The sequence below is a fragment of the Tauraco erythrolophus genome, chromosome 3 (genome assembly GCF_009769465.1).
Source record: "Tauraco erythrolophus isolate bTauEry1 chromosome 3, bTauEry1.pri, whole genome shotgun sequence".
NCBI classification, from domain to species: Eukaryota; Metazoa; Chordata; class Aves; order Musophagiformes; family Musophagidae; genus Tauraco; species Tauraco erythrolophus.
In genome coordinates, this window is record NC_141467.1 from 72,612,289 (window position 1) to 72,734,044 (window position 121,756).

Here is a 121,756-nt window from a genome sequence, read left to right on the forward strand (position 1 = left end):
GCACCCTAAGGAACTCCAGATAAGCAGAAAGATACCCTGTGTAGATGAGGCTTGCAAGCAGTGAGGGCTCAAAGCTGCCTTTAGACTGAGTAACACAGACATCTCTTACGGAAGGAGACATAAAGATGTGTCCATCTTCATGTGTCTTTCCCTGACCTTGGCTGGCTCATGAGCAAGGGGACTGAGCAGAAGATGCACTGCCCGGGACACTCTCCTCGCAGAGTCTGCCAGGCTCTGTCTTGAGATTTAATTTCCTGTGACCCAAAGCAATGTCAGAGTCTGTCGTGTGGCAGGTTTCTGTAAACTGGGAGAAGCAAAGCCCTGCTGTAAAGCTCTGGGCTGACTCTACCTTGACTACCTCTATACTAGTATAGAAACAAGTGAGGGCTCATTGAGGCCAAGTGCCACAACACAGCTTATATCCATAGAGCTAAACCTTCTTTCCCCTCATAAGAGGGTGGCCTCATCCCTTCTGCATATTGGAAGCTGGACTAAAACCATGCTGGTGAGCAAACAGACAACCTGGACAATCATGGAAGAGCGACCAAGTCAGCTCGAAATCCTGGTGCCAAGGGACATCGTGCTGTGAACAGCAATCCTGAAGCTGCTCTGGCTGTAGCTGAGACAGCTGAAGCAGTTGCCGTTCGGAGTGTTCAAGGTCCCTCCATCCCACCCGCCTCAAGGAGCTCTGCCACCCTGGCTCTAGGAATTACTCAGCCAGGCCAGGTCAGCTAAACCTGGCTGAGTTTGAACAGTTTTGGTAGGAGGTTCTTGGATGACCTGGCTCATTCAGAGAGTCAGGAACTAAAGACTGATTTTGCAATCAGCTGTGATGTCTGTAGGAGGTGTAACAGCCTGAAGCTGGGGAAGTCTCCCTCAGCTGACGTGCAGGCAGGGGACATGTGGTGGCCCTCTGCGTGCTCTTCACACTGAGCACAAGACATTCGCTGCTCGCTTCAATCTGCAGCTCAGTATGACAAAATGTGACCATGCCTGGGGTCTGCCTTTACTAGGAGCACCCTGCCAGCAGAGAGGCTCCCAATCCCGTCTGTAAATCCCTGGATAGTGCAGGAGAGAAATGCCTCTGTTTTTTTATATTGTAGGGCCACTCACTGCAAATTGTAGTGTCCTGCTGTCTTCCCCAGTCCAGGACCCACAACCGTGGGAGCTCAGAGACAGCCTCTCCCTGCTGCCAGGCGCCCTGGTTTTCAGCCAGGCTGTGCACATCAGCCTCGCAGTAAAGACTCTGAGACTTCAAGAGCTGCAAAGCGTAGGTCTGATCCTGCCCCATAGCTGGGGCCAAGCTGCCCTCTGGATCTGCGGAGTCTTCGGAGCCCCGGCTCCACTGTCAGGCATTGTCTCGCTCTTTGGCTTGCGTTTTATTCATGAGAATTAGCCTGGAGGTTGAGAAATTACAAACGGACTGGCCAATGTTTGCGAGTTAGGCAGAAAGGGGATTAAGCAAAGCAGGAGACACTGGGAAAATCAAATTAAAAAAAAAAAAAAATCCTGTCCTGAAAAGCGGGTTGCATAATAAAAATAACAACTTGGGGCGCGGGGGGGGAGGGGGAAATCTGGTCTCTGGACACAAGCCTTTCTGGTCATTTTCTGGCCCCTGCTCAGCCAGCCCTCGGGGAGATGTGCAAGGACGGGCGATTAAAGGGGAGGCAGGGCGGCTCTTCCTGCCCCGGCAGGGCGGCAGCCGCCGCAGCGGCGGGGCGGCGGCGGGCGAGGAGGGGCGGCCGGCGGTGGCCCGCGGTGGCCGGCGGGCGCCGAGGTGCGGTGGCCCCACAGGCGGCCTCGCATTGTGCGCGGCACGGCGAGCCGGCGCTTCGGTGCCAGCCAAGAAAACAAACGCCTTCCCGCTGTCTCCTGGAAATGCTTCCACCGCTCCTGCTGAGCGAGTTCATTTCAAAGCCCGCTGACTTTTTGCCCTTTCTAATAGAGCTTAAAATGTTTCTGTTTTCCAGCCCCGCCGCCCCTCGGCTCGGAGGCATTAATACCGCGGGTTTGTGAAATGCCAGCGGAGTGTATGGCAAATCAAAAGGATTAGGAGGGCGATTGGTATCTGAGGGGGCCGGTGGGGTCTTAAGATTCTTCCCCACAGCGGCAGTGAAACGCTATAAACCCGCAAATCTTAAAAGGTATCGGTTAAAGCCAGCAAAATCCCCTTTGGAGTCTGACCCCTCCAGCTGCGGGGCTGCCATCCCGCCTTTCCCAGCCCGGCCTTTTCCCTTTTTTTTTTTTTTTTTTTTTTTTGCTGGCTCTTCTTTCCAGCCGCGGGCTGCGGAGGAGCGGGCTGGGCGGCCCGGGGAGCCGGGGCCCCGCGGCGGGAGGCGGCGGCAGCGGCGGCGGGAGGGGACGGGACGGGACGGGACGCGACGGGGCGACGGGGCGGGGGGGGGGGCGGGCAGCGCTCCCGCCGCGGCGGCAGCTCCGCCCGGCGCTGCCCTCAGCCCGGCCCCGCAGCTGCCCGCCCGCCCGCCGGCCGGCCGGCCCCCGCCGGGGCCGTGTGTGTGTTTAGGAGGTGCCGTTTCCCACAGCTCTGATCTAATGCAGCTGTAATTCAATCTCCGTGTGACCGGCACTCCGCCGGCGCTCTCCCACCCGCCGGCAGGCTCCTCTCTCCCAGGCTGTGTGTGTTACACATTTACACTGTCAATCTGACGGGCTCCCCTCAAACAACCCCTCTGTATAGATTTACCATGTCAATCAGGCGGGCTCGGGGGGCTGTCTGCGGCGGTGACTCCCGCCGCTCCATCCCTCCCTCCCCTCCGCCTCCGCCGCGCCCGCGGTACGGTCACCCTATACCTGCCACTCAGCCCCGGCTAAAGGACTTTTGTTTCATGGCATTTGTGTGCAGCCACAAAGAGCAAAGGCAGCTGAAGCAGATAAGGCTGAGAACCTGAAACAGATGTAAGAGAGAGCAGAGCGGGTTTTCTGCTGATCCTCAGCTCCTGTAGAGATTTACGACCCCTTTTAACCCCATCTTAAATAGGTTGAACCACGTTTGGTTTATACGGACGAAATGGGACTGGCGCTTGTCTAGAAAATCACCTAGAGGAACAGATCAGCTCCCCAGTTTTGTTCCATTCCTTGTCACTAAGCCAACCCATTTGGCCACTGCATCGCTCGTCTTCTGTGATCTCATCATAACTCACGTCCTCCGAAAGATGGCAAAGCTGCCAGTTGACCTTTAGCCCCTTGAAGAGTCCTAATTCGGGGTTGGCAACTTCCAGCTCAACACGCGAGAGGCGAGGCAGACGGACAATAGTGGCGGCCGAGGACGGGGAGCACGGCACAACAATAAGCTGTCCTTGGAAGTGCTGGGCTGCGATTGTCATCCCAGACACAATCATGGGAGACTCGGTTGGGATCGTTTTCTTTTGGCAGACGGCTTTGAACTCTGCTTTTCCCTTCCTGCTTCTCTGTTAATTATAAGTTTCTGCTTCTTCCCAATGACAGATGAATCCGCCGAGGGTGAGAAAAACCAAAGGGACAAATTCTGCTCAGTTAGTGCTGCTGAGCCTCCATTGACTTGTACTACCTTATTCCAGATTTACACCAGAAGACTCGAATTGAGAGAAGAATACAGCTTAGTAGTTCGGCCAGTGGTTAGTACAAAAGGCACAAGCCAGTCTTCCTTGCAGAAGGTTTGGCAAAGCACGGTGATACTCCCTATGGACAACAGCAAAGCTTTTCTGCTCACTTACTGCTGCAGAACTGCCCTCCTCCTCCTCCTGTGAGCACCAACAGCACCAATTTCTGGAGAACCCCAAGAGTAATTTCTTGAGGGCTACACCAAAACTGGATCCCCCAGTAAGACCCATTGTGCATGTCGCATCCTGGAGCTGGGGCACAGGCTGAGGTGGGGCAGGGCAATGCTGGTCCCTGGCCTGAGTTTTGGGAATCACCAGCCAGCATCGCTGGGCTGAGTCTTCTGCTGAAGCCCTCCAGCTCCTGCACTGCCTAGTGGAAGTGGTGGCAGCTCTGCAGCCCCCTTACAACTCCGATACCATTGCCCTTACCTGTGAAGTGACTTGATGATTTTTTTAAACAAGAGTATCACAGTTTCACTGATATCAGGAGAGGGCTTTTTAAAAAGTGCTTTTCCCACTATTCTCCTAAAATGGAGGCTCGAAGCAAAGCAGACCTAGAAACACTACCATGAGAAGAACCGTGTCATTTATCTCCTTTTCACGGGTATTACTGACTCATCACGGTCTTCTAGTGCGCTGAGCTTTTGAAGCCAGCTGTAAGAGGTGAAACATATTTCATTTTTGTCATACAGGGCTTTTTCTGAACCCCCGTGTTTTCTCTGGTTGGGGATGGAGGTAAAAGAAGCAAGTCCTCTAACAGTGAAACAAAGAGCGTTCAACTCATGGCTGTGCCTCCGCTCTCCCACGCGTGCACCTGTGTCCCCAAGCCTCTAACAACAGCATCAGAGCTTTTTTTAGCTTTGCTGTGCTCAAAGGAAAATAAGAAATGTGACCATCCAGCCTGGGAGGGAGAGAGAAAACTTCTAACTAGAGGTCATGTCTCAAATCAGTATTCACAGGGCACGTTCCACTGGAAACGGCTCCAGAGAAGAAGAAAGGACACACAGATAAAAAATAGAAGTGTCATAAAATAGAAATGGAGGTCTCTAGATTTTTCCCACTTTTCGGGTGGGTATTTCTGCTGAACTTCTGCCCAGCACCTGGCTCACACCCGTGCGAATGACCGCAGACGCCAGTCTGTTTCCCCGCATTTTGCACGTGCATGAGAGAATTCAACTTGCACCGAGGGGGCACAAAACCAAGTGTCGGCCACAGCTGCCGGCGCTGTGGGTTCGTGTCCGTCAGCAAACACCCCGAGCCGGGAAGAGGAGCCTCCACAGGCGGGCAGCTGCTCCCCAGAGATGCAACATACCCTCCGCAAAGCCCCACGTCCGGCAGCCACTGCGGGGCTGGAGCTCAGCCCAAATCCCGGCCTCTCCTGCCCCCCTGTTGCCGGGGTCAGACTGAAGTTCTTCTGGCTTTGCGTAGGCAACATCCAGGGCTGAGAGCAAGAAGAGCACAAGAAGATCTTCTTGCTTCTTCAGCGGGAGGCCAGGTAGAGCTTAGTCTGACTCCCTACTGCCGTCATCTCTGCCGCAGCCTGCAAATTAACACCATCACCCTAAATCCACAAGTTGAGTGGAGAGAGTTGTTTTTATTTAAAGGCAACATAAAAAGCCTATAAAAAAAGGTTAAAAGCCCCATATAATTATCTTATTTTATTTTATTTCCAGTCCCGTGGTATTAATTAAAAAAACATTACCCAGCTTGAGAATTTGATTCCTTCTGCCTGATATGGGGAAGGAAAGGAATCTCTCTTGAGAAAGGTCTCCAGAGTCCTTAATCACCATTTAGGGGCCCTGCTCTTTGAAGGGCCATAGAGGAACAAAGTGGTTTGGGGATTAGCGAATGGCTTTTATTTCTTCCCTAATGATGAGAAAAGTGCAACGAATGCCTAGGGCAGATGATAAATTGAGTCAGAAAACGTTGCACGAGTGCCCTTTGCTAAGCTAGAGGATCAGTGTCAACAATATAAAAAAATGCCTCTGTTTGCTCATAAGAAATAATGTTTGAATCATTAAACAGTAGAGACGGTATTGGCCATATTTAACCGCCTTGTACCTGCAGCCCCTTTGCAAACAACCCCTTTGAAGTCACTTCAAAGGGTCTGTGCACATAAGGAGAGGCTGCAGTATCAGTCACTCCATTGGTTACTCATGGGACTGCGGAGCAGAGCACAACAGAGCTGAGCTGCCTCTGCCCAACAACCTCATTCAGGGGTGGGAGTGAAAAGGAAGGCCATCCAAAAGCCCCTGAGAATATTTTGCTCCAAAGAAGAGAAAGAAGAAAATACAGTGTGTTCTCTTTGACGTTGTCCCCCAAGCCACGTCAAGCCGGGGTTTCCTTCAGCCATGGGAAAAAACCCAAAAAATTAGTTAATTCTAGGAAAAAAAAAAATAAATAGAGTCATAGCACTCTGTAGCATGTTTCTGAAAGCATCTGTGGTGAGGGTGAGGAATCCAGGAAGGAGCCAATGTCCCCAGAAGTCACTGGAGACTCTTCCTGGTTTCAGAGAGTGCCAAGCCAGGCTTGAGTCAAGACCAGTAGGCAGCATGGGTCCAAAAGCTCTGCTGACAAGAGGGGTGCAGATCAGCAGCTGACTTAATAGAAAACAACCAAATCTGCAAACCAAACTGTAATTTTTTTTCCTTTTGTAACGCTGAGATACAGCTCCATATCACAGTGCAGACAGGAATTAACCTACACAATGACATGGCAGGATTTGTGGCAGCACCTTTTCTTTTTTCCTTCTTTTTGTAGACAATTTTCCCCTCTTTGCACAGACACCATATGAGTCATAGAATTCAGGCTGTCTGTGCTGCCCAGATAGGCAAAGACAGCATCATGATGCCACAATTCACTGATTTTTTTAACTTGGAAGAATGATACAAGTTGCTTGGGTAGATCTGGAGCTCAGATCACCTTCTTTGGAAACGAGTGAGATACTGACAGGAGGTTAATTTTATGTGCTCATTTTACCTCTCTGTTCATTAAAGAGGAAACCTACAAAGATAAGATGTTCAAAAGTGCAGTGTTATTATGTCTGGGGTTATACATTTCAGTGATATATGATGTCCTCCTACTTATTATGGCCATTTAAAAGGTTCAAAAGGTTCTCTTTTTCTGAGAAAAGACATAATATAAATACATACTACATGATTTTATTCTGCAAAGTATTCTTAGTAAGCAACCCTCACCAGAAATGTGTATACGTTCTCCCTTTTAAAAATCTAAACCCAGTTTTTAGGTTTTTATGTGTAGAGGATTTCATAAGGATCTTGGGCAGGATGAAGAGTCAGGTGAGAACCTCAGGATTTCTGAGATAATTGGTATTTTTTAATGATGAAACAGCATGAATAAAAGTGCCAACAGTTTATCTCCATGGAAACAAATAAAATACCTGCTACTAGAGAAAAGCAACCTGGTTAGCACCTTAGGTATTTGTGAGGAATGAAAAAAAAATAATGATAGGGCAAGTGCTCCCCAATTAGCGGTTGGCAGAGAAAGAAAATGTGTGGTAATGGAGAATGAAGACTAGCAACATACGTTACTGCACGTTACCTGAATATATAAAATAAATGCTGAGCCAGCATTATTGCATTCATTAAAATGCCTATACTGTTCAGGTGACATAAATGGATGAAGTGGGAAAATTACTGAGGAATTTTAAATACAAGGAGCTGGAGAGCTTGTATTTGCCTCTCGTATAAAACTATAAAACAAATGTAGGAGCAATAGCTTTTTGCTAAGGTTGAAATTGGAAGCAAACACTTTGACTAAGCCAAGGAAGTGTAGAGATTAGGAAAATACTGTGGTCAAGAAATGTAAGGATGGATGCTATATAGACCTTCAAAGATGCTGAAGAGAGAAATTTAGGAGATGGTTATCGCATATGCCAAGAATGCAACACTGCCAGCCTTTACGTCTGTGGAAGGGAAAAGTGGAAACATGTATATCAGTGGTTCAAAAGGGCTTCTAGAAAAAACAAAAATGGGTTCAAAAAAGGGTTCAGGCAAACTGCCATGGCTGGAGGGAGCAGAGGGAGGAAGCGAGAAGGAAAGCTTCATGGTGAAAAGCTGTGCCATGGCTTACGAAGCCCTTTGGTCATGGGAGGGCTAGGAATGGCAGCGACCGACACCATTGTGGCCTCCTCACAGGCCAAAAAGGGGGAACACTGCCCTCAATCAGGAACAAACTGGAGGACGTCTGCCTCAGACATAAGACTGATTGGGGAGTAGCTAAAGACAGCTTCAGCTTTGGAGCTAGTCTTAGGAAAAGGGGTCTTTATGCAAGGTAAGAGTTAACCCTGACAGCACGTTTGGGATCCTGGAAACTGCACACACGTTGTGAAAAGACTGAAGAGCTAAACATGCAAAGAGAGAGAGGACCCGTAAAGAACGTGGAATCAATGGTAGCAAAGTGGAGACAGGGATGAGGGCAATAGGTTCAGCGTCGCTAAGTAAAGATGCGAAAGATTAGGACGAGCAATAAGCAGAAGGCCTTCCAACTGTAAACAAGCTGGGAAAAGAGAACTCTGGGAAAGCTACACAAATAAGTAGAAGCATCTTAAAAAGATGTTTAGAGGAGCAAAAATAAATCTTGAATAGTGTCCTTCCCAGAGTGGTTTACAGCCGCACCGTCATGTGGCACTGGGCATTCAGGGACGGGCATGCTGCCCACCCCACACACACCCCTCTGCCAAAACTCTCCGACGAGCAAGGCCGTGCGTTGGCATCCCTATAGAGTAGATGGAGTTTTGGATCTCATTTCTGTAGATGCCAGAGGTTGTGTGAGATCTTAAGGAATAACTAACAGAAACGCTTGGCTAAAGAAGGATGGCACATGACAGAGGAGCTCCCTGGGCAGGCAGGTGTTGATCTCATCTGACTGAAAGGCAAGTAGTGGAATAGAAAAAAGGGATAAGCCCAATTACTCTATATTTTATTAATATTTTGAAATGGTCTTTATACCGAGTAGATGAATGCATTAATAGAAGACAAGCCAGGATATGAAGTTTTAATCTGTCAGCTACCTGTGTTTCACAGACAACTTTTCAGCCCTCCCAGTCATGGTATTTTACATATTTATATAAGAAAATATGAAGTAAAGTAATTTTAATCTTCTTACAGCCTGAATTACTGCAGAGAAAAAAAAAAAAGGCAGAAAGATGCTTCTTCATTATTTCTTTTGGGGAGAAAATCACGTAGTCATAAAGCCCTGAATGGAGAGCGATAACAAGTCTCCTTTCCCAAAGAGCTTACAATGTGGAGAGGCAAAAAAAGTGGGCTTGTGTGTAGAGGGGATAAATGGTCTTTTCATATCCAGAAATGCTTTATTTTTGCATGAGTCATCGCGGGTTTGAGTAAGTCCTTCAAAATGCCTCACATTTTGGCTCTGGGCACGGAAAACCTCTGTCAGAAGTCAAGTTTCTTAAAATCACTCAGAGGATGTATATGAGCTAGGGAAAATTGGAGCCACTTCCACTGTTGCAGATCCTGTCCCAGGTCACGGGTCGAGGCACCGCTGGTGACCCCGCAGCCATTGCCACCATGGGACCTTCAACATGTCCATGCAAGCTTGCTTGGGGCACACCAAAATGATATGGCTTTCAAATGTGAGCAGGGACACACAATCCCATCCATGGAGGTAGAGACTTACTGGTGCTAGCAACCATTTTGGGATGTTTGAGGTTTTTTTTTCTTTTTGTCCAGAAAGCTTCCCTAGGGATGGCGAGGGTGGCTCCTGTCAGGGATGTCTTTTGTGCCAGCATTTAAACAGGATCTATTCAGGATACTAACAATTCATACTGTTCCACCTTTTCAGAGCCTTTTTCAGTCCTTTCACCTAAGCCTGAGAGCTTTCAATTGTTTCCTCAGCATTTCAAGATTGGACTCAGCTCAGGTCTCTGGGTGGAGATATCCTCTGGGCTATGGTATTGTTGCCCTGTCCCCCTGCGAGTGGCTGTGTTTGCTGGGACACTCGGCAGGGCTCCCTGGAGCTGTGCAAGTGCCATCAGGGCTGGATGTGGCCGATCCCAGTCTGAGGGGTTTGGGGGGCATGAAAGAAAAGAGAAGTGATGGGGAGGCTTTGTAGCCCTCTTGGCTGACTTTTCACCAGCCAAAGGAACTTCACCATCTGTCTCCCTGGGAAAAGCCTCCAGGAGCATGGAGATCTGCCATGGCTCTTGTTGCGGGGTTTCTGGATCACTTTGTGTGTTTCCTTTTTATCACTAGGAGCCATGCCTGAGACATGGAGAAGCCCCTACAGGAAACCTGCTCTGAGTGGCCTTCCTTCTGCAACAGGAGTTGCTCTGCATTATTCTGGGGAGAGGGGGGGATTTTCAAGTAGAAACTTTGGAGACACACTGGATGATGAAAATAATTCCCTTACCCAGTGGAAGAGGTTTGCACCTCTCCATTGTCCTGTTTGGCCTCTTCCAAGGCTGAATAAGAGTCATTAAAACTTCTGAGAGTTTGCTGTAAGCGAGGTCTAATGTTGAAGCAAGGCTATCCCTGAAGATTTTATTGAACTACATATAAAAATAAATGATACAGTCAGTACAATAGCCCTGCATTGCCTGTTTGATACTAAAATCAGCTTTATGCCATCTATTCACCTTCCAGTGCACTTTGAATACGTCTAATGAGAGATTTTCACCATGGAAATGATTGGGAGAGGATGTCCTGTTGCTCAGACACCTTTCTCTCATTGCAGCCACCAGCCTATGGCTTGATTTGTTCTTGACATCTTGGTGGCGTGTCTACCACATATTCACATCCATTAATGAGCCTCTCTTCTGTTCTGAATGTTACTTGTCACATGAGGAAGGTGAATCTATTATAAGGTGAGTCACGGAATAGTCAAGACCAAGCGGAAAAAGCCACAGAGATTCCTTTAACAAGCACTAGGCACAGGATGCCGCCAACAGAAGACAGTCTTCAGCAATTATAATGAAAATTCATAGCCAAGGCACCAGTCAGATCTGAATTTGTCTCTTTTTATCTCACCGCATTGCTCTGCGGCCATGACATCACCTAATTTAAGTAAGTCCATTGTCGCCCTGACATGAGGTGCCGGAGGGGATCTGCAGGTACCCCGCGGGGCTCAGCGCAGCCAGGAGGGAAGCCTCCGAGGGTGCGTTTTTGCCTCATTCAGTCAAAACAGTTTGCTGCCAGGCCAACACGCCTGTGACACACTTAAAACCCCTTAGACCTGTGTGCCCCAAGAGGACAGCTCCTGAGTTTAAAAAGATATGACACAGCCCAATCTTGTTGATACTCAATTGCCAGCACCCTCTGTAGTAGGTGCCTGTACCCGTACCACAGTCGTCATTCCCACCTGTCGGGCTAACCCCAAAACAAGCACTGGGGCCACTCATGCACCCCATGGACCACCTCACCATGAACAGTCCAACCTGATGAAGAAAATATATAATTTGAAGAACAGATTTGCCAGAAATATGAGAAGAGAAAAAGCAGTAGTGAGAGGCCAGGGCACCATCAGGTTTTAGGAAGAGCCCAGCATGCCTTAGGCATCTGATGGATCCTCAACAGCTGGTAGTTTCTGACCCAACTCCCTCAAATGCCTTTTTCACAAAGATATATGAAAATGTCTGTGCAAGCCATGACCTCGGGGCACAAATGCCATTCCTTGTGTCTTGGGCACTTGTCACAGTCCTGCAAAGGGACTTGCCCATTCTCGGACTGTCTCCTGCTTGTCTCACCATGCCACAAATGAGGCTCAGGCTAGGCTGGGCTCAAAGCAGCATGGTCAGACACTTCTTTTTTTATTCCTAGGAAACATATATTCTGATTTGAGTTCATCCTTACATCTTTTTTTTTTTTAACCTGTTAAAGAAAGCTTTGAAACAGATCTCGATTCAACTGGATCAGCTCCACTCTAGAAATTTAGCAGTTTGAACTGTTCTCAGATGATACCTCTAAAAACTGTAGTCCTTGTTTTTTATCTCGAGAATAACCCTGCCATGAAACCAACATGCTGGGTTTCCTAAAACAGGACCGTCACTGTGCTTCTTATTTAACCCCAATGACTAGATCCAGATTTCCCTCCACAAAGACTGAAGGATATCTGTCATCTTTCACAAAGAAAACATCAGTACATGACTTCTATTCCAAGAACAATGCATACTTCCCATGTGCACATTTATATCTGCTCCGGTCTGTGTGTGGGTACCACTGCGCGAGAGCATGGGAGGGAAAGGAAGAGCCAGGAGAGACCATAGAATGTCTGAGAGGATTCTTCATCCCACAGCATCACCTTATCTGACACTAACATCTCTCTTACCTGCCTTAGCAGCAATACCTCACTCTCCACCCTTAAAAACCCATTTGAATTAGGGAAGAGGCCATCAGCCAAAGCTGGAGTTCAGGGTAGAAAGCAGTGGGTTGGCTTTAGCTCCTGCTGGACTATTGTACTCTGTGGTGGTGGTGGTGGTGATGGTGGCAGTGGCTGTGGTGGTGGCTGTGGTGGCCATGGTTCAGGCTTGCCTGACGTTAGGCATGGTGTGATCCCAGGATTGTTACAAATGCCAAAGCTCAAGCCAAGAAGGGTGACAAGAAATGATGGAGCAACCCGCAAAGGCTCTGGGAGAGCTGATCTCCCCTGTCATGGTTGAGGGGCAGCAGTGGGAGTTGTTTTGCTGTCTGTAGAGCGGAAAAGAGGCAGTTAGGTGAGAGGGGGATCAGCCACATCAACGAGTGGAAAGGAGAAAAAGGCTCTGCCTGAGCCAGGTGATTGCTCGGTTTTTCTGTACTTTCTCTCAACTCTCGGGCACAGTCAAGAGAAATCCTTCTCCAGACCCTGCAAGTTGACATACCAGTCAAGCTCCTTTCCATCCATCTGTTGACACACACAACTGGAAAGAAGTTTCAGAAAGATCTAGTTAAACTTGAAGTAAACCACAGAGTCATATTTTCTACAAACCTCCCACAAAGCCTTTCAAACTGAACCTAAATTTAACATTGCCAACTCTCCTGAGATTCTTTCTTGATGTCTTGTGATAATGGGTGTTTTTCCCAAAGCCCCAGCTCCCAAATGGAAATCATCATGTGAGACTCTCAGCTTTCATTAAAAAGTAGATTTCTATCCCTCAGGGCCGTGAAAGAAAGCCCAAAACTGAACCAAGCAAATCATGCTGGCTCAGAAACAGAAGGCAAATAAAAAGAAGCCCGTGGTAACTACCGTGCCCACAGTTCAACGTAGCTCCTGGCCTGGGATGGCTGGGCAGTCACTGTCCTTGGGTGCGACACTGTCCTTGGGTGAACTGCCCTGTGCCACCATGCACTGCAAAATAAAGGTGTATAAACTTTTGTTTGGTAGTTGTTGGGTGATTGGATGCCTTCGTTATGTTTTATTCTGGAGTGCATAGAGGTAGAGATTTGCCAGTATAGATGCACACACAGGCACACACCTATGTCAAATACCAGGTTTGCTGGTGTAGACACAGTCATCATTTTAGTTACACCGATGTAAAACCCAGACAAATTCATCAGCCTCACAAGAGTCCCACTACAGATACAGTTTAGTTATAATGAGGCCACAAACACAACCCTAAGGTTCTTAGTTTTCTAATCACAATATTGTGAATAAATGTTACACAGCAAAAAATGACAAGTGCTGACATGTTGCCTTCTGACTTTTCTAACTAAACTCCTCTGAGTATAAAAAAAGGAGTCAGGAAGAAACATTTTAATCCTCATCCTAATGTGGAAACACATTCAAAAGGAGCAGGAAGAATAGGACCTGCATGTTTAGCTTGGCATGTCTGTCAGTCTTTTATATACAGAATACACTTCAGAGTATGCTTAAACTGCTGTATTTTAATTTTGAGAACATAAACATCTTGTTTTCAGTACCGAAAGAGCTGGTTGTTCCCAGCTATGAACGCTTTGGTGATTCCCTTCTGCCAGGGAAGGACAGTGTTTTTCTGAGCCCATACATCACTGACTTTGCCACCGAGACGCAACAAAATGCAGAGGTAGGTGCTGCCCTCCTGCACTGCCACTGTTTTCTTTGGGAGCCAAGTGAACTGCTATAGAAAAGGAGGAAGGAAAGAAATTTCAAATTGATCAAAAGGGCAAAATGTTTTGTGACCTTTGAAACAGCACTGCAGGAATCCAACCATCTCATGAGCGAGCACCAGACACGGCAATATTAGTAGGCTTCCCTCGTTAGGACTGAGGGGCTCAGTCCGAAGGTTTGCTTGGAGGGGAAAGTGCTGGTTCGAAGGTTTTTAAAAGCTCAGCTGACATATACGCACACCCTGCTCAGCAGAATATATTCTGAGCCTTTTCTCTTAACACTTCTTATTTTCTAACCAAGATAATTGAATGACTCAGTGAACATGGCTGGCATTAAAATCTTGGGGGAGGGAAAAGCAGAGGTAGCAAGCTCTAAATCCTCTGCCAAATCCCCTTTTCATAATTTATAGTCTGTCACCAGTTTATCACCGAGAACTGTCCCTCTTTTTCTCATTCTCCAGGCTCCTTTCCCAGTGGACAGTCCATGCCAGCTGTCTCGGCAGCAGGAACGTCCTTTTTTTCCCAAGCCTCGACCTGTGGGAAAATCTTCATTGGCCAGTAATTGATTCCACCCTGCCAGCTCCATTACTTTAGTCTACAGTCAAACTGCCAGCAAGCTGGAGACAGGCAGCCTCAGCCCTCCCCTGCTCCCGCTATTGAAGTCCGCTCCTAGCCGGGGCCGTTAGCTACCGGCGGCTCTGAGTTGACGTGTCAGCCCGCCCTGCAATTAGCACTAATCTGAAAATTGGCCTTTGCTAGCAAAGCCAAGCACCTGACAGCTAATTGTTGATGTCAGATTGATGTGCATTTAATACGGAAAGGTTATTTATCAAAGGGTACTTTTTCTTTTTTTTTTTTCCTGTTGGTCTTGGTTTGTCCCTGGATTGCCACAGGCGCTTACAGCTCGCAAACCAATAAAGATCTTTTACTTCATTTAACTTAAGGAGCCTTCTAAATACCCTTTTCAAACTCTCAGCGTCGGCAGTGCAGTACTCATCTATTTAGGTTGTTTATAAAGAAACCACTGCTAACCAAGCAGTTATTGTTTTTCGTCTCTTTTTTTGGAATCAAAATATTGGGGGGTGATGAAAGGTTGATAACAGAATAGCAACTGCCGGCCAGCCCTGGGATTAAAAATGAATTAAGTTTTGACTCATCCCCAGAGCCTTGCCAGCCTTTCTTTACACCAGGCTACTTCAGTGTTTACAGTATTACCTTCACTTTCCCTGGCTGCCTGTGTCATAGGAAACACGCAGGGAAAAATACCGGTCCTCTTGATTTCAACACAGGTTTCACCACTCGTTACAACAGAGCAGGGTCTTCCCTGGTGGCTTAGTGGAGAGGGAAGGACACACTCCTCAGGGCCTCATCCTGTGATCTGATGGCAGGAGGTGAAGCCTCGTGCCCAAGGAAACCCCTGCCCGCTGCGGTGAAGTTGGCCGACGTCTATCTGCCGTAAAACGAGGTCTCTCGCCGACGAAGGCCGTAGCTAAATGTTTTCCAAGAGCACAGGGCGATCGCTGGACTGAAAGCCGGGTGCACTGTAAGCGCTACCATTGGGAGCATCTGCCCGATGCTGCAGAGGTTACCATCTAGCACCCCCGTGAATAGCTTAAAAAAGCAAACCCACCAGGTATTTAAACAAAATCACATTTGTTTGGATTGGACACATGCATTTCAAGTTGTGCTAAAGTCCTGCTAAAAAAGCAGTAAAGTTTTGCGATTGCCCAGAGGACATTAATTTATCCTACGGAGCCGAGGAGGTCAGCAAAGATATTAGTGGCACACATAAAACTCTGGCACACAAGCTACAGTAAGAAAAAAAGATGATGGTTTTACATGAAGCAAGAGAGAAGAGAGTCTCCAGCATCCAAAGCATGTATGAAAAGTGGTAAATTGGATAGGACGCAAACACAACAACTGTTTGATACAAATCATATTCTGACAGGGAAATGAAAAGTACCAGTGTGAGTTGTGGGAAGCAATCGCTCATATTCATTCCACAGGTGGAGGAAAACATTTTCCATGTATATTGAATGTATCTCCTTTTTGAATGAAGGTGGTCAAATATTTCAGAGAGTCTCTGTCCTCTAAATACTGTGTTTTAAAGTATAAAAGTATGTGATTTGTATTCTTCCACTAACTTCACACTGCAAAAATTTAAGCAGAAAATATCCAACTGTGCGGGATGTAGAGAAGTACATTCACAGAAGCAAAACTTTTTGAAAGAAAATATTAATGAATTCACATTTCAGCATTCGTCAGGCTTTGCCTGGATACCAACGTCTGTGCCTTACTTTCAGGATTAAATTTTATCCTCTGCAGTGAGGTGTTTAATAAATTTGACAAATCAAAAATTCGGAGATGAATGAAAACACAGTAGAGTTTACGTGGAGCAATGAACGGAGCGATGTGGGCAGACGAAGTAGAGGCATCCAACTTACTGGGGCTGGGTGTTGGGGCGAGGCAGAGCTGCTCTCAGCTCCCAGCATCCAGCAGAGCTGATGGCGAAATCCTGCACATCCCCGTGGTCCCTGGACAGACGGCCGATGGACCAACTTTCATCACCGTAAGGGCTGCCGCTTTGCCAGGCTGGCTGCGCTCCGTTGAGACCAGAAATCACATCACTTGCTCTGTCAGGTCCCAGGCACGCTGATCCTCTCAGGCAGAAATTACAGGCTACCGTGGATTTAGGGAGAGCAGCCCCTGCCCAGAGCCACGGAGCTGTGTGTGGGGCAATGGGCCACTGGCAAAGGCTGGGCACATCCCACACGCGTCCGCCGTGGCGTGTCCTCCCGCCGGGTGAGTACCGACCCCGGATGTGAAAATCCCCGCCTGGCACCTCTGCAAGCAGCATTTAAATGAAGCATTTGCTTCATTTTAAATACGTGCTTAAACCCCCCTGGGTTGGTCCTCGGCTGGGATTTAAAGATGTGTTGGAAAGTTTTGGCAGCGTTGGTTTCAACTTGGCCGGCGAGGAGATGTTGAAAGCTACATGACTGCATCCACACTGGAGTTTTGAAATGTGTTAATTAAGACATTCTGTTACCAGCCCTTTCCTTCCTACGCAAGACAAAACCCACCGGGTGACAAACGTGTCTGAAATGATTCGTATGTTTTAATGCTTTCCTGAATATGGATCAATTTTAACACTTTTTATAACGCTTGTATCCTAGCCAAGACAAAGCCGATGGCTCCAGTCTGATTCAAGCACACGTTTAACACTCTCCGCTGAATAGGTCCTAGAAGAGGAAAGAGTTCAAGAAGTCATCTCGCTTATTCCCCTGCTCAGGGCAGGAGAGCAGACGGGTAGATATTTGCCTGAGCCGTCCCTAAAGATTTCCAGTAGTGAAAGCTGCACAAATTCCCTCAGGCAATTTATCCTACTCCTCCAGTTTCCTCATTGACAGAAATTATTTTATGAAGTCGAATACAATGCTTCCCTACTGCAATTTAAACCATTACTTTCTTCCTGCCTTCCGTGGACATGAGGAATGCCGCTCCCCATAGCTGACGTGTACGCAGCTAAAGCCATCTGAACTTTCTTTAGTCCAAACAACACTGATTTTTCAATCTTTCCTCAGAAATGTATCCCAGACCCCTGAGCATTGTCGTCTTCTGCATGCTCAACAACTGGCCCTCCTTCTTTTTGCAGTACTGAAACGAAAACAGGAACTGGTGTCCCAGCAGAGCCTACGCCAGTGTGAGCAGAGTGGAAGGGTGAGCTCGAAGGTCCTACCAAGCTATTTTCCTATTACTTGTCCCAGCAGGACACTCGCCTTCCCTGCCACAACGTGACAATGCTGAATTGTTACCCTCTGTAGCACCATTTCTGCAACACGCTTGCCTCTCCTAGATCTGCACTTCATTGCTTCACAGGTCTGCTGGGCCCAGATGCTTCTCCCCACCTCTGTGTAGCACTGAAGTTTTGGGCAGGATTCCTTCAAACCTGCTGTTCCTGAGGGCCAGTCTCTTATCACCAGTCCTTCCCCAACCCCGATATCGCTCCACACATCGTCTCATATCTCGGGGACCTCCCTCTCCCGTACAATATTGAAATTCCCACCCAGGTCGACCCCCTCCGCAGAAGTTCCCCTGGCTGCCTCCAGACCCTGCATCGCTCTTCCTCCTGGCAGGGCAGGATGGAGCATGGTGTGACAGACCCACTAAGATGTCCTGCACGTGGACGAGCATCTCCGACTCCATGAAGGGGCTCTTTGACTAGGGCCAGTTTTATGAAGGCATCGACCCCTCCATTGATGACAGGGCAGGAGCACTGTCTTGGAAAATATCCTCCTTCTGCAGAGCTGAGGAAAACCAGCAGACTTGATAACTGAGGTGCACGTGAAAAGGACAGGTGCCGGAGCCTGCCTCCATTGCCTTCACCTTTGAAAACAAGGAATGCCAGAGACCTGCTTCCTGTTCCCCCACCATTCAGTTGGCAAACGTGGGCACCTCTGGGTGACTGCAGGTGGATTTCTTTCTGATTCCTCCATGACAAGCCCCAAAAGATGGCTCTGGTGACAGACTGTCCAAGTATCATTCTAGTATAAGAATAAGTAGAATGTCTATCTAGAATAGACACTCCTAGTATCATCACACTAATCAGCATACATCCTGGTATGGAGTACAACAGCTGCTAGTTCATCAAAGGAAAAAAAAAGGGAAATTTTCATTATATACAGCTTTCTCTTACTTAATTATTAATATCACTAGATAATATAATCTGGAAGAAGGGTTTACTTCTTAGGATGTAAAAGCCGCTTTCTATCAGACTGGAACACACGTGTGTCTTGGTTAGCTTATGTCTTGAGTTACTTAAAAAAGAACAAAAAAAAAATGCAACCGTTTCATCAGCTAAAATGAGGAAAAGATCTCAGCCTGTCCAACCAAAACAATGACCTGATGCAGGAGTCAAGTCTATCAGGTAATGCTCAAGGGAACGTTTTAAATAAGGAAAAAAGAGTGGAAGTGGGAAAAAAAAATCATCATTGTGCTCTTATTCAGTAATGTTCCTCCACAAGCATTAACAGCTTATCTTGCCATCTAAGCACTTCTAGATAACAGACTGGGTTTTATGTTGAGTACAGGCTGTACCAAGTCACTAAAACCCTTCTATTGTTAAAGATTATGTAAAATGGTCAGTCAAAGTGTCACTTCTTCCTGCCCGTCCCCCAGGCTGTTATGTTGCACAGTTCCTTATAAAAGCCAAGCATAAAGAGGGAAGGCTGAGAGCGAAGCGCCGAGACGTAGAGAATGGCATGTTGCAGAGCCGGCAGGCGCACAGGACGTCCCACCACCGCAGAAGCACATTTCAAAGGGTCATACCACGAGGTCAACTAAGCCAAGAGAGAAAAATACCCAAATTAAACTTGTTCAGTGAATTTGCCCTTGTAAAAACACTTGTGTATAGCAGCCTGTGCATCTCAGTACTGCTGGGAACCTTTCCATGCCTTGGCCAGTATAACAGGTCCCAGCACAACACCGATGCAGAAGATGAAGGGAAGAAGTACACTTTTGTAGCATTTCAAGTGAGATTTCTCGATATCTACGCCACTTCTGTCGTTCAGGAATAAGTTGTGTCAGACCAAAACAATAAAAAATAATGAAATCTGATAACTGAAAACAGAAATTGTTTGTGGGATTTTTTGTTGTTTCTTTTTTTTTTCCCCCCTCAAGTAGGTTTTCGTACCTATTTTAGTGCAATCTCGAAGGTGCTTTCTGAGGAGGCATTAACTGGTACAAGTGGCAGCTGCAGTTTGGAGTTCCATGACCAGTGTTTACCTGTGATGGGAAACAGCTCCTCTGAGTCAGAGCAGTCCCACAGACATGATGAGCAGCAGGGCTTTAGAGACAAACTCCTCCTCCGCGTGAGGGCAAAGCAATCACCTCAGCCATGGAAATCCCCGCAGACCTCAGAGCAGCTTTGGCTGAGGGAAGATTGCTCAGAAGAGGGATGTGTGCCAGGCCTCAGAGTGATGGGAGATCTAGGTAAAGAGGTATCAAATTCAATACATTGTGACCTCTTTTTTTTTTCCTTTTTTAAAGAAGATGCCCATTCTCCTTCACAGGTCATCTCAAGCAAAGTGATTTTTCAGGCCAGTCCCTGCTCCTAGGTTAAACACAGAGAGGCATTGATAAATGCCTTGGAGGGTATAGCGCTCTGGAAGCCCATCCAGAGGAACGGTGGAATTAGATGAACATCATAGATGAAGCTCAGTTTTACACAGCTGCAGCTGGTTGACGAAGCACATTGGATGTGGCCTGGACACCTCAGCCAAGAGCAGATCCCTTGTTTGGGCTGCATGACTGAGACAAGAACAGCTGTACCAGGTCAGAGCAGCATCATCCAGCTTCCAACGGTTGGCAGATTTGCCTCAGCCAGCAGCGGCTTCTATGCATTCAGCAACCCTTGACAGCTTTCCCCTGCTTTGATTTGTGGAGTCTCCCCTTCAACCTGTGCACACTTTCAGCCTTCCCAGCATCTTGCAGCAAGGAGCTAGCTATGCATCCTCTGGAGAAGGTTTTTACTTCTGTTTGCTCAGAGCTCGCTTCTTGCTGGCTTCATTGGATGCCCCTATTCCTTGCACGGGAAGAACAATCAATCCCTACCATAAAATGATGTTGCAGACCTTGTATCAGACCTGCCCTCAGTCATCTCTTTTTCTCAGCACCAGGACACAAACCTGTTGCATGTGACCCTTAATGCTCATATTCCTAGGAAAACTGAGTGGGCAGGAGAGCTGCGTACATTTTTGCAGGGCTGAAATAACCCTTTGTTAACTATTTGCTTAACGTACAAATGCCTTCCACATTTCAGAATACACAAATCAAGCCTACGTTCTAATTAAGGAAGGGATCAGATGATGTATTTTCCCTCCAGCAGAGATTTTCCAAAATTTTTGCCTGGATTCAGCTGTGTATTCTAAGCACATGGATTGACAGGGTGGTGAGATGCGTAACAGAGGGCTTGTGCTATTTGTGATTTGTGCCAGAGAGTGCATGAAGAAAAGGAACAAGAAAAATAACTCCCATGTCTCAAATGTCCAAGGGCTGGTGAAGTCTAAATACAGTTCATATCGACAAGAACAGCAAACCACCAGCACATCTCACTTTCATCTGCTACACATGGTGGCCTGACATGATAGATTTACAGGAAACCTGTATATCATTGCACCAGGATACTTGTCCTCTTATATACAGCATGCACGTGCACAGAGGCATAGCTATATCATGTGCTGGCAAGTAACAGAGAAGTTTAGCAAACATACCTGAAATAGCTCACATACTTAGAGATGCCAAACAGGCTCATTACACCATTTCCAGGGTTTTTTTTTTTCCCCAGCTCTCTGCATCCTCCTGCCATTCAAACGGCAGTTGTTCGTGTGGCTTGCACTTTCATGCCGTCACCAATTAGAAGGCGATGACTTGAAAAACTATCATTTGTCATTGCAAGCCAAAATGAGCAGCCCTGCTCCTTCGTGCCCAGTTCTGACCAGGAGCTTCTCCAGGCCTGGGCTTGCTCCAGGGCTGTGCCTGCTCTCACCTCACTCTCCGGTCCCTCTGCTGCCTCCTCCTCCTCCTCCTTTGTTTCCTGTCCTCCACACCCACTGTCATACACACTCCCCACTCTCCCAGGCTTTTGCAGGGAGGAAAGCTAGGAAAGCTTTCTCTCCTCTTTTCATAAAATCATAGAATGGTTTGAGTTGGAAGAGACCTTAAAGATCATCTAGTTCCAAGTCCCTGCCACAGGCAGAGACACCTTCCGCTAAGCCTCATCCAACCTGTTCTTCAACACCTCCAGGGATGGGGCATCCAGAACTTCTCTGGGCAACCTGTTCCACTGCCTCACCACGCTCACTGCAAAAAAATTTCTTCCTTATATCTAATCAAAATCTATCCTCTTTCAGTTTAAAGCCATTGCCCCTTGTCCTATCACTACATGCCCTTGTAAAAAGTCCCTCTCCAGCTTTCCTGTAGGCCCCCTTTAGGCACTGGAAGGCTGCAATAAGATCACCCTGGAGCTTTCTCTTCTCCAGGCTGAACAGCCCCAACTCTCTCAGCCTGTCTTCATAGGAGAGGTTTTCTGCCTCTCCCCCTTCCTCCGATTGTGTCTGCTGGCAATCCACCCTCCTGGGCACCCACAACGGCTGTGATAGCTGAGCAGCAGATACAAATACCCCAGTGCAACATAACTGCTGTGTTTTGGGACCTTAACGCTGCTATTCCCCCCCTTGCAAAGCATCCAAAACTGAAAGCTAGTGTGTTCACAGTGGATTGATCAACAAAGACGACTTGAGGACCAAATCTGCTTTGCAGAATCAGCTGAAGGGTTTAGGGAGCAGAGTGGGTACCTGAGCAGTGCAGAGAGGGTGTCTGAGTGATTGTGCGGGATGACCAAGCTAAGGGTGGGGAAGATAGGCTGGAAGCGGCAAAGAAAAAAGGAAAAGAGAAGTTGGGCTGTCATGAAGAAGCTTCTGGGTGAAGAACTCTGAGACAAAACAGGGAGTGGATAATCCTTCGCTTTAGCTGTTTAAAACTGGACTGATGGCTGTGCTCGACGTCACACTGCAGAGGTGGGGAGGCTCTGGAGGATGGTCCCCTCCCAGCCAGGTTGGGCTGGTGGCCCCGATCCCCTGCAGCAGGGCTTGTGCTTGGGAACCTCTTCCCCTGTGAGCACACGGTGTTGCCCCAGGGCAGCCCTCGCTCAACCCTCAGCTGCCAATTAGGCCCCGAAGCAACCAAATTCCCCTGGGGCAGGGGCTTTTCCTGCGCTGCCCAGAGGGGATGGCATATGGGACTCACTGGGTTTGGCCTTGCTGTTCAATGAAATAAAAAAAGAAAGAAAGGAAAGAAAGAAAGAAAGAAAGAAAGAAAGAAAGAAGAAAGAAAGAAAGAAAGAAAGAAAGAAAGAAAGAAAGAAAGAAAGAAAGAAAGAAAGAAAGAAAGAAAAGAAAGAAAGAAAGAAAGAAAGGAAAGAAAAGAAAGAAAGAAAGAAAGAAAGAAAGAAAGAAAGAAAGAAAGAAAGAAAGAAGAAAGGAAAGAAAGAAAGAAAGAAAGAAAGAAAGAAAGAAAGAAGAAAGAAAGAAAGAGAAAGAAAGAGAGAAAGAAAGAAAGGAGAGAAAGAAAGAAAAGAAAGAGAAAGAAGAAAGAAAGAAAGAAAGAAAGAAAGAAAGAAAGAAAGAAAGAAAGAAAGAAAGAAAGAAAGAAAGAAAGAAAAAGAAAGAAGAAAGAAAAAAAGAAGAAAGAAAGAAAGAAGAAAGAAAGAAGAAAGAAAGAAAGAAGAAAGAAAGAAAGAAGAAAGAAAGAAAGAAGAAAGAAAGAAAGAAGAAAGAAAGAAAGAAGAAAGAAAGAAAGAAGAAAGAAAGAAGAAAGAAAGAAAGAAAGAAAGAAAGAAAGAAAGAAAGAAGGAAAGAAAGAAAGAAAAAAGCCCTAGCCCCCTTGCAGGGAGGGCTAGGAGGGGAGGAGGGGACTGGTCTCCGCGGTAGCTGCCTAATCGCTCACAGGGTGAGGGCCCCGCTCCTGTCAGCACAAACTAGCAATTACGATTAATGGGCTGTGGCAATCGGATCCCGGCGCTAAGGGAGACGGCAGGTCCGACCATTTGCATGCCATAAATTATTCAGGCTGTCAGCTGTTCAGATGCGAATCGGTAATGTTGCGGTTAAACGCTGGCCACATGGCTAATTCAAGGTGTGCCCACCAGCCCCGGCACTGGTGAGAACTGGCTCTGTGCTGGGGTGGGCGGCACAGCTGTGCCACCGGCACGATCCCGGCAAGCCTCGCGCCGCCCCGGCCAGACACCGGCTGTCACAGCACGCGCACGGCTAATGACACGTCCTTCTGGCAGCAAAGAGCACCAGGAAAAGCCCAACAGGGTCTCATTTAGTCCAAGTTTCAAGGCACTGTGGGCTTGAGAAGATGGGGAGAGCTGGCTGCCAGCGAGTAACTAAACCTACCTGTGCCTCCCGCCACGGGAAAGTGTTTTGCAAGAATCAAATGCATGTCCAGACTCAAAACTGGAGTATTTCTATACTAAAAGAGAAGCATCCTACAATAAACTCAGGGTTTGTCAGCTAAACCTGATTTTTAAAAAGCCAAAGGTAGCGCTCCAGAAGGGCCTCCATTCAGGTGAGCACCCAGCGAGTACCTGGCATGAGCACCCACGCACTGCTCCAGGTGAACTAGATGTGCACTGCCAACATCCCGTTCTGCCTATCCGGCTGCCAGAGATGTGTTTTAATGTACCCACCCCAGTGCAGAAAATAATTCTGTCAGAATAACCCTTTGGGGTGGAAAGACCGAGCTCTCCTAAGCTCAACTACTGCGTTTGAGGAGCGCAGCACAAAGAACAGCAAACATGGGGCAGAAGGGAGAGAATAATTTGGAAAGCAATGGGAAAAAAACAGCATGGGCAGTTGTCTACTCGCACATCTATCCAGCTCTTCATCTCTTTTTTCCCCGTGAAGAGAAGGGACGGCGAGGGATCTGACACAAGCACAAAACCAAGCGCAGAACGACCAAGCCATTTCTTCACTAGCACCTCAGTGTGGACAACTGCAGCAAAGTCCCATCATTTACACTCAAATCAGACCCGCTTTATGCAAGGGTCTGCCTGCGTTCATTGGTACGCAGCCTGAGGGGGGCTGTATTTCATGTCAGGAGCTTGGACCTCTTCACAGTTGTCCCGTATGGCTCAGTACCCCAGAATCCCATGTGCCCTTGATAAGCATCATCCCCTCAGCAGTGCTGTCAGCTTTCTGGGGAGTACTTGGCTTTTTCAAACACACAAGTCTTTTAGTAGAAAGGAAACATTTGACTAAGAAATATAAATAGTGAGAGGCATTCTTCTGAGGAAAGGGAAAAAAACGTAGATCAATCCTTCTGAGGAAAAGGAAAAAAAACGTAGATCAATCCTCAGACTTTCAGAGTTTGAAATTAAACAGGAAGAGAAATAAAAGTGGGCTGGCAAATAGTAACACACTGTGTAAGCACAGAAACATAAATTGGTAGGAAAGTCATGATAATGAATAGCAAAACGTATGTTTAAGGGTATGAGGTCACTTTGCCAAATAAGTACCTACCTCTGAACGTACGGGCAGATCAAGGTGCCCGTGTCGGCCCAATCTCTTCAGCATTGGGCTCACATCTATTTGAAAATGTCTGAGCGTATCCCATTCAGTCCACCTGTATTCAGGACAAGTAATTAAGAGAATGTGATTGTCAGAAGGTCAAGCTATTTCAGATCTACGAAGACTTAAAATACATTCAAGTGCTCAAATGTCTGCGCTGAATAGTCCCATCATGACCAAAGGGCCATGTAGCAGCGTGAAAATTTAGGCAGCAGCATGAGTTTTCGCACATCAGAGCCATATTTTTATCCTTGTTGAGGCCCAAAGTACTTATACATATATACAACAGCAGTAAAACAACAGAGTGATCCTTTATGACAGTATGACCATAATCTAACTTGACAAATGCAATTGTCAGCATCCCTTAAAGTAAATTATAACTACGCCCCCTTGGCTAAATCCTGAGCCCTTTCAAATAACAAAACAAACGGCTCTCTCCCAAGAGTTGTGTTCTCTGCATTGTATTTTCTGACATGCTTTCCCACCATCAACCTTTCATCCTGTTGAACTAATTTCCATTGTAAGCGGCGGAAGGCAGGGAGGATAACTCCCGTTAACTTCACGCTGGCAAAGTGTGGGACAACACGGAGGAAAGGCAGCAGAAGGGGCACATCCCTGGCAGGGCCAGCCGCCAAGTCCTGTGTTAAGGAGCTCAATTCGAGTAATACGTACGTACAACTGTGCTTTTTTATAAATAGTGGGTAAGGGGAGCTGGGGCTAACGACAGGGAAAAGGTCCTCCCAAACCACCTGTCTTCAGAGCTCATGGGACACTGCTGTGGTTTGCACTAGCAGAGCATCACAATGCTTAGTCGCAGCTCTTCCAGCCAAGGGCCCTCATTGCTACCAGCACCCAAAATAAGGTCAGAGATGTTGGAATTGGCCCTTTTTACAAGAGGGACTCGCCTGAGCTCTGGGTCTTACCATGATGTTGAAGGGACACACAGCGAAGTGCTGCCAGAGGCACTGCTGCAGCACAGCCAGCAGCGTGCTTTTGTCTTTCTGTGTAAATTGAAGAAATACACCTTTTTCATCCTATTTTCTCCACCGAGTACCCATGCATGTTTGTACTCCATACTGGACACTATACACCTCTTTGGGCTGCACACTCATGTTCCACCTCAGACTCAATCCTGCTCCAGAAAGACCTCCTGCCCGTCCAAAACCACTCAACAAACGTGGAACAGTAATGGCCCTTCTTTCTCCTGCAGACAGGACCCCTTGCTCTGTGTATCCCACCTGGGCCTGGCTTTGCCCTCCTGCAGGAGTGAAGTGGCAGTGATGCTCTCAGGGATGCTGGGTGCTTATTGAAGAGAACTTCCCGTGCAACATTACACGCCTAAAGCCCGAGATGAGCAGGAGTTTTGTTTGTTTTCACATTGTTCTCTGTATTTTCTTTACCCTAATGTTTCAGTTTTCGCCCGTAAAATCCAACCTTTGCTTCCCTTCTGATTTGCAGGTCAATCACAACTGTATTGGCATTACTATAACTCACAGAAAATTTAATTCCACCGCCTTGCCAGAGGATAACCAAGGCTGTCGGGGCTGTCATGGCTTGGATGGATAGGATAGACCAAGGAAAATCATGCTTATAATTGGTGGTGGTAATTCATTAGGTGAACCCTTCTTTCTGCATCAGTGTTGGATCTCAGTGCCAGCCTGTGTGTGGTGACAATCTTAGGGGAAGATGAAGACTTGGGATCCTACTCACATATATAGCTTGCTTCATCTGGAGAAGGGATAAACCTGCCAAACCCTAATCCTTGGGTTGCATCCTGTCCCTAAGCTGTGCCTGGTGGCCTCATCCATGGGCATCCTCTGCCTCAGTGCTCAGCAGTGCTGTTCGCCTGGAGATGGAAAGGCAATTCATGCCAGATGCTCCTTTCTCCCTCCCTCCCATACCCTGCCCCTGCCCCTGTAAGCACATCTTGCAAAACAAGCAATCAGAATTAACCAACTGTCCTTAAATTGTACAAACAGCAGGGTCAAAGTCAGTCGGAAACTCATCAGGGAGTGAGCTTCTGGGGTGGGAAGTAGCAGAGCAGCTGCACAAGAGCAGCGGCTTCTCCAGATGGCTCAGCAGGAGTCCAGAGAGGATGTGCCCACGGCCTTAGCACACTGCATCTATCTTAGGGTATCAGACGCTGACCTTGAAAATCATCTTTTAGATATAGACTTCTCCTGCTCATACTAGCAGCCTTCCAGTACTTAAAGGGGGCCTACAGGAAAGCTGGAGAGGGACTTTTTACAAGGGCATGTAGTGATAGGACAAGGGGCAATGGATTTAAACTGAAAGAGGGCAGATGTAGATTAGATATAAGGAAGAAATTTTTCACTCAGAGGGTGGTGAGGCACTGGAACAGGTTGCCCAGAGAAGTTGTAGATGCCCCATCCCTGGAAGTGTTCAAGGCCAGGTTGGATGAGGCTTTGGGCAACCTGGTGTAGTGGAGGGTTTCCCTGCCCAAGGCAGGAGGGTTGGAACTAGATGATCTTTGAGGTCCCTTCCAACCCAAACCATTCTATGATTCTATATGTGCCGTGTGTACAGCTTTCAGCAACAGGATAAAAATCCAGAGGACTAACAGGTTTATCGCATCATGCTTAAGTCCCCACTGTACACGTCAGCCACTCCTCTTGCTGCTGAGAAACACGGTGAGAGGGTTTGTCAGCCCATCCATCTTCCAAAGTAGCCAACCGCTGGTGCGTACAGCGGGAGCAACCCAGGTGCCCTGCTGCGCTGCCTCCACGAGCCCTCGCCCAGCCGGCTGTCGTGTGCAGCTCCCATCTGCAGAGGACAGGTCGGAGTCAGCTGAAACCTTCTCCCTCGTCCTGAGGATAAACAAGACAGCCTGGCATCCACGGTCACCGCTGCCCTCACCTCATCAGGGGTCTCAGATGGGCAGTATCCAGGCATGCAGAGGAGATCTTCACCGTGTCATATAAGCAGAGTCTGAAATGAAGATCTTGAAGATGTAGCCTGCAGCTACCTGGACGCAGCTGACTGCAAGGTTCAACCCTGATCAAAGGGAGGAGGGTTCAATCGACTGGCCTGATCCTGCACGCCATCTCAGGTCTCCTTAGGTGACTCGGGATCAGCCGTGCCCACTGACACAGGACCCTGGGGGGGGGAACGTTGACCCCCATGAGGCAGCTTCTCCTCACTGCTGTTTGCAGGGCCTCAGCAGACAGAAAACAGCCGGTGCATCAATCCCTGACCTAAGATCATAACACGCTGTAAATTAAAACACGCTCAGGTCTCCGCGCACAGTCGAAAAAGGAATGCTGCAGGGAAACACCGGCGGGTCACATTGGTCTCTGGATGATCCCTCACAGGATGCGCAACAATACGATTTCACACAGAGAAATCAAAGAATCTCTCTGAAATTAAAGATCTGCTCTTTCCGGGTGGGTTGTTGTTTTATTTCGTTTTTTAATAAAGATTTCCAACGCGCTGAAACCGTTTATAATAATAATTGGGGGGGGGTGGGGGTGGGGGGAAGTCTCTGGGAAATTATTGGCACGAACTTTCAGGGCTCTAAATTAAGGCCAGCCTAATTTTCCAATTAGGCAGCTTGACAGGCGAGATGACCTGTGCGGAGTAGAAGGGCGGGCTCCAGCCGGCATTTCCGCGAGCGTTTCCCATGCCAGCAGCGGCCCCGCTCCCCCCGCAGCCGAGCAGCGCACTTTCCCATGCCGTCAGGGGTGACGGGGTTACGACTCCGGCATTGTGCCCCTTGTCTGTCACACAAGCGCCCGGCGCGGCGCAGCCCCGCGTCAAAAGCCCCGGCGCCCCGGAGAGGGGCGGTCGCCCCCCACCGCCCCCCCAGCTCTCCCCCCCGGCGCTCCCTCCCGCCCCCCACTTCCCGCCCCCCACTTCCCGCCCCCGCAGCCCGCCACTCTGCCGGTCCCCCCCGCGCCCGCCGCGGGAGCGGGCAGCCCGGTTCAGCCCGCCGCTGAGGCCGGTGGCTGGCAGCGCTGATCGGGGCGGGGGGTGAGGGGGGGGTGAGGGGGGGACGGGACCCTTTTCCGAGTCGTTCGGTCGGTGAATGAAACCGCAGCTCCCCGGGGATCCAGGGCGCGCGGAGAAGCCGCCGCGCGAGGTGCAAAGGGCGCGGCGGGAAGATTCCGAGCCGGCGCTGCTCTTTCGCAGCTCGGGCTGCCGGGCGCCTGCCTGCCCCGGATCCCGCTCCCGCTGCTGCTCCCGCTTCCCCGCCGAGGCACTGGGCCTCGCTAGGCTTGCTGGAGACCCTGACCCCAAACACAGCGGCTGCGGCTCCCGGAAGCCAACGGGAACGGACATGGGCGCGCGAGCCCCTCAGTCACGGCCGGCCGGGTCTGGCCTTCGGGAGCCGGTGGCATCACACGCCAACGCCTGCTCAGCCCTCGCCTGATGCCGGGCAGCCCGCACCGGGCCTGCTCCAACGCCCTTCCGCGGGTCCAGCAGTAAGAGCCAGATCCCTGCTGGCTTGCAGCAAGCCGAGAGGAGCTCAACAAGGGCTTGGGCCAACGGGACGTGGGGAGCTGGAGAGGGCGGGAGGGAGCAGTGACTCCTATGTTCAGGAGAGGACACCTGAACATAGGAGTCCCTGGGCCACCTCCACTTTGAAAAAAACTTCCTTCAACAGCTGTGCCAGCTGCAAGGAGCTTCTGGCAGCCAGACTGACAAAATTTTCCTTCAGCTTGGTGTGGCCGATGCCATGCTCTGAGCGTATGGACACCCCTACCACACTATACAGGAGCCTGAACCTCAGGAAATCTAAGTTTGACTGAATCTATTTTCGGTTTGCCCATACATGCAGTAGGAATAAACCAGGAGGAACACCACCTTTGGTGGAAGTGGAAAATGGCAGTAGCCACACGCAGTAGCCACAATCTCCCTTCCGCTACAGGGAAAACCATGATGAACAAACAGCAAGTCAGCCTCAAGGATGCGGAGAAGGTAGCAATTTCCACCTTTGCCACTTCCGGAGAACCCCAGTTCCCTGCAGCCCGTTAGCAATTGGATCCCAAAATGAGGACTGTACTTGACTAGCTCAGGAGCAGATTATGTCCATGTCTGAACACATAGAAGAAGCTGTAAGCTTTCAAAAACTTACAGGAATGAAAAGAAGCAGCATTCAAACAGAGTGGCATCAGAAATAAGATGTCGACATATCACAAAATCACAGGATGGTTGAGGTGGGAATGCATCTCTGGAGGTCACCTTGTCCATCCCCCTTGCTCAAACAGGGCCACCTAGAGCCAGTTGCCCAGGACTGTGTCCAGACAGCTGTTGAATATCTCCAGGGATGCAGACTCCACACCATACTGGGCAACCTGTGCCAGTGCTCCATCACCCTCCAGTGAAAAAGTGTTTCTTGATGTTTGGAGAGAACCTCCTGCATTTTCGTATGTGTCCGTTGCCTCTGTTCCTGTCACTGGGCACCACCGGGATCCTCCTTCAGGCCCTTTTTGAAGATAGGAGTGACATTTACTTTCTCCCACTCACCAGGCACCTCTCTTGGTCACCACGACCAAAGATGTTCAACATGATGCCCATGAACCCTCTTCTCTGTTTTGTATGTTTTGGTAATTGGCAGATTGGATCGTGGCCTTCAACTTCAGTTAGTTTTATGTTTTATTTGTATTCAATTTAGTCATTTTGAGGAGAAGATGACAACTCCTCTCCTTGGAAAGAGAAGTATTAAGCCCTTAACTCTCTCCCCATGCTACTGGACTGAGACTGTGAAATAACATTTAAGTTCCCGTGTTTGTCACGTCTTAAACACAACCGAGGTTTGATGCTGAGAAGAAAAGCAGAAGTGAACCAGCTGAGCTGATGTTGTGTGAAAGGCAGTTAATAACAGAGCTGATTATTTCAGTAGTTTTTTGACTTCTCATTAAAGTCAGGAGGGAAAAGAAGAGACCTTTTTCACTATCTTAAATGTCAACATTTTAAAAACAATTTATATTGCCACTTTCAGAAGTTAACCCAAAGCTGCAGAGTGACTACAGTATTTACCCCAAAGGGTGCCTTGGATCGATTAACCCATTTGGGAGGGCAACTCTTGGCTGCCCTGGACACCCAGCCTACCGCAGACGGGCGGTGAGGCTGACAAACGGCCGATTGCCTCGCCATAGCCGCCGTGCAGGGTGAGCGCGTCAGCCTGCTTAACTCTGATTGAACAAGATAGAACCCAGAAGGAAACAAGGACACTTAACAGTATTTAGGAACTTAGGGATGTTAGTCTAACGTGGTCTTATGAGGGGTAATATTTATTTTGGGTTATGGCCAGATGATGATGTAATAGCCTCGTTTGGGCAGTCTAGACCCTTCATATGTGATAAACGCTTCCCCAGAATGCATAATTTACTAAAACCCACATGTAGGGTGCATGCTTGTATCTAGCAGAAATGCTCTCTAGCCAAAACAGAAGACTTGAAAAGCTTTGCCAGCATAAGCGAATAATGCTACCAGAAAAAAATGCTTGAACAATAATTTGCCTGATTTATAAATGTGACTGTATTGAGAAATACAAACTTTCCAGAATGCCCTAAAGAAAAGTAAAATGTGAAGTATTCTTCAGAAACGAGCTCAGTGCCAAAGCTTTGGTGGCAAGATGCTAATTTGCTCTCAATAGGCAGGCCTGATTTCTTCAGCATTTCCCTCTTTCCCTTTCTCATCACCTAAAGGCCTGGAATATGAAAGGGCAGACAAGCCTAGGGGGATATACCACGTCCTGTTACAGCACGTCAGTCATCAAAAGAACACTGAATTATTTTCATTTTTCTTCCAACTGCACATCATGATAAAGCGATTTTGCTTTCCAAGTATGTATATGGTGCTTTAGTGTTCTGTTTGTAAAAATAAAAGGTAGAATTTTAGGAAAGCTTATTAAAGCCTTCAAAACAGGACTCGATTAACACGAAAGCCGGAGTATTGCTTTAGCTAAAACCCAAACCAGCTTTGATTCTGTTTTTAGCAAAGCTAACTTTGCTTATAAGCACATCTGTGAAACCAGAAAGCACTACGGACATTCAGGTACAATATTTGGATGGAGTGAGAAGTGGATGTGGGGTAGGGTGAAGTTCATGGGCACATCAGTTACAGGCCTAGAAAAAGTTAGGTGTCCTTTCAGTGGAATGCGTGCAAACATTTCTTTCTTGTGCAGAAATGAAGATTTGTACCTGCCCACAGCTGTTTGCTGGTGAATCACCCAGCGCCCTACGGCCAGTGCGTATGTAAAGCACCCGACCGAGCAGGGATAGCGAGGCTCAGAGAGCTCCCATCCTCCTCCTCCTCCTGCGTTCTCTGAGCACTGAGCGTTACATCTCCAAGTGTAAATTTTACCCTATACCAAGCACGAATTACGACTACTTGAAATGAATCTGTCGTGCTCATCAAATTTAAGAGAGAAATTTCTCAATTAAGAGATGTGGGCAGCACGCAAAGCAGTATCTGATAGAGGAGGACAGAGCATCCAGTATCTCCTAATGAAGTAAGTGGGGTCTGTGTTGTTACCTGAGAGTTTACAGAGCGAAAAAAAACCTTAAACACTTTCAAAAATCAAGACCGTTTTAGGAAAAAAATCTTCTGAAAAACAGATCAAGGAACAGAGACTGAGATCTGCTAACACCAAATGTCTTCTCAGCTGCATAACCGAAAAAATGAATTGCGCGAGATTAAATCCGTATGGCTTTATTAATTATCTTTGGTCACCAGGTCAGTGCTTCAGAGTAAGACAAAATTACAAAATTCAGAAGAAAACACAGCATGGTTGGCAGTCGGATGAAGGTAGTTGCAGAACTCGGCTTGTATGGGCCTCAGGATTCCCAGCAAAATGATGGATTTACACTTACAGCTACAAAGTCTTGGTATGTTGAATCAGTAGCATTCGTTTGGTTAATATTAGGAATACACGGAGTAAACTTCAGTGGTAAGAGTATTCCAGGTGGTGGTGTGGGCTAGGCACAGTGCTGCAGGAGCTGCTGGGGTGGCCTTACCCTTCCTTTGTGTTAGTAGAAACAACTATCCACATACATGAAATAAGAACGACTTCCAAATAAAAAGTCCAAAGGCACATGCAAGGAATCTGAACTATGTGGATGAGGGGACTTCACTGTGCACTGCTGAAGAAGAGTGGGTTGTGCGTGTTTGGCAGCAGAACACTCAAAGAGGAGGAGCAAAAAGGCATGTGGCCATGAAGAAAGAGGGAACTGCTGGGAATAGGTGGCAACCAGCAGAAAAGTGTCTGCGTTTTTTATTCTTCTGCGCTGACAGCACTAGAAATACGTTTGCTTTATCAATTTCTACTCTGATAAAAGATTGGAGTAAAAAATGAGACTAGTCTTATAGACACAGGGCCATGCTGTGGTGCCATCGTGGCTGTTCAGTAATCACCACCACTGGTGACTTCTTACGTAGTCTACACATATTCTTGGCATATGCAGGCATTACAAATATGAAACGCAACCCCAACAGCCCACCACAAAGACATTTCATAATTCCCTGCTCTGACGTTGTAATTCTGCATTTGGGAGTTGTACAGAATTGAGGCAACGTGTGATGGGCATAGGCTACCCCAAACAGAGACTCCTCCACGGGAAAACTCTGGTCTGAACAGTTTAGAGGTCCAATAAATAACTGCCTTGAAGGTTACTGAAGATGAGCTGGGAGAACGACTGGTTCTCTAAAGGCCGGAGTGGCTAGCAGCTGCCTGAAGCCATTGAAGGTTCAACCACACCATTTGTAAGACTGGGTTGGATTTACCTGAACCTGTGAGTTTCGAAATAAACCTAAACTAAGCTGGATTTGAAACAGTAACCACTACACTCTCTAAAAGCCACTTCTCTAAAGGTTGTCCAGAGGAAGATTTGGTAAAGTCACTATTTGATACCCAGCTGTGGAATAACTCTTAGGCTGCCCCCGAAACGTTATCGCATACATTTCCTCTCCAATCACTCTTATTTAAGGTTGATCAAGCACGTAGGATGAGTTATGTTCAACAGTCAGGATTTCTCTTTGATATTTTAAATCCCTTCTGGCTTCTGAAAAAGGCTGCCTTTTCCTACTCCGGTGCTAGGATAACTCTTTACCTGGAGGCTAACACCCAATGAAATTCCTGTTCAGACTCCCCTCATTAAGACCACTGAGATGAATGAGCAAATTAAAGCAACAAAGTAAGCTCACATTGTTTGCTTCTTCTCTTGCTTGGATCTTTACTGATTTCAGAAACAAAACTTCAGTTTGCGAAACCATAAAAGGATCTGCTAACATGTGCCCATTCCCTTCGGAATAATTACGAATTTTCCGTGGGATTCCTCCTAGTATTTTGGGCAAATAAATACTTTATATTAAAAATATTCTCCTTGACAGATCATGCATCAGATGTATTTTGGAGACTACTCATAGCAGCTGACGCTTGCACTATACCTCTCTTCTCAGTGTTACAGAAAGGCAAAGGCAGGAAAGGAGTTTTCTTTGGTTTCTTTTGTCAAGTTTTTCTTTTGGGCAGAGGAGTAAGAAAGAATCAAACCACTGTCATAGGGCTGTGGTTCCAGGTAAGAAGGCACTTCAGCTTTCCTTTTGCTTTTCTTTCTATATGCTTTCAAACAAAAGAATAAAAGACAACAAACTTTAAAAGAGAAATAACGCTGTTCTTGGAAAAGACCTCTAAACAGATTAAAGCCTTCCTATCCTGTTCTAAATTAATTTTGTTGGACCATATGAAGACTTGCAGAGTTTGGATGGCAATCCGACCCACAGGCCAGCTGCAATCTAACAGAATTGCTCACAGTTTCTGCTCTCTGATGCCATCTCATCCACATATCCCTCAGGCAAGGAAAGGGGTGTGTGAGCTGTGGCAGCCTGGAGCTGGCTCCCTGGTACCCTGCTTGTTTAGGGATCCCTTATCTCCTCTTCCTTCAGGTGACTGAAATACCAATATACTCAGTCACGAGAGGCAGAAGGAGCTATACTGTCCTTTACTGGCTCCACCACTGCTCAGGTGGTCTGCTCCAGCAGAAGGATGAGGTGTCTGTGGATTTGAGTAATACATGCTTAAGCCACTGTGCATTTTCCTTAATGAGTACAGACAGTGAGAAACACATTGTCACTGGTCAGTCACTGCAGACAACCAAGGCATACCACCTTAACAAAGCTCATTTTATTCCAACATTTGGGAAAAATATTTTAAGATTAAACAGGCTTTCTTTTGTAATTCAGTGGTATAAATAGGAAATTTCACTTGCCCTCAGCACACCTGCTAGGCACTAGAATTCAGACTTGGATATAGTAGAAATCAAAAGAAATGCTCTCTGACAGCAAATACTCCAAAAAGATATTGGAAACACCACAGCACGTTCTTTGGTTGTGCATTCAAATAGCTACTATGTTTATCTTAAATATATTTAACAGAAACGTAAGACCTATGCTCGACCTACAACATTGAAATAGTTTTTTTTCCTTCACTTTAACAATCAGAGAAAATCTACTAACATGCATTGGAAATGAGGGCTCCAGTTAAAGCAAGGAATAATCTCTAGTTCTTTATGCAGACGGAGATAAAAGCGTGATGCATTATGGCAGAGATTAACACCAGTATCTGCAGTAAACATTCTGCACTGCAACCTGGAAATGAGGAACCCTTGACGTTGTTCTGTATGAAACACTGTACTGGAAGGAGCACCACGAGAGCAAGCTTTGGACTTCCTCCATGGAAGTACAATGTCTTAGATCAACATCCCTTTGGGATGGAAAGACGAACTCCCAAATTCTTTATAAAAGAATATGCAAACATTCAATTAATATTACCTACAGAAGTTCAGTTACCCTTTCACATACAAACCTAAAGTCAACGAGCTAGAAAGATGAGTGAATAAAAATGGAGCAAGAATCAGGTACGATGTGCTTATTGTCTTTTATTGATCTTATTATTTACATAACCAAGCAGAGAGAAACTTTTCATTTATTTCCTGAGGGAACACTTCGTTTGCATAACTTGCTCTAGAGAACAGAGCGCATTTGTTTACATGAAATTTACTCCTTTTGCTTTGTTTGCTTGCTTTCCGCGAGCCCCAAAAGCACTGCGTCAGCTTCCAGCAAAGTTGTATCAGTTGTTGCACCCAGGAACCTAGACGTGAGTTCAAGATCCAGCAGTCTCAGGCGTACTCGGGTTCCTCTCTGATATTTTCTGTGAAGAAAAGGGGAGAGGGGGAAGAAGGTAAGTTTTGTTAAGCGATGGTCTTACATCTCCTAAGGCTGCTCACTTGTCTGCAGACCGAAGGAGCAGCTTCATGGAAAACAACGTGCTGCAGTGGAAGTCCAACACTGGTGTAACGCGTCAGCACTAAACAGCTGGGACGTACTCTTAAGACCACAGACCCAGCCTCTGGTGATACAATCCTGCCCATGGCAGAGCAGACACCACCAGATCCCGCGGAGGGAATGCAGGCTCTACAGAAAAGCTGTTATTATATGGGAAACTGTTTGTGTCTCCCATCAAAATATTTTACTGTATCATCTGCTATCATGCACACAATTATCTGCAGGACAACATATCATTAAAGGGGAGGACAAGTCGTCATTAGATCATTAGTGACATTGCTGTGATCAAAAAAGTATAATGCCAGCTAACTATGGTTTGTATTTCCAACTCTGGGCCTCAGGCAAAGGAACTTTTCTTGTCTTATGCCCTCCTCCAAAGAGTGAGTATCATCTGCAAGTTTTTTACTACATATAATTAAAAAGAAACCCCACAACTATTGTAATGAAACATTCCACCTACAGGGTCGGGTTTTATTGTTTTATGCTCTTTTTTTTCTTTCTGTTTCCTTTTAAGTCAGAAGATGTGAGTGTTCAACATGTTTTAAAAACAGACTCTGTATCAAGATGGCCATGCCAAATTAGGAAAGATTTTTGAAATACTAGCATCTTGTCTAATGCACCTGGAGATCTACTGATCAAAGTGCAGCAATAAAACTGAAAATTATTCTCCTTTTGTAAGTTCAAGCCATACTTCTTTCTTTTTTTTTCTAGTCAAAGTTACAGTCAGACTTGATGACCTTAGAGGTCTTTTCCAACCTAAATGATTCTACGATAAAGAGCTAAAGATGACACAAGCCTGACCACCTTGAGCAAAAGCAGAAGAAAGTTTGCAGCATTCTCCAGTTACAGACTGGATAAAATGTAAGGGGAAGTCTGGGTGAACGCACTTCTACCTTGCTCATATTCACCTTCAGCCTGGACAGACAATCTTTTCTATCTGGCAGCTGTTTGCTAGCACAGAGCAAAACTGAACCGAGTTTCAGCTTTCTTCAGCGCATCAAACCCAGATCCTTTTGGAAAATGAAACATCTTGAGACAAGATGCTGGACTTGCACATTTTTTTCCATTTTCTGTCAATTCTATCTTACGTTAATTTCCTGTGGCTCTTGGTTAACCCTGGGTAGTGCGCTCGGTTGTGTTACAAACTGCAAAGGAAGATCATTTGATGCCCCCACTCTCAACGAGTAGCTACGTTGGGTGCTTTGGCGAGCAAGGTTTGATCATCACAGCATGAAACCTGTGATGATCTGCGTGAATCAACCCAGTGGAAATACTGTGTTGATTTCTTAAAAACATGTTCTTGACTTTCTTAAAAGCATGAAACTGAAGTCTTTCCTCTGCCCAAAACGTGAATAACCACGCAAATAACGCAGTGAAGAGTAGGGCACAGCTAGCTACCAAAGGCAGAGAAGAGCTTATGTGAGGTTGTCACCTGAATAGCTGGAAAAGATCAATTCTGCCTCTTTCTATGCAAAATATTTGCATTTCAAAACAGAACAGTTTCACAGCTGATGATAGTAATTCGCGAAAGCTAAAGTGCAACATTTCAGAGGAGCAAGACAAGGGCAAAACAAAATTAAAAGACAATGCATAAGATCTTAAAAAGGGATGCTATTTTCCAGGATTTGTTACGCTTATTTAAAAGAGAAAGCTCTCCAAAGAAGTCAAGATGTTTTAAGATAAGAAGGGGAATGAAGAGCAAAGCTCCTCACTCCTTCCAGCAGCCAACAGCTAAAAAATTTTAAATAAAGATGCCAGCTGAGAGTGATTTAGGCATTTGGGTGCATGGGAGAAATCTACAGAAAATTCTCTACGGTGAGCCCAACCTTCAGCTTGTTGACAGCTGCAGGCTAGATGGGTTGCTTTAGCATCCAACCATGAAGTTATCCTCATCCCTAATAGTATCTTATCAGACTTTTCTGCCTTTATCAATGAGTGTGAGGAGTGGATGGGGCATGAGAAAAGATAAATTCTAAAATAAAAAAGCGAGATAAATTAATTTTTGAGAGAAGGCAAAAGAAGAGGCAGAGGGGATATCTAAGTGGGAGAAATGGTCTATGGAAACAGAAAAGAGACAGCTGACACAATAAGGAAAAAACAAGGCTTGGGAATATATGAAAGAGAGGATAAATGGTAAAGCAAGTGACAAGAAAACGCTGAAAACACTTTAAGCAAATAGTGTAGAAATGAAGGAAACTGTATACAGAGTAGAGCCACAGAAGAGGAAAATGTCCCTGAGAAGTACAGACCGCATGAAACTGTTATAGCTTGAGTGACACTAAACTCCAATCTGTAAACATCATTCTGTGCTGCTTTTGAAGTGATGAAGGACACATATTTAATCTAATAAAACTTAACACTAAAACTAGTGGTTATGTGACAAATTTTAAAGGCCAGCAATCCCTCTGCTTTCCACTTCTCTCCTTTCTCCTAGAGGAAATGCAGCTCACCAGTAATGGAAAGCAGGATGCTACTGTGAAGACTGGCTTCAGGGTCCAACGCTTTTCTACAGAAGATTGAACTGAACAAGGTTTGTATCGAATTAGAAGTCCTCTCCCTATTCGACAGCGCAGCGTAACAGAGACACTGAGTTCCGTTTTTGTAACTGGAACACAAAATATTACTTTCCTCATGCAACAGTTCCTTTTGGGCTGGTTGGCAGACTGCAGTGCTAAGTGTCTTGCAAGGGAATACATGAAACTCATCTTTTCTAATCAAACCTTTAAAAGTGCTATTCAGAAGCAGGAAAGTCCATGAGCAAAATCTGTAAGGGAACTGTACTTCTCATGTTTAATACATCTAATTTAATAATAAATTAATAATCTTAAGCACGACTTCCCTCATTTTAGCATCATGAAGACTTTACTCACTGTAGTTTGCAGAGAACTTTGCTCGAACTTCTAGACACAACTTTAGCATATATTTGTATTGCAAAATCCAGGCAATTGTATTTTCATAAAAAGAACTACAATCTTCAATGCTGCTTCAGTAACTCAAAACAGATTCCAGATACTTTAATCATACTTAATTATTAAAGAAAGTTTTTCAGCCGCAGCACATCTGCTTACAAAGAGATCCTGAAAAACGACACTTCAAGGAGCTGACGCAACTCCCAATTTGTATGAATACAAACATGTTGGTTTGTGTCACGTTTCCTACAGCTAAAACACTTTAGAATCCACGAGAAGTGGAAGATGTAAAAAAAGTAAAAACACAAACACAAGGTGCAGTGGTGGTCTATCCACCACATTTAGAGCAAGAGGAAATGAAAGGCTGCTCTACGCATAGTAAGCATACTCTATCCACGAAGGCATTTATCCTTAAAACAGATAAAACTATCCTACGGTTAAAGCAGCAGCTTGAAGCAGGACCCAGAAACAAAGCAGGCATTTTATTATTTTCATGAACGGTGTTCTAGGAGACACAGGACACCAGTGTAAAAGGAAGGAAGCCATCTACTCCATTTTGCAAAAGAATTTGCTTTATTTTTAAGTAACAATGCTGATATTCAAGACCATCCTATCTCATGACCATCAGCAGGAACCATTAACCTTTGCCCAACCCCCAAGCACTGTGTTCATCAAGGATGCACGTGTTTTCCTCCTACCACTTCCTATGGCCAGGTAAGAGTATTAAATTAATCTGAAGTAAAGGAAGATAGTTTGGTTGCACATATAAGTCAAGGTATAGGAATATTCTATAGAACTTCAGAAAATTATTTTGCAAGTAGAATCAAAGTTTTCTCCATTTCTGTTTCTTCCATTTCTTTATTTACAAGAGCTACCAATTTCAACCCTTTGGGCACACAAGTTCTGGCTGGAGGCACTCGGGCTAACACGCAGCTTCAGAGGTGGGAATCCACCGGCTGTGCCGCTGAGCCGTGACCCCGTCTCAGGCCGGTGTTGGTAGAGCACCCGCAGAAGTGCCCACCAGAAACCTTCGCCTGAGCTTCATCCAAGGATCAATGGTCTCCAGAAAGCTTTCCCTAGTTTGAATGAGCGCTTGCAGGCTCCTCTCCATCTCTTCTGAAGCACGCAAAGCACTGGGTACAGGTGCACCTTTCCTCAAACATCTGCTTCCAGAGATGACTTTAAGTTAATTTGGAGGCAACTCAAATACTTGTTTCAGTCCTTTTTGTAATTTTTGGACTGTCATATAAAAGAATTTGAAAATCCTTGTTCTTATTTGAACCATAGGCCTGTCCAACTGTACATCACCAATGTAACACAGTGCGTTAAGAGCACAGAGAGAGCAAACAGCACAGCTTTGCTCATGCTGCTGATAGAAACTTTAAAAGCAAATGGAAAAATGAAATTTTATGTCCTCATATTACATTAAAAGTAGGGCCTTTTATCTTTGCACGCAAATATCAAACTACTGTGTCTTAACTTACATAAAGTAGGTCTTCTTTTTGCTGAACACACATAAATAGCACAGCGTGCACTTCCAAACTTAAGCAACTTGGAAGCATCCTTCTGACAAACTACATCCCTTTTATTGCAATTTGGTCCCTATCCTGATCCTTTCACTTTTGCATAGAAGCTTTAAATGTCTCAAAATCTTAATGATAAAGGAAAGCCAAACCCCCCAAAACTCTTCAGTCAAGATTTTAAACTTGTAATTTTTAAAAATTAAGTAATTTTACTATGTCCCCTTAAAACATATGTATAAACAATCACTTCCGATGTTTTCATATGATAAAATTGGAGGGAGAGGATATGGAATGATGTATTTAAGATTTTGCTAACTTTCATGAAAGCTGGTAGTGGGGAAATGTTATTTTCTTAATTTAAAAGTCATTTCAGGCTACAGCAAAAGGTTTACAAAAGGAGTTAACTTGGAAAGCAATGAGCATGTAAAAAAAGGAGGCTATAACTAAAAATGGGTTTTTGATCCTAATTATACCATTTGCTACCAAGAAATTGGGACAGTAGTTTTGCAGGTGTGCAACTTCACACGTAGAGGAAGCATCCTTATTACTACACAGCATCAAGAATTTTATTCAAAGTCTAAATTATAAGTATAGACATTAAAGCATTTTGTTAAACTATCCAATATTTAAAACTGCACGTGATCACAAATTAGCAAGCAGTCCTCCTTTTTCTATTAAAACTACTCAAGTTACTAGTTCAAAATTTAAAGCAACAAACCTTCTATTCTTAAAACAGTGCTACAAAAACAACAATGCAAATACAGAAATGGTTGAGTCTTACTAGGTCTTGCCTAGTATTTCCCCCTCATTTAAAAAATGCATTCACAGATACCCTCTGTTCCATACTATAAAAATACAGGACTGCTATTTTGAGACAAATGAAGTATTTTAGTTTATATTCCCCTCTATTTCTCTACTGGTTTTTGGTCTCCATTGCATCCTTCTGGAATGATAATCTGTGCGATGCAAAGCTGAATGAACTAGCTAGGGCTGGCTACGACCACTCTCAACCATCGGTCATTCCTCCGTGCCACCTGTCCCACCCCTCATAAACACGCATCTCTGAATGCAGTAGGAAGGCAACTATTAGACCTGGTTTTTAATCCTATACTGAGGGTGTCATTTGGTCATTATTTGAATTTTTTACATTTTCTGCATCATTATTTTTTAGTGTCTCCCAACACGTTCTAATGATGGCTTTCAAAAACTGCAATAAAAGGAATCCCTGTATTATCTCCCATACAAAATATATCAATATAAACCACTCCAAAGGCAGGGTTAGAGTTGAGCCATGGTACTCTCAGAGAATGCCATGAGAAGTCTTGATGTCTTTCATTTTTGCAGCGTGAGAATTTCAAAGTGGTTTTTTCAGATCTATTATTCACAAGGCTCTGTTTCAGTGGCTTAACACAGTACAGTACAGAACAGCTTAAGATTCTTAATTGCTTCACTTTTTTTTTCATGTGGAGGACATCACATTATCAACCTCGGAAACAAATACAACAACAAAAAAGGTAATGAACTAATTTTGACCATCCCCTTTTCTCCTGATTTTTTGTTCACCATTCTCACCACCGTTCAAATCCGCTCAAAATCCACCTGTAGCTCCTTACTAGTAGTACTGAAACCACAATGCGTCCCCAGAGAGCAAGCCCACCTCTTACTGACCCCAGCCAGCAGAAAAGCAGTGCAGCTGGGGTGGGAAGGAGCTGCGTGCGGAACAATTAATCTTGTTTCTCAAAAATATTTTGAAGCATTCACAGATGCTTCCCAAGCTTCCCAAGCCTACATTGGCTCAACCTTATCAGGAAAGGGAGGCCATACGGCCAGCTTAAGGAGCTACCCTGGCACAGATCTATGATATTTGTACAGATCACCCTCTGATGTCCTACCTGAAGGAGCTAAGCAGGAGCACACCACTTCCCAGCAATCCTTCACTCATTGCCAGTATACATAGAATTCTTGTTCTGAAGAAATACGGACGAGACAGAGACTAGCAGATTGCTTTCAAGCTGAACGCAGCGTAGTTTTACGCAGTAATCTACATCTTGCTGAAGCGGCTTTTTCCAGCGAGGTGCCCATTGCACATCTAGCGATGGGGGGACGGAGATCCTGCTTCCAGCAGCTCGATACAGCAGTCAAAAGACACACCCACACCCCATCCTCAGTATAAGCTCCTAGGAAATGCTGGGGCAACCAAATCCTACCTCTGCATGTATGAGCAAGGCTGCACAGAGTGGCAGTAGAGAGGTAACGTGAATTCTGCACAGAGCAGAACATGGGATGGTAAGAGAGATACTAGGAGAGTGTGTAGTATCCTGCTGCCAACCTTTATTTAAAGGTTATTAAAGAGAGGACCAAGAACATTCATAAAACTGAATAACTGCATACAGATTTTGTTCTGTTATTAAAAAGATTGAGCTGTCTATACCTTTACAGAAAGAAAATACTGGTATTAAAAGGCACTTAAATCTATCTGGGAAAAGCATGTAACAGCAGGAAAGTGAAGTCCAACAAATGCAAATGAGAATGACAATTTTGCCAATAATATTGATGAACCACTAGAAAAAAACCTCCAAGCACTGAGACTTTTCAGCCATTGATGGCTTCAACTGAAGAGATGTCAAAACAGATGTGTTAGTTCAGTTCAGGATAACCTGCTGAAATGTCATGTCTCCTGATACAGTGAAGTCCTGAGAGATGACCTGAAGATCCCTTTTGGCTTAAATTTTATTCATCTATTATTTATCACAGCATCCAGTCATTCAAATGAAGGATGGACACTCAAACTAGGAGTTTCAAAGCATCCTTATTCTCTGCAATCAAACACTTCACAAAAAATGCTCCAAGGTTCCTGGATCTTTCTTCTTGTGACTCATCAACCCATTGCCACTTCAGCTGTATTTGTTTCCCACTCAATTTGTTTTCTTCTTTCCATGAACTAAGCAAGCAAACATGCTCTCATTTCTTCAACATTAGCCATTTGTGACACCTGCTTAATAATTTTTCAGAATATTTTTGCTCCTTGTGTCAAAGCCCTCTTTTTACTAGGAAAAAGACTATACTCTGCTAGATACAAGCAGAGATCTAGATAGTCTGCTAGATAAAAGCAGATAAAGGCCTCTCATATTCTTGGAAGCATTTAGCAGAATGCTGTAAGCCTGTGTGAAACCATCAGGCTAAACAAGTCATTGTCACCTTGATGTTTTCGAACAACAGTGCCTAAGTAGAGCCTATGGCAAACATCATTAAAACCAACAGGTGCTTTATGAACCGAGGAAGTCTAAAGCCAAACCTCACTTTGTTATGACCACCACTAAAGCAGAAATTTGAAATTAACACCATTAAAAGTTTGAGGATATTAGCTAGATCCTGAGATGTGAAAACCATTCTGGAGCACCTGGAAACACCCCCGGCCAACTGGAGTTTACAGAAGCACACACACACACACGTCACTGCATGTACTGACATTTGGTGGGAAGATAACTACCAAACATACTGGTAAGAGTAGCAGAATTTGGGGGTCACTCCATCATTAGGGGGTAAAATATTATCTCCAATTATGCTTATGGAGCTGCCCAAAGCCGTAACATACAGGTCAAGCTCTGGCATCTTTATTCTGTGGGACCCAAGTTCAGGGATCTTGTCACCCTTCCCTGTGTCTCCATGTAAGTGAATGAAACATGGAAGTTTTCAAGTGTCTGTAGCTAAAAGAAGGTAAACGCGAAGCCTGACAAGAACTGTTTTATGATGGTTATGCAAAAGCCCTGAAGACACTGTCAAGCTCTGCTATTACAGTGGTATCAATAATCAATGTCATTTGTTTCTACGGCAGCAAAAAAATACAGTCCAAAAGTGCCAAATATTTAAATCTAATTCCATTCCACTCACTATGGACATTTAGACTCTCAGTGTAACAACTGAGTCATGAAAACTTCCAAAAAGTAACATGCTTACCTTCATTTCAGACAAAATCCAAAGTACCCAATATTTAAAAGAACAGACCAAAAAAAATTCTTGCTCTAATTCTTACTGCAGTCTCTGCAAGAATCAATTTGCATTCAATAAAACTTTAGAGGCACGATTGTTCCCTTTTTAGAGAAGAAATTCACAGAATAATCTATATTTTAAAATGTTCTTCATATCACATCCAAGATGAATGCTCTAACCTTTTCTCTATGGCATGGTGAGGTAAGCTTTGACAAATGAAACTTGCAATAGGTGGCTCCTGTCATCTAAGAACTTGTATCAGATATAATTATGTCATCATACAGTAATTTATGCCAGTTGCTTTCTCAGTCTATAACGTAAAACATATCCTTTGAGAGGAAACATCACTCTAATGAAACCAAATAAAGGAAATCTGAGCCTTTAGTACAAATTGCTGTATCTTTTCCTGTTGTTTAAACTATGCAATGAACTATTTTTATTAAAATATTGTTTTATAATTTACAAAATACTAAAAAGTAAAGATTACTATATACTTAAATATATTAAAAAATTAGCCAATTGTACTACAAAACATTAAAAAATTCCATAGCCCTTCATGCTTAAGGGCACCAGAAGACAGGCAAACTGCTTAAAATAAGAAAGAAAAAGGTAGCCAATTGGAAGAAAAAAAAAAAAGACAAACAAACCATGCAAAGCATGCTCTAGTAGATACTCTTCTGTCCATCTTTCCACAAGTGATCTCTATTGCAGTTCCTGTCCTGTCCCTTTCCCACGCTGGGACTTTGTCTGTCAGATACTTTTCATGTACACAGTCCTAAATCCTCAGCCCTCCAAATTTCAAACACAGTTTTCATAATACTGTTCTCAGTCTTACTCTCTTTCTACACTTACTTCATTTCCCTAATCATAACTTCTCCTCTGATCTCTGTCTCCCTGAGATCTCTGACCAGGCGTTTCCAGTTTTCTTTTTCTACCCCAGGAAAAACTACTAGACATTTTTTCTTGTCCTCTCTTCTCACTGCCTCCTCACTGATCCCAGTCCCAGCCCATGTATCCAGCCAAACTTATTCTCCTTTCAGTTTCTTACCCCATCACAGTTTTTTCTTTCACCAGTACCAACCAAGTTCCATCATCTTCTTTTCCTGGCAGTGCTTCTCAGTTTTCTCACTCAGCTGATTCCAGTTCCCTTGCATGAGCCATCCTGGCAGGTCTCTTATAAAGGACTAAAAATAGTAGGTTTTGATAATCCAGACATGGTCATTATCAAAATTCAAATCAGGCTGTTTCTCCCCCTTCCTGTCCGGGTAGCGACACTAGTTTTAGGAACAATGACAATGCATTTAAAAACCTGCCCAGTCTTGGTGCTCAACCCTCAAGCTTTGTACTGCTTGGAGAAGCTGTCACACAGGAAAAACTTCAGCAAACCAGGATAACTCATATACTGTCAGCAGGTATTTGCACACGTCTTCTAACCCTGCTTTGATGCTCCCATCTGCACTGTCCATGTCCCTTCTTTGTGTTTAAACCCCACTGTAGCTATAAATAGCATTTATTTTTCTCTTGAGAGAGCTGGTTGCAGAACATGGGTCGGGAGTCTGGAACGACTAATCCAGTGGCAGTGAGTACTGGTAACTATGATACAGACAGACAGAAAATAGAATTGCTGAACAGTTGAAGCAGATACCTGGATTCCCAGTTGCACATTAATCCAACAGGAGAGATGGGAGAGGGGCTAAAGACGGGAGAAGGCTGGGCACTAATGGTTTGGGGTCTCAGAGAAAGACTGTGAGGGGGAAGCAGGGTCTGGAGGAGATGCTTGAGAGTCGGTGGGCTTGAGAGAAAAGGAAGAAGAACTGGATGAGGCTCTAAGACAAGAGGAGCCGGAGGTACCACAGGCTCAATCAACTAAGGCTGAGGGAAGACTGCTCCTTCCCAAAAGACTGCTAAAAAGTACCAGTCTCTTCCCTGAACATCCCTATTCCCATGTCTTTTCCCAATTCTCTTTTTGGCTGTTGGTGGGTACAAAAAAAGCACTGCTTGTAGCCTCCGCCCTCTGGCTTGCTCAGTCACTCTTACCATTCACCTGTGGCAAAAGTCAAGTCACATTTACCTAACGGTCTATAAAATGCAGCATATGCAGATTGCTCAGAAAACGGTGAGATGCTCAGAGAAAAAATAATCAAATATTTTAGCTAAAAATATCTGACAGCATCAACACTATGGTCAAAGTCTGACAAAGCTAAAAGAGAACAAAATGGGATCTTGCAGGCAAAAAGCATGACTGTTACAACAGATTATAAATCTAAATATTTCCAGTGCACACAAGTCATCTTGAAGCATCACTGAGTGTGCAAGTCTAGAATATATGCCTGCAGTTAAATAGCAGAGCACATTACCCAACATTTTAAGGTATGTCAAGTAAACTTCTTTAGGTTTCAATTACTTGTTAGTGTCCATTTAATCTGAATGCCCCAAGAACAATCTCAGCTACTTACGTTATGAATGAACAATACAGACTAATATTGAACAGACTTTTTGATGAAAAAGTGGTCATAGTGGTGCTGTAAAAGGGACATTTTCAGATTTGGTCAGGAATGTTTCTTTGTAAGCTGACACTTGCACTATTCATTCAAATGGCTTTCACAGTTAATAAGAGCCTATTCAGAGACAACATGAAAATCTTACTGGGGAGTGGCACCTTAAAAATACAACCAGTTTGACATTGTCAGTTTGATTTTCAAGAACTGGCAAGGAAGAGTGCAAAGCATGAGGAAGGCTCACTTCTCTGCAGAATGCCATGTACCTGCCTTTGAGAAAACCCAGTATTTGATGGTTCCACTTTCTGCTAAAAATAACTGATATTAAGAGATCTTAACTGGAGTCTGAAGAGGGACAGTGAGTTATATTCTAACTGAATATAACTATCAGAAGGAATGTCAGAAAATTTAGTTTTGGATGCAATAAAGAAGAAACGAACAACTGGGTATATAGCAAGAGAGACATGCAGGCGAAAATGATAGTTGCAGGTTGGAAGTAGGCAAGGAGGGACCTCCAGGGAAAAGCTAGGAAAGAAACCAGGCTGCTGGGTACAGCCGCAGAACGTGTCCTGGGTTCCTGAAACCAAAGGCAGCAGAAAGGTAGGAAGGGTTTCCAAAGGAAATTCTGTTCAAGAGACACTGATACGGAAACAGGAGCATGCTTAGAGTTTTAAAAGGAGTGAAAGAACAGAGGAAAGCTTAGCATTAAGTATAATCTAAGCAATTCAGTGAAACTGGAGAGACAAGAAATAGGCCTCAGGGCTGAAAAAAGCTTATTTAAGAATAGTAAAAAGTAAGTGTATTCATGACAGTAGATCTGCATCCAGTACGTGGAGAATACCTGGAAAGGAACTGGCAACAACTGCCATGACATTATACCAGGAGAAGAATCATCTTCCCGATCTACTTGTTTGGCTTATGCATTCTTTTATAACCACTTTATTGTCTTCGGGTAGATAGAAAAACACCGGTAAGTTCTCATTAAACATGATACCCAAACATGGACTGAGAAAACACATACCAAATGAGGCTGTGGTTCGTTTTGTTCTAGATGTGGAAAGATGAAAGCTCCACAAAAAAGTAAATCATTACATCTTTCTCCACAGTGAGGAAACTAGAGATAGGTAAAAATATCTGGGCAAAAAGGAAGGAATAGAGCTTCTGTCATTAGAGAAACAAAATAATCGTTATCACAGAGAGTCAGATAACTTTCTCCTCCATAGTCTCACCTCCAAATTCTCCCCACAGGCAGCTTCTTCAAGGAACTTTTAATCTACCAGATCTTTCTTGAATCATTTTGAAATGGTTCATACCTCATTTTCTCCAGCTTAAACTGTGCAATCTTTCAACTGGATCTGCACGAGCAGATCTTTCACATCAGAACATACTTATCATGGGGGTATAAAACTGCCAACTGAAAGAGTTAAAGTCATGACAAAATCTCTGCGTATTTCAGGAACGGAGATAAAAAATAACATGATATGGACAAAAGGAATTTAATCTAGACCCCAGCTGACAGATTTGCGTTTCTCTTGCTTGGTACCGTCAACAACAGAAGAGCTGGATTCAGAGCTTTAGGTTGGCAATGTCATCAACTGTGCCCAAAGAAGCACCTTGGTCTCTGACAGGCTGTAGCACAACAAATGATTTGAAAGGGCTGTTTCTTTTCTGTATGAGAGCTCAGGCAAACACTTAATGCTATTAGTTTCTAATTTAAAGCTGTTTTCTTAGAACCATTATATAGAAAACCCAGAACAGACGCCCTAAAAATGATTTAGAAGAAGACACATATCGTATCAGACCTTCACACAATTCAAAAATGAAGAGCTGCAAGTTTGACAGCTCTATCTTCCCAGTCAGACCCCTTTTGTTAGCTCACCAGATACGGCTGGTAAGACTTCTACTCAACATGGCAGAACCGCTGCACGTGCCTGGGACAAACCCCATGACCGTCCAAACTATGCCAACCATACCTTGTACGACTGCTTGCCAAGAAGAAAGTGTTATTAGCCAGGCTTGGCTCAAACAATTCACTGCCCACAAAGCTACTTTAATGTACTGTCTCTACTGGGGGAAAAAAACCCACAGTAATCCAACAATACATTACGATACTTTCCCATCACTGCAGCAGTTCCCACCACAGGCAACACTTTGTCTCCAACAAAGAAGCCTCACATTCTGCGCCTGCAAAAAAACCTATCCACACTGTAGGGATGCCAAGAGGAACATCTGTGTGCTCAGAAGGACACAAAACTAGCTTTTTGTGTGCGTGTGTGTGTGTGTGTGCGCCTGGGTGAAAGAGATGGGGGCGGGGAGCTCACAGACAATAGCTTGTGTGACTGCCTGGTAAGGAAATGCTCTTTCATTCCCTTCCTCCTTCCTTTTAATTTATTTTTTAATCTGAACAAGGGAGTCAAACAGCCGCAGCAGTTATCAACTACTTCTCCAAGCCCAGTGAAAAGGGTTAAGTTTCTCTCACATTACTAGTTTTAGCCTGGATTTATTTTTACCAGAAAGGATTTCTTTAGGCGTTAAACACATATATCTGCTTTTCATCAAATAATCTGAGGATACTGAGTCTACTTGTCCCTTCAGCATAAATTATTATGACTGTAATGTAGATCTCACTCATGAAATGCTGAACATAATAAAATGCCTCCTAGAAGATGGATGCACTTGTGGGCTTTGATTATGAACAAAGTGAAGTTTAAAAAGGAGGAAAAAAAATCAGACAAAAAAAGTACAACTGCTGCCTTTCTGAATGTTGGGTCAGTCACTTGGAGAGCAGCGTAAGAGAAGGTGAACGAGGCACTTCCACTACCCTGAAATTAAAGCAATGAAAAGGTAAATGCTTTACCCTGTAAAGCAATGAAACCCAGCCCAATGGAAGCAGTGATTATAGAAAGATCCTCTACAGAGGGCGAAGACCATCGCTTACCAATGAGCATTTATATTTAGTTTTTATAAGACCTGTTTAATCAGCTATTTAAATAATCCAACAATTCTTTACTGATGGATTGAAATCCACTGTTTTCTTCTCCACTTTAGAAGGTACTTTCTGGTGGTGGGAGTGTCCTGGCCCAGTGACACTTAAATATGTTCAAGTTCCTGGCTTCATGCAAAAATTAGAAGAAACTACTACGTTTTTCCCGGAGATATGCTTACTAACACCATATTCTCCTTTTCTTCCTGCCCCGTCTCCAGCTGCTCCTTCCCAACCTGTGTGGTGCAATCTAATCATCTAACAGAGGCGATTAACTTGGACTGCTTCATGCCTCATCTTTAATGCCAGCATTGCCTCCAAAACTGGGAACAGGGAATCAATTAGCAGAAACTTACCTGTTTCTCCAAGTATTTGTAACTCTTTAACCAAGGGTCTGAAATTACATCCCCTTCCTTTGGGAAAAACAGTAGCCAGGAGATGTAAATCTGGAACTGAGCTCAGCCTTTCAGTCAGCCTCTCAAATACTCACCTTGCTGGGAATGTGCTCGAGCGAAACAGGCAGGTTTTGACATCGTTGTTGCACGTGCAAAGAGTATGACATGTGCTGCTCGCAGCGTGCAGTGTTACCTTTGTGTGCCTTCTCCAGAGAGCAAACCAAGTTAGAGGAGCTCCTGCATGCCCTGTCCGTGGGGAAAGGGAACAAACCAGCTGCATCATTTGGGAGAGGTGCCCACGGCATTCTACTCTGGATTTGGAGACATCGGTCCAGCACTTCCACTTTAGGAGGCACAAAGCAGAGAGAGCTGAACTCAGGCATGCCGAGTTCAGCTCTAGCAGGGCTCCCTGGGTGTGGAAGCAGTCCAGGCACCTTTACTGGGTAGATCTCGACTACCAAAGCATGCAGATCTAAACTACTCCTCTATGGTGCCAAATCTGATATGGCTGCACTAAACTCCCAAAATCAGGAGCTCTGAGGAGGTGGCTCTGCAGGGAGTCAGCTAAGGACAAGAGAGGTTTTTTAGCTCTTGTTTAGCCCAGATCTTGCCAAATCTAGACTGATTACACATTTCTACACTGGGCTCCAATTTCCAGAAGGTCTTATTGACTCAGGTCTAATGCTACCTCAATGGGAAGAGCCAGTTCTAGCTCAGCGTTGCCTTAAGCTATGTACGTCCTTAAACTATGCTATATTCCAGTATGTCCTGCTGGAATTCTGGATGCGAAGGGCTGTAACACAGCACTGCAAGAAACCAGTCCACATAATAAGGGGTCCGAGGTGAGGGGGTACCAGCGTCTCCTGCTGACAGCCTGGGATTGCTCAGGCGTCCTTCCTAGTCTATCCCGCAATAGCCATGAGATCCTGGCAAATGGAATCAACTGGATATCTCACCCCAATCACCTTGGAAAGGAGGTGACAGCAAAGGATGAAGTCCAAACTAGGACTTATTTAGATAAAACACAACTGGATACCTGAACAAAGTTAGAGCATTTACTTGAGCTTAGTACCGTGTTAAAGAAAAATGCTTCATCTGTTCTATGGTTGAATAAAAATTACCAAAGAACAAAAATAATTGTTTAATACAATCTTGGTGCATATACAGACAATATGTTTTCATTCTCATTTGACAGTCTTCAGTGAAACGAGCTGATTTAAATGCTCATGAAAACAAGACAAAAATGGTTGAAGTCAGTCAAATGTAAGAAACATATGATTTTTAGAGAATTTTCCTTTTTTTCTCATTGTTATTGCAAAATCCTCAACCCAGTTTGAGAGTGTGACTGTGCTAGGTTTTGTGCAAATGTGTATAGACAGCAAAACCTGAAATATTTGCAAAGTGCTTCAATTCTCCAGGAGTTCTGGTCCCTGTCACTGAGATGGATAAGCTTATCGATTTCCATGGGAGTACACGTACAGCTGTGCAATATGCCTGCACAAGTGGCTGCCGAATTGAGGCTAAAAAAAAAGCCCAGCCAAAATAATGAAGAACAGATAGAACTAAGTAAGGAGGCAACATCTCTCATTTGCTGGACTTTTTTCAGAGCAGTAACTGTTCTTTACAAATCTACACTTGCATTTCTACTCTACTTTTCATATTTTCCTCCAAACTTGAGGCAGTTTAACTGACATTCCCCATCTAACTTCCTCGGCTACCTCCCTTCTCCTCATCGGCATTTATTTGATTTTTTAAAAACTCACCAAAAGTTTCTCTGTCTGGTGTCACAGGATACAAGCATTCAGTGAGAACATTTGCTCCTAGCTAATGCTCATATCAAATACCAGAAGACCAAGCACCTTGGTCTATATCCTGTATTCCTGGAGTGAAAAAGGGAAGCTGTTAGATGCTGTCTCATTTTCTCTCTGTCACCTATCACTGCCGTACATTCTACATGCAACCCTTGATAATATGCAAAAAAATATTCAAATCCTGTATCACAATCTCCTCAACTCATCACTGCAGTTCCTTTGCGGTGCCTCCAAGTCCTGATCTTCAAGCCCTACTGCCAAACTGCTCAATACTTAACAAAACAAAAGTCCACTTCTCCTTTGTGTGCAGTAATCTGCAAGGGTCTTTGCCTGTTCAATCAGAATTTATCTGCACTGCAGCTCTGAAAGGTTTCCCCCAAATTATCTGCAAAATCGTAGGAACAGACTTCAAGGCCCTCTCCCCATTTTTATTTTATCTGCAAAATATTCTACTGAACATTTATGTTTATATTCTTAAAAACACCGAAAAGCTATTTCAAGACTAAGACTTCAAACACTTATAAAACGCACTATGCCTTTTTATAAACACAGGAAACCATTCTACAGCAAACTCGCTGGATGTTTGGTATGTTCACCTTTAGTTTCTGACAAGTTAAGAACAAGTTTTGTATTTCAACAGGTTTTGAAACTTTTTAGGAATAGTAAACTAAATACATCCTGCCAATGGATTACTGCAGACTTTAAGTGGTGGCACACATGAGTGAAACAGAGTGTTTCTGGAAATGTTTGCAAAGCAGCTCGGCACATCCACCCATCACCCTTCCATACTTTTCTCCAGGTCACCCACCCTTTGTTTTCCATTTTTAACCTTTCACTCTCTTTTTCTTTTCCCAAGCTGCCTTGAAAGCCCCAACTGCTTAACTGAGCACCCTCGGACTCCTAGGAACTGTGCTGCAGAGAGCTGCGGTAGAGGCTGTGCCTGCACTGGCTTTGCACCAGTGAATTACCACAACAGCGCTGAAGGAGAGGGTTGCTCTTATTTGCAATTCTTATTTTTGTTCTGCCCTGCATGTAGCAGGGGTGTTGGAGACTATGAAGTTGGCACTGCCTGGTCATACTCACCCAGCATAAACCTGAGCTGCTGAAGAGGCAGTCTGAGCCTTCTGCCTTCACCTCCACCCCACCCGCCCACTCCCGGTGCTGTCCTTGTGACAAAGCGAGATCTCTGGCTGCCAACCTGATCAGGAACTGGATTCATCTGAGACTAATCATAGCCAAAAAAGAGCCGTTTTCTTCAGCATCAGCTCCCATCCAGCTCTAAATGCAGCTGCGCAAGAGAGATGGCAAGTGCAAGCGGATAAAGATCCACAGCCAACGTGGACCCTGTCTGCTTCTGCTCACAGCAGAAGACAAGACTATAACAACCATTTAGGATCCCTCTGTCCACTACCAACTGAGATCAAGAGGAACCAGTCAGCTGGAGAATAGGCTAAAAGACAACAGGCTTCGCAGTTTTATCATACTGGAGGGATTTCATTAAAGCAAATGAAAACCAACAGAGGATTCACAGTTTATAAGCCTAGAATAAAAAGGGCACCTGAAATGTTAGAAACTAGTCTTGTAGTAAAGACTTAAATGCCAACTTTGTTCTAAAGATTCAGTAATATTAATAAAACAAAGAACAGTTTTGTCCCAATCGATGTTCAAATAAGCTTGGTCATTGAAAAGGGAACCACTTATCGCTTCCATCCATCTCAGAAGTCAGAGCTGGTGGTTGTATTTGTTAGCATAACTAAGATCTCAAGATTGCTTCCGTACTTTTTACTTCTTAATCTTTTCTTTGTCTCTATCGTTCAAGAATTTCAGCTCCTGCTATTGCGTACCTTCTGGTAGAGAACGGTAAGATGCAATTAATCACGATAACAAAATCTTAGTCTCGTTCATGAGTAAAACTAATTGTAGTACAGTGTTTCTTTTCCACCACCTTAGAAGGTGCCTCGCAGCTTTCCCACAGTATCGAGTTCCCGATACACGCACACACACACACAGAGCGCCTCGGTGACGACTCATTCCAGCTTAACCTACCTTCTCAAACAAACTTCTCCAAACAATGTATTATCTGCATTTTAAATGGGGGGTGAAATTCTACCACTCTCTCTGTAAAAAGGACAGGGAGGTTTATTGTACTCCACAAAAGACTTAAGGAAAGTATTGACAGTACAAGTAATCTGTAATACTCTTGGGGTGGAAAAAATTGTTCTGAAAGTTGTGTCGCACAGGGAAAAGGAAAACAAAGCTACACATAAACAATTTTGTCTATTAATGTCTCAATCCCATAAAAATATTTTATCAACTCTAGAAGAGTTTACTTATGAATTTTAAAAGATCGTGCCTGTAGTAAAATGCTTTTGAAACCCATGGTGTTAGTTATAACAATAATGACTACACAAGACAAAAACAGGCATTCAGTCGCCCAGGTCAAATTGAGTTTCTTGTATACTTGGGAATAAACTCAGATTACCTGGGTGATAAAACACCCACGGAGCCCAGAGCACGGCTGAGCACCAGGAGGCAGGTACAGGTTTAGGTTGTTTCAGGACTGATCTTCAGTACCTGCTCGGCTGTTTGTCACCTGCAGAAATTTAACTTACAACGAGGACACGCAGTGTCCATTCTTCCCCAGAGAGATGTGTACGTTCAGCACTGTTACCATCACTGCACTGCACTGCTCAGGGACCAAAACCTAAAGTTTAATCTCAGTAACGCTAACGGAACTACAGCACCTCGTCCATCTACCAAGTTCTTTAAGCACATTGGACCTGCACCCTTCCAGACCCCGTCTTAGCCACATCTCACGCTGTCCCATTACAGCATTAACCACACTTGGGAAGGTAAGTGAACTGTTGGAACAAACTTAGAGGAAAGCCTGCTGGTTGAGGTGAAGTTATTCAACCCCAGTACTGACTGATGCTCAACTAACGCACAAACTATGCACGATGCATAGCTACGCACAACTAACACACAAAGAAAATTATTTCCCTTAAAAAGTCACTACTTACTCCACACTGTAATTAAAAAGTCTTAAATGGAAATGTTTAAGTACTTGACCTAAATTTCCTTTTACAAATGTAATCAATTTGTTAGCCTTTCATCATGGGTAGAATAGATTTGATCAAATCAACTCATCCCAATGACACGACATGACAAAACAGGAGTAATTAACTAAGCCCTAAAATATCACTTTTTGCAAAGGAATAATTTCAATATATGAAAAGTCATGTTGTTTATAATTATAAATAACACATATAATATAAATAAAATTTAATATAGAAAAAGTCAGATTTATGTAACATAGGACTTCAGCAATGTGGCACACTTGACACCCAGTAAAAGAGCAAATAAATGCAAGAATGACAGCTTTGCTTCATCAGCTGCAGTAAAAATCAGAAGGAAACCACAGACGTTTTACAGTTCAGCTAGCACTGCAATTACTGTTAGATGGGATTTGGAAATCCCTGGCAGGGGACTTCGATTTCTCTGCGCATTCGACTCTGTGCCCCAAAAGCAATTCTGGGGGCCAAGAGAAGCACCAGCAGCATTTGTGAATGGCATGGGGGACTGTCAGGCAGGCTTACCCCCGCAGAGCTGGGGTGATGATAAACCAGCAGCTATTGTAACCTCACTGCTGCAACGGTGATAGTGAAGTGGCCCTGGAAAAGCCTGAGGGTTCCCCTTCGCTACCTGAACAGTTAATTCCTCATGCTTCTGTCCTGTAATGACAGAGAGAACAGATTTCGCTACAAATAATTATTTCAGTGGTTTCCTTCCAGCTTTATCAAGTGCGATTCCAATGTTTCAGCCTTACTTAAGAAACCAAATTAATTTTGCTGGAGGGACTGGAGACGAGATCAGGGAAGTATTTACTGAACGTTCCTGAAATATCATCATCATAGTCTGCATGTCAAGTAGATGCTCATCTCATCCATCTTTGCGATGGAAAAACAACAACCCATAACACTCGTGTCGCTTGATACTGCAGTATAAGCACCACTCTCACTACAACCATCGTTTTCTTTTATGTTCAATTATAACAACTGCTAAGGTAATACTGAACTAAAAATATCTTATACTACTAATCTTCTGTAGAAATCTGGGTACAGAAGTACAAAAAGAAAAAAAAACAATTAAAAAGAAAGGACTAATAAAATTAAATAATTTAATATTCAAACTCCTGGGTTTTTCCTTAGTTCATGCCTGGGATGTTGCAAAAGAAATGTTCCACAGCAAACTGCTTTGCGCAGTAATTGCACAGGTTGTGCAGCAATATGCAGGTTAGCAGTTGGATTTCAAACACAGGTAACTAAGCTGCACCTCCAACACGACTAAAAATATTTAGATTCTTCAGTGTAGCAGCATATTAGTCTTAAAGATGTCACTTTCCAACACGAGGGTGTGAGACCCTGCTGTATGTCCAGCTGCTAGAGTTTGTCATAATAAGTGATGGAAAAAAAAAGAAGTTAATAACTCTTCAGCACTTCCAACGCTTATTTCCTGATTTCGATATCTAAATGACTTCTGTGAAATGACTAATTGATACATTCAGGGATAACAAGATACCTTCTTAAAGAGTTTCCGGAGTCAACTAGTTTGTGCGTGTGCACACACGAAGCAGTCAAGCAATGACAGATTTTAATTAGATTATCATGTGCGTGTAGGTTGGTACCAAATACTGCTATATGATGGTGATACTGGATGTTCACATTTTTCTTTTTTTTCTTTTTCCCCTAACATTTTCTAGCTTCAACAGAAAACTAGCCAGGTACAAAGCTGTAAGTAGTACATTAATTCGTCAATAAAAAACACTTTTCTTCATAGCATAGATGAGCAAAAAAGGAAATTAGAGGGTCAGAATTTGAGAAGGCACATCACGAGGTTATTTCTTGTTAAATAGTGCAAGCTCATGGTGAGCCACAAAATACGTATTTACTCAAGTTACAGTTTAGCAAAGCCTGCTAGTAAATTGTTATAGATATAAGGTCATATGATTGACCACTTCAGCTTCTTCCAACAATTATCGAGCAAATGGAAAGAAATGAGAGCTAAGAAAATGCACAAAATGAAACTGAGGCGGCACAACCAATTCTGGGTAATAGTCGTACTGGTATTTCAGCCAAATGCCTCCCATCTCACTGCTGTTTCATGGTCACTTACAAAAGCAGTTAAGCAGATTACAACAAATACAATTTAAGATTGTATTTATAAGTATTTCTCCTCCGAGTCACTTATCTAATTACTTTTTAAAGACATTTCTATGAAGGAAAGGGCTTTTTAAACAGCCCCTAGGTAAGCCCTCGCAGAGTTTCACCGTCTTAACAGTTAAACTTATTTACCTAATATCTAGGCTAATTGTCTAAGCTAATTGTCTAAACCAAGCCAACTTGTTTTTGTTCTTCCTACAGCAAAGATCAACGGATATGACTGAATCATTTTCTCTACTGGAAATAGGTTTCAAATACATGCACAAGTTATTTTCATATTGAAATGATTAAAAAGAAGTGATGAAATACAAGACTTCCTTTAATCCTTTTTTAATGCTGGTATTTATGACATGAAGGGAAGCTGTAAGAAAGTCAAGGTAGCAAAAATAAGCTTTCAAAACTAAAGATTAAAATGAAGTTTCTCCAACATTCACAATTCAGTCCCTTAGGTATACACTAAGTTTTATTCAACGTCACTGGGTTTAGTGCTATAGGAAGCATATCATAGAGCAGACAAAAGAGCCTAACTTTTCTAAATCCCAAGTCAGTTTTCAGTTTTCTCCTCTTCCCCCAAGATCAGCACTACTACTAGCAGAAATCACCTCATGCAAACTGTCCATTATCCAACACAAAAAGTGATACTTGATTCTCTAATCGTAAGACTAATGACCAGCACAGTGATCAAGGGACTGTGAAATGCAATTATTCTTTTTCTGTCCCAGACAAATAAGACAGGAAGTCGTCCAGGAACCACAGTTTCCTCCTGACTCCTATCCATCCTCCATCCCTGGGCTGTAGGACATGAGTTTCTGCTGTCTGTGCTCAAGTTGCTTTTGGCCTGTGAGAAGAACCAGTAGATGGTAAAGGGTACTGAAAATAACAGAGGGCTGTCTGGAGATGAACCATTGCTCAGAGAAGCTGATGCATTCAAAGATCCTCACCAGAAGCACCTACAAAACCCCTATGCATGTCCAAATACCTACTATCTTAGCTCAGTCTACGTGGATTATCAAGCAAGTGGTATGAGGCACCTCCCCGGTGAAGTCTCCTCTGACAAATTTCAAGGTTTTGCCCAGAAGCAGGGCAGGACAACATCCATAAAAAACATCCCCAGCAACACACTTCCAGAAATGCTTGAAACATTTCTGCAATACAGAAAGTAAAATAAACAAACAGCACAATCAAGCAAAAATGACGAGGGATAATTTAATTCCAGACATTGGAAATCTGATGGAATTCAGCATGACACGTAACAGGAGATATAAAACACAGTGTATGAGGCAAGCTTGCTTAAGTAGCACCACAACCAGTTCTGCCTACGTAGTATAAACAGATGTACACATTTAACAATTGCTTGCTAATAATGAACTGCACTGAAGAGCTGCTTTGCTATGGGAACAACCACCCACATCAAAAGAACCTTATTTGTATATCAAAGGAGAAATTACGCTCAATAATAATGTTTCTTTGAATTGCCACCTAAAAACGGTACAGGACAAACGAAACTTTTGGTCTGAAGACTTTTGAAGGGAGAAGCGATTTTCATTATAGCCAAAAAAAAAAAAGAAAACACTTTCACTCTGCATACTGCAAATATCATAGGAAAAACCAGAAACTCATTTTAACTATGCAGTGTGAGGAGGTGGGTGTGAAAAAGAGGAAGACTACTTCTTACACATACTCCAAAACCTCTCAGCAACATCAAAGGAAAGCACGCCACGTTCTTCCAAGAAGTGTTTGTTTATGCTCCAAGAGCCGCTTATGGTGCGTAGGACTCCCAGTCGCATGGAGGAACGTGCTCCCATCAATACGGAGATCCCCCACACTTTCCTATTTACTCCTCAAACACCTCCTTTATTCCACTAGTCCTACACGAAAGCTTGCTAGAGACTCAAGAGGTGCACAGTACTGCGCTGTTGAAGCCTGCTTTGCCCAGTCACGACAGAATATTAAATATCGCCTTGCTCGCTCGCTGCTCTCTGCTGCTTTCCTCTTTCACGAAACACTTTGGTGCTCTCGCAGAATTTTGGTACTTCATTTAACACTGTCCACAAAGTCTGAAGTAGCTTAGTGGTGGGCTTTATGTCATTTACCAATGATGGCATGGCTTTATGTCACACACAGCGCTTTCAGGCTTTTCACTAATCCCCATTCTTCTCTTCTTCTAAGCCTTACGTTACTTGAGGATTCGACAGGAGGAAGTTTCATATGGACAAGGCCTTCCAAAACCAAGCTGCCGCTGGCTGTTGATGACCAAATGAAATGCAACAGAGCAGAGCTTTCATCTGTCAAAGGCTTCACAAACCGCAATGCAAGCTCTCATTCATTTTCTCTAAATAAGGGCAGAAGTAAAAGTCCAAGGTTCACACTATTTGAGTCTTTAAACTCCACAGAAGTACTGTGAACAAACGGCCGCATGCTACAAGCAAGGATGGCCATGCACTACTTTCTGTTTTACCTCTGTGTGTATGAAAATCAGAAAAAAAATGTTAAAACTTTTGTGAATAGATCTTAACACTAATTGTACAATTAAAAGAGACAGCGTTACAAGATTTTAAATTTGGTACAAAACTTCAACTCAATTGGTTAAAATTAAGCAATAAAAAAAAATTCTGCTTAAAAAAAAAAAATCAAGTCACACGGTGACTTTGTCACCAGTCTAAACCCATAAAATGCAGAAGGAAAAAATGGCAGGTAACTTCGATGTACTCGATTACTTCCATTAATTGTTTACACTTCCTAATGAAATCAGTTTCACAGCCCTAAGCAATATAGCTTAGAGATGAAAAAGCAGGCCATGCCCTCCTTGTTTTGAAGTCTCTCCACTCTTATGAGCTGCTCCTAGTAGGAAACACCCTTCCTCCAGCTGTAAGGACAGTCGAGCAGCTGCCTTAACAACCAATGCCAACTCCACATATTAATACATAAAAGCAGCTGCCTGCCTGCTCCTGCAGCTGAAGGAAAAGTGCTGGAGGCACAGGCCAGTATCTAATACTGGCACTGATTGCAAAGGCAGCTGCTCGGTTCATACAGCTGCAGGAAGACTGCTAGGTCTCAAAAGTCAGAGGAGAAATGGAAGATGGAATGGCTGAAGCTGTACAGAAATTCCCAGAATTTACAACAGATTCTTGCATCCTTAATCTCTGATCCTTAGCTGCCCATTTGTGAACTGGGATAAATATGAGATAAATATGCCTCTCTGCTCATAGGATCCTGAAACATTAAATTCATTTGTGACTGTGAAGTATGTTAATATAATGATATCATACCAATGCCAAGAAGAATAGGGAATTCTATCTTCTTTGTGAACTATTCAAAGCATGGCGTGCTGTTCATTACATAATACCATTCGTTCTATGCATTAAACAATATTAAAGACTTAGAAAAATGTATGAGTAAAATAAGCATGGATAGGCAACTCAAGCACTCTTCAACTTCTGAGTGCTATCTAGATTTTGTAAACAGCTATAAGGATCCTTCCTCTTTGGTTCTTCTTCAAGCACATATTTGTGCATGAGAAAGGAGCACATGTATACACAACACATACACACTAGAGAAACATGTCCAGATTTCCCTGCTCTGACTCAGGAGGCATAAGTAGCAGTCTATACTTCACTGCATAACATAAATACTGTATGCAGCTTTTACAGCTTTCGGAAAAAAGCAATCTCCATTGACATTTTGCAGCTGAAAACAAACACTGAACAAGCTATATTCTCAAACTGGTACAGAAATTGCATGCAATTAGTAGCCCAAGGGGCTTTCGGGTCCCCGTCCTTCTTGAAAGGGCAACTACAAGGCTAGCAGAACTGACCAGACTCTTTGACTTCGAAGCGGGAAAGAAACTGGAAAATAGACAGAGCTGTCTCAGAAACACAGGATCTACACTTGAGCGGACTTCAGTATATAAGGCACAAGGGAGGGATCAAACACAGGACAAGAATCAGAAGTGGAGGGAAATCTAAGGGCAGAAGACAGGATGAGGAGCTTCAGGTCTTATTTCCAGAATGAGACCAAGGGGATGCTCCTGGGTTAGAAAGCTCTGAGTCAGGTGCAGAGAACCTTCAGTGCCTCTCTGGGAACCAGCACAGAGCTGGCATGACCGGTAGGTTTCCATGCAGTTCAGGCCCATGGCATACTCTGCAGTACCGATGCCATGTCTCCCTCTGTTCTCCAGAACACCCAGACTTTATTTAGATTAAGCTGAGATGCCCCACCTTCTGGTCATTCTGGCTTAATTTCTGAACAAATGTCCAGGGAAAGAAAAGACCAACCTCAACCATTTGGAAACTGCCACCTTTGTTCTCAACTAGTCATATACAATTACTGGCTATGCAATGGTATAAATGCAATTTAAAAGCCACTACGGCTGCTGGTGGAATGCAGTAACAGCCAATACCTGTATACTAACTTAAGAGAAACTGTGCCTTTCCAAAGTTCCCATAAGAAATACCTGATATACAATGGAAACCGTCTATCTTCAAATAATCAGAAATACTCTATATCCTCTTGGACTATGCCATGCAGCATTATTAAGAAAAAATAAATTGATCAAAGATTTTTAGATAAAGAAGTCCTATGTTTTTATTCAAACACGTTATTAAAGAAGACAAGCAGGAGGAAAATATAAAGAAAATAAAATCTCACAGCATTACTAACTACTCCTTCTCAATTTCGCTGAGCTTTTGGTAAAGTTTAAAGATCAAATACTGAAAATGGCATACTAAGATAATTATCAAAGCTCCTCTGCAGACACTTTGTGTTTTGGCCTTGTCATCTGTAAAAAATTCCTCCTCAGTTTTACTGCAAAGTCACTAGGAGCGAGTGAGCTCTGTAGGCTGCTGCTACGGCAACCCGTGGCTGCTTGATGACCCACCATGTAAGCTACTTTGGCTCCTCTTGCTCATCTGCTGGCAGGAGTTTCTTCAGGTCAAGTCCCATGAGGCCATAGGTTTCTCCCCAGTGCTGAGAGCACAGTGTAGTCCCTCAGAGACGGGCTATTGCTCAAAGATGACATATTTCACAGGAAACATTAATATTCACTTGCCTACATCCTGCTCAAGAATACTGTTACTGCAGAAGAACTGGCACTGATATAAATGTTAACAGCTGCATACAAGATGTTCGCAAGCAGATACACGAGTAACCACTGTCCAAATACGGTGCAATTCGTTCCACTGAAAAGCCCTCCCCATGAAAATCTCTCGAGGAACGGAGACCAGGCAGAACGAGAACATGGCATAACCAGAACATGGCATATCCAAAGAAGCTCAGGTGGGCTTTTTTGGTTTCAATATCCTCCATCCATCTTTTGTCTTCCCCCTAAACTGAGGATGTAACTATATATATTGTATAAAATGTACATTCAAATGACTGGCACCATTATTCATGCCTGCAATAAACTTTACTTGGTATTAAACCGGTGTAACATTGGTATCAAATTGAGTGAACTATGAGGACAGCTCTTCGTTGTGCTGCTGGGTGTGTTGTTATGTTTCAGAACTGAAGCACACAGTAAACAAACCACTCACAATTCTCATTATCAGCCCAATTATACATAAAACTAATAATTAGCACTTCCTACTCAATTCCCTGTCATTCACACAACATTTCTAATGAAAGGGAATACATCAGTGTGTGACATGCTGCGTTTTTATCAATACCCTATATACAAAGGTAACATTAATTGACTACCAATAATGTTATCTTCCACTGCTCTATTGGTCAAGAACTTCCTTGCTCTCTCTCCAACACTTTGGTAAACAAAGAGATTCTTGTAACATTTTCCCAAAACAGTAACAGCATTTCCCTCTTTCTGAGATACAGCTGTTGTGTTGAATGCACACAACACATACACGGAATGCACACAACAATGTACACGGAAATAGCTGAGGAAATCAAGCAAAAACTTTCAAAATCTATCCAAAACCAAAGATTCAGAGCAGAAGCAGAATGGCAAGCTGCACAACCTAAAAGACAACATCAGTGGTGGCCAACAGGTTGAGGGAGGGGATTCTGCCCCTCCTACTCTGCCCTCGTGAGACCCCCACCTGCAGTACTGCGTTCAGCTTTGGGGCTCCCAACACAAGAAGGACATGGAGCTGTTGGAGTGGGTCCAGAGGACGGCCATCAAGATGATGCGAGGGCTGGAGCACCTCTGCTGCAAAGACAGGTTGAGAGAGTTGGGGCTGTTCAGCCTGGAGAAGAGAAGGCTCCAGGAAGACTTCCTGGCAGCCTTCCAGTACCTAAAGGGGGCCTACAAGAAAGTTGGAGAAGGACTTTTTACAAGGGTATGTAGTGATAGGACAAGGGGCAATGGCTTTAAATTGAAAGAGGGGAGATTTCAATTAGATCTAAGGAAGAAATTCCTCACTCTGAGGATGGTGAGGCACTGGAACAGGTTGCCCAGAGAACTTGTGCATGCCCCATCCCTGAAGTGTTCAAGGTCAGGCTAGATGGGGCTTCAAGCAATGTGATCTAGTGGAAGATGTCCCTGCCTGTGGCAGAGTGGGGTGGACTAGATGATCTTTGAAGGCCTTTTCCAACCCAAATCATTCTGTGATTCTATGATTCTCCTAGCTAAAGACCAGATTCCTGATGTGACAGCCAACACACACCCGTGCTATGAAAAAGATGACTTCTATTGTTCACCTAAAACACCAGTGAAGGATCTGGAGATTTTTAGCACATTTTACAGTTTTCTTTAGTTTAGTTGGGTTTAGAGAAAAAATGGCTAGAATATCCTGCTTTTAGGTACTCTCCTGCTTTTCTAAAGACTCTCCCTTTGCTTGCTATCAGACATGTAGTGGACTATCATATCTACAGTACCAGAGGCACAAGAGGAAGAGTGGCGGATGTGGAACTGAAGGATGTACAGGATAGGGAAGAAATAAGAACAAAACTCTTTTGCCTATCTCTGAAACAATGACTCCCAGCAGAATACACAGTTCTAGATGGGAAAACCTCACATAAGAAACACTCCCAGATGCACTGCAGAGACGGACCAACTCCCAGCAACGGTGTACACAAGCAATATGCATTCTGTGGAGAAGATAACAGTCTTAAGCTGCTACTCCTCTATTCATAGCATAATTACTATGCGGCTTCACATAGGTCGTTTTCATTATGTTCTACAAGTGGCAGCTCCAATCTGTACAATTTGACATCCTCCATTTTCTGTCCCTAGGTACTACGTGTTTGTACATCACAGGAGTTCAACACTCTTAGTTAGTTTCTACTTTTCTGAAATGAAAGCAATTAAGGTTTTAACAGGAACCTCTCCTTATGACAAGTCTTAAACAGAGGAAAGCCCACTAATCATTGCAATAGACAATGGACAATAAATACCGGTATTATGGCAAAATCTATAGTTTTTTTAAAACATGCAATTCTCTACGCATCTTTATCCAAAACATAAGAAAACATCTGTTTACAGGACTGTATGCTGCATTTTTCTCTTAGCATTCAGAAATATTTGTTATATTAAACAAAACGACAGTCGATGTTTAACTCTAGCAACTCGCTGAGGGATGATGATATAACTACACGCTTTTATGTAGTATGTTACACATATTAAACTACTAACCCTCCTAATTTATTCTTACAAATCTCAAGTAAGCAAAATAAGAATCTAAATGCTAAGGAAGAAGGCAGTGTTGAGTTTTTCTTCTTGCTGTGAAGCAGAGGAGAAGAATCCTGCTGGCACCCTCCATTACAGCACAGTTCTGCAAACTGGCACAAGCAGAGGCAGACGCTTCACTAGCTCCAAGCTGCTCCACTGTCTGACTGCCAGAGAACAGATGCTGGGAAGCCATAGCAACATTTATGCCATTTATCAGAAGAGTCAATTCAATTATGATGCGAATCAACAAATTTCAGCCAGGAAGAATAATGTCTCCTCGTTAAAATACAGAAAGAATAAATTCACTTAATATATAAATAATAAATCCCTACTCCTGCCAAAAAAGTCTGTATTCATGGGTACCTTATAGTTTCCATGCTGTAATTTTTTTCTTTCATAAAATGGGATTAATAGTTTATTGTAGCAGTGGGTTATTGAAAAATATGTTTCATTAGTATTTACAAAATTCCTCTTGAGGATGCCAACGTCAATGAGAGAAATTAGTAGTTTGATATGACGTCTTGTTCAGAGACACATCTTATTGACAGTTATCCATACAAGCTAGGATATGTACATGTAACAGGCTGTTTCCTCTCTTACGTCATCAACCCTTCATATAAGCCTAAGATCACAAACAGGAACAGGCGTTTTATTACAGGAATGCACAAAACAGGCAAGATGATACAATTCCTACCCTGAAAAGCCTACAAACTCAGTTTTAATGAAAAATTAACTGAGCTTAAAACAGCTGGAGGGAAAGACAGGTGAAGATGAAAAATAGGCCATGAAGTCACTCAGGACATATTTTTAAAAATACAGATCCTGATAATTCAGAACTATTTTAAACAAAATAAATGCACACTGAGGCTCATTGTAGGGAGTACCCATACCATGAGTAGGTTACAATTAAAATGGTAGAAAAAAACATTCCTAAAACCAGTCAATAACAGAAAGATAGAAAAAAGGCAAGAGAGAGAGGATACCCAAAAAAATCAGTTTGTTCTGCAGTCAGAGTAGCTGGGCATGTCTTTAGGGCATCCATGTATTTCTGTACTGCAATCTCTGCGGGTCTGATGTGACCTAAATATTCAGCAACTCACTCTGTAGGCCAACAAGCTCTCCTTAGCCTCCTCCCTAATCTCCTGGTGGAAACACACCCTTGGACAGGAGCACCACTTGGTTGGGAGCTTTGGCTGAGTGGAAGCAGTGGCTGCAGTCACATCTCCTACACAGCCATGAAACGCGGCAAGTGCTGCCACGTTGCACCTCCCGCATCCCCGCTGCCAGCGCAAGCCACGCAGCTGAACATTTCAGCAAGTGAAAAGGTTTTTGCCCCTCAAATGCAGTTTGTTTTCTTACAGAAAGCTTACAAAGGAGGGGATGCTGATACATTTTGTGCAGTTTTAAAAGCTATTCGGAAAATAAATGGGTTTTCAGAAAGCATCTCACAGTGTGAAGGAGTCACAATTTACAGTGAGACACCGCCGGTCCCAGGGGAAAGCAGGAGAGATCCAACGCTTTTATCTATAACAAACTCGCTCGACTTGGCTCGTGCTCACAGTGCGCTGGCGAGGCGGGCTGGCTCTCCTCGCACAACAGCACTTGTGTCTTCCCAAGGCTCCTCAAGTTCCCACCAACCTCTTTCTCCGTGGGAGAGAACAGCAGCGTACTTGTTCGCTTCAGCATATTTTTTCATTAGAGAAGAAACGTTGACTTCAAGGGACATCTCCAAAATGATTATGTAGAACAAAAGCAACTCTTCAGTTTGGGATTACTACCTAGGAAAACTTTAAAGTTTACTTCCACATGCCAAAACACAGACCATGAAGAATACGGTAATGCCGATACAACGCTTAGATTACAATTCAAATCAAATTAAACCTACGTCTGTGAAAACAGCACTGGTTCGCTGCAGACGTTAATCTTGAATAAGCTGAAATTTAATAAATAAGTAAATGAAGTACTAAAACACGCAAGATCAGAACCAAAATGTATCGGCCTATATAAAAAATTATTCATAATATCTTGGATGTCACCCTTCACCAGCCCCCCTTCTCCAGTTCCAACATATGCTTGTGTCTCTGCTTGAGATAATTTTTGATAGCAGGCAAACTAATTAAACATTCTTTAGAGGCCACAGGGCTGAAGTCACCGCGTGGTGACTAAACACTGCAGCTGTCAGGAGAGGCAAAGTGGGTTCCCATCCTAATCCCGTGCTGACCTCGGAGCCGAGCCTGAGAACCTGTCAGAAAGGTGCTCTCACAGCACAAGACAGCAAGCAGCAGCTGCTTATGCTCAGCAGGCTGCAGCCAGTTTTTTTTCCTGTGTTTTTTTCCCTTCCTTTTATTTTTTTTTTTTACTGTCACTCTGGATACACGCTGCACAACGCTCATGCTCACACATCCCTGCTCCTGGTGAGAAGGAGCTGCCTGTGAGCTCAGTTTTTCACATGCTCCAAAGCTGCTCAAGCCCAGATCGAGATGAAACCCGATGTCCTCTAGTGAAACTGCAGGCAGAAAACCTGCACCCACCTTGTGCACAGGACAAGAAGCATGAAAGATATATTTAAAGGTATTTCCAAATCCAATTAAATGCAGGTATTTGACAGCGTTCACTCTTTTATGTAATTAACAAAAGCATTAAGCTTTTTTCCTTTGAAAAAAAAAGAAAATTAAATCGGAAAAAATAGATCAATAATGAAAGTAAAAGGGAAGAAAGTTGCTTTAATCATTCTAAGTCACTGAAACATAACTATGTGGCAGAATATCTAACCTATCTTTAATATCAAGGTGTGATTGTTTCAAAATACAACGTAGAAGGCAGAGAGAAAGTAAACCTTTTGTTATATTTTAACTGAGATGAAACATAGATAACACATAGATAATATTAACTCACAGCAAAAAACCTGACAACAGATCCAACAGAGAAGGAAATCCTGAAAAATGCCTTTGAATTAGGCATTCATTCAGATAAACAAACCTCAGCGATCCAACTAGGTATGGTCCGTCCACAAAGGCTCAAACTACTAAATCTACTAGAGGACAGCAGTATTCTGTCTGCAGGTCAAGAAAGGAGGTGGTTTATCAGCGGTGACCATACTCTGGTCACCATGCTCCTCATCCCAGTGAGCTCCTCATGGCACCTTAGAGCAACCTAATTTTCTAAAATAATGAAGAATGCAAATGTGATTACTGTTTATGGAAAGCTAATTCTGAAACCAAGAGCCTGGAAAAGGACTTGTTTGTGGGTTTTTTTGGATGAGTTACTAAAACACAGTTTAAAGGATTATTCAGCATCTCAGTGTTACTCAGCACTGCTTCATCAGTTTTGCTTACAGTTCACCGCAGGGTCTAGCCCAATGCACTGCAAACACCTGTCCTCATTACAGGTATCCAAAATTTTTCTTTGGTAGCATGAGTTCATCCTTCTACCACCAATTAAACAACTTGTCAAGTTTCCTCCAGTTCAACTCTCACATGCATAAAGGAATACTGACCAAGCCTAAAGGGATTTCAAGCCAACTTTTGCAAATTTGACCCAGGTGTTTCCTGGTTTTGTACCAGTAGGGCACTTCTTGACTGGAAGAGACGATATTGGTTTCAGTGAAGAAAAATTCCATTACAGGTACCGAAGTCCCACCTGCACTAAGGTCTCCCATAAAATCTAAAATAATACTTAGTGATATCCATGACCAGATATTGAAAAAAATGCCTCATCATGATTGATACTGGCCTGACCTCAGAAATAAAAACATCTTCATTACTTTAAACTAGGCAAGCAGGGTTATGGCCTCTTTTTGAAGTCAGTTTCAGACATCCATCTTTCTTACTGTTTTTCAAAGGTACCAGTGCTTAGATGACAAAATGCTCCTCCGCATGGTGGGAACTGAGGAGAGGATTTGAGTCCACCTTCTCCTCTGTTCCATGAACAGCTTTTCACTGCTAATTTCTGGGACTGCATCAAACCAGCCGAAGACTCAGTTTTCCATCTGTCAGGAAAACAGGAGACAGGTGAGCATTGGGCACTTGGACAACAGAATCATCACTTCTCCGGGCATCAAGCATGACTGAGGAAACAACAGCTACAAGTTCCTTGGCAAAACAGGTTACCATGAGCACATCGAACCCATCCTTTGATCAGCACACTGACTTATAAAATAGCACCGTATTACGAGATAGTTATCCCTTGGACTTACAGGTATTTCAAGACACAGGGCTCAAATACAAAAGATCTTCTAGTGGGCAGATTTCTACTATTTAAAAGGTATTTCTGAAGCTGAAGCAAGTGGAGTTATTTCTTGACAAATCAAAACTTAAGTCTTCAAGACCCAGGCTGCTTTCTGAGGCCACTCCACACACATGAGAAGAGTGCCTGCCTACGTGAGAACCACCCCATGGTGGCACACCCTTGTGTTTCGAGTACAAGCTGCATTCTTTCAACTCGGGCTCTTTTTAGGGAAGAAACTTAACAAATGAGATAGGAATTAAGAGCTGTAAAAACAAAATTCCATATGAAACTTTACCCATGGGAAAAGGAAAGAGAAACAAAGAGCGGATTGCATGTGACAGATGTTAGCCATGCCTCTTACGGCGTTGCTGGCGTGTGCACGCGTACATGGTGATGGGTGCAGGAGATGGGACCTAACCAGAATAAAACTGCACTGTCCCTAATCTACAGCAGGACACAAGCGAAACTTTGCTTTTAATCTTCAAAGTGTAGTTGGGATCATTATTCCATCGTACTTAACTAATATTCAAAGTGACTAAAACCTGAAGGCAATAGGTTCATAAACTACGAGAGGCTGAGCCTGGATACAATGACTATACGACATGAGGCTCTCTGCTATGAACAGCCCATAAAATACTTACTAAAACTCTGCGTGAGAAGTTTTAGGCTTGATAACAAGAGTGCGTACAGATGAGCTCTGCTAAATAAAGAATTTTTCTTGTCGTAAGTGAGAATCCTGAGTAAGTACGTAGACCATTTGTTTCCAGCCAGGGATTTTTCATAGCCTCATTATTACCTGAATTAAAAGATGCCTTTCTCATGAATCAAAATTTTGACTGTAAAAATATATATATATTTTTAATCCTAGAAGTTACCTGATTTATAGACATGAATATTGGGGAAAGATTTTACACTTTTGTCAGTACATGTCACATAGTTTACAATATAATTAATGCTTTCTGCTGCGATTGACGTTGGGTACAAAGCAACCTTCTGCAAAACAACTAAAAGTTGTACTTTCAAATCAAGAAAGAAGGAGTGTCAGAATAGGAGATACTCCATTAGGGAAATGATAGATAGATAGATAGATAGATAGATAGATAGATAGATAGATAGATAGATAGATAGATAAAATTGTGTCTTTGCTATATTGCCAGCTGCTCCAGGTGTTTGCCTTCAGAGAGAGGCTGTACCACTATTCACATTACTATAATAATTTGCCAATGTATACCTGACAGGTGCCAATTTCAAGCCCAGTTAAAACAAAAGTATTCTTAGCAGCAGTACTTCTGTGATCACTTCATTCTGTCAGCTGCAGGATGCAAAAAGCTAAAATAAACTATTGAGGTAGAAGCTAGCCACACTGCTAGATTGCATGTTACATGTATTAATTGTCAATTTGCCCAGCTGGAAAGTTTTGAGTACCTCTAATATTTTAAGGGAGAAAATAACTGACTTAGAGGGGGACAGGAAGGATGCAGTATCTGGGGGGGTTCTTTCCAAAATTTAACGTTTGGAAACCTGATTTTCTCTTTATGGTATCTGTTGGCTAATTACATTTTACCCTCTTTTCCTTGTCAAACAACAGTGACTTCTTATTTCATATTCACATAGAAACAAAGTAGAGTTCTTGTTCTCCATCTGCTGGCTCTGCAGCAGCAGTTGACCACAATTTCCAGAATGCTCCCATTGCTGATAAGGCAGCAAGGATCCAGACGCAAAGGTTTTATCCTACATCCCTTACTATTAATATTTGATGAAGTTGTGTCTGTAATGAAATGAAAGCAGACATAACAGAACCAAAAATAATCCCAGAACTAATAAGACAGAAAATATGAAGGTGATGACCTGGGCTTTATGACTGCAAAGAATTCACTGCTTTAATCGTACTCATTTCTTCTAAGTAAATTTACTTCAGACTGGATATCTGTTAAGAATGCTATATATTTTTATTTACTACATCATAATTATTGTGATCATCATTGATTTATATTACTGATATGACATTACTGATCTCACAGCTTATATTGTGCCATATCCTGGAGTCCTTCTACTTGATCCGAGTCTTAATTTAAGAGTTACCTTCAAAATAATCCGAGGCATGGAGCCCACCACAAGAGATGGTATCCAACCTCTTACTGACAGTTTCTAATAACCAGTTCACTAAGACTATGTTCTTTTAAAAAGCTAATAGCAAATTAGAAGCTGTAGGTATGTATTTGCACCCTTGCAAGGAGATGAGAGTCAGACATGCTCCAGCACACATGCTTGCACAGAGGAGGATGCTTTAGAAGATGGACTGCTGGACAGGGAGCCTAAAATGGCAGCCAGTGGTTAAACAAGATGGTTTCACTTATCCAGCCACCTCTGATGAGCAGCAAACTTCCAGTAGAGTCAATGGAACTACTCCAAAGATACTGCTTCTCCAGCTTCCTTAAACAGTCCTGCATCACACAACATTGCTCAAAACGTGGACAAGAATGACCCAGGTGCCAAGAAAAGGTTGCTTTTAAAGAACACTAACAATGATGGCCAGTATCTCATTTATGTCTTTATAAGTTGTCACATATCTCATTTCCCACTCGCTGGATTTACCTCGAATTTCAGTTTCCTCTTCCTCTAGCCCAGGGCGCTAGTTAACTTCTAAGACTGGCACAATCTGGTCCAGATGCTGTACCGAGAGCCACTCCCGCTTCTACAGGAAAGGAGAGGCAGTGCTTAGATGCCCTCCTGCCTCCTTTTTCAGTGGCAAAAATAAGAGAGACTATGTAACTGGGATCCAATGGTTTGGTGCAAGGCTGAAAGGAGCCAAACTACAGATCTGTGTCGCTCCAAAACTGTTTATTTGAACTTCCAGAGGTTTTCAGAAGGTCCCTTCCAAGGAGATCATAAAAAAACACCCCACACAGAACACCGTGCCAAGTTGTCATGAGATAAGAAGGATAATCATCACATCAATGAATGGGAAAGAAAGGTAATAAAATGAGGAATAAAGTGGTTAATTTTCTCAATAAAGGGAAAGCTTCAGTCAAGTCCCACAGGAATCCAATACTGCAATTTGTATACAAACAGTCTCCCCTCAAAATTAGTCAGGAGGGTACAACTATTTATGTTAGCGAAAATAAAGCTAGTTGCAAAGACCTGCATAAGCACCCCACAGAGTAGCATGAATGGGACAGTGACACATGAAATTCAATGCAGATAAGTGTGAATTACTGGGGGAAATAATTGCAATTGGGGGAAAAATACCCAAACTTTACATGCACACTGAACTACTTTCTATTGCTCAGGAAGAAGATTGTGGGGTTTTAAGAGATGATTTTAAATAAAACATCTGCTTCAGACTCTGCTGCAGTCAAAAGCAAATCAAGTAAATGGCTTTACATAAGAAAGAAAGAACTAAACCAAAATATTTTATGCTGCTGTACAAAATAATGGCCCTAAAAAGTATCCCCTTTATTCATCCTCTCTCCTGTATAACAATATAGTTAAACTTCCAAGTGTTCAGAGAACAGTGGAAAAAGTATGTAGGACTGTTCAGCCTCAAAAAGAAAGGACTGAACGGTGTGACTGGTATTCCCCTGCTCCTGACCCCCGGTAAACTTCAATTTGGTGTCACAAACAGGAATATATTTGAGTCTTGAGTCATGGAAAACATTGAGCTGGTAAAATGGTTCATTCTTGCTTCCAATGCAGGAATTAGAGGGCATTAAATAAAACTGGCATGACAAGCTAAGAAAAAGTAACTTCATTTATAGCACAGGCTGTCATACTCTGACATAAGTGATTGCAGATGCTAAAACAGCTGACAAAAGTTCAAGGAGTGTTTTACTGGGGCAGGGAGATAAGTGAAGGGTTTATTAACCACGAGGACACCATCTCTTGCTCAGGAAGCCCCTGCAGCCCACAAGCTGTTGGAAGCTTAACAAAAGCACCGTTCTGTTGTTGTCCCGTCCTTAAAGCTTTCCCAGGCATTGGCTACGGCTGTAGGTACTGCAAGAGGTACTGCTGTCTTACCCAAAACAGCTGGTTTTACACTGTTGTTTCTGCCACCAGAAGCCACAGGCAACCACAAGAGGCTTTGGGGGTAGGAGATCAGCTCCCACGCAGGCCGGAGGGAGGCGGATGCAGCAGGAGTCTGGAGCCCTCAGCTGGGAAGTCCTTCCTTTCCCCTCAATTCTGTGTTCTGCATCCATTCAAAACACCTTAAAAACCTCAATTATTTTCAAATATCCCCAGACAGGAGTTACATAGTTGTGATTAGAGGGAAGTAAAGTTTTTAAAAGCTACTCTTATACTTAACCCAAATACTCAAAGACCAGGAATCTCATCAGTCACCTGGAAGCAAAACTTAGTCACTGACACGGAAAACACAGATGCCCTGGAAACTTTCTGTTGTCCAAGTAAACACAGAAAAAGTTTTTAAAATCATTGATTTAAAAACACTGATGCAAAAAACCCCTCTGAATCTAAACAGAAGGTAACTCAGCAAAAAGCCGTTCTTCCTTCTGACCAGGAATGCAACCTTGATTTAATTGGTTTAAATTTTTCTATACGGTTTTAATTTTTTATGCTTGTACAGCTTCTTTCATAAGAGGTAATAAAAACCTAAGTAGTAACTGAAAATTGCATGCTGAACAAACTGTTATTTCTTTCACGTATTTATACCTATTAAAATGCATGCAACTGACTCAGCACTTATTTTAACATAATTTAATCAAAACCAAGAAATCCTACATTAAAATGCACATTTTCTGTCCCTGAATAGCTGTAGAGAAGAAAAGCTAATCCCTTTATATTGAGGGAAACAGTTGATAACATACTTTATTCACCAAAAACGCGTTGTGACTGACTTTCATCTGACACAAGAGGAGGTCATGCGTAGTATCAGTGCTTCAAGGAATTAAAATCGTGCTCACAGAGCAGCCTGAAAGGCCATGAAAGTGTCTTTTGATCAGTGACTATCTGTCCCAACCACAGGATATCACAGATATGCCACAACGATGGCAGTTATGGGGCTCTCCCCAACAAAATGAAGGCAGGTCAATGTCACCTTCCCAATCCAACACACAGAATCATAGAATGGTTTGGGTTGGAAGGGACCTTAAAGATCATCTAGTTTCAACTCCCCTGTCATGGGCAGGGATACCTTCCACTAGATCAGGTTGCTCAAAGCCTGATCCAACCTGGCCTTCAATGCTTCCAGGGATGGGGCAGCCACAACTTCCCTGGGCAACCCGTTCCAGTGCCTCACCTCCCTCAACGTAAAAAATTTCTTCCTTATATCTAATCTAAATGTACCCTCTTTCAGTTCAAAGCCATTGCCCCTTGTCCTATCACTACATACCCTTGTAAAAAGTCCTTCTCCAGCTTTCTTGTAGGCCCCCTTTAGGTACTGGAAGGCTGCCAGGAAGTCTTCCTGGAGCCTTCTCTTCTCCAGGCTGAACAGCCCCAACTCTCTCAACCTGTCTTTGCAGCAGAGGTGCTCCAGCCCTCGCATCATCTTCGTGGCCCTCCTCTGGACCCTCCAGTAGCTCCATGTCCTTCTTTTGTTGGGGACTCCAGAGCTGAACGCAGTATTCCAGGTGGGGTCTCACGAGGGCAGAATCCCCTCCCTCAACCTGCTGGCCACACATCCTTCTGATGCAGCCCAGGATACGGTTGGCTTTTTGGGCTGCCAGTGCACATTGTTGGCTCATGTTGAGCTTCTCATCAACCAACACCCCGAATTCCTTTTCCTCCGTGCTGCTCTCAATCCATTCCCCACCCAGTCTGTACTTGTGCTTGGGATTGCCCCAACCCACGTGCAGGACCTTGCACTTGGCCTTGCTGAACTTCTTGAGGGGTGCACAGGCCCACCTCTCCAGCCTGTCAAGGTCCCTCTGGATGGCATCCCTTCCCTCCAGTGTGCCCAACACACCACACATATTACAACATCTAAGGATTTGTTCCATCACCAGGCCTAAGAAATTCTCGACAAAAAGACGAACTCACTGGTTTCTCAGATGACCAGAGGTGGACAGAGAGGATGGAGAGAAGGGAGCTATATGGATTACCAACATGGGAAGGGTGAAAAAAGTCACTATAGATCAAAATAATAACATTAACTGAAATGATCCCTTTTTAATTATCTGGAAAAACTATTCCTTATTACTTTGTTTTGGCAGGTGGGACATGATTTTCTTGCTTCATATATCTGCAGTAACATCCAGGTTTTATTTTGTAGAACTACTGCCTACCATTTGATTCCTATTTGCATAACTGATTTATGCATAGGTCCAACACTTTGGAATCATACCTTCTGATTGCCTTTTTTTTTTTTTTTTTCCCCAGACCCGTTCTCCAACTTGTTGACTTAATTTCGAAACCCAAGGCTATATTACAGTTTAAAGGAACCTGAAACTGGATTAGCAGTCTCTCTCAGCTTGGTATCACCTACACGTTTTAATGAGCACACTCAGAATTCCATCAACTTGATCATTAATGAAAATGCTGGTAGCTACCCTTAACCCAAGGCAGTGTCCTACGGAAGCAAACTCAACGTATCTTTTGATTCAGACAAAAATCTACTCACTCATATTGATGCGCTATGGTTTTAAAACAAGTTTTGCGTGTACTGTATAGCTCCTGGCTTCCTAATTTGCCGTCAGAAGGCCACTGAGATGGCTTAAAAACACTTACTGATGTCAGGCTTATGATGTGCACTGTTTCCCTTTTGTCCACAAAACCTGTGAACTGCAATATTATTTTTTAAAAGAAAATTAAATTAATTTTACACAATTTTTAACAAATTCAAAGAGATTGTTACTCATCTCCTTGTCTTCTGGGTTTTGGCAAGATACAACACGATGAAGGAAATTATTTCATTTCCTAAAGCAAAAAAATTACAACTATCATACCATAAATTACACTATACCTCTAAAATTAGATTTTAAAATTAATAAACATAGATAGATTTACTTATCTTTTCAAACTCTAGCCCTTCTAATTTTGCTGTCCTTGCGTCATATATCTGATTTTAAACAGAAAATGCACTGGACAGGGAAGAATTCAATTTCTTTGTGGAAAGAAAACTTGCAGCAAAAGTACTATATACAATACTGTGCAATTACACAACAAAGCCAAAGATCAAGTGCTAAATTTTTTACCTATGAATTCACTTCCCCTTAACATTAACTGAAATAATCCAAATATAATTAATACTACAAAACACACAGCTCTATGTGAGGCCCAAATCTGCCCCAGTTTATACGTTGTGAAGCCTCACTGAAGCTAAACAACATGTAAATCACAATACCAAGACAGGGCTAAACACCCACACTGCACATAGGACCTTGATCCCTATTTCAATCTTGCAGCCTGCTGCGCCTCATTTTACCATGCCAAAAGTAGGCGAAGATGGCAGTAAGATGCATTTCTCATCCATCTCCAGGCTTTACAAACCCCTATGACTACATGTCTGCAAAACAAGAAGTATGAAAACATGCAACGCCCATTACAATTTAATAGTATAACTGACTTGTTTTCTCACCTGGCGACAGTTTGGCTGCCACCATCCCCTATTCAACTGAGCTTGAAATAAAACACATAATCCAAGAAATAATATCTGAACTGCCAAAATTTACATACAAATGTATATATGCACACATACAATTTTCAGCCACTTAATTGTAATTCTAATACTACACAAACAATTTCACTAAAACCAATATAGTAAAATGAGCCAATCTAGTTGCCTGGCAAGTATATCCAAAAAGCAAATATTTTTGCAAATACTTACTTTTCTCTTCAGGACTTAAAATTCAACCTCCCTCCTTAATATATTTTACAAGCTAAGGCTCAAATGTAAACCTTTATTCTCACTTTATAAGAATTACAAGCAAAAAGTTTTCATTAGAGTGACATTAAACAGTGAAAGTATCAGTGAACACGTGCTATACGCCTAATTTTCAAATAATTTAGCTATGGAATTTTTCACTGTAAATATTCATTATGCACTCCAATACGTATATTCTTATGGTAGATTTTAATTGATCCTCAGCAGTCCTTTCAGGAAAGAACTGCTCTCAGGTAACTGGGTCAAACTGTTATTTTTGCAAGTGTCTAAATACAACAGACACATTACATTCCTTATAATAAACAAAAATGCATGCAAACTGTCTACAGAAATATATTTGAATATTGACTTCACTCTTCTATTTCTATTTAAAATAATTGCACAAACATGTGGAAAAGCAGAGCGGATCATTGACTATCCAAGTATTTCTCCTAGAAAACACATGCAGAAGATGTAAACACACAACTTCTGCAGTAAAATTAACTTGGCAGTAGCTGAATGTACTCAAGACCAGTCTGTTCAGAAGAAAACATTTCCATGCTCAAGGACATTGTCCATTTTCCCGTGCAGTTTCTTTGGAAGGAATAACCTGTGTCTTCACTTGGCAGGAAAGAGACACTTCAACTACCCGTGGCATACAACTAAGTGGCCACACAAGAAGAGTTGGCTGTCTCAGAGGCCTAATGCAGATGGATAAATCTGAGTAGTTCAATTCCTTATATTCCAATCAGGTACACTTACTGGTAAGTCTTCCACTGGACTCAGAATTCTTTACTATCTGTGCTTACTATAAACTAAAAGAGATCACCTGTTTGAAGCAGAAGGTAACCCTTCTTCATGCAATAAGACCTAAGCAGGTGGAGGTTCTCCACAAAGAATGTCCTTCTTTTCTGAAGCAGCCTGTGCTATGATTGAATGCTATGGAAACAGGTCCTTTTTCGTCTCTGCAGGGTGGGCTTTCACTGCTGGAAAGTTCTGATGGGTTCCTCTGCAGTGTTGCAAGGCAAGAGTAGAGTTAGAAATTCGAGAAATACTCCAGTGAGGTGTTAGAGTAACAGATTACTGTTACGCACACAACTGGCACGGATTAAATGACCATTCAGTGCCTAACTAATTAGCAGGACTTCCACTCTGCTGTGACCTGCAAGTCTCCTCTGGTGTGATTTACTATGTAATGCAGAGTCTCACTGAAGTGAATAGGGTCTACCTGGAGATTTAAAGATACACACAAGTATGCTTTTGATTCAATCTTGTCACTTATTAAATATTAATACCAGTAAAGACTATTTTTGGTGCTGTGGCTTTGTGGAGCCAGACTGCAATGCATTACTAATATCATTGTACCTAACAGATGACTTTCAGGCCTTCACAGACTGGATTTAGGTGTTTAATTTCCACTGAAACTCAGTGAGAGATAGAAGATGTTAACTACTGTTGGTATCTCTAGAAACTCCTTCAAACTCACAACACATTTTTCTTCTCTTCAAATACAGTATGGGGCATTTCAACATTCACACAGATCCCAAGATGCAGTGTTATAAATTAAAAAAAAAAAAATTGTAAAAATACATGCCTTTCTACACACTTTACAAACATACCAGCTTGAGGAGTACCTACCCTGCTGTCTCTCTGAGTACATGCCTCTACATACACAATGTTATCAGTTCAATTTTATCACAAGTCTGTATCTCTGTATTTCTCATTGTAGGATCCAGCAACCTAGTCCTGAAATTATAAGTAGTTTTGCTGTTTAAATAACAAGTTTGGTGTTTTGTGTTACATTTAATCTGTATCGTTCATCCTGTGACAATGTACGATTAATTGGGCAACTTGAAATTCTACTTTTCCCACCAGGACCATAAATAGGCCATAACCTTGAGAAACCAGTATCTATTAATAATTCTTACAAGTAAATAATCATCATTCTTAAAAAAAAATGCAGTAATTCCCAATTTGAAAAGCATCACCACAGGTCATCAATGTTTTAATATCTTCTCAGCCTCAAACTTCAAATTCTCCCGTTTTTTTTTTCCATTTTAAGGCGAATACCGTACTCATTCTCTACAGTGTGCAAAACCAGATTTGCTCCGTGGTTTTAACCAGCCCCTCCTCCAGCTGCAGCCCACTCTCTCGAGCTATGCCCCTACGCAGCGAATCGCTCCACAAGCTACTTTCATTGACAGGTATCTCCCCCCTCTCCACCTCCCCGCATCCTTTCTTTTTAAGGCTACAATGGTGGAGCTGGATGGGAAAACGCTCGGCTGCTTTGTTTCAGGTCCAGGCAGCATCTTGCTTTCCCACAACAGGTAGGCACAAGCAGAGAGCGCTGCTGAATGCAGGAGACCTCGCCAGAGGCTCAAACCACCAGTTATTGCTGCCGTCTCAGGCACGGCATATTTTCTACTGATCGTGGCTCTGTGCCAAGCTCTAATTAAGACACTTCAGTATGTCAGAGAGTTAACCCTCTGCTGCACCCACCTTCTCCAGAAGTAACCACGGCACATGCATCTTCTTTCTAGAAATACCCAAGCAGCTTTCCCGTTACTGGTACCGTGAGGGGTCCAAGCCCTCCATATTTTTGCCTCACAGATTCTATAAACGAAGATGAATTAATCAGGTAGTTGGCACTTTGACTTTTAGCAGCATTTCTAAAACCGAATAAATATTCCTCCTGCGCGAATTTGGTGTGTACTGCCACGTCTGCTTTCCTTCCAAGAAAAAACAGAGGAATCTCAAATTATCAAAGAGCAAAAATTCCTTTAAAAAAATAAAGCAAGAATAGGCTGTTGAAAATTCTTTACTCTCCAAATGGTTTTTTGTTTCATTCTTGAAGGCTGCAGAGCAGCAATTTTGTCAGTAGCATAATGATGTATTCTGAAGGAGCCAAAGATGCGTTTCTGTTTTACAAGAGATCAAATATAAACCCAACATTTGCTGATCTATGAATACTATCCATTGGTCTCATACAAAGCACAACCACCACCAAACTCAATGAGGGGAAGCTGTGACAATAGTCAGAGGGGGTAAAAGGAAGCCCATGTCGAGGCTGACACACATTGATTGCAATCTGTATTTTCTTGTTCCAAAACTCCGTTTAACCACTGCATCCTGCCTATACACGGAAATCTTCTCTAATGAAAAAGCAATATAAGTCACAATGTGACTGAGTGATGAACTAAACTAATTTCATTCTAGTAACGGGGGCGGGGCAGGAATAATCTTAACTTGAATATGAGAGAAGTCTACATGCAATAAAACCAATAGCAAAAAGCAAATTGGTCCGACTTTTTAATAAAGAGCTACAAAACCAGAAAATTTACTTGACTAGCTGATTGCCCTCATATTATGGAGTATAACAAGACATTCGTAATGGAGGCTTTGATTACTTTGGGGTAGTAAATCTGGATTTTACGCAGTCTAAAAGAGGTAATTTGTAATCCATCCCCACTTCTTTGCTCTTACTGTGCATTAGCCCCCATGGCAGGAAAAACAGAGCTGTCTTCCAAAGCCATTACTGATCTGATCTTGGTTATGGACAAGTTTTCCTTTTTTGAAGTGAAATTCTCTGCTTTAGACTAAAATACCTATTCCTCCTTAAAACTTTGGTTTTGTAAAGCAACATTTGAGCTCTTCATCTCGGCACACTCAGAAAACTACACATTACATGAAGATGCTCATAATGTTGTTTTAGTATTAGATAATATTGCACATTTTTAAAGTGAAATAAGCAAGCTACCTAGTGGGCTTAAGATTAATTTTCTTTTTTTAAAGTCAGTAAGAATTATTTCAAATGTTTTATGCTATTCGTTTTCTGCTGAGATAAACACATTTTTTAAAACCTGAAAAAAAGACATTTAAAAGGAAAACAACATTCAGTTGTATTGCGAGTTCACAGACCATGAATCCTTTCCCACAGGCTGTACAAAAACAAATTCTAAAAGGAGCAGTGGAGACAGGTTAGCCCTAGTCTCCACTGTAGGTATTGTCCATTCCTACACTTCACTGCGGTATTTTCTTTACAGCTGTAATCCACAGACGCTACGTATTGGAAAAGGGCTGTCCCACACTGCTATCAGAACGTTATTTCCAGTACTCAAAGGGTATGCCCTCGAATATATTTTTAGAAAGGTTATTTCGGTTTCCATAAAGTTCTTTTGAACTCGCAAGGGCAATGCATGCCAAGCGTACGGTTGTTTTTACACACAGGTTATGATATCCTGGGGCCCTTTGTTGAAACAAGTCAACTAATTTTTGTTAGAATTTTTTTCTTTTTGACTCACACATCATTCTCCTTCTAAGAAAGGTACACAAACTACGCCCATTTAGATTACGGCTACATATGCATCATATATAAACTGCATACATATGCATCATATTTAGGGCTGACTTTATCAGTAAGTATACCAGTTTCAGAAAGAATATTATTCATTTCCATTTCCAATGCATAGAGATACAGATTGACAGGTAATAGTGTCGTATTGTGAATAGTCTGACATAGGCTAACTCATATTTAACTATAGAAACAGATACAGTAAAACTTCATCATAATCTAATCCACTACATAAACAAGTCTTTAAAAAAATAAATCAAGACAAATTCTTTGTAAAAGGTATAATAAATTACTATTCATTTTTCATTTGATACATGCTGCTACTGTGAAAGATAAAGAAAAAGCTGCTAAGAGATCAGAGACATCTTGTTTCCCATTTAATAGTAAGCATTTCAAGTACTACCACCTCCCGGGGGGGGGGGGAAGAGAGAAAAAGAAAAAAACCCTCATCATTCACTTCAACTGAAATTCTTTATGCTCATTTGCTTGTTTTTTACCTCTGCAAACTCTCACTGCTTCAAGAAAATGATTAGACCAACAAAGTCGTTCTGAACTTTTCATTCTGGGAAAACCTAGGAGCCCACCCTGAAGTTGTTCTCTGTGAAGAGCGGGCCAGGATGTCGAGTACACGTATTGCATGTGCAGGTAAAGCAGTTGTCAATGCATACCCGAGAAGCCAACATTTGCTGCTCTCTTATTTTGTCTAGAACTGTAAGAAGTTTGCCTACAATACCCTGTTTGCTAAAGCATGAAACTAAGCTACATATACCATGCAAGGCTTCCCCGTGATTACACTGATGTTACTACCTTAACGCTCCAAACCACTGAACACGTAATTATTTCAACATCTAGTTTTCAACCTTCCTTTCATTACACAGTGCCACCTTCCAAAAGTACAAGAATGCTGCAGTGGTTAATACCTATTTCAATAAGTCGGGTGACATATCTGAAGAGGAACAATGGCTTTAAACTGAAAGAGGGTAGATATAGATTAGCTATAAGGAAGATTTTTTTTTTTTTCCCTCTGAGGGTCGTGAAACACTGGAACAGGTTGCCCACAGAAGCTGTAGATGCCCCATCCCTGGAAGTGTTCCAGGCCAGGTTGGATGAGGCTTTGGGCAACCTGGTGTAGTGGAGGGTGTCCCTGCCCATGGCAGGGGGGTTGGAACTAGACGATCTTTAAGGTCCCTTCCAATCCTAACCATTCTATGATTCTATGATTCTAAGACAAGAGCTCATCTTTGCGTCTTTGAAAAATGTATTCTAACTCCTTTTGAATTACCTAAAGAGACACTCAGAATCACAGCTGAGATATCACAGGATGCACATGGCATCAAAATTGGAGTATCTAAGTTAAAAGTTTGCTCAAGTTTTACTTACTTAATAAGTCAAGGGAAAACCAGAAAGCTTCTTGATCTCTGCTGGGAATTCTCATTCCAAGTTCTTCCTGACTTTTCATAGTTGGAGTGGAACATGTTTTCTTAGTTATAGAATGAAAGTATTTTAAAGAGTGTAAGGCATTTACGGACTTCTAAGGATAAATCTCCAGTCTCATTAATCTCCTCTACAGATAACACAGCTAAGGAGAACACTGGTTTAGACAGATTGAGTCATTTAGATTAATATTATTCTTTGGTATTCCCTTTACAGCAGAAAAAATAGGAGGTGCTGAAGAGGAAATAGAGTATTTTGAATATTTTCTTTTTTTTTTTAAGCAGAGAAATTGGCAAATTGTTTAGGAGACAGAGCTACATTGGTGAGAAACAACAACTTCCTAAGAGTGTCTAGTATTTTTATAAAGTTAATAAATCTACTAAGGAATGCACAAATAATATTCTGCATATTTGGAAAAATTTGTCTTGATACACAGGCAGCAAAGAGAATGTATATAGCCCTGTTATATCCTAGAAAAGTCCCTAAGGAAATTTATTCCTTCCTACAGCAATAAGTATTGAAAAGCCACAAAAGTAGATAATTGTGAAAATGTAATTTAACTGACTTTCGCTAGTAGACTTGGTCATTCCTGGTTGTCCTCTGCCTGAAAAAGATGCTAATGCAAATGCATTTCTGGATACATTGGAAGTGTTTTTTGTTTGTGCTTTTTTATCCTTGCTTCTTGCGTGATAGTAAGTTCCATAGAGGTCTGTAAGGATTAGAAAAAGTAGAAATCAAGTAAAAAAATAACCCACAGAAACAGAGAAAAAGGTAACTGTGTAACAGATGCCAATACAAGACAATTTCAGAGATCCACAATCCAAGCAGGTTCCCATGAGTCTGAGCAAACCAGCTTTTCTCCCTCCCTGCTCCGTGAGCGAAGGGCAGTCCTCTGCTCCGAAACAGTGGACGTGCCTTTGCAGGAGAAAGTTTCACGCTTCTAGAAATTACAGTCCTCCCATAACTATAAAGGATTGTATATATATATTATTTAATTGCCATAACACATAGAGCCTACTCTCCCTGTTGCATCACACTCCACATTGCAACAGCTCTTCAGAATAATTGGCTCCTAAGGAGCAGTGCCGGGATGCGAATGCAAGGAGAAGCAGCTCACCATTCATTCCTGCAAGAGTTCCCTTAAAGCAGGGATTCATCAGCTGGCTGTGCTCCCCTCCTGCCCTGTGGCCAGGGCTGCCCAGCACTGAGTGTGCTCCCACCTTTGATGTGCCATGGAAGCCACCCAGGGCCGTGCAACCCTCTTTCCTAATTTCCATAGTGGTTGATGTCTACCTAGTCACTGAAAGCTGCACAAGACAGAAAAGCACGCTGTTTTAATAATTATGTGTGTTTTATAGAGACCTCTTCCCTCTCAGCAGAAGGGGGGAGCAGAGGGGGATGAGAGAGAGGATGTGTCAGACTAATTTACATGCAAATACTATGCCTCAGTTCCAAAGTACATTAAAAGAAAAAGCAGTTGCCCTAAAACAATTTATGGCCAGCAATGTTTTATTATCCTTGTACACTTCGCACTAAGTTTTGAAATGCTGGCCTATTGATAATGAAGGCTTGTTATCTGGAAATCCTGGCAACCCAGCCTCTAGGGATGAGAGCCACTGTAAGCTGCTTGGTTTAGGGAAAAAAATAATCTAAAAAAATTAATGTGATGGCTGTTTGCAGAGCTGCTCAGCACAGACATTCTGCAAGACAGGGTGACAAAAATATTTTGCAGCCTCTCCTGATCTAAAACCGCTAAACAATAACTAGATCTAGAGCCCAGTCAAGCCCGCAGCTATGGGAAAAAGTCTGACGCAGGAAGCAGCAGAAATACCCAAGCAACTGCAGTCAGACTCATTTCTGCCTACATGGACAGAAGCGTCCACCTTGTTGACCTGTCAGTCTCACTAATCCACCCTCTATTTTCAGTTAATATCATTAAAGTTCAGTGCTGGAGAGCCTGGAGGGAGAGGCGAGCGCCCCATCCCCTTTTTTCCACGGGGCGGTAACCAGATGTCAATGGCCGCAGCTGTGACTACATAATTACCTGTTTGCATGAACGCGGACCACAGTTTAGATTTAATAGGTCAGCCGACAATGCAGCGAAACGCGTTCAGCCCGCGATTACCCCTTTTCAAACATTCTCTCGCTCGCAACTTCGACCCTGGGAACATCGCGGGCACAGACTCGGGTCAATAGGAAACACTGGCCGGCACAATGGGGCTGGCCTCAGACAGCGCTGTTGACAGACACCGGCACAAAGGCGGTGAATAGAGTCCCCCTCAGTTCTCACACAGGGCGAAGAATGAGCCAGTGTGCTGCCGCTTTGGCGCTCTGTTTGTACAGTGTATACAGCTTTTGTCCCCCGCCACTGTTCAACGCTCAATGGGGGCTAAAGAGCCGAGGAAGTGAAGGCGGAAGAATGGCTCCACGCTCGCCCCGGCAGCCAGTGGCGGATCCCCCGGCGCAGGAGGGCTCCGGCGGGAAGCCCGCGGTTGATGCTCCAGCAGCTCCTGCCATCCCAGCGGCTCTTCTCGCGTCCTTCTGCGCATGATGCTGCCGCTGCAGAGACAGCGCGGTAGCCTTCAGCAACATATTTTACCTCCTTTGAAAACAAAAACACAGTAATGTGCCCCCCCAGCACATCCTTCCCTCCCACCATGACCCAATTCACGGCTGTAACGTCGACTGAGAAGAAAAACCGAGCACGGGATATGGAGTTACAGTAGCCCCATGTGCCTTCACAAGGTACATGTAAGATAACAACAACACAGTCGTCATTTTGTTTCCCCGTTGCAAAGAATTTTAAAGGAACTGAGAAGAGTAACAGAAGATGACCATAGTTATACACCTGTATCTCACACAAAACATTTACATTGTCCAAATAAAGGGTTAGGGAAAATTTATCATATACGTAATAACGCATATGCCTCTGTATATTAGTTTCCTATTAGAAGAGAAAAAAACAAGCACACTTAATATAGATTACTGATACTCTTCAAATAACTAATTTTGTCAACTTCCCTTTTATGGAAAGCACACTTCTATTATTTACATTATCATCCTTAAAATCATGTCTAAGAAACAAAAGTAGCCCTCTAACACAACATCAAAACTGTTACCTTCACGTACCCTAGAATATAAACCAAAATACGCATACTTTATCCTAAGAAGCGAAGTCTTTGCTTGCGAAAGATATTTAGACTTTGGTATGATTAGCATGAAACTTCGGATACAAGGGAGTTACCAACTGCTCTTTAACTCATGCAGGCCATATTACAGATAAAGTTATACATGATAAAGTCAGAGCGAAAGAACTGTTTAACAGGTTTGAAGATTGTGAATTGGTTAAACAAAAAAGGTAGGGGGAAGAAATAAAAAATTCCATTTTAAATTAAATAAATCCCTGGATTTCCATGAATGGAACACAAAGAATATTGTTCATTTTATCACTAATAGCCAAGATAGTATTAGCATGCTTTTTACTGCTCTTTCAATTTTATTTTTTAAGCTTGAAATACTGGAATGTTGTTATTGCATAACGAGCTACAGAAGCAAGCCCCAAAATACTTAAAAAAAATAATCAATGTGTCCAATATCCCCCAAAAAAACCCACCACAAATTCAAAGTTTCGTTACATCAGCTAGTCATAAAGATCTTGGGAGTCTGATGCCATGACTTTCACTCTTGCCAAATGAGTTGTAAGCAAGTAACCTGAAAGATACGTGAAGACAATCACCTTATTCTCAGATACTTTATTTTGAAACAGCACAAAAAGGTCTATGTTTTATATTTACACATAGCCTTATTTAAACAAAGGCAGGCTGCCTGTTTCGAACACCAGCTACAAGACATAGGACTGCACTTGAGCACACGGGCACTGAGTATGTAAAGCAGGCAAGCGTTGTACAAATGCCACAGTATGCCTGCAAGCCTACCAAGGATCTGATCGAACACAATCCTGAACGGACAGTTTTTAGTTCACTTTAAAGGAGTGAGGAATAAAGTGAGGAAAATCCTCACTTCAATTACCATTAGGGCTACTACATATCCTGGCACAGGAATATTCATAGATCTAAAGGTTGATCAACAAGACTGGAAAAATTAATACCTAGGGGTTGAGGTTTTGTTTGGTTGTTTTGGTTTTCTGGGGTTTCTTTTTGGTGGTGTTTTTTTGGTGTGGGATTTTTTTTTTCCAATGAACAAGACCTTCAAATCCAAGTTTGCTCTATGATGAGAGTAAAAGAAAAAGGAGAAATAACCTCTGGTCCATCAATTCTCTTAATTGATACTAAACAGTGATACTAAATCACTGCAAAACTTCTTTTCTCTTTTCTTTTTAAAGCTTCAAACACTGTTCAACAAGTTAAACCTAGCCTAACTGACTCCAGTTGTTCATTATTCCTTTCCACTGGCTTACTATAATTTACAGTTTTAGCTACATGCACCACTGACAGCTGGTGTGTACACCAGGCCAGAGCTTAGCATACTCTTTATACATCTTGCAGAAGCAGAGGAACATTTCACAAACCTTCACGTTACACAACGTGTGATTCAAGTCACCGAAAGAGCCAGGAAGGGATATTGTATTTGCTGCCACGCATCACTGCCGCTCCGCACCCCCCCCCAAGGCTGGCAGCAGCAGCCGTGCTGGCTCCTGCCAAGCAGAGGATCACAGTTTGTTTACCGAGCTCTGTCTGGAGGAAGCAGAGCGCGTTTCGGTCTCGTCTCCAGCAGCCCTGTCAAGTCGGCTGCCAAGAATAGTCTTGAAAGGCTTTGGAGGGAGCAAAATCTAGTACTTAGGTGGTAAGTAGACTGGTTGGGCACCAGGGACCCAAAGATGTGTGAGGGGGAGCAGGCGCTGCCCGATCTGAAAGATTAGAACACTGTTAGGTAACTTCAAATGTATAAAGTCACAGGAAAAGAAGGAACTGAACTCCCTAAATGGAAGGAAAGATTAGCAATCAGCTTATAATTACCGCTCAGATTAAGATCTCTACCTGAATACTTGAAGTTAATGAGTACAAATTGCAAATAAATTAAACTTTCATGCTACTTACATTTCCTTATGATGTATGGAAAAGATCTGAAAAGTTGGGATTTCCTGTTGTAGAAGATTATAGTTTAAATATTTTAATTTTTAAAATTAACACCCCATTAATTCCAGAAGATTTCAGAAGTGTTAAACATGCACCCTATGTTAAACATGCACTTCTATACAGACATACTTTTATATAGGTTTATACTAACTGTGAAACTGGTTCATAAGATCTCACTCCCTTTGGAAGAGCCCACTAACTACTATGAAAATAAAGAACAAGAGGTTTCACAGAACAAGTAAGCAATCCTTCATTCCTTCTAAAAAAATCATTAATCAAAGAAAAATTGCTTAAGTCCTTTTCCTCTTTCCCTACTAATGCAAAGTCACCAAACACTAATAAGTGGTAGGTAGGCATCTTTCACTGTACCCAATGGTTATTTCCCTGCCTTTGGAGTCGTATCTCAATTTCGCAGTTAAGTGGGTACGTGCTCACGCAGTGTGACCACATTATGTGCACTTTTCCATGTGATCAGAGCCTGCCAAGTCTCAAAGTAGTTCATTTAAAATATAGCTTCAGCACTTTTCAGAACAATTCCTTCAGGATTTAGAGGACTGGAGGGGTGTTATTATTTCTGACTCAGGCTGAGTGGCTGGATTTTGAGTTCTTTAGATAAAAAAATAAAGTGTAAAATGCTAAGAGGAAAATAGAAAATTTGCCTCTCTTGACAGCTATCACAAAAGGAAAATACTGTAAAGAGCTTTGTGTTTGTTAAAACAAAAAAAAAAGCTCCATGATTGACTATCACCATACTTCATATTTCATGTCCATAAATCATGTCTACGTTCAGCAAGTTCACAAAACAACAGAAATTTGCATCCCTGCTTGGCTGCTATCGTGCCTAAAATGCTGACAGAGCCATGGCAGCAGTGACCACACACAGACTCCAAAATTTATTAAGGCAAGTTTTAACAGCTACTGAATACCCTTAGAAGAGTAACACTTTTTTTTTATTCTTTCTTTTTAAATATATGAGTCTTCACTTACACTGTGTTTCTTCCAGCACAACAGCAATACCTGCCTAGGATTTTAAATTTAATCTTGAAAATTAAGAAAAACGAGGCAAGCAAATACAATAGCAGGGACTGCGTTGTCAGACGCTCCATACTTAGTAAGGGCAATCACATAAAACCTACGTCTTTAGTTTTTCTATTGCCTCTGCTTCTTCCTCCAAAACATTTGATACAAAAATTATATTCAATTTCTATTCCCATCCTAGTTCCACACAAGCACATGTGAAAACAGAGGCAGCAAGGACTGTGTTGTTTTTGTTAGCATATTAGAGAGCAGAAAAGGAGAGGAAATTACTCTTAAATAATAGACCTGCAGTAAAACGTTACTTATTTTTGCCTCTAAACACTGTTTTTTCTTTTTTTCGGATTTGCTAAGCTGCCTAACCCCATTATTAGTGCAAAGCAGCTGAATCCCCTACACAGCTTGGAAACACTCTGCCTTAAAAGGCTTACCTTGCTTTGTAGGAATTTACCTGCTTTTGTGTCCTGGTTGGATAACAGTATCTAAGTCGGCTGACAAGGAGTTAGAGAAAGCGTCAGGGGAAGAAAAGCATCTGTCAGGATTTCGGTGCGTAGGAGTAGCAGAATTAATTTTATCAGTCTTTTGGGGCTACTCCAAGTGGCAGTCAACACCCACTCCTCCCTCTGATGAACCATCCCTCTGTACAGACAGTTGACTGCAAATACAACTGTGTGACTAAATCATCAATGGCCGCCGCCTTCAGCCAGGCAGACAGATTTTCTATCAAGTTATCATCGTAGAATCATAGAACAGCAGCAGTTGGAAGACACCTCTGGAAACTGCCTGGTCCAAGCCCCATGCTCGAAGCAAGGTCACCCAGGACTTTGTCCAGATGGCTTTTGAATATCTCCAAGGATGAAGACTCTACAACATCTCTGGGCAAACTGTGCTAGTGCTCAGTCACCCTCACAGTGAAAAAGCGTTTACTGAAGACATTTTTTACTATGAGGGTGGTGAAGCACTGGAACAGGTTGCCCAGAAAAGCTGTGGGTGCCCCATTCGTGGAAGTGCTGAAGGTTAGATTGGATGGGGCTTTGAGCAACCTGGTCTAGTGAAATATGACTCTGCCTGCAGCAGGGGGATTGGAACTAGACGATCTTTAAAAGTCCCTTCCAACCCAAACCATTCCATGATTTGATGATGTTCAGAGGGACCCTCCAGTGTTTCAGTGTGTGCTTATTGTCTCTGGTCCTGTCACTGGGCACCACTAAAAAAGAACATGGTTCCATCCTCTTTGCACTCTCCTCCCAGGTATTGATACACATCAATGAGCTCCCCTTGAGCCTTCTCTTCTCCAGGCTGAACAGTGCCAGCTCTCTCAGCCTTTCCTTGCAGGAGAGATGCTCCAGTCCCTTACATCATCTTTGTGGTCCTTTGCTGGACTCTCTCCAGTACATCCATGTCTTTCCCGTACTGAGGAGCCCAGAACATGGACCGAGCACTCCAGGTCTGGCCTCACCGGCGCTGAGGAGAAGTGAAGGATCACCTCCCTCAGCCTGCTGGCAACACTCCCTCATAATGCAGACCACGATACTATTCGCCTTCTTTGCTACAAGGGCGCATTGCTATCTCATGTTCAACTTGATGTCCACCAGGACCCCCAGGTCCTTTACTGCCAAGCTGCTTTTCAGCCAGGTGGCCTCAGCATGTACTGGTGCCCGGGGCTGTACCTCCCCAAGGGAAGGACTTTGCACTCTCCTCTGGAACTTCAAGAGCTTCCTGTTAGCTGACTGCTCCAGCCTGTCAAGGTCCCTCTGGATGGCAGCCCAACCACCCTCTATAATAATGACTCTTCTGAGTTTTGTACTTCATGCGAACTGGCTGAGGGTACACTCTGTCCCATTACTAAGGTCATTTAACAAAAATGTTAAAGAGAACTGGACCCAATGTTGACCCTTGGAGTACATCACCAGTTACTGGCCTCCAGCTTTACTAATCTTAATATTATAAAGCAGACTAAGAATTATCAGTGAACTAAGTGTGCAGAATATCTCTAGCTTTCCTACTATTAACAATTTTACCATATCTTTCTGATATTTAGTGTCGGAAAGTCTTGGTTCTTGCAGTTATACAGAAGATGCAGAACATCAATTGCCTTTTAAAAGAAGTTGGTTTAATTAAAAATTCCTATTCTGCCAAGTTAAAAAAAAAAAGTTATGTGAACCCAAAAAGAAATAAGACAAAAAATAAAAACAACTTTAATATCATGATTTGTAGAAGCCTTGACTCATGCCTCTTGAAGAGCTCAAGGTTGATGTATTACCTGCAGAGTGCTTCCCCAACTGTGTTAATTCCCCTCTCAGACTCGCTTACTGAAACTATTCTAGAGAGATGACTAATTACCACTCCATAGTTACAGGATAGCATTAATTTTCCCGAGTAAGATCTGTGTTACATGAAGGCTTATAATTCACATTTGGTCCAAACCATCATTAATTCAGCTTCTCAACCTAGAAACTAAATAGCTTCTGTCTTTGGGCAAGTCTACACCTCTCAGCAGATTGCCATGCAGAGCCCATGAGCTGGTTTAGACCAAGCTGGCTCCCAAACTGGAATCAAAGGCCACAGCAGCACAGCGGCTCAACTCATTAGGCTAGAAGAGAGTTTAGCGCACAGTTAACACCCAGCCTCATAAAGCAGTTATACTGCTTCGGTAACCTGGAGTGTTTTTTCACCCAGCCCTTACCTGTGTTACAGGAACAGGTCAAACCGACCAGGCTTAAGCCAAAAACATCTGCGCCGTGCTCTGCTGTGTGGTTTGGTAAAGTACAGTTGCCTGTACCCCTGAATAGTACCAGAACCTATGTAACCAGCATGTCCCTACCTCATCCACTGTCAGCCAGAGCCAGTGAAACACACTGGGAAGCATTAGGGTTTTCACTAAAAATCGCAATCTTCTGCATTTGGAATGGCTAAGATTCCTAGAGCCTTTTCTAGCTATTGAGGTAATTAACTATACTTTACTAGAAATATTTAAGTGAGAACGCTCCTCCCTGCATGCAAACTATGAGGCTTTCTCCAGCGCATAGGAAAAAAAAGATGAATTCCCACATATGCTGCATACAGAGATTCAAGTCATTTATTCTCATCAATCTGAAAAAAAAAAAATACTACAAACAATTTTAATTCTTCTGCCAAGTCATGAGTTTATAATTCCAGTTTCTACAGTTCTTGAAATCCAATACCTGACTTCGGGGAAAAGAGTGTTAACCTACCTCATCTTCTACAGACAACACTCAAGCCTTCCAATGCAGTAATAAATTTCCCAAGTCCTTTTTTCTACCGTGTATGTGTGCACGTCCACATATGAGAAAAAGTGTGGCTTAACGAGTATTTACAGACTTTGACACTGCCAAAAAAGCTCCAGGCCACCTATGGACTGCTTTGTTCTCCCAAGACATTTTATACAGCGTATTCCATCTCTCATTTATCATGATGCCCTGAGAAGACAGAGCTGGCACAAAGTTTTCACTGGTAAATGCTTCTAGTTCTGTGGGGGCTTTTTCCTCCAAAGGCCATCAAATCTCATAACTCTCTGCTACTTTAAACTAATGACAGAAGCAAAAACAAAGACAAAAAAGTGATTAGCAGGCTCGCATATGCTGCTGTGGCTGTAATCCTAGATCTATGCTGTATACTCTGTACCGAATGCTGCGTAGGGTGCCTCATTAATATGGATTAATTGTACTTTTGATAACCAACACCTGTCCCACAGTATTATTACATTCATTAAACTCTAAAGTATCTTATCTGTGATGAAAAATTTACAGCATAGTCCAAAAAAAAGTTTACAGACTTTGGGCTCCAGAGCTCTGGGAGCACAGTCTTGTGTATTACAGAACCACATAAAGCCAACACCTTCATTTGTGGTTGAAAATAACCACTGAAGAACAATATACAGTGGGTGGCAAAAACAGTCACAATTGTAAAGTAACCAAGCAAATAATAAGCTATGTCCACAGGGGATAAAAACGCTGTAATTTCCAAAATGCACGCTACTATAAATAAGTTAGAGGTTATTTACTGAAATACACAGATTAAGTTTGCAATCACACGGCTATTCTGCATGCCTGTTTAAAAAAAAAAAAAAAAAAAAAGAGCTGAAATTGTTCGACAGCAGACAGAGTGGCACCGCGTGCACTGTTTGGGCTCGGAGCAACGGCGAACTGCGCTATATGGAAGCTTTGTAGAAAAGGGAGTTCATGCTATCTCCTTGAATTTAGCCCTCTTCAGTATAAACAATAAGGCTCCCTTTTTAAGTTGCAACATTGGTATGTGGGAAAAGGAGAACAAGATCAGTCCTGCTTACCACTTCTTCCTGGAATCTGGGCAAAGTTTGAGACCAAAGGCTGACCGGAGTGCCAAAACCCAAGTTTGCTGATGACTAGTGCAAACCACCTTGGTCCTCAGAGGATTTCAACATGAAATTCTGGTAATTTTAATCACAGAAAGAGACTAGTTTTCACAGTGTGGAGACCAGCTGTCTGATTAGTTTTCCATAAAAGACACAAACTGGAGAGTCAGGAAAGCGTGTGTGATTTACTCAACAGTTCAAAAATAAGATGGTCTAAGTTTATTTTTCAAAATGCAGAGAAATTTTGTCCTCCAATAAATAGGCGCTTACTTGATAGGCAGGACAACTTGGAAGCTAAGGAGGGTGAGGAAGAAGCAGGGAAGTACGAAGATAGCTTTGATTTCAGACAGTTATTTAGTATTACAAACGCATTAGTCAGCAACGTGGCACTGATGGACTTCAACCATTTGAAGTTACAGGCACAAAGGACATCATTATCATATAAGCTTACCAAATTCTTCCAGGTTGCTTACTTATGCCACTACACTATTTTTTTTTTGATAGGCAAGAAATACTTCCCAAACGAAACAAAAAAAGAGCTGATGACAAAAGAATAGAGTAAATTTTGTGTGAAAGGCCAGGTAAGCGTTCATGCTGACTAAATAAGATTATGTTAACAGGCATTTTAGTAAGTTATGCAATTTCTGCTTTAATTATGTATAAATGAGCAAAATTTATTTATAAAATTTTCCAAAAGCATTATTAGAAGGAACACATCATATACTGCTGCAATATGGCCACCTCTAAAACATGATGACTGCTTAAAAACGCACAAAAAAACTGCAAATTCTAACGGTTCAGTGGGAAAATATCAGTAAAAAGGTGAGCAATAACATGTAGGCTAAAAAGGCTTGCTGACTTATACAATACTGAATAAATATAGTAATATAAAACTGTAATTAATGGAAATGTATAAATGTACCTACATTATTTATAATATTTTAAATATATATTAGCCATCAGTATTAAAAAAAAAGAATACTGAGAACAAGCCTGGAAGGGGTACAAATAGTTAACAACAGAGCGCATGAACGAGGCAATGGCAGCGAAAGATGATGGAAGGAAGGGGGATAATGTATTCTCTGTAAGAGACTGGTTACACATTTTCTTCATCATCTTATAAGCGTTTTCCTACAGCGTCGTTACTACTAGAAAGACTTGTGCGAAAGAGACTGATCTGTTGGGAATGAAAACTACAACAGAAGGAAAGCAGCAAAGGAGGAAGCCACTGACTTAATGCCGATGAGCTACCAGCAACAATTTGATCACAAAAATAGAATGAGAAAATGCTCCTGGTATAGTTACCGTGTTCATTCTCCTCACTTACCAAATGTGGGAGTTAAAAAAATTTTCCTCAGCACACCTTTAGCCTTTTCTAAGCGAGAACTACACCATGGAAATCAAAACAGCTTTGCACACTGACCCAGCATGGCATGCATGTTAACAGTGCCTTCAACATGCATTAATAATTAAAAAAAATAATTAATTACTAAGCTTCTATAGGTTTTCAGTCTCTTTCATATGATCTGTTTTTTCTGCATCTGCACGAGTTTGAAAATTGTACTTGCAAAAGCATCATTTATTGTATCACTCGTACTGCTGGTTAGCAATTTCCTTCTTTTCCCTTGAGAATTACTCACTACAGATAGATGCCATTTTGCTGGCAACAGACAGTAAAAAGGAAGTAGACTACTGTAAAAACAAACATCTAAAACTAAAATCTGCATTACTGCAGCAAGAAATGTTTCCTTTATGTATCACATTAATTAATTTTTTTTTTCTTCCCCCAGCTGTAATAGTTCCACCAACATTAAAAGTTTGACATGAAAGCTGTGGGATGTGCCAGGCTGCCAGAACAGCACAACTCCAATCAGCAGCAATACAGGATAGGGAAGAAATAACATACTCTAAGGAAAACATAATTAAGTCTCTCTACTGCCACCAGATCTGTATCCTACGCATGGTCCATACTGCTACTCAGAGACTTTCCTCCCAGGTAGTCACAGACACCATGTTATGTGTGAATTTGATGCTTGTGATTCCTCCAGCAAGGAAAGAGCAAAGGTCTGGGGGAAGAGAGCTGGGTGCAAGGTTTCTCTATCAGGCCTGCCTCCTGCCAGTGTCTCGTCTTTGTTTAATTTTAAAGGAAAGATTTAGAAATGTTGTCTTAACATTGCCTCTCTAAACCTTTCCGTAGTACTCTTGCACCATTATTTACACAACAGTCAGGGAAACAGGTTCAGCAAGCAAAGGGTGAATTTACCACACACTGACATCTTCCCTGGTGTGAGAATCTTTGCAGCGCACAGAGCCCACGTACCTTACCCAGTGCTTTGTGTGAGGTAGCTCATTCTGGTTGAACGATGCACTAATTGTTCAAGAAGCATACTCACACGGCACCAAAATGGAGCAGTTAGCTCCAAACTCGCCCTCCAGCTTAACGCGCAGAGACTTTAATGTACAAACTGGAACTAAATCAAATGGTGTCTGACTTAAATCCTCTCCCCTGCAGAGCATCTCTCTCCACGCACCTCTGTGTTGGTTGTTTTGCGTTTGGTTTTTTTTTTTTTCCCTCAGAAATTTACTTTTTTAATGTTACAAGATCTTTTAAATAGTTTCACCTACCACTATGAACTTAAATATAAGACCATCTTAATAAAATGAACGTGCTAGAAAACAGCCAGCCTTATTCACATTACCTGGTCTAAAAAGATGCATTATTTTTAATTGGATTCCATTCTGCCCTTATCTATAAAACATTTTTAGAATAGAACAAAAATAGAAGAATTTAAAATGTTTCCCAAATAAAATCCACCCTGGCAACCATTCAAACAGTGTAAATATTTTGATACAATTCACAGACACAGCATTAGGTAATGTTTTATGATGCTCATTAAGCTGTCATGTTCTAAATCACAACCGGCATCAAATGATTTCTTCCCTTCTCTACCATTTACGTTTGGCAAACATGCACTGCATAAAAGGTGTCAAGTAAAATCGCCACAGGATATACTGGAAATCCCTGCACCAGCTGCATACTCAAACATAAAGGAAGTGTCTTTCTGATCCTACAGTCTGATAATACTGGAGTTGCTGGAGGGTTATAGCAGTCTTTGAAAATAAAGCTTCATTACACTGGCATGGAGAGGTGCAGTTTAATCCTCTTTGGAAGCTGGTCCCACAATCCTACATTTTAGAAAATTGCTGAAAGCCATTGTGCTTTTGATGGGAACTGGTCATTAACAGTACAGGTGCAGGCCATGCAACAGGCAGTGTCAGCACAACCCCTTCCCACATTTTCTGGTTCTTAGGAATTCCATCTGATAATGGCAGAAGCAGGTTGTAACAGCACCTTTTTGCCATGGATTAAGGTATTCCTCATCTGGAGATCTAAGACAGACACTTTTCCCCTTAGGACTTCATTTCCTCTGCATGTTAAAAGAATGGAAAAAAAATACATCACTTTCTTCCTATAGCTGAAAAGTTACTTTACCCTTACTTTCCTACAGACCCTTTCTCATTTGTATAAAGTCTGGATGCTTTACAGAATTCCTGTATGTTGTTGGTTCAAAACACAAATTTTATACAGCATTTAAGTCAAAGTGTATCAAGAAATATGTTTTTACTAATTGCAGTATATATCCAATAAGTACAGCACACGTTAAACAAGACCTTGAAATCATAAGGGTCATAAATACTCCTGTTACATTAAATAAATCCCAAATAACAAAATGCTGTTGATATTTATAACCAAAGACATCCTTGCCTGACCCCAGTGAGCCTTTACTAACAATATCTTTGATCTCTAACTAAGCTAATGCATGCTTCCAATCTCAATATCATCAATATTGATAATGAAATATATTTTTCTGCAATCCTATGAAACAGCTTTCCCAAAGAGGATAGGAAGAAAGAAAACAATCAGTAAAACCCCAAATAAAATAGCTAGCAGGTTCTTCAAATGCTTATTCAACTTAAATTTCATATCATTACTGTTCTAAGAGTTCTTTTACTTAATAGTTTGTGGTGTTTCCTTTTTTTTTGTTTGTTTCATTTTGGCTTTTTTAAAGGTTGAAGTTTACTTTAGAAGAACTGATGGAAAAATGTGTTTATGTAACTAGTTCAAATTTTCCAAGCAAGGGACACCTTTTTTTTTTGTAGTTACTCTTTTACCCAAGATAGTCTTGAGGGTGGAATCCTTTCGTATGGCCCCATGGCAGTAGCCCTACAGGGTCTTACATTTGGATATCCCAAGAAATCACAACTGCTACGATCAGGACTGAGATGTTTAAGAGAGCGAGCTTTACAGACAAGAAACTCTTGCAGGATTTTTGTTTCTTTTTAAGTAGCATCTAGCACTTTCAAAGACCAAAAGACATTATATAAGAAAAACAAAATTGTATTATAGTATCATTAAAATAGTTGACTTCCAGTGAGAAAAAAGCCAAATTACCAAGGCAATACCAAAAGCACATGTCCTTATGGACATAACTCCTTACATAAATGGCAAGAGAGATTTTTCCTTTAAAGATGCTAAGCTAATATTTTGGAGGAGTTGCCAAATACCTGAAAAGACAACGCAATAAAACCAAAGATCAGCATCAGAATGCAGGTACTAGAAGAGCCATGCTCTCAAGACTGACTTCACAAAAACAGTCTCATGAATTTCCATGTCTGAAGATTAAATCTGGTGGTTCTGTCCTGAACTGATGGCCTTCAAGGAATCACCTGTTATCTGTAAATTAAAACGCCTATTCTTCTTTTTGGCACAAACAATGAACATTTTGCAAACAACACAGTAAACAGTTCTACTGATTACATGCACGCATATCACGACATGGTGATAAAGTCACTTTTGTGACCACCAATGCACCACTGCAGTGACCACCAATGCACCACGGCAGTCACCAAAGTAAGCCGGTATAGATCTAAATACACACTGCAAATTCCATCCTGCTACTTTCGAACTTCGGAAGAAGATACTCTATCACTAGTTTAACCTTTGTTCTGGTGACAAAAGCAGTTATTGCCATCCAAAAAGCCAGTGTCCATCAAAAGACACTAAGCATTCATACTTACTAAGAGGTCAGGATATGAAAAAATTTTGTTTTGATATGGCAAACTTTACTTTATAAATCAATGAGTTGCTGTCTTTACTACATAAACAGATCAAAGCAACTGTATAAGCAAAGGTCTTTCCACTATTTTTTAATAAGCAGGGAGATCTAAACTCAACAGCACCTGAACGCTATGGATGACATACACAGGTAGCTACGATAGCAGTTTTTCGTATTTATTTTTGATTCCACAAGTACTTCACAAATTTCATCTTACAAATCCCAGGCAGAAAGGAACAGGTACAACTATGTTACATGACATTGCACCTCATGACAAGCTACAAGCTAAACAACGGAACAAAAGATTGCCTATGACTGAAATTTTTTGTAAATCCAGGTAAGTTTTAGAAATTCCAATCCCAGAAACACAATGAATTGCAAAAAGGTGGTAAGATCTATTTAAATTATTTGTTTTCTTATCCAAACATTTTTATTTAGAAGATTAGGTCCATACAGCATTTAAACATTTAAGAGGTCAGAAACAAATTCAGGTTCCTGGACTGAATTGAGGAGAAAGGGGATTTGAATCTCTAACGAAAGTTCTAAGTCCATTAGATACAGAGGATCAACACTACTACTTCCACTGCCACTACATCCTCAGTGCTGTCTGTATCATTTTGTGAACTACCGCCTTTAGTTCCAAATTTCATTTCATTGAAAGTGCCCAGGTTGTTAACTTCCCTCTCTCCATTCCCACTGAAAAGTAGTGAGCGAAGTGTAAACAAGCCTTATGTGATCTGCTAGCTTTTATCTTATAACAGGCAGCTAAAAATATGACTGGCCTAGATCCTCTCAGCCCAGGCTTATGCTCCCAGCGTTCAATGGACAATGGAGTCTGAAGCATCTGCTCCAACAATAGTTTCCTTGGGCCTCATTACCCCCTGCACCACTTCGACGTGCACCGGAAGAGACATACAGCACTAGCAGAAAGAGGAGAGGAGGGAAGGAATGGACAGACACTTGTCTGCCTGTGAGCTTTTTTAGGAAGACTTATTTCATAACTTTCCCTCAATTTGTCTTGCCACCCAAGTATTCCAGAGCACCATGACAAAAGGAGATATTAACACCACACGAGGTAACGGTGAGCAGTTGCCTCAGCATTCACAAGGTGAATGAATCATAGTTCGGGATTTGAAGACAACGCATGCAGTTGCCTACTCCCCCAACCTGGGAGGAAGCATGCAGGCAAACATGGGACACGGTAAAGGGGTCTGCACTGGAAGCAAGGAAGGAGCATGAGCACATGGAGCCTTGCTAAGAACCATGCAAGGAGACAGTTGAGAGCTATGAGTCAAAATCAGAGAGAAGACCAAAGACAGTGTCTTGGTGGATATCCACTATGGGCTGTTTGATCAGGAACAGGCAGTGGATGAAGCCTCATTCAAACAATCCAAAGTCACCTCATGATTGCAGAGCTTGGTTCTCACAGGGGACTTCAAACGTTCTGACGTCTGCTCAAGCAGAAACAAACATGGAGGGGAGCAAGCAATCCAGAGCGAGTGACCTGGTGACAATTTTTTTCCAGAGGTGCCAGACATCCCAACTAGGACAGGTCTTCTGCAGGACACATTACTCGCTGGCAGGAAAGAAATGTTTGAGAACGTGATAGCTGATGGCAGCCTCGGCTGCAGTGTCCACCAATGACAGAGCTTAAATGCTGCCGGAAAGTGAGAAAGGCAAGTGGCAGAAGAGGCATCTGGGCTTCAGGACAGCAGATTTTGGTTTATTCACGATAGGCAAGAAGCTGTCCTGATGTGAAAAGGTGCCCAGAAGAGGCCATTGGTTTATAAGGACAAACCCCTCAATGCTCTAGAAGGGTCTTCCCCAATACGCAGAAGTTGAGCGGGCTTGGCAGAAGGCTAGCTCAGCCAACCAGCGAGCTCCGGTCTGAACTCTACCATAAAACCAAAATGAACCGTCATAGATTGAGATGAATATAAGAACACTTCTCAGGCATGCAAGAATGGCATTGGGAAGGCAAAGCTCATCTTGGTTTAGAATCAGCAAGAGATGCAAAGAGCAACAAGGGCTTTACTGCTACAGCAGAAGCAAAAGAGTAAAAAAATATCCATCTCCTGTCAAATGTGATGGGCACAAAGGATTTGGTTCATCCTGGGCCATCAATCATATTTGCTTTGAAAGTCATAGACTTGTCAAAAACAGGAAGCTGAGTACACAAATGCTCTGATAAAATACTATCACAAACTTGCACACAAACGTGTGATTATTTCTGTTAAATCTCTTTTTTTTAAAAAAAAAACCCACACTATTTCAGAACTGTTTATCACAGGAATCCTTTCTTATGTTTTAGACACAGTGATCTTGCAGATTAACAAATAAATCCTTTCCTTCCTCTCTCAAGGAAAATAAAAAAGGGAAAAACAATGGACAAAAATATTTAGGTGCCATGAATTCAAAAACACAGTATTTTGCCTACGTATTAAAAACTAAGTGTTAAGGCAACCTGGAGACAAATTAAATAGACAAGATACCTTTGAATAATACATAATCTTAAGGTGCTAAAGACAGTTTAGAAAGCTTATAAATGCTATTTCCACTAGAATTTGTTGCTTTCTTATCTTTTAGCTCTAACTGCTGCATTCCCCAGACGACTGTTCTAGTTCCACCAGAGTTGTTCTAGTTCAGGACACATAGTGAAACCTGCAACCAGAATCTATATAGAATCTTCTTCTATAGTATGGAATATTTGACTACATTAGCACTGATCATCTATTATGAACAGTATTATCACAAATAAAGTGTAAATTCCCCAGTACATCACCTCACATATAAATATTTAGCATAGATAGTTCCTGCCTAACTTTACATGAGGCTAAAGTTCCACATTCACAAAACTCTCAGGTATTTCAATAAACAGTGCGTGTTTTGAGAACTTGGATGATAACGATTTCCCCTTTCTGCAGGGACAAAACACCCAGTAATGTCCTTTGGTCATCGTAACCTGGCATAGCGTAAGCAGCAATAACGCAAACTTGCAAAGGAATCTGCATTCAAGACAGCGATGTCTAAGCTACACACATCTGTTTGTGATCATACTTTCCTTCCACGCAGTACGTTAACTTCTATAGTTTAAACCACAAAATTCACACCAACTATACAAGCTCGGTCCAGAAGATGGTCAAGCCCCATTCGCTGAGCATTTCAATATGTCATTCACACGTTAATCACTTACTGTAAAGTTTATTACTTACTTTCCATCTACTTCTGGTCTTTTGCATACACAGTGAAACTTGCCACCAAAATCTATATAAAGATCGTCTTCTACAACATGGAATATTCGACCAATGGCAATTTTATCTTTGGCAGGTCCCATCTGAATTAAAGGAGAGCGTCTCAACATAGATGCAAAGGATTCCGATTTCTCTGAAGGAACCTACAAATAAATGAAAAAAAAAAATACCATTTCACAAAATGTACTATCTGAAGAAGGAATTAAATTAAACTTGTAAGATACAAAAAGACTTTATTCACTAAATTACAAGTAAAGATTTCGTGTGTCTGGTGCATTTTTAGTAAGACTTCTAAGAGGCATCTAGTATATTTCTCCAACCTCAAACACTTTACACATTAAAGGTAAAGCTTTCATTAATTCAATCACACAAAAACATAAGACTTTGCATCTCCTGAAAATATCTTTCACTACTACTATTGGTTAGGTAAGTTGATTTAAAAATGCATTCCAAATATTAGGAGATACTCCTGAAAAGAACATATCTCATCTATTTGTTATCTCCTCGGTGAAAAACAAAACCGAATCAGTACCTTACAGCTATTCTTGCAACTATTTAATAATGGATAATACTAAAATCTTTATTTTAAATAACAAAACCACTTTGTCAAAGCAGCAAAAGTAGAAAACATGCACAGGACTGATCTAATACATAAAAAATTTGAGCAATCACTTCTTTCATTTTCACGCTACAATATCAAAGAAAATATTTTAATTCAGTAAATAAATAAAGTGCCAGTTTCTTCTCGTAGAGCTTTCGGAAATGGAAGAACATAAATCCTTCTGCTCTTCTTCATGGAGACATCTTTGTTTTGCGATCTGAGAACGCTATCACAGGCTTTCCATCATATACTAGGTGAAAATACCCAGCTATATCAAAGTGAGGTTCGTTCTCACATAAGCTTTGCCTGATATACTAAATTCAACCACTAAGTAAGATTGCTGCCTTTGAAATACAACTAGTAAGCAAAGCCTTCTTTTGCCAGTAACGAATAAAAGCGGAGGTGCATTTTGGAAGTAATATATACCTGAAATCTGAAAGTGAATCTAAAGAAATAATTTTCTAGATGGATAAACAGATTCAAAAAAAAAAGAGAGCCTATTAATTTTCCCCCGCATTTAGTGGTAATTAACTGAAACAATAATTACTTCATGCACGATTTCAGACCATTTTCAAGCCAGTGAAGAACTAAACAGAACAAAATAATCAAGCAATTAAATCTTTAGAGATCTGTTGGCCCATTGACTACTTCAGTAGATGCTGAAAATCCATCTGTATTTCATATGAACAGAGAATAATGCCATCATTTTCCACTTGTACATTTGGAAACTTTTATTCTTGGGGAAGTCAAAACAAGATAGCTTTGAATTCCAGCTCTGCTGGAAGGCACAAACAGCGCAGGCTGTTCTGACGTGACATGGCCTCAGGAATTATAAGCCAGAGATGTGATACCTGGTAAATTTGCTGCTTCAAAACCAGGAACTGTTAAATGCAACATTCCAAGGACAAGGGCTGAACAAAGTGCAACATGCGCACACGTGCACGCACCCACACCTCCCTGCAAAAAGAAAGTGGCTGCTGATGGTAAACCACAACCAGAGCAGTAGGATTTTGTGCAGGAAAGCTAATATCAGATAAAGTTTCAAACAGGATTGCTTGAATTTCACAATGCAGTCTAAATTCAAATACACGAACATTAATTGTACAGGATGCATTTTTAAGTGCTCCAAGAATAAATGCAAAACAGTGGAAGCAATATAAGGAAATATTTAAATGAGATGTATCATACGAATTGAGGGGGCAGCAGCAATCTAGATGCAACTCTACATCAAGGTATAAGCCACAGGCTAAAACTAAACATTTCAAAACGAACATCCCTTCAGAATTACTCCATCTGGGCAGGAGATTATAAATCAATCCTCATATTGAAATGTCAAAATTTGTTTTAAGGAAAACTGAGGTACAATGAAGTGCAAAACTCAGTGGCCTTTCATGGACTTTCTCACTATGAACTCACAAGAGTTTGCAGAACCACCCGATTGCCTTGGAATTCAATTGCTTGCCCCTGTAGAGTAACAAAGACTTTTTCATCATCCTGTACACTCATAAACACTGTTTTTAAAGAAGATACAGCTCATCTTAGTTGTACCTTGTCACTCAACACCAAGTTACAGCAGTCAAATACAATAAAACACCATGGTCAACTACTCTATCTATTGAGATGATCATTCAATTCCCTCCTTCTGTAACCAGCATTATCCCATTTCTCAATCCTTCCCTCCTGACCTAACTCGATTTGTCTGAGGAATATGATGCCAATGAAAACATTCATCCCGAAAGTGATAGCACGAATGCTCACAGCAGACGATTTCCAGTGGGCATTCAGTCTCTTGGAGCAGCTGAGTGCTACACATGAAAACAACTTTCCCAAGTAACAGTTAACATCATCAAGGCGGGGATGCCTGCAGGGACTTAAGAAATCCACATAATGTAAAGACAGAAGGGCAGTATCTTTGGCGCTGAAGAGACAGGCATAAGCACAGTATCACCAACTAGCAGAGATGCTGGCTTTTCAGAAACAGGTGTTTTGGAATAGATCATCCCCCAAATACTTTACCTGTTCCATCTATGAGACCGAACATCTTGCGACAGAAGTCTTTCTGAGGTCCTCCAAAAACTCTGTTAAGTCTTCTTGATTTAGGACACAGGTCTGTAAGTGTTCAAACCAATCAAGCTGGCACTGCCATGTCCCATCTTGCCCCCTCCACTCTCCCAGACAGAACTCCTGTTCCCTTACACCACCACTGAAACTTGTCCTAACCTGGAGTAAACCTGTTTCAGGAATGTAACAAACAGAAGTTATTTACTTGCTTGTAAGGACAGTTTTCTGTTGATCCAGTTTCCAAACTAGATCACCAAAGGACCAAGTGAATATCAGGATGAAAAAACGAGAGTGCGAGAGTGCCCACAGACAAGGGCAAAGATAGGAACATGGCAGCAACATATAAACTCAGGATGATAAAGACTACTATCATTTCATGCCAGCATAGTTTCAGTTATCCTTCACAACTAGGCAAACTAATAAGAAAATTGGTCTAGGAAAAAAACAATCAAAACACCCCACAAAGGAAAATGTTGTCATTTGTAGGCTAACGCATATGTAATCCACAGCTAAGTTCAGGACTCAAAGAGCAGCTTTGTTTTCATATTTCAACAGCATACAAGGAGGTCCACCTATGGTTTGGATTAATTTAATGAACGCTAGTAGAATCAGACACTACATTAGATGATCGATTTCCAACAACTGAACTGCCTTTTCTTATACACAGATCGTCTGGAAAAAGCATGAGCTAGGTAATAAGAATCAAGAGAACTTCCGAGTTCGATTTGAAGGAGATTTTCCTAAGTTATCTAGAAAGATGGCATTAGTAATAGTCACTGAGCACACTGAGCAACACTGAGTTTTTTTTAAGCAATAATACAATTCACAGCAAATTCCTTCATCTCTTGGCAATTACACATGTTAAATGGCATTCATCTCGTTCTTGCTGCCTCATACGATGGTACATACAGTAGGCTCTCTACCCTAAAAAAAAGTTGTTGCTTGTGAAATTTTTATCTCCATATCATGAAGACGAGTAAACTAACATCCTATGAATTTCCTGGTTTTATCACCTAAAAATGGTCTGTCGTGGTTTTTGGACTGAGGGTCCCGGGCAAAACATGACTCAGGCTTTCTTCATAAAACAAAACAATTTATTAACAGTTACTTAACAGGAGACACGGGAACGAAACCGGTTACTTGAGAGGAGAAAAGAGAAAACAAGGCCAGATCTTAAAACAACACCTCCCCACCCCCTATTTTCTTTCCTTCCTGGCTCTACCCCCCCCCCCCCCCCCCCCCCCCGGCGGCATAGGGGGACAGGGAATGGGGGAGTGCAGGTCAGTTCATCCATGCTGTTAACTGCCGCGCCTTTCTTAAAGGAGGAGGAGTCTTTACACCATTTTTCCCTTGCTTCGGTGGATCCCCTACTCACGAAGAAAAAGTCCCCAAACTTTTCCAGTATGAGTCCTGCCCGCAGGATTGCAATCCTCCCCATGGATCGCACCAGTTTGGGCTTTACCAGTCTCGGCCTCTTAGGGAGCTGCTGCCACCCGCGTCGGCTGTCCCACGGATTCCAGATGCCTCCACGACCTCATCGTGCATTCCATGCCCCATTGTTAACAGTACCTGGTCGCGCATCCCCTGCTCCACGACCTCTCCCGGGCTCAGGCATCTCCTTTCCGACATGGGTTTCTCCACGGGCTACGAGTGGGTTTCTGCTCCGCCGAGTACACCCTGGCTGCAGGGGGGCCGCCTGCCATCTTCACACCGATTGCAAGGGAAAACTTCAGCTCCAGCACACCTCCTCCTGCTCCATCTTGGCTGACCCGGTCGTTGTGGTTGTTTTCTCTTAGATATTAATCCTCTCTGGGGGAGCTCGGCCCGGCGGGCACCCCGGGAGCGGGGCGCTTACCGAGTCCCCCATGCGGCTCCCCCGGCGCCATCTTGAGCACATGGCGCCGGCCCGGGCCCGGGCAGCCGCCCGGCCGGGAGCCGGGAGCGAGGGCAGCGCCCTCCTGCTCTCTCCTCGCTCCTGAGCAAAAAGCCCTTTCCCGCCCCTTTGTCCCAACTTAAATAGGGCAATTCGCAGAGGCGCCGATTTGGCTCAACCCCCCGGGGGGGGATGGGACTCAGATCTGGTGGCACAGGGAGCAAATCCCCTCCCCTGCCACCAGAACACCCCCCCACACATCAAACTATCACATGGTCCATTCCTAGTTAATAACATCCCTCTCCTTTATATCCCTGGCAGGAAAAAATACAGATACAAAATTCTTCCACATGCAAACTCGCTTGTGAAATAATCTCCGTACATGACACACAAGTGCTATCTTTACACACTGACAGATGTGCTCACTCCTTACTAGAACAGAGATTAAACTCACTGAGATACAGATGCTAATGTAGCACGAAATCCTTGGCCATTCCTCACTGTGGACAGTTTTCCAAGAATCTACTGGGAATCTGTCTGAATTCTATCACAGGTCTACAAGTCCACAGCATTCTCCATTCTGCTTCCTGGAGAGGAACTTCTCAAGAACACAAATATCTAATTTATGTATAAAAGAATCCTCAAGAGACTCCACTGGTTACTGTCATCAAGGATTCTTTTGTAGACAGTCTAGAATCAGATTGAGCTAAAATACAGTATTTTCTCCAGTTTTCTGCATAACCTAAAGGAGATCTCATTAAACAGTAAATTATCTCAAACGTTTAAAGAGATTTAATGACATTTTGAGTACTTTCCTCCACAATTTCTAAATCTCCTTAACTGGATTCCCCTCAGTAGCACTATAGAAAAACTGTAAGATAACAGGGCAACATACTTAATTAAGCACTCTACTGATCCGATTCTCAAGAAGTGTTGGCCACACAACTGTAATAGATAATGCATCAATAACATGTCGAGTTGCAAAAATTGAAGAATATTACAAAAACCAGAAGTACAAAGGGCACGTTCTTTTCAAGTACCTGAAGTTTAAAGGCTTTTTTCCCTCCTCCTTTTTAAATGCCTAACCTGTTTGATCTTCCTTCTGATTTCTAGGCTTTAAAGTTTTTAACAAATATTTGGATGCCTTTCACTTTCTGTGCACATAGTTCAATAAAAAACAGTAGCTCTTTCAATAATAGAATACTCTGCAAGATGATGTTACCAGTAAGCAGAGTGGAAAAAGTCATAGATTTGAAGTCCAGTGAGATCCAAACAAAAGTGGTAACTCCAATGGAGGAATGTAACTTACTATTCCCGGAGCAAAACCTATGACTATACAAGCAGGGTGGTCCTATCCCACCCACCGAGAAATATGTCTGTAAAACCTTAGCTATATGTTTTATGTTTGCTTGCAAAGGCAAGTAGCATGCATGTTGGAATGTGAGAGATACGGATGAAACATGGAGAAGTGAGATGGGAGATCGGTAATCTGACTGCTACAATTAAGGGCTGAATGACATATTAACATCAAGCAGCATGCAAAGAATGCAGCCCTCCGTAATTATGAAATTTGTTTTCCTCAGCACCATCACCCACAGTTAGAAAGATTTTTCTGTCCAAAGTTAGTTATACAAAACAACAAAACGGGAAAACTGACTTGCAATAACAAGTTAGTACGATGCTACAACAGCTAAAGGCCCAACGGCTTGGAAATACTCAAAACTTGACTGGGAAAGCCCTGAGCAACTGGAAACAACTTCATCCTGCTTGGAGCAAGGGGTCTGAACAGATGACCTCCTGAGATCACTTTCAACATATATTATTTCACTTAGGAAACAGAGAAGACTGGGAGCCTGCTATAAAGAATACTAAAACAAAACCCAATACATTAAGCTACTCTTTGAACAAGTATATATTGATAAGGTACATATTTCAACCAGTGACCTAAAAAAATTTTGACATCTACCAGCCCACCAGACCTTAATTTTCTATACGTTGTAACTACTGAAAGTGTGCACTGTTGCTTAGATATAAACCTAAATCCCAAGAATCTTTTTAAAAGTTGTAGGCATTACCATAGAATCATAGAATGGCATATGCTGGAAGGGACCTGAGAGATCATCTAATCCAACCTCCCTGTCATGGGCAGGGACGCCTCTCAGCTACATCAGGCTACTCAAGGCTCTGTCCAACCTGGCCTTGAACGCCTCCAGGGAAGGGGCATCCACAACTTCTCTGGGCAATTTATTCCAAAGTCTTACCACCCTTGTACTGAAGAATTTCTTCCTAAGATCTAATCTAAATCTGTTCTCCTTCAACTTAAACCCATTTCCCCTTGTCCTATCAGTGGACACTCTTGTAAGAAGTCCCTCCCCAGTCTTCCTGTAGGTTCCCTTCATGTATTGGAAGGCAGCTATTAGGTCCCCCCGAAGACTTCTCTTTTCAAGGCTGAACAATCCCAGCTCCCGCAACCTGTCCTCGTAGCAGAGGTGCTCCAGCCCCTGGATCATCTTTGTGGCCCTCTTCTGAACATGCTCCAACAGATCTATGTCTCTTTTATGGTGGGGACACCAGAACTGGACGCAGTATTAGAGGTGGGTCTCACAAGAGAAATGTAAAGGGGAAAATCACCTCTCTCGACCTGCTGACCACGCTTCTCTTGATACATCCTAGGAAGCAGCTGGCCTTCTGGGCCGCATAAGCGCACTGCCGGCTCATGTTGAGAACACAAGTTTTAGCTAGTATACAAATAATTAAATACAAATGCCACAAAATTCACTTACTACGGCTTGTAAGTAACAGCACAACACCATCCTACTTACAGCACAGTAATAATCAAAGACAGCATGAACTCTTCTGCAATTTTTCCCCACCATAATATAACTCTTTTTCCTCCCTGATTCGTGACCTGAGGTTTTGCCCTATAAATATATATAAAAAAATAATAATCAAACAACTCAAGTTCATACTGTTTCCCAACAGATTCAACTTACAACCCAAATTGGGCAACCACAAAGACAAGGAAGATACCTTCAGTCGGCTTTAAACAAGAGATTTTTCCATTTTATTCCATACGAACAGAATATTGGTGAAGAACTAATATAATCTTCTTGCTAACAAAGGAGTTTTACAATGAACTACCGTATAAAGTCGAAACAAAAGCAAGATTTGTATTATTTAATAAAACTACTGAAGGAAAAAAGTGCAAAGAGAAAGCATAAAAGGAAGAGCAGCGATTCAAAGCAGAAATAAAAGAAGTGATTTAGGGAAAAATCTAAGATCAATGACTGCAAATTCACGAAGGACAGCTGTGAAAGCAGTCAAGGAGAAAACTGGAAGCTTCCCTGCTAATAAGCAAGCAGATATTTACAAAAAGGTTCATGTGAATCACTTCCTATGCAAAGACTGTTACAAGGCTCAATTTCTGTAAAGACAGCACTTGCACACCAGCTTATACTTTGATGATCTGAATTCTTTTAAGGAATTATTTTAGTTATAAGGATTTCAATATATTCTAGTATTAGTTATGTAGTATCTACAGTCCATAGAAGAAATATCAGTATAACTAAAAATTCCAGCAGATACCATATTCATTAATTTCTGCCCATACCTGAGTAATGATTTGAATTGCGCCCTCAATGGCAGCAAACCCCAAATTCTATAGTTTTGGAATAAATATAAATAGTGTCTGTACCCGCCTTTTTAAAGGGAAGTTTTGAAGAAAGCAGGAAAGGGGAGAAGAAAACAGAAACGGTTTTCAATAAAATATGGTACTACAAAACCAGTATTTAAGAAGAGCACCGTGAGCACTGAAGGCTTTTTCTCCAAAACTTTAAAATTTGAAGGGGAAAAAACCCTCAGATTTTATGATCAAAAAAAGCAAAGGTAAACAACTTTTTTTGCCTAGAAGAGGGTGAAGGAAATTTGCTATATTTCATTCTTATCTTTATTAAATCTCTATTAACTTTCAAAAACCTTGCATATTTAGGGGTTTAATTACCCAAAGTTATTCTCTGACACAACCTTAAAACCACAAGCACCCCCGAAGAACTGCCAAAGAGCAAAGCAAACTTCTGCTGTTTCAACCAAAAGAGGAACATCCATACATTCTCCTCAGCACAATGAAGAAATGTGGTTTTATTTTAAAAAGCAAAACAAACAAATCTCTTCAGCCCAAAATGCTGGAAGTAAAAAGCTGAAATTAGGCATTTAAGCATCCCTTGGTGAGAAGCAGTGACTAAGTGTTTTGGCAAAGCAGCTTGAAATTTCACTGTAGATATTAGGATTTTTGGTGACTAATTTACTGTGCTAGTCTAATAGTATTTTGTAAAGATCTCTCCATTAAAACCCTGACTACTTATTTTTTTTAAAAACTGCAGGATTAGGCTTTAAAGGAGCACACGTACAGAGCTAAAGTATCTCTATACTCACCGTTAACTTGAAGGTAAAATCTGGAAGGGACTTTCGCATTTGACACTGTCCCGCACGACATCATTGTCTCTAAATTGGAGAGACATGGATTGGAGAGATGGACCACTCAGTGGAAAAGGAATTGGCTGGATGGTCGCACTCAAAGAGTTGTGGTCAACGGCTCAGCGTCCAAGGGGAGACCAGCGATTACTGGTGCTCCTCAGGGGTCAGTATTGGGGCTGGTGCTGTTTAACATCGTTGTCAGCGATATGGACAGTGGGATCAAGTGCACCCTCAGCAAGTTTGCAGATGACACCAAGTTGTGTGGTGTTGTGGACACACTGGAGGGAAGGGATGTCATCCGGAGGGAAGGGATGCCATCCAGACGGACCTTGACAGGCTGGAAAGCTGGTCCAGTGCAAACCTCATAAAGTTCAACAAGGCCAAGTGCAAGGTCCTGCACGTGGGTCAGGGCAATCCCAAGCACAAATAGAGGCTGAGTGGAGAGTGGATTGAGAACAGTCTTGACAAGAAGGACTTGGGAGTGCTGGTGGATGAGAAGCTCAACATGAGCCGGCAATGTGCACTTGCAGCCCAGAAAGCCAACCAAATCCTGGGCTGCATCCAAAGAAGCGTGGCCAGCAGGTCGAGGGAGGTGATTCTGCCCCTCTACTCAGCTCTCGTGAGACCCCATCTGGAGTACTGTGTTCAGCTCTGGAGTCCCCAACATAAGAAAGACATGGAGCTGTTGGAACGAGTCCAAAGGAGGGCCATGAAGATGATCCAAGGGCTGGAACACCTCTGCTATGAAGACAGGCTGAGAGAGTTGGGGCTGTTCGGCCTGGAGAAGAGAAGGCTCCGGGGTGATCTTATAGCAGCCTTCCAGTACTTAAAAGGGGGCTATAGGAAAGCTGGAGAGGGACTTTTTACAAGGGAGTGTAGCGATAGGACAAGGGGCAATGGTTTTAAACTGAAAAAAGGTAGATTCAGATTAGATATAAGGATGAAAGTTTTTACATTGAGGGTGGTGAGACACTGGAACAGGTTGCCCAGAGAAGTATTGGATGTCCCGTCCCTGCAAGTGTTGAAGGTCAGGCTGTATGAGGCATTGAGTAACCTGATCTAGTGGAAGGTGTCCCTGCCCATGGCAGGGGGGTTGAAACTAGATGATCTTTAAGGTCCCTTCCAACCCAAATCATTCTATGATTCTACTACTTTGCTGCATTCAATGTGCTAGAATTCTTAGTGTCCCAGCGTGACTTGGAAGCACACATGAAATGAAGTCTCTGGACAAGAGCACACTCTCCCCTGTGGAATACCTGAGAGAGCGTGATCTGCTCTGTAAGCCTTCTGTGCAGCTTGGACAAAACAAACTGAAAATATTTTAAACCTTAGCTGCAAACTGGAGAACTTAAAGCTGCTCTTGCCAATCCATTTAAAAACAGCCAAGCTATAAGCCCCGGAAAATGAAGAACATCTTATTTTATTTTTTAATTTAGTCCTATGTAAACTACAATAATACTGAAAAAAGCTGCTAGGAAATCCATTTAGATAATTACATTTAGCGGATATGCAAGCTGCCCTCATAAGGCGGAAAACATCAAAAGCAATTCTGGAATAGAAATTCCAATGTTGCTTTCTTACATGAACGTATTGTGATCGACGCTTTTTTCACAGAATGGTTTGGGTTAGAAGGGACCTTAAAGATCATCAAGTTCCAATGTCCCTGCTACGGGCAGGCACATATTCAACTAGGTCAGGTTGCCCAAAGCCCCATCCAACCTGACCTTGAACACTTCCAGAGATGGCGCATCCACAACTTCTCTGGGCAACCTGTTCCGGTGTCCCAACGCTCTCATCGTTCTTCCTTTTGTCCCACCTAAATCTATCCTCTTTCAGTTTAAAACCATTGCCCCTTGTCCTATCACAACTGGTCCTACTGAAAAGTCTGTCCTCATCTCTCTTACAGGCCCCCTCTGAGTACTGGCAGGCTGCAATAATGTCATCCCGAAGTCTTCTCTTCTCCAGGCTGAACAACTTCAACTCTCTCAGCCTTTCTTCATAGCAGAGGCATTCCAGCCCTCCAATCATTTTTGTGGCCTTCCTCTGGACCTGCTCTGTCTTTCTTGTACTGGGGGCCCCAGAGCTGGGTGGAGTACTCCAGGCAGGGTCTCATGAGAGCAGAGGGTATTTATTTATTTACTTTTAAGTTCACAAATTTATCTGAAAGACAAGCTTGCTGGGGTAAGCACAAGAGCCTCTGGCTGAAATTCAGCGACTTACGTCAGTTGAAGTCAGTCTAGATGTCCACGGTGATCTTTTCTAGTCTAAAAATCAATTGTTTAATCTTCAGTTACATAAGTACATGTAACTGAACAACATGTAACATACAACATTCTATGCAAGCAATAAAATCTTCTGGCACATAACTCCTAAAGAAGATCTATAAGAGGTGTATTGCTTCATTGACCTCCATCTAGGAAGAACTGTGACTAGTTAAGAATGAGGCTACTACACAAAAAATATCTACAAAGCTACTTTGAAATGCATGTAAGGAGAAATAACTGATTTTCACTGAAGAATATCTTCATTTTGTCCTAGTTACAGTTCCTATTTACCAACCTTTCTCATCCCAATAAGAAAAAATATGAAAAGGACAAAACTTCATTTTTACTAAGAATAAGACTATCCGTATTTCGCACCATTATCCAAAGGGAAACAAACATGGTTATAGGAAGTTAGAAGGGTAATACTAGTTGTCCTACTTGGCAAAGATAACTGGAAGATACTGCTTGGCTACAGACGCAACTTTTAAGCCAACTTCACATATTGAAATCACACTTTCTTAAAAAGTGTTTTAAATTCTATTTTGATTGGAGATTAGGAAAGGATTACACTTGTATTTTAAAACAATGAAAGATTCATCATATGTTATTTGATATCGGTTTATGTTCATCAACATCTTTCCATCAAGCTCCGTATTTTAGCACTTATTGCAATGCTGACTGACAAATATAGTATTTTCCAAACCTAACTTTATTTTTGCATTTTTTTTAAACCTAATTAAAAGTATCTCAGCTGTGCAGAGAACATACAATATACTTGTATGTATATATTTGTATATATATAGTCCTCATAATAATGAACAATGTAGTATCATGAAGTAAGCACATTTTTAAAAGAGATGCAAATAACAATTAACCAAATACATGTAGCACTTAACCAGTAAAATATCATGGTGAAAACAATCTTTGTCTGTTAGAATTACATTTTTCAAGCAGGACCATGCAGATCTCAAAAAAAAAAAAAGTCACAGGAACAGGATTCGTACACTGTGCATAATATCCAACAGGTTTCCCTGAATTGCACTTTTAATATCAAAACTTCTTTGTTATCTAGAAATCTCTTTACGTTGTTAAGGCTACCTGCACCTTTTGTCTATTTGAAGATGGATACTTCTTAGACTTATCAAGGAGATGCAGTACATGAACTGCTCTTCAAACTCATGAAAGAGCATAATTATCTAGAATACTTTGTAAAATTACCTAAGTCGCCCATGTCTTACTACATGCTGCTAAGCCAAATGTAGCAATACTGTTCATAAAACAAATGTAAATTTTGCCAATTAACAGACTAACCTCCTATGTCCTACAACAAATACTGCGCTATCACAGTAAATCCAGAGACAGGTGATTGTTTTAATCGATTATGGCTATACCTGCCCCGTATCAGGAGAGTCAAATGTATACTTTATTTTGTTTGAGTCTGAATTTTCCGGTATTACATACAACAACATGCATGACAAATTTAAAACTGTATTTCTTTTTCCTGTCTTTACACAACTATGCTTAAGAGGAATAGAGTACATCTGAGGAGGGGAAGGACATCACAGTTAATAAAATTAAGCATCTACAGTTGCTTCTAGACCCTTTTTTTTAAACTTCTTCATCAATTAATCGTCCATTTAAAATACCAGAAAGCAGCAAAGTTATATTGCTAACACACTGTACTACTACCCAAACCACCTAGTAACCCAACAAGTCTTATAAACGTATCATCTGCTGCACTGGTTCACTCAATACCCACTTTGTGTTTGTAGTAAAAGGAAGGTTTTCCAGTTATCTTCACATTTTGATTGGATACACAGTGCAGAAACTACAAAACAAGACTTCATAAAGAATTTCAAATGCAGCTTTAAAAATACGCTGTTGACTAGCCACAAGGATCATTTACTAAACAACGCTGAGCTAAGAATTTATTTCATAACACAAAGTAGTACATAATTTGGTCACAATAAAGCTGCTTATTTTTCTTGACTTTAAATAACTTCTATATACAATTTAAACCATTGAGTGCTTATGTATATCCCTCTTAATTTCCAGCATTATTTTATAGAAAAAAACTAGAATCATTCTGCAATGGTATCAACAGAAGATTAACAAAACATGAAGCTTTCAGAGAGGTGGAAAGAAAGATCATAGAATCATAGAATGGTTAGGGTTGGAAGGGACCTCAAAGATCATCTAGTTCCAACCCCCCTGCCATGGGCAGGGAAACCCTCCACTGCACCAGGTTGCCCAAAGCCTCATCCAGCCTGGCCTTGAACACTTCCAGGGATGCGACATCTACTTCTCTAGGAAATCTGTTCTAGTGCCTCACCACTCTCTGAGTGAAGAAATTCTTCCTTATATCTAAGCTAAATCTCCCCTCTTTCAATTTAAAGCCATTGCCCCTTGTCCTATCACTACACGCCCTTGTAAAAAGTCCCTCTCCAGCTTTCCTGTAGGCCCCCTTTAAGTACTGGAAGGCTGCTATAAGATCACCCCGGAGCCTTCTCTTCTCCAGGCCAAACAGCCCCAACTCTCTCAGTCTCTCTTCATAGGAGAGGTGTTCCAGCCTTTGGATCATCTTCAAGGCCCTCCTCTGGCCCCACAAATGAACACAAAGAGGTGAAGACAACAGTACAGGTGAAAGTTCATCAATGTTCTGCTTTAAGGAATAAAAGGAGAGCCAAGTCTTATTGCAATTTCTTCATCAGCAACAGGAAAGGAAACAACTTTGGATCACTTACAGTTATCTGAATATTTTTACTACTACTTTTACTACTTTATGTAATATATGGAAAAAGATGGGGGAAAAAAAGAGGACTGAGAGGTGATTCCTACAATGCCCTGAACCTGTATGCCCATGGCTTTTCATGTTCCTCCCAGCTAACCCCAATTCTTACATACTCCTCCCCTGTGCCTACACCAGCTCCTAACTGAGCTGGGATCAGCCACCTCAGCGGTAATATTCCCATCCACCCAGCACGCTGCCAGCCACCCTGAGGAGCACACAAACACCATGTCACCTGCCAGCGTGAGCTTACTGAAACCCACAACTTGCAGAACATCCAAGATGTCAAACTCTTCAGAGCAATTCTGAACAGAAATCACCTAGTCTCTAAATCAGGGAAAGAGGGTGAACCTACTGTATGGATTAAGTCAAAAAGAAAGTTGTACCAGATGAGCACACACAGTCCTAGTACAGCCTAAAACATGGTGTTTTGAGCCCAGCATCTGCCTGTGCAGCTGAATTGCTCAGACAGAACTCTGCATCAGTTCTCCAAGCAATTCCATGTCTGTGTCCTTGCATTTTAGGTTGCTGTATGGGGTTGTCATGCTGAAATGGGACACTGGCAATCCCACACAACAGCACTGTCTTATTTTCAGCCTGACAGTTTCTTCATTTATCACCACCCTGCCTTTCCAGCCAGTCATCCAAGGCATACCACATATGCCTACCACTCACAGACCTCCAGGAACACCAAAGAGATCACTTGCTGACCTGGAGCTATCTAAAGGAGTAAGTTCCAGAAGACAACTGCAGCTCGCTGCTCTCCAAGCACTGCAGTTTTCCTCACACCAATGACAGAGCTGTGCAAGGTGCTCAGGGCCTTCCCACACAAATTTCCGTTCCTGAGGCACCGCTGCCTTTCACGACTGTGCAGAATTTTCCTGGACTATAATTATGTACTCCGAAGTGAGGGCACACATCATTTGTTGGCTGTTCATCAACAACATTAAAACTCCCGTCTACTTCGTTTCTGAGTGTGTTGCTCCAACATCATGTGAATTTTACAGAATTCTGTCATGCAAGCACTTCGGCCATCCAACAGTCCCCACAGCTGGGACAAGCCTAAGTCAGAAGACCCACGTTTTGCTGCCTCAGCCAGAGCATTCACAGGATAAAAACTGATCCTTTGCAGAGGTCTCAAGGACAAACGAGCTCATTCCCACTATAATGGAAACCCGCATTTCAGGCAGATCCAGCTGAGAGGATGCTGAGAAGCCAGTGACACAGTCCTTATCTAGCACGAACCTGAAAGCACCAGGATGTGTTTGTTCATAGCACAGCAGTAGCAGGCATAACCCAAGTTTCTCAAACGCAGCCGTGCAAGCTGGCAAAGTAAGCCAAGAGAAACTTCCAGGCAAAGAAACTCATTCCAGCTCCTGCAAATTCCACAACTGACAAGTGTCACTTTCTAACTGTCAAGTTAGTCAGCAGCTTCCAGTACTTGAATGCTGGACAGAAGGTAATCTACCTGAAAGAGTAACCTCTGTGCTTGGCGTACACGTTGTTTAAAACGTTGTTACATTTATAATGAAACCAAAAATGTTTTGAATTCATTTATTAACACTGGAAAAGCACTCCATCCACATGAAGATTAGAGGTATGCTAAGAAATATTACACTATGAAAATTACAAGTGAAAATTGCACTAAATATAAATAAGCATTTTTGTTCTCAAATAACTGCAACTTCAATAAAACCATCTTCAATGTTAACTTAGGTGGGAAGATAGATTAGGAGAAATTTTCCATCAATAATTACATTAAAATATTTCTGATTTTTTTTTACTGCTTGATTTCAAAACATCCAGTGTTATAAATCTTATTTTAAACTGAGGTTGCCAAGATACAGCATAAGCAAGACAGGGACACATCCTTCATAAAGAATATCCATGTAGCTTTCAGAAGTGTAATACATTCCTTTAAAATTATCACTTTTGTGTTTTAGTTTGTAATCTCTCACCTAAAATATATATAGATAAGGCAACTCTTTATATCACCTATTAAAATATATTTTTTTTCTTCTATGACTATTGATATTTTTTTTACAATAGTAACAAGAAATTTAAATGCATGGACATCTTCCTCAAATTTCTGAATCCTTTCAGCAAAGAGCCTCCGGCTGACTAAACAAACTTGAAAATATATACAGTTCTGGAAGAATAATTTCTAATCTATTTCAGAAATTAGTTATTATGATGTACTGATACCAACCCAGTCCCTTCCATGTGAACTTTAGAGAAAGTCAGTCACGTTTCTTAATAAATGCTTTCCCTTAACACACGTTATTCAAGGAACTAAATAGGAAATTCCCCAAACGTGCTACTTTTCCTGTGACATCCAGAAACGAGCAATGCCCTCTGCTGTGCCGGGCGCGGAGGTTCACCCAACGCCGAGCGCAGCATCCCTGCCCGGCTGCCTCGGCAGCCCCTGCAGCTGGAAATCCCTGCTTCTGCACAAAGTTCCTGCTCACGTCACTGATCTCTGACATGAGGTCATCAGCACCTGATGGTTTGTACCCTGTTACTATGAAGTAAAAGAGCACTAACAGGAGTTTTAACACGCTGTGCCACACATTGCAGCCCAGCCGCAAAGCTATCATAGTGATAACCCCTTTCAACCTAAAAATATATTTGACAAACTTCACCACTCATTTTTAAAAACATTTTTAGACTATTTAATTCACAGTGCACAAAAATATGCAATTTATTCTTAATTAGCTACTTTGTTCTTACATTTTCTTCTTGTTCTTAATCGGTAATCCAGCTAAGAACACAGCTCAACAACCATTGCTATACCCACATCAACAAAAATCATCACGTCTTACCTAAGAGGCAAGGTTTCCTATTTTGCTAGGCAGACAGCTTCAATCTGCAAATAAAGGTAACACTTACAGCATTTCCTGTCCTTCTAAAAGATTTCTTTATGTAATTCCAAAGAGAAGAAAAGAACCTAAACTTGTCTTTTTTTTTGTTGCGTTTAAGAATGCACAACTGAAACGTCATAAAAACGCAGAAAGAAACGGCAGCAAGAGGTAAGGTGCAGGCTGTAGACAAGGTTAAGTATCATGTGGGTTTCTAAGAACATTTTCCTTACCATGTTGCTAACTTTTTAACAATTTTAATCAATATGTAAGTGCCTGCTCTGTAAGTTTCACTATTTGCAAAACAGTAACAACAGAAACATGAACCAAAGCTGAAAAGTAAAACACAAGCCCCTAAAAAAACAAAAATTACCAACATAACAGGGAATAACACCAGGCAACTACAAAGCAAGGTCAGCAGTACACATTTGCTGCTGTGTCCAAAAAACTTTAAAAGCTACCTAGGAAAAATATCATCATGCTTTTTGAACTAGCTTAGACAAACGCAAGTCAACATGTCCACTTACCAAGTTTCCTGCCATTTGTATAAAATAAGCACTGCCTACCAAACACCACAGCATTCATGCAGTTTTAAAAACGAGGGAAAAACACCTGACATAGGAAACCAGTGCAGAAACATCATCAAACCTCCGTATTTTTTTTTCCCTAAAGAAATAGAAACACTAAGGACCCAAATAACATCTCTGTATTCTCACAGGGTATAAGTACCCCAGAAGCCAGACAGCACTTTCCACCCATTTGTCAGCAGAGATAGGAACACAAGCTTTCCTCTGGCTGCAGCTCAGGTAAGGGATGAGCAAGACCACATTCCTCCTGCTTCAAAGAGTACATCCTGCAGATGCATGGCACCCCAGAAAAGGGAGTGCAGCTAGAGCCACTGCACCCTCTCCTGAGGAGAGTGTGTTGTTTCCCTTAGAAGGATTTTTCTCAAAAGGTCTTCTTATGCTCTGAGTTTTTCCAGCTGCATCCAGTGCGTCCTCCCATGAGCATCACGCAGCTTAGGGTTGCTCCCAGCTGCAGAAAGTTCATTTATCAAATAACACACTTTGTAGCAATCAAAAACGGGTTAAAATTGCTGAAAAGCTGATTTCAAGAAAACTACACAGAACCAACAGGTTACACTGGAAGTCGGATCCCTTTCATTTTCTTCTCGTTTCAGTATCTCGTCTTCCACTAAGTCATACTCAGCAAAATCCACTCCCTCTTCTGCACGCTCTTAGAAGAACAAGCAATCATCAATCACACTTTGGCTCACCGAGCGCTTTGCTAACTGGGCTAAGAACGACATGAAAGTCGGCTCGTAACAATCTTAATTCATCTTAACTTTTCCTTTTAACACCACCCTGTCACCACAAAGCAAACTATTGGTCTTCCTCTTGCTCGAGTGAAAAAGTAATTCAGCAGAGCGTAGAGAAATCTGAAAATCTAGTCCAGCTGTTCATTTTAAGTTCCCAGTTTGATTTCTGCATTGTATTATTTGTACATGTAATTTCAGTTAGAAATGATGTTGTGAATACCACGTAACATTTGAGTTAGTTCAGTACACCTACAGAACCTTTAAAGCCTTCATGACAATTTACTTATTAATAGAGACAGAAGACAACATGTTCCTAATTTCTTCAACAACAACAAAAAATCTAACCCCCAAATCCCAAAAGTAGAATTCAGTATCTTCTACAGCTAAATTCCTTCCTAAACTCTTCTGCGGCAACCCCCTTGGACACCACTTGAGCCAGCACCCTGGGTTAGACAGACTTCCGATCCCAGCACAGCCGGCCTTATCAGTGTTAGTTTCCAGATTCAATGGAAAACAGAATGCTACAGGTTACATAATAATTTGGGATATCAGGTCCTGGATTCAGTGCCTGAGGCATTTCTAGTTCTACATTCCCAGTACTAAACCAGTCCTGCAATGTTAACTCACGGCATTAATCTCCATATCTTACCAGGCACAATCTAAGTAATCCCACTCCCTGACATGGTCCAAAAGAACCAGAAAAGTTAGAAAAAGAAGAGTGACAAGGATGAAGAGCAGCACAGAACCACTTCCACCCAAGGAAAAATCAGAGGTCAGGGTTTTTCAGCCAGCAAGAGATATTCTGGGATACGTTAGTACACCCACACTGCTTTTTTCTGTTTCTCTAGACATCCATTAACGTCCACTGTCACAACAGATGCTGTAGGAAAACCTGCATGACAAAAATCAATACAACAGCCAGAGAAAGCAATGGTGATTTACCAAATCTCAACATTTGTTTTACCCGCTCACACTCATTCTTTCAAAAGTTTCGTTCGCTCCCATTCTCATACCCACAGACTCACAAGGAGCGTACACTGAAGCGGTCTGGGCAGGAGCACTCAAGTGCAACACCGAGGATGAAGGATGTCAGCCTCACCACACCTCTGACATTCTTCCTGTTTGGCAATTATGAACCAGGTTTTGGACAAATCTTTTATACTCTTCAAGATCCTCAATTCTACTCCTGAGAACAGTGATTTTTTGCTCCTGGAAAACTGTGGTTTTCCTCATTAATATACACTATTCTTTCGACCCCTGCCCTGCTGTTTCTTTTGACACCTTCGCACGTGCACTTCTGCAGGTGTTTCGTTCGTATTAGCCTTAGCATTTCTGTGACAAACCTCTACAGTAGTGACCTAACAAGTCTTTGATTTGACCTGCTAAAATGGTGTTAATTAAAAGATTTCCCACATTCCCCCCGCCTGCCTGTAAAAGCCAGGATATACTTCTGCCTATAGAGCTGTAGCCTGTATTCTACACGTCCAAAACTACTTGTACGTTTTCTCTATTTATTTGGGTTTTGGTACGAGCAGGTTAAAAAGAAACGCCTAAGAACCGTCGCGTTTGCATAGGGTATTTACTCGGCAGGGGGAAGCAGTGAGAAGAGAGACAAACCCGCGAGAACATCCAGCCCCAGAGAGAAGGGCTTTGCGCGGAGGCGGGATCTGAAGGGAGAGCGGGGCCGGTGAGGAGCCCGCCGCCTGCCCCGGCCAAGGGGCAGGGGCAGGGGCAGCGGCCCGGCAGGAGGCACCGCCGGGGCGGCCCTCCTCGGGCCGCCGGGCCGCGGCCGCCCCCGGATACCGCCCCGGCCCG

The 121,756-nt window shown here is 42.5% G+C and overlaps 1 protein-coding gene across 1 annotated transcript; it reads right to left on the minus strand.

Annotated features, from left to right (window-relative positions):
• Positions 1-35,664: 35,664 nt before the first annotated feature.
• On the minus strand, positions 35,665-104,347 carry MRPS28 (mitochondrial ribosomal protein S28). Its single transcript, XM_009988614.2, has 4 exons — positions 104,323-104,347; positions 103,723-103,817; positions 101,667-101,848; positions 35,665-35,941 (listed from the first exon to the last, which is right to left on the minus strand). The coding sequence occupies exons 1-4, from the start codon at positions 104,345-104,347 to the stop codon at positions 35,788-35,790; spliced, it is 456 nt and encodes a 151-aa protein (XP_009986916.2). The 3' UTR covers positions 35,665-35,787.
• Positions 104,348-121,756: the final 17,409 nt, after the last annotated feature.

What these genes read in the sequence shown, in the direction of transcription:
- MRPS28 (XM_009988614.2), bottom strand. Translation starts at nt 104,347, where the DNA reads ATGTTCGGTCTCATAGATGGAACAG. An exon ending in GGGTGGTTCTGCAAACTCTT is followed by an intron (nt 101,849 to 103,722) that starts GTGAGTTCATAG and finishes ATTTATTTGTAG; the next exon opens with GTTCCTTCAGAGAAATCGGA. An exon ending in AGACCAGAAGTAGATGGAAA is followed by an intron (nt 35,942 to 101,666) that starts GTAAGTAATAAA and finishes TTTTCTTCACAG; the next exon opens with AAAATATCAGAGAGGAACCC.